The following is a 144179-nucleotide window of genomic DNA, read 5'->3' as shown; positions in this document are numbered from 1 at the left end:
CTCAATAAAGCTCTTTTCTTCCTGATTCATTTTTCATAGGAGGTGGTACTACAGTTTGTTAAAAATAATGCAACTCTATGCTTGAAAAAGTTTAAAGGGCAATCATTTATAATTACGTGTAAAAACCAGAATACTAAAAATGTTTTGTTGTTATGATGTAGAATCATAAAGGATAAATATCTCCTCCTTGGCGATATGTGTATGCAATGTTAAGTATTACCATTAACCAAGCATCTTGAAATGCAGTATTATTATACTATTATTGTATTATTATATAAGTAACAATACTACACATTATATTAGCAATATTATATGTATTATATGTAGTACTAATGGTAATATATAATAGTATACCATATACTAGTATAGTAATATACAACATGCTAAGTAATAGAGTAATATGCACTATATATGTGCTATACTATTCAATAGACTATAGTAGTATAATACAGTATTATTGTATTACACTACATAATATTATAGCATGATTATTGTATGATACTATTGATAATTAGATACTCAAGTATGAGGGTCAGCTAGATCTGGTTCAAATCCGTGAGGTCTTGGGTGAACTATTAAACTCAAGTCTTACCTTCATATATACAAAGAAGGTAAAGGCTTTCTTGCCTGTGATAATGTGTGTTGGATAATGAAATGATGCCTTAGCACAATGCTTGGCATGTCCCAAGTATTCAACAAATGGGGACTATTAGTATTTATGGTGTGCTTCAGCATTTAAGGAAGTTTCATAGACTTTATCTTGTTTGATCCCCCAACCAAATCTGCCTAGTGGGCAGGGCAGGCAATATTCAGCCGCATTGTACAGATAAGGAAAGAGGACCACTGAGGTCCAAATGGTTTGCCCAAGGACACATTCGCACCAACAGTTCTTTCTCCTAGTCTACAGGAGACTAGGAAGAATGTTTGTTGCATTGATATTTCAGAATCAGCCTCTGAGTGCAGGCCTGCTAGCCTGGAGGTGGCATTTCCATCCCAGTTGGGCACTCACTGGTTAGGACAACTTGGTAAGATACAGTCTTCCTGACCCAGTCTGTCAAGTGGAGGTTGGCAGCAGGCAACCACTGAACCTTCTTCCAACCCTAAATAAATTGGTTTTTTATGTCTGCTTTAACTTAAAACCATTAATGACAGTCCAGTGGCCTTTTTTGTTATAGTAAATTCCGAGTAAGAAAAGCTGTGTTTTTTGTTTTTTGCTTTTTTTTTTTTTAAGTCACTGACCTAACCACTGGTCTTCATTCTTCTTCATGAAGCTATATTCACTTTGAGGAAGCTGGAGGGAAAAGGTACTGCTTCTCAGCCACTACTCTCGAGTATTTAATCCTTTGGAAAAAAAAAAAAATCTAACCTTATAAGCAACTTATACAGGAGAGGAGCTGGGATGGACTACTCTGGAAATGAAATTGTATGGTAAGTGCTTTCACTGAACACCCAGTTTAAAGGTATTGTATTGATCTTTCTTTGTAAAGTGATAAATTCTAATACCAATATGGTATGTAAACATGATTTATTTTCATACAGAGTTGCATACACTTTCCTAATTTAATTTGCAAAGTGCTCTGAGTTTCTTCAATGATAGAACTTTGCAGAGTTCCATCATGAGCATTTCCAGAACACAGGCTGTTCAGGACTAGTTTGTGAACTCTTTTAGGCCACAGAGCTCGTATGTGTGGCTTTTCCCTAGGCAGAGTATAACCCACTTTCAGGCTTACAGGAAATTGGACTGGTCATTTTAATCAATTATGTAATAAAAAGTCACAAAGTCAAAGACGCTAAGGCAACGTCGTCTCCTTTCCCTTTGTTTATAAACAACTGTTCCCTTTTTGTCTCTTCTTCTTGCCAGTATTCCAAGAAGTCTCCCTGTAACATTTCTTTTCTCTCTGACTTGTTACGCTCTCTACATTAAGTAATGACGTAGTTTTTAACAAGGGACCACTTGATAACTGCCAACTCCCTTCACCAAGTCAACAAAAATGCAAATGCAATAACTCTGGGTATTTTCTGAAAATTGAAGCAGTAGATGAAAACCAAATAGGGTTATCTAATTCCACCCGTTTGTAGCCCTTCATAATGCTGGGCTATCCTAGAGTTCAACTGTCTTTTCAGCTGAATATTGTGAAACAGCACAACATTATTTTTTTTTAAAGATTTTATTTATTTATTTGACAGAGCTAGAGACAGCCAGCGAGAGAGGGAACACAAGCAGGGGGACTGGGAGAGGAAGAAGCAGGCTCCCAGCGGAGGAGCCTGATGTGGGGCTCGGTCCCACAACGCCGGGATCATGCCCTGAGCCGAAGGCAGACGCTTAACCGCTGTGCCACCCAGGCGCCCCCACAACATTATTTTTAAATGAAGTACTACTTCTGAGACTCAAGGGCATTTTGGGTGGTAGAGTGTATCTTCAGGAAAGGTTAGATTATGCTCTGGTACCAAGTCCCCGAAATCTCAGGGGCTTACAACCCTGTAGGACTACTTCTTGTTTACATGAGTTATTCACCTGACTGGCTGGTTATCACTACTCTCAGAATCCAGGCCAACAAAGCAGCATCTAGTACATTCCTGGTCACATAGCACAGAGAAATGATACAGATAAAACCACATACTGATTCTTTAGGCTTTACATCACCGTGAATCATGTTCCCGTTATGAGGTAAGAACTGCATTGAAGGAAGAATTGCCTGGAAGTAGCATGGGTAAGGTAGGAGAGAGAAAAATGGCCAGGAGTCCTAGGAGAACCCAGGAGAGAGACAAGGAGTTCGAGACAGGGGCGGATGGAGAAGTCTGGAGGAGGAAAAGGTTTATGGGAGACTAGATAGGGGACATTTGAAATGACATCTCAACATCCAGGCTGATCTAGGTAAGTGCCTTAGTTCCTTTGGGGTCACTGTCCCTTTGATCCCTTAGCATTTGGAAACACAGAATTATCTCTTTCTCATCTTTGAACCATAGCATCTCAATATCCTGGGTGCCTTGTAGCAATGAGCTCTAAAAATGAATGTGTCTTGCCTTTAAGGGGATGCTTTAAGGGGACAAGAATACAATGGGATCTTCAGTTAAAGATTAAGGAGTCCTTAACTGGTGAAACAGCAGCAGACCTGAAGATGAAGGTTAGCCTGTGGGACTTTCAAGAATCAGGGAGTAAATACCTACAGGCTAAATACCTGTGGAGTCAGGAGAAGGAAACAGGATAGGGCAGGAAAAGAAGCTAAGAAGCAAAGCCTACTAGAAAGGCCTCAGCCAAAGCTGCAGAGAGATCTAATGTAAGAAGTGATATTAGAAGAGAGCTTTGATGGGAGAGCTGGGGTTTCCCAGGCGGGGCAGGGTGGAGGTGCACTGCAGACAGGGGCACTGTGGACAAGGACCGACAGGCTAGGGAACCCAAGGTCTGGTGTAGGAACTGGAGGGAGCTTTGGTACCTGGAGCCGGTGAAGGGGGAGTGGGTGGGAGAGGAGAATCACCCCTCTGGCTATTTGGGGAGGATTCGCAGAGGGTGTTCTAGAGTGAGAAATCGTTGGTTCCTCCTTTGCTCCATACTCCATATGCTACAACGGCCTCTGTCACACAAGAGTTTAAGGGCTTTGCACACATTAAGTGATTTTTAGCAAGAGAGTAACTAAGTTTATTTTAGCTTGGATATTAGGAAACTCAAAAAATCCTTTTCTCAACATTCCTCCACATATGTTTGGCTTAAAAAATCTGAACAAATTTTCTTTTTAATTTTCCAAGGCATTAATAAAGGCAGCTGATGTCCTGTTTCAGAAGTGTGAGAGGGCTACCCAGGCTAAGTCACGTGGCAATTTGATTTGGGCAGTGGTTTTGATACATTCTCCACCTATCCTGCGAAGCCACCATGAGCTCGAAATGGACACCTTTTGAAGTTTGATGTGGGATCCCTGCTTTGGATCTTGAGCAAGAATAAAGGGCTGGCCCTCCAAGGGCCTTCTCTGTCTGCCTGGGGGGGAGTGGGTGTTCCCCTAAGGCAACGTAGCATGGCCCGTGCCCACAAAGCCACACACTCCTTCAAGTCTGGATATTTGGGGGGAGCACAGAGGGCAACTGCAGGCCTGCCCCATCTGGTTTGGAAGTCCATCCCACTCCCGAGACGTGTTCTGATTGCAGATTAGAACTTCTGCCCTTTCAAGCTCATGGGTGCAGCTTGGAATTTTCCCACTAGACTCGTCCACCAGTGTCAGCCTGCTGACAATGCCAGGCCTCATTTCTGATACTTCAGAGAGGCTTGTGACATATTTGAAGATAGTTTCCTCAATCATTTTTCACTATAATCCAATGGAGAAGTAAAGCAGGCATTATGACTCCACTTTAGGGAGGAACACTTGAGATCAAGGAGTTTTTAGAGGTGCCAATGTCAACAGAAGGAACTGGGCAGTGAAGACTGCCCTCGACCACATGTCTTGCTGATGTCTGCAATCCCCTGGCCTCTGACTTTGCACCCAGCCATTCTGCCAGTGCCTACCCAAGACTATCACCTCTGCCACCTCCACTTGCTTCCTTTCTCTTCTCAGGGTGGTCCTGAGGAAACAAAGCCACACAGACTTGGCCTTTCTTACGTTTTGGTAGTCCTGCACGCTTGGCTTTTGCCCCCTGCATTTTTCTTGCTAACTTACTCCTCACAGTGCAGAGTGCTGCATGATTTTGCCCCACTTGTCCCTCACTCCCACCCCTCTCCCCTGCAGAGAAGACGAGGCAGGATATGTGACTGCCCAGGCCACTTCCCTTCCACCCTGTCCTCCTGTCCCCAGAGGGAGTTTCTGCTTCCACTTACACCTTACTGATACAGCTGAATGAGTGAATAAAGGAATCACTGGAGGCACCACCAGGATGCTTGTTCGGTTTCCCTCTGAGCACCCACTGCGGTCAGGCCCAGGTGCTTGGTAAGATACACGTTTGGACTCTGCCTAGCCATTTCACCTCCAACCCTCAAAGTTTTGAAAGGATATGTATGAGCAGCGTAGTAAGACTCGTGAAGGGACTCACAGACCCACAGGGATGGACATAAGTCATGTTGGTGGCGTTCAACTGACGGGTACAGTTGCACAAAATATCTGGGCGTTCTTGAAAGGCCTAGGAACCGCAGGGGGCTTGAAGAGGCTGATTCTGCTCAGAAATGCCTGAGGCCTCTGGTGAGATGTGAGCACTCCTCCCCGTCAGCCTGGTGAGTGCGTGCTCAGCCCTTCTCTCCTCCCACGCCTCGGGCACCCTGCTCACAGAACTAACTAACCTGCGTTAGTGAACTAACCCGAGTCCTTCATCCAGTTTACACCGGAATTTTGCTTTTGAAACTCCCTTCAAAAATTCCCCCTTTCCTTCAAATGTTGTGGGTTTTTTTTCTTCAACTCTTTGCGAAGTATTATTCAAAGCCAGTAGGCAGTACATTTTGAATAATCCCATGGACTTGCCCTTTTCTGCTCACTGAATTTGATCCCTGTTCTTATTTGTTATCATCTGTCAAGGGTAAAAAGGAACCAACTTCTATCAAGATAAGGCCTCGGAGGGGCTCTGCCGTGAACATTGTAAGGAAGCTTCCTTGGCAGATGTACTGGGCCTTCATCCTGAACAATCAACGTGCCACTAACGTCCCTGACAACATGGTCACAGTTCATAAATGGATGCTTACAGGTTGTACTCGGATGTGTTCATCCTGGGTGATACACAGAACTTCTGGGAGGCTTAACACGCTGTATTTTGTGAGTCTGTGATTTATATGAACTTTTTATTTTATAAATGAATACGCTGCACCTTGTTCGGGTAAACTTGTACGGTTTACTGACTCCTTCTGTCCCATTTGTAACAAAAGTCCCCGCAATACATTCTTTTTTGCCATCATCTTTATAAATTTAAAATTGATACTCTTTTTTTTTTTTTTCATGGAAACTTCCCGATGCTTCCAGTGTTTCTTCCTTTTGAAAATCAAGTTTAGGGTCCATCAGTAAAATGAAGTTCCAGGATATGTTTATTTTGATTCCCATGGTAACACACCCCTTAGAAGAGTGTATATTTGGTAGGTGCTATTTTTGCATTAACCTATCAAATAATTTTCAGAAAAAAAGTCTATTCTTGAAATATGGAATTATCATGCATAGATCTCAGGAATTTTAGCACGCTCCTCACCACGGGTTTTGTAGCCACTTGTCTCCCTAGTATTTTGTGATGAGACTCCAAGAACTCTGCTGAGGTCCATTCAGCCCTCACCCCTGGCCTCACAGTTCTTCCTGCCTGAGAGAGATTTCCGTTCACTTTTCCCTTTGTCCAGTTGCAGATCTCTCTATGTGCAAAAGTATAACCACAGGACGCACTTAATTTTCCAGGGGCTGCAAACACCACTGTGAGACCAGGTCTCTTACAGAAATATAAGCAGGTGCCTACGTTGTGTGATTTCCAGGTACTGTAAGCCCCACTCACCCACCACACCATTCATTCCCTCTTTAATGGTGTCTTGGGCTGTTCTTTCCACGTGGCAGTAAACATTCTACTGTGTTTTTCAAGTCCTCTCCCCAGAGTGGTTGTGTGAACTGTCGAGAGCACCCATCCTCTCTCAGTAAGACATTCTGCTGCAGGTTCCCTCCCTCTTCTGGGAAGGCAGAGCTTGCTAAACCGGAGTCCTGAAACTGGCAGCAAGGACACGACATTTCTCTTGTACCCATTTCAAGCTGGAATTACATCCTGAGTCTCGAGAAAGCATGATTTCCTTCTGAGACTCTGTGGTTTATTTCAGATAGGGTACTTTTAAGAGGCACAGCACGAGGCATCAAGGAAGACATAAGGATAACCACTACATGGAGCCTACCACGTTATGGGCCTGGGCTGTGCACACACCATTTACGCACAGGAGGAAACACAAAGCAGAATGAAATATGATTATGACAAAGTGGAAAAGGAGAAGGGCAATTAAAGGAACTAGAGAACATCATAAAGATGGCATTTGACCTGAACCTTGAAGTCACAAGGTTTCAATATCATAGAAAAAGAGAAAAGGGCACTCTAGGCTGAGACCAACATGGACAAAGTCCCGCATGCAGTATGACGGGCGGATGTTGGTAGAAGAGCATAGTTCGGGGTAGAGGTGAGGACTCAGAGTAAAGGGGCCAGAAAGGAGACGTGAAGCCCATCAGGGGACACCGTGGAGGACCTTAAAACCAGCTAAGAAGCTTGTACTTCATTGGCAGAAGGTTGGCTCTTCATCATCACTGTGATCCTAGAGAGTCAGGCTCGGCCAGTAGGCCTAGGAACCTTCATTTCCATCAGTCAGTGCGAATTTTGATTTAGACGTCCCAGGACCACACGCGTTGGACACCATGGGGCAGCAGGGAGGTCCTGTAACAGTTTTGGAGCAGGAAGTGCCACAACCCAACTCAAGTTTCAGGAAGACCACTCTGCAGTGGGTACAACGTGGATTGGAGGTACAAGAGCCGACAGGTGGAAGGTCTAGGTGTTTCTGGGTCTGGGGCAGGCCCTGGGGACTGAGGAGGTCACAGAGAAGGAGGCACTGGAGCAGAGAATCATGGCTCACTGAGGTGTGGGCAAGAGAGGGAGACACCAGACATACTGAGAACAAGGAAATGGGAAATAATGACAAAGGGGTGACATTTAGGATGGAGGGTGTTAACTCTGTCTTGGGAATTTGGACTTGAGGCACCAGAAGGATGTTTGGGCAGATTGTCCTGTAAAAAGTAGTTGGCATTCAACTTTGGAAGCAGGTTAGGTAAGGGACGAGGCATATATGGCCCACTGGCAGACAGGGAGATAACAGAGGACTCATTAACTATCTTAAACACAGTGGATATTTCAGTTAACAGCAGGCTTCTCTATTTGCCTGCCCCAAACTTGTAAGGCTGGGGGCAGTGGGAGGTCAGGAGGAACTAGGTTTCCTCTGACCATAGACGCTCATCACTTCCCTCCAAGGAGGTTTCATTCAGTGTGGCTGTGGAGTGGCTCTGGGTGGGAACGACCGAAGGTAACTTCCTTTAAAGGCTGCTGTAGGTTCCTTTGCCCTGGAGGGTGATGCCGCTCTATGCCCTGCCCAGCCAGAGCAGGCTTGGGGGAGCTGTGAGGGCAAGAAGGAAAACAGTCATGTGCCAAGCGTGAGCAGACGAAGGAGGGAAGATGGGGGAGCTTCTATGAATACAGTGACTTTTGGGAGGATTCTCCTCCCAAACTGTTTTTGAAACATGAACTGTTCTGCCTGCCCTGGAATGAGGGAGGCTGGGGGCCACGCACTCAGTCAGGGACCTGTTTGATGGTCTAGGTGGACGGCGGGGAGGTTAGAAGTCTCCGCAAAGTGCCACTTTGGATCAGTGTTCCGCTACAAACTGCGAAGAAGCCAACCTAACATCTGGTCTGTAGCTTCCTAAGTGTGGCTTTCTTCCCTGATCCCTCAACCGTGTTTCACTACAACCTGGTGGAGAAGTGAAGCAGACATTATGATCCCATTTTTAGAGATGAGCACATGGAAATAGATGGGGTTATTAGAGGTGCCTGATGTCAACAGAAAGAGCTGAGCAGTGAGGACAGCCCTCAGCCACATGCCCCATTATGAAATGAGCCCAATATGATTAATATGGAAAAGAATGTCCAGCTTCATTAATAACCCCCTGTCTGGAAAACTCTTTGCACTTATCTTTGCCTCCTGCCCACCTTTGATCAGGCCTTTACTCAAAGACCACCATGCAGGGGAAGCCTCCGAGCCAACACTTAGACACTTGCCTAATCTTTGTACATGGCTCTTCACAATATACTTGTTACTTACTGACATTGTCGATGGCTTATCTCGGCTTACTAAAGCTTGAGCCCCATGAAGGTAGGGACTTTGATGCTTGTGCTGACTGGCATAGCCAGCACATGCGACAATTTCCACCCATATTAGACACACAGTAAAGGTTTTCTGAATAAATGAGTAAAAGATCATTACAAAGGGGTGCCTGGGTGGCACGGCGGTTAACCGTCTGCCTTCGGCTCAGGGCGTGATCCCGGCGTTATGGGATCGAGCCCCACATCAGGCTCCTCCGCTATGAGCCTGCTTCTTCCTCTCCCACTCTCCCTGCTTGTGTTCCCTCTCTCGCTGGCTGTCTCTATCTCTGTCAAATAAATAAATAAAATCTTTAAAAAAAATAAAAAATTAAAAAAAAATCATTACAAAGAGAAAATTCATACCCATTTAAATGAGACCGGAGACAAACCATAAAGACTCTTGACTCCGGGAAACAAACTGAGGGTGGGGCAATGGGTTATCTGGGTGATGGGAATTAAAGAGGGCACATGATATGATGAGCACTGGGTGTTACATTCAACTAATGAATTATTGAACATTATATAAAAAACTAATGATATACTATACCTTGACTAATTGAATTTAAATTAGAAATTTAAAAAAATAAATAAAAATAAATGATACCATATGAAACAACATCTGTATGGCTGAAATAAACACTCCTAGAAAGCAACTGAACATTTTTCAAAAATGTTCACCTCAGCATTTGTTACAGTAAAACTTGGAATTAATTGAAAGAGCTAATCCTTGAGGAACAGTTAAATGCATGTTAGTACATTCACACAGTTGGGAAATTTATTTATGAAAATTTTTGTTAACTTGGGGGAAATGCTTATGATATAAAGTTAAGGGAAAAGAGCAGAATGCAAAATCGTATGCGTGATACAATCTTAACTGAGAAAAATGCACAAGAGTTAGGGAAAACCCCAACATGTGTGGTGAGGTCACACATTATTTATATAAATTGTTTTTATCTCCATTTTTTTCTGACATTTATACTTTTAGGGACATGGAAAGATATTATAATCAAAACCATCAAACAGTTTCTTAAGAACAGAAAATTAACACATATTAAGACTGACCATGTTGACTGATGTCAAATGCTATGACAATATCTCTTGACCTTCATTTTTATTCAATCCCTCAATCTATGCCAGCCCTCCATTTTTTTCCTTCTTACTATAAAATTCATTCCTTAAACACATCTTTGATGCAAATTACTCCTATTTTCACATACATGTCTTTTTCTGGATTGCTTGCAATCTGGTTTGGGTTAAAACTCTTGGCAGGGAAATATAGAACTCCATTGTCAAAATTCGAAGATGATATTCTCGGTTAGGTATTTTGGGGAAATACAAAGATATATTCGAGCATGGTTCCTTCCCTCAATAAATTTCAGTTGGGTAGCTCTAGCTCTCTGGTCTTTACCTTGGAGGAACTACTTTTATTAAACCACCAAAGACATTCTTTAGCAAAAGTCCAAAGGCCTCAACCCTCTTCTGAGCATTTGGGCCTCTGAGCTTCTCTGCTTATGCTGACCAGCCCCTTCTCTGTGACATCCCGCCTAGTCTGGTCTTCAGCAGCGTTCTGCACCCTTAATCATAGCTTTCGTAATCCTTTGGGCTCTAACCGAACTCCTTTCCTGCTTCTCAGAATCTCTAGGCCTCACGATGCTCTTGAATCAACCCTGATTATCTGAACAAATACTTCAAAGATGTTTATCTTCATGACACCAATTACTCTCATAACCTTGGGCCCAGTGGCCTGTGCTGCCCTCTTCAACCAAAAAAAAAAAAAAAAAACCTCAAAGTTTGCCTCTAACCTCTACCATACCCCTATCTCCTAATGATTCAAGTGTTCTGTCTTTAGCAGGAAAGGCAGGCTGTCTGCATCTGGGAATATTCTTTTCACAGCTGTAATTCAACCATTCAACCACAGCTTTCAAGTTCCTCTTCCTGGACCGATCCTGTCTGTCCCACTCACCTTTAATAGGCTGTCCCTTTTCTTTGCACAAGGTTATATCTCAGAATATGTGTAATATCTATGGGCCTGGTTTTTTAAGTCGATTTTTATTTCTTTATCTTAAAAACCACTTTACTGAGGTGCGATTGACATGTAAAAAGCTATACATCTTTAATGTATATAACTCGTGTTTGGGGGTAGGTATACATCTGTGAAATCATCATCACCATCAAGGCTACAAATACATGCATCACCTCCCAAAGTTTCCTCCCATCTATTATTACTATTATTAATTATCATCATCGTCATCATCATTTTGTGGTGAGAACACTTAACATAAGATCATTCGTCCTCTTAGCAAAGTTTAAGTATGTAGTACAGTATTATTAGCTGTAGGCACCATGCTGTATCGTGGATCACTAGAACTTACTCCTCCTGCGTAACTGAAACTTTATATCCTTTGACCACCACCTCCCCCTATTTCTTTCTTCCCAGCTCCTGGCCGTTACCATTCTACTTGTTATTTTATCAGTTTGACTATTTTAGATTCTAATTATTATTGAGATCATCTACTTTTGTCTTTCTGCATCTGGCTTATCTCACTTAGCCTAATGTCCTCCAGACCCATCCATGCTGTCACAAACAGCAGAATTTCCTTCTTTTTTAAAGCCTGAATAATATTCCATTTATGTATACACCACATTTTCTTTATCCATTCAATACAGGCATGTTTTTAATCTTTGATTTGTATATTTCTCTCTCTTTTTTTAAGATTTTATTTATTTACTTGAGAGAGAATGAGCAGTGGGGAGGGGCAGAGGGAGGGAAAGAGAGAGAGAAGCAGACTCCCTGCTGAGCAGGGATCCGGATGTGGGGGTCAATCCCAGGACCCCGGGATCATGACCTGAGCCGAAGGCAGACGCTCAGCACACTGAGCCACCCAGGCGCCCCTGATTTGTATATTTCTCTTGTAATATCCTACTTATCCCGAATAAGTTCTAAGGTCAAGAGTTGTATTTTCTATGTCTTTATTATTTTCCGTAGGACTTAAAATAGCACTCTGTACAAAATAGGCTACCTGACAGGAAAAATGAGAATTTGGGACATTTTTCAAATAAAGGTTATTTTTCCAACCTGCTATTGAGACAAATAAGGTGTTTGGGTTTGCACTATTTTAACTGTCTATCTACACTGGCCAAATTCAGATGCTTTTTCTCTGATACTTCATTTTGTCCCTATAGAAACCTCAGAGATACATTTTACTGGACTCTCAAGCTTTCCAGGTGATACCCAACTTCTGCCAGAGTTTAAGATTAAACATCTCTTTATCCAACTCTTCCCTTTTTGTTTTTCGGAGAGCAGATCACCAGAAATGTTTTTCTGATGTTTTCTCAGTCTTTCCGTGTTTTTCGTGGCCTTGACCGTTTTGACGGTGCTGGTCACGTTGTAGAATGTCTCAAAGTTTGGATTTGTCTGATGTTGTCTCATTATTGATTATAGTGCGGTGGTGCATTTTTGGCAGGGCTCCCATGGAAATGATGCTGCATCCTCCTTTGTGCATCGTATCGGGGTATGCCAGCCGGTAGATCACCTTGGTGATGTTTCCTTAAACACTTTGTTAAGGTCGTTGCAGAGTTTCTCCACTGCAAAGTTACTATTTTTCTCTTTCTAACTGATCAATCTCTTTGGGGAAATAAGTTGAGACTGAAAATATCCTGTTTCTTCTCAGGCTTAGCCCAGTGATTTTTGTATCCATCAAAGAATCTTGCTTGCAATGATTATTACGATCATATTTGTCTATTGGTGATTTTGTAGTTCCCTTATTCCTTCCATATTTATTAACTTGAATTCTTATGTAAGGAAGAGTTGCTCCTTCTCTGTCATTTATCTATCTACCTATTTATCAAACATCTATCTATCTATCTATCTATCTATCATCTATCTACATCACTATAGACTCATGAATATTTATTTTTTTTTCTGTGGATTAGAATATATTACTTCTAATTTATGGATTAGAATCCATTATTTATTGATGAGATTATCCATTAATTCCAAATTATTCCAATTTTGGCCAATAGGAGCTCATTCAAATTGTCTTTTGTTCCTTCCCTTCTTTTTCAAACACTTTCCTATTTTCTAGCCCCCAAGTCTCAGGTTTATCTGGCATTTTCCCTGCTCCAACTCTGGAATCCACCACTTCTTTTTTTTAAATTAAGTTCCAGTATAGTTAGCATACAGCGTCATATTAGTTTCAGGAGTACAATACAATGATTCAACAATTCCATACATTACCTGGTACTCATCACCGCAAGGGCACTTCTGAATCCCCAACACCTACCTAATTCTCCCTCACCTACTCCCCTCTGGTAGCCATCAGTTTGTTCTCTATAGTTGAGTCTATTTGTTGCTTTGTATCTCTCTCTCTCTTTTTTCCCTTTTGTTGGTTTGTTTTGTTTCTCAAATTCCACCTATGAGTGAAATCATATGGTATTTGTCTTTCTCTGACTGACTTATTTCACTTAGCATTATACTCTCTAGCTCCATCCACGTCTTTGCAAATGGCAAGATTTCATTCTTTTTATGGCTGAATAATATTCCATTGTATATTGGAATCAACCACTTCTCCACAAAAATCCATCCCTACATTTTTTAAATCTCTGCTTCCCAATCAGAGTTGCATTCCAGTCACCAACTTCTCATGAAGACTTTGGCCCCAGGAGAGTGGGGACCTTGCTTGTTTGGTCATGGATATTTTCAAACCACCCAAAGCAGCCCCCGACACGGTTTAGGAGCCCACTCCCATCTCCTCTGGGGACTTCTCTTTACCCAGCAGAGAGTTCTGGTGAGTGGCCATCAAAGAAATTGGTGACTTTGAAGCAATTCCAGCTTTTGCCAGTCTGGGGAGCCTGAAACTAGGAATCAAATCTCTGTCCTCATTTTTCTAAAAACAGTTTTTAATGCAACAGAACCTAGGAGAGCACGTCACTCCACATGCTTGAATGCTACTTCAAGCAGTCAGGAAACAGGGATACGTCGTAGGACATCTCAGTAACTCTTTAATCATTATGCTTGGTGTGTAATATGCAATACTGACACAAATCCCAAAGAATTCACTAGCACACACATACCAAACTTATAAGCCGACAATTGAAAGCCAGGGATGGAGCTGCTCAATCAGGTGGTCAAAGAGGTACAAGAGCATTTGGAGTAAGGGTGCCTCCAAACAACAAGGTATGAAGCATTAGAGCTCCTGCTAAATATTATTGTTAAACTCATCTAAAATAAAGTACTTTAAAATTTATCGGTTATCTTTATCATCGACAAAACATTCCAACTAAATGAACTTTTCAAAAATAAAGTCTGAATGGCATGAGATAGGTCAGAACAGTATCTCCATCTGTCATTATTGCATTGTTAAACCACGGAGATTCGCTGCTTAGCTTCACAGATTGATGAATTGTGGCATATTACCATGTAAATAATAGTTCTATATACCTTACAATGAGGAGCCAAAGGTTTTGCTATTTTGCAAACTTGGTGTCAGTCCTGGCTCCCAACTCGCATTGCAAGATAACAGCTAGGAAGCCAGTTGAGTTTTCGACCTCACTTTTGGAAGGCAGAAGTAAAAAAAAAAAAAAAAAAAAAAAAAAAAGCAGAGTTGAAAGAGACACCCTTGAGTTCAAATCCCAATTCTGCCCCTTACCAACTGCACTTCATAAGGCAATTTTTGCTTTTCAGTCATTTGTGGAATGGTGATAATATCACAGTTCCTTCATTTAAGTCTTGTTCAGCAAGCACCTACTATGTGTCATGTTGTATGTTAGACCCTAGAGAGACACAACAATGAGTGGTAGGCAAGACAGGTGAATTCCTCTTCTCATTGGGTTTGAATTTTTTATATTAATATAGACCCAAGGACATTTATTTTATTCTATGGATTAGAATTCAATATTACTATGATTATTTTTCTTCTCTCAACTCCTCCTGCTCTTGCCGTTGGGAGCTCCATCAGGTTGACTTTTGTGTCCTTTCAGTATGTCCCCATCCTTTTTTGAGTGCTTCTTTCTTTTCTGACTCCATAGGAGATAAGTGTTATTTGAGCAATTCCAATAACACAGCACTACCATGCCTGAGGAGACTTCCCCTGATAGGACTGACTCTATGCAAAGCCTGTGGGGTAGGGGATGGGCTAGGGGGTTGGGAATGACAAGGACCGGTGCCTATTCCCATGTACCATGCAGGGGAGTGGACAGGATAGAGTGGACGGAGGAACTGAAAGAAGGACGCAGGTGGAGTGCTAGTGTGGCATGTGGCTAAAAGACAGCTGAGTGGGGCTAGATGCTGCGAAGGGTGTTGGAAGTCAAGTTAAGGAGCTCAGACATCATTTTTAGGGCAACTGAAGCTTCTAAGCATTTTGAACATGGAGATTTTTAGGATTAAACTAGATTCCATCTAGAATAGTGTTTTGCACATAGGAAGTATTCAATAAAGGGTGACTACAGCTGTCATTCTGCCGCCATATCTACTGACGCCGTTGCTACCATAATTACCGTTGCTGCTGCTACTACTATTACCACCACCACCACCACTGCTACTTCTACTACCACTTCTACTGCTGCTATGTCTGCTACAGCAGTAACTACTACAACTACCCCTGCTACCACCACCACCACTGCTACTTCTACTACCACTTCTACTGCTGCTATGTCTGCTACAACAGTAACTACTACAACTACCCCTGCTACCACCACCACCACTGCTACTTCTACTACTGCTACTGCTTTTACTGCTACTACTACTCCTACCACCATTGCCATTGTTGCTACTATTATTACTACTTCTGCTGCTGCTGCTGCTGCTGCTGCGACTATTACTACTTTTATGCCTTTATCCCCATTTGGAAAGCTATAACCAAAGTTGGGTTTTTTTAAAGATTTATTCTATTTATTTGAGGCGGGGAGAGACAGAGAGAGAGAGGGAGGGAGAAAACAAGCAGGGGGAGGGGCAGAGGAAGAGGGAGAGAATCTTCAAGCAGGCACTCACTGAACGTGGATCCTGATGCAGGGCTTGATCCCACGACCCTGAGATCGTGACCTGAGCCAAAATTAGTTGGACACTTAACTGACTGAGCCACCCAGGAGCCCCCCCAAAGTTTTGTTTTTAGTGAACTCTTAGTATATCTGAAGGCCTCCAAATTGGATACTAGCCACTCCATAACCCCTCTGTTAATTTATAGGGAACTTGTTCAGACTCAATGGATGCAGTGTGTGAGAGTCTGGGGAGTTGGTCTGAGATCCTTCCAGACTAGAAGGAGCTCCAGTCTGGAGAAGACTGGTTTAGACATGAAGTCAGGACTCCACCTGAATCTTTATTACATGCTACCATGTCAGTCTTTGGTTCATAAAAAGTTGATTTTATTCCAAATACCTTTGTTCCTTCAGTAAGCATGTGTCAAGTATCTACCACGTGCCAAGTACTACCGTAAGAGCTGGTATACAGTAGGTATACAGCAACTCTTGGCCCCCTCAGAGCTTACATTGTTAGTGAGCAGAGCACAAAAGCGGTCTCAAAAGAATATACTAGAATATCTGTTTCTATTTTAATGCTGAACTGATCTTAGCCTAGTGCCAATGGCCCCACTTTGGCCATCCAGGTGTCCACCAAGCTCCGTAATCCACACAGAGGGGTCCTAACAGGAGGTGAGCCTTCCTGAGGCAGACGCTGGCAATGGTAACTTCCATGATAATCATCTCAGTGCACTGCAGGGAACTCCTTAAGTGGATTTGCAAGTAAAATCTTCTGGTGTTAAGCAGACAACCCCAGAAAGAACTATTTGCAAAGAAACTATGAACAAAAAGCAGTAGGAAAAAAGAGCAAGCAAATAGAAAATGACAGAGCCTGTTTTCCCCGAGTCCAAGCTCTCTGTCAGCTGCCTTTTCAGATTAAAAACTTCTGGTACTAATATGACAAGATCTAACAAGAAATCAACCCCCTACATTTAAGAGTCTCAAAATGGCTATTTAAAATCTAGTTGCTGTAGACTTAATGGTTGTATCCTCACAAAATGCGTATGTTGTAACCCCAATGCCCAGGGTGATGATAATAGGACATGGGTCCTTTAGCAGGTGATCAGGTCGTAAGGGTGGAGCCTTCATGAATGGGATTCGTACCTTATAAAAGAGACCTCACCCCCTTCTATCATGTAAAGACATAATGAGCCAGGAAGAGGGTTCTCACCAGACATCAAATCTGCTGGTGTCTTGATCTTAGACTTCCCAAACTCCAGAAACATGAGAAATAAATGTTTATTATTTAAGCCACCAAGTCTGTGGTAGTTTGTTACAGAAGCTCGAGTAAGCAGATACAATATATCTCCAGCCTCCGTCATTAACATTGAACCTCATCCTAGATATATGCTTCATTCTAAGATATTAGCTAGTGATTTCAACCCTATCCCAGGGGATGGGAAATGTGAGTTTAAGTTTTTCCCCCTTGACAGAGATGCATTATGTAAAAGTCTGAAGCGCACAGGCTTAGAATCACACTAATCCTACACTCATCGAATGTATGATTCATTTGGTAACACTTACACCAGGCAACATGCTGGAAGTTGGGGGTGCTGAGATGAATAAGACCCCATCCCCAGCCTCAAGGGGCTCTCACGCATGCACACACATGCACACACACTGCATAAAACGGTGTGACAAGTGAAATGCCAGAAATTTCCTGCAGGATGAAGTTCTGTGGGTGCAACAAAGGATGTGGTGGGGAAGCAGGGAGGGTTCAGAGGATGGGGAGCTAAGTCCTAGAGGAGAGGGAGCTCCGTGGCCTCCCTCTGAGACAGGCTTCTCCAATGAGACAGAAGCAGACCACACTGAGGGGGCAGCTCACTCAGAATCAAGGAAGCTCTAGGATGTACAGCATACTGAAGGAAGAGCAAAATGTCCCAGGAGGGAAACTGGCAACCTGCAGGCTATTGAGACGGGCACATGTTTATGGCCACCACACTGTCAAATTGTCCCCCACACATCCCATTGCCCATGGGCCACACAGCCTCTCTCGGGGAGCTGAAGGACTATAACAAATGACAGAAGAACCTCCCAGAAATTGCCTACAGACCTGTGGTTTCCACGTGAATCCCACTGTCCTGGGAAGGAGAGTGCCACACACCTGTCTGAACATACTGGCTTCATGGGGCGCTACCTAAATTGCAGTTTCTTTCACCCCAGTCCTACCCCCAGACTCTCCCCAGAGGCCGCTACAACTGTGATTTGGGCCCTTCATTCTCTTAACTATTTCTAGCTTTTATACATCCATGTGTGAAGAAAAGATAATATTTTGCTTGTTTTTAAAGGTTATAGAAATTATATTTGTAACATTTTCTTTTATAGAAAAAGTAAATATGACAAAATATTAAATTACCAATTCTTATAGTGGGAACCTGGCTATTTGCCATATTACACATTGTATACTTTACATTTTTTATGTTTTTATTTTATTTTATTTTATTTAGTTCTTATAGATAATTTTATTAGATGACTTGGGATTTTCCAGTAAAGCTTGGGGACCTCGCGTGGCTGACATCCCTGCTCCTCAGCTCCATTTCTTTCAAAGTTCAGAATCCAGACTCCTTCTTATCAACCCTGAGGCATTTACACAAGAGTTTACCAAGGGTGGGGCAAGTGCTCCCTCCGAAGCTGCCAGTGTGGTCCTGCCCCCAGAGCCCACGTCGCAGGAGGCCATGGGGACCTGTACACCCAGGACCTGTGCTCTTTGGATTCCTGTTGACCTCATTCTGGCTCTAGGACAAGGCATGAGTTTGTGGGAGCATTTTTGCCTCACACCCCATAGCACCTTGGCTCCTATGCAGAACGTGGCAGGGTCAAAAACATGCCAGTGGGGCTGACCACATTCAGTTTGAGTCCTGGGTGCACAATTTCTAATTACGCGATCAAATTTACCAACAGACTGAGAATGGAAATATCAGTGCTAACATGACCCTGAGTAACATGAGGCTTATAAACCCCTTGATAAGTTGGTGGTATGATCTTCCTCTAGCCATCACCCTGCTCTCTGTGATGGAGTAAAAAATGAAATAGACCTACTGTCCCTTCGGGACCAATAAAAGCACCTCTTCTTCCTAATGATATTATTGTACGGGTTAAAAAAACTCTTGTCAAAATGTTTTGTGTTTTTTCAGCGGAGGAGATGGCATATAAATACAAAAGAGCATGTTCTCTCATTTTGAGGTGCAGGAAGCCAGAGTCTGCCAAGCACTGGATGACTTGACAATATTTCACCATCTACAATTGACGTCACTTTTCCCTCCTGGTTGCACTTCAGGTCATGGTATGTCTCCAAAGTTGGGATAAACATTTCCTGAGTACCATTTTTAAAATAATAGTAATTGATGGGGCCCCTGGGTGGCTTAGTTGGTTAAGCGTCTGCCTTCAATTTGGATCATGATCCCAGGGTCCAGCCCCACATTGGGCTCCCTGCTCAGCGGGGAGCCTGCTTCTCCGTCTCCCACTCCCCCTGCTTGTGCTCCCTCTTTCTCTCTCTGTCAAATAAATACATGAATAATCTTTAAAAAATTTAAAAAATAGTAATTGAAATCCTCTTATTTAAAAAATAAAATGTCTTCAAAGAGGACCTCAGAATGAGAAGGAGATCACAGAAGGCAGGCTTGAAAAAGAGGAGGGTGGTACTGGGGGAAGGGGAACTACTGTTTAGATAGAGCCAAGCTTCATCCAGGGAGAAGGTTTGGGGGTAAAGTTCTAAAAGGCAATCGTTTCCTACTGAACTGAGAGTTTCTGGCTCCCAGGGATTATTTAGTTTTCTATTGGAGGCAAACATTTCCCAGGGGCCCAGAGTAGCCCCCAGTGGAAGAACAGACACATTCTTAAGGGGAATAGTAAGAACAACAAACAACTGCTCCTCTCTGAGATTCTGAGAGCTACATCCATTAATCAGTTCTGGAGAGAGATGAACACAAATAATTCTAAGAACGCTTCCTTTCTCTCATCATTGGAAATCAAAATACTTATCCCTGGAATAGCTTTTTTTTTTTTTTAAGTCAGGTTGGCTAACATATCATAATAAAAAAAATAAAATTAAAAATAAAAATTAAAAAAAAATAAAGTCAGGTTGGGGGAGGAAGCCTTCACTTACATTTCCTCCTTGTAGTTACCTATTCTTGAGACAGAGAGAGAAAGAGAGAGGAAAGAGAGAAACAGAGAAGTTAAATAGAAAGCCACAATCTAGGTTTCTGCTCTACTGTGTGAGTACAATTTGATCTGGTATTTCTGAAGAGTATTTAAATATGCAGATCCATTGACCCCAGGTAGCACTTCTGAAAAATAATCTTGAGGAGAAGACCACGTAGACTTGTAAAACTATCGTGTGAGGGTGTGCAGGGGAGTGCTGTACGTACCAGCCCCCTGAACTCCCTATCTTCCTTTTGTGAAAATTGGCTTTCTTTTTTTGTCTTTTTCTTTTCTAAAGATTTATTTTATTTTTCTGAAAGAGAGAGAGAGCATGAGCGGGGGGAGGGGCAGAGAGAGAGAATCCCAAGCCGACTCTGCACTGAGCACAGAGCCTGATGAGGGGCTCGATCTCATGACCCTGAGATCAGACCTGAGCCGAAACCAAGATCTGGACTCTTAACCAACTAAACCACCCAGGCACCATGGAAATTTACTTTCTTTCACCTCTCACGAGCAATCATGTCTTTCTTGTTTGCTGAGATATCCCTGGACCTAGACGACTGCGTGCTATATAGTAGGTGTTCCGTTAATACTTGTTGAGTGGAATGAATAACACTGAAAAAACTGGCTGCAATCTCAATGTCTAAAAAAAGAGAATCTGTCTTCCCAGCATTTAGCACAGAGCAGGAACACATTGGTGTAAGCAAGGAGGTCAAGCATAAGATCTAGGAATCCTTTCTAGAATGAAGGAGAGCAGCTCAGAGAAATGACTGAGCCTCAGTTGAGGCAAGAGCCTTTCTGAGCTTCTCTGTAGAATGGAAAGCATGCTCATGGGATAGCAGGGACTCTTAAGGTCATAGGCATCCACTGTATTAGTTTTGGTGTCAAACTTTTGCATTAGTGCAAATCCAGTCTTTAGTGGGCTTACTTACCTGGGCTTAAAGAGTTTAGGCTGAAGAAAGCCCTAGAATTTTAAGTAATAAGAAATCAAGAGGTTTTGACTTGCTAAAGTTTTGTTTCATGCAGACGGTGCTGGCTTGATTCCTTTCTCAAAAACATCTTTTGCCCCATTGTTAGGTTTGTTTTGTATTGTTCCAACCTCACAATAGGGCTTTAAAAAAGAGAGAATATAGGGGCGCCTGGGTGGCACAGCGGTTAAGCATCTGCCTTCTGCTCAGGGCGTGATCCCGGGATCCTGGGATCGAGCCCCACATCAGGCTCCTCCGCGATGAGCCTGCTTCTTCCTCTCCCACTCCCCCTGCTTGTGTTCCCTCTCTCGCTGGCTGTCTCTCTCTCTGTCGAATAAATAAATAAAATCTTTAAAAATAAATAAATAAATAAAAATAAAAAAGAGAGAATATAAATCAAGTAGCTTATAATTATGAATCAGTGTGGCCTTTGTAATGGATATAGAATTAGATATATTAGCAAGAATTGTCAACCTATACTGTTGGGTAAAAAGTCTGCTGTAAGACAGTATCTATACTATATCATTTATATAAAACTCTACCACCTATGTATCTATTTATGCATGTACATATCTGTGTACCTCTCTGTCTCCCTACCGAGAGAGAGCAAGAAAAATGTTCACGAGATGTTAAGATTGCTTATCTCTAGGTGAAGAAATGGAGATAATTTTTACTTTTTCTTTATATTTCATATACATATATACTATTTCAGTAATTAGCATATGTCATTTTTATCTTTAGAAAAAACTCTAGTTTTATTTTAAGAAACACACACTCATGTGCGCACACACACAGACTAAGGTTTATCATATTCTTGAACTTCAAATTCAGGTAGGTCATTTGATCACTCAGTTGAATCATCTGTCTTGGAAGGACTGAGCTGGAACACTTCCATGTGAAGTTATATCTTTTTTTTTTTTAACAGACTGTGTTTTTTTAGGGCAATTTTAAATCCACAACAAAATTAAGAGGAAGGGACAGACATTTCCCATATGCCTCTTCCCTACCCCAACATCAACATTCCCTACCAGAGTGGTACGTATGTTACCATCGACCGACACACCATGATCCCCAAAGTCTATGGTTCACAGTAGCATTTACTTCTGGTGTTGTACATTCTATGGTTTTCAACAAATGTAAATGACATGTATCTTTCATTATAATATCATATCTTCACTGCTTCTGTGCTCTGCCTATTCATTTCCACCCCTGCAACTACTGATCTTTTTATTGTTTGAGTTACTTCTTTTTAAAGTCAAATTTTTCTTTAGTATTGCTTCTGTCTTTGGAATTTGGATTTACAGAAAACTTGGTTTCAATCCCGGTTCTACGACCAGCTGTGTGGCTCTGAGCAAATTACCAAACATCTCAGACCATAACTGTCCTTTACTATAACATAGCCACATAAAATCTACCTGGCAGTGATGACTAAATGTGTACAGAGTGCTTATGGTAATACTGAGAAATGTGGGTATGTGTGTGTCTGTGTGCACACAGATGTGTATGCATGTATCATGTTTTGCATGTTAATGTATATGTGCATGCATACGTGTTTCTGCAGGCACGTTGTGTGTGCAGCTGTGTGTATACGTGTGTGTGTTGTGTGTGCATGTTGTATGTATGTACATGTGTTGTGTACGCATGTATATTGCCCTCAGTTTACTTCTACCATATATTTCTGATGTGATTTACTATTAGTGTAAACAGGCGATACGAATGAGACTCGGATGTTAAAGGACATTAAAATGTACAAAAGCTGCCAGAAGACCCCATTCTTCTTCCTCTGTCTTCTCAGCCAGCACACCTACCCCCAGTCATGCACCTCCTCGCCCTTCTCTGTCCCTGTCTGCATCTTGCAGGGCTGAGGCAGAGCTGCTCACTGGAACAAAAGAGGGGTCAGAGTGAAGAGAAGTCGCCCAGGGCAGCTGAGACGCCACGGTTTATTTGTCAAATTCCCAAAGGTACCCTCTGCCAAGTATGGTTTACTGACTCGCATCATATCAGTCTCCCTTTATGTTATTAAGCTCCCAACAGAGTACTTTGTTTCTAATTCATCATCACACAAAACTCAAAAGACCTAAGAGATAGAATTCCACCTCTTGGCATCTCAACTACCCTAGAGAAAAAAAAAATCAAGCAGCCAGTGAGTCCCTGGTCTCAGATAAAACAAAATCTTTTAATTCTGGCTAATTTCTTCTTATTCCCAAGAGGGGTTTTATGCACCAAATGCTGGGTGATAAGAACTCTTTATTTTTGTTTTTTTCAGATCTGTTTTCTTTTCATCTCTGCCCCTATGAAAACTTTATTCATCAATGTTAAGAATAACACAGTAGATTCAAAATTCTGGAGCTGAACTGGCAAAATATAACTAGAGTGCATAACATTGGTGGTCACGCCACAAAAATGATGGTGCAATTTGCTGTTAAGTAGACAACGTACTTTATTAAATGCCTTTATTATGAACCTTCCAACAGTTCCTGCAGCTTCCTGGGAGTTTATGCTGTATAAGTCTTCGCCGTTTGCTTCTTTTCTGTTGCTAAATTTTTACAACCAGATTGTATTGAGATCTCAACCAGGAAGCAAGAATTGTGTACTCTTCTTTTCTTGTTCAGTGCAACCTACTGAATAATATTTTAGGAGATTCTAGAGTTTTCCCAAATGGTAAAAAAAAAAATGATCTGTTTCACAAATGAGTTCATATTTTAAACATACATAAAAATTAGACAAACAGAACCCTAATACAAAGACATGTAGTACAAATCAAGGGAGGGTTTCCATCATGCAACGTTTGGTTCAAACATGCACCCTGAGGATAAGTGAAAATTCAGTGAAGTTGGACTCCCGGATTCTCAGTCTCAGCACCATGGACGTTGCGGTCATTCTGCGTCACGGGGGCTCTCCTGCACATGAAAGTTGTTTAGCAGCATCACTGACCTCTTTCTATCAGATGCCAGTATCAGCCCCCATCTCAGCTGTGATAATCAAAAATGCCTCCAGATATCCCCCAACCAGCCCAGTGTAGAACCACTGGTCCAATCCATCAGCGATCAGCCCTTAACTCCAATAAAAAGCAAACCAGGCTATGCAATAAAAATGAAAGAAACACCATGGAGGAATCTCAAAACCTGTTTGCTAGGTGACACAGAAGACTACACACTGTGTGATCCCATTTATGTGAAACTTCTTGCAAAGGCAACTCTGCAGACACAGAACGTAGCTCAGTAGCCATCAGTGCTGTGGGTGAGAATGAGTTAACTGCAAATGGTCCTGAGGGATCTTACTGGGATAACAAAGATGTTCTGAATCTGGATAGGGTGATGGCTGCACAACTTGGTAGGTGTACTAAAAATCACTGAATTGCATACTTTAGATGGGTGAATTTATGATATGTAAACTTGACCTCAATAAAGACGTTTTTTTAAAAAAATGAAAAAATAGGAGGATAAAATGTATTGCAGAAGAAGAGAAAACATGAGGAAAACCAAATTCCATAGATTTGCTCTAACTATGGGAAGTAGTCTCCTAAAAACAGAGAGATCAGATTCCCCACATTCTATCAACCCAAATGACCGTTAGAGCAAGCCACAATATTTTTGCCGGCCAGACAGCTGCAGCGTCTGTTAGCACCTGATGCAACTCAACGGGCTGTTTAATTAGTTCTGGTGTGTATCCTTCTATGGAAAATAATGTGTACGCATGGTCACCCATGTCCAACATGGCAAGGAAGAAGATAGGCTGATTATTAGGGGTTTGTCTTATAAGACATTCTATGTTTTCTGTTAGCATATAAAATAATTCACATTCATGATGAAACATGCCTAGTGTGACATGATATGTGAAGCGGAAAAAGGTCTGAAACCACCCAGAATCTCCCTGTTGCCCACTCAAACCTCTGCCATGGTAAAAAAAAAAAAAAAAAGAAAAAAAAACCACTCTTCTTTGGTGTGCATTAAATGACAGCTGTTGTTGTTATTCAAAGAAATTCTGGGGACTCTCTTATTGTAAAAGGGACAGCACAGGTCTTCTTGGAGAATGTCCAGCTGCGGTTTAAATTATTTACTGTAAAAAATATGCACTCTTTGCTTAGAGGCCTAGTCATTTTCAGGGGGTTCATGACCTGTCTGGGGTGTTAGCAAAGGGGGTGGGGGAGCCATCCCTGGTCAAGTTAAAAATATTAACTTGGCCAAATATACAGCCCTAACTGAGGCAGCACTTGAAATTTCTAGAATCTTCAGTTCTGATGGAGCTAAGAAAAGAGAGAAACGGGTTAGAAATAGGGCCTTTTGGGTAAGTTATCCCAAGACTTTAATCTGGCAAAGTTTTACATAAAGGAAGGTATTGATAATAAATTCATCCTCCCCACCCATTCCCCCCATTCAGCTGGAAACTGTGGGATCATGACAGGGAAGAGATAGTTTCAATAATTTAAATTTCCCCCAAAGGCCACACACACAAAAGATACTTTCTTCTTTTAACAACTCTACATATGGTACGTTACAGAACAGTGCAATTCTGAGAAATCCTGCCCCTATACTCAGGGCTAGTAAACTAAGGACCAGAGAAATCATACTCAACCTGATCAAAGGCAGCCAGGAAGGCCATACGTCCAACCATGATGCCTGCCAACATTTCAAGAAAAGTATTTGAAACAATAAATAATTCTGATGAGGCCCAATTTGCAAACTGGAGGCTGAGAGCAGGAAGGGTGCTGATCTGCCTGATTAAATTCCACCAATTTCCTAGAAAATGTCACGTAGAACATTCGCTTTGATTTTTGCTGATCAGCTATGACAATAGGCACTGAAACATGATCAGGACAACAATATTTGCCCCGTGCATAGTCTGTGAAACGTACACACCATTTTGCGGAGCAGGATTCAGGCAACAAACACATTTTAAAAATAAGATCTCCTAAAATATGGGAAAGGGGACATCGCTAGAGAAGATCCAAAGATTTTTTTTTTTCCATTTTAAATGTTGCTTTTTTTCCCCTTTGTTACTAAATAAATATAAGTATCAGAAGTAGTTTTGAAAAGTTTTCTTTCCATGTATTGGCAGTTGTCATGCTCCATAATCAGGTGAAAAGCATATTGTTTGGACAAAATAAAATCCTAGTTACCGAAGTGGTGTACGTTAGGCTATTTTCTGAAACACTGCATCGTGTTTTACTTCCAAAGAACATCATGGTACTATGCTTTTCAACCTTAGAGTTTTACACTTATAGAAACCAAAGTGGGGGGGGTATTATTTCAACATCTTGACTATGTTTACTGTAGATAAGAAAGTCACAGATATATTCGCCATTATACTTAATCGTTTTAAATATTTACTCAATGTCTCTCTAACATTGTTGTCATAACTACTTTTCAGTTACCCCATTGCTTCTTTTCCTACTCAAGCTTTTCTTTGGAAAAAGTGGATTCTTTTCTATGGATTGCAGAGGTTTTTGTTTTCGTTTGTGTTTTTTTGAAAAGTTTTAGGGCAAAACAATTTTTACCTCTGGGCAAGAAGAGATTGACTCTATTTTTTTTTTTTAAGATTTATTTATTTGAGAGAGAGAGAGAATGCTGGACTGGGGGGAGGGGCAGAGGGAGAAGGAGAGAATCCTCAGGCAGACTCCCTGCTGAGCACGGATCCCAAAGTGGGGCTGGATCCCTGGACCCAGAGATCATGACCTGAGCTGAAACCAAGAGTCAGATGCTTAATGGACTGAGCCACCCAGGCACCCCAACTCTGTGGTCTTCAAGGTATATTAACTTACAGCTGATGATTTGGTATTAGACTGAATAGCTGTCACTGGTCCAGAATTGTATTTCTTAACAAGTGTAACTACACGTTTGATCTAACTATAGATGGTAAGCATCACTTCACTTCCCTTCACAGAGTCCCAGGAGCACATGGGTATTTCTTCTGTGTGATCACCTGTTCCTGCACAGCCCTTCCTGACCTAGATCAAATTCCCTGCTGTTTGCTCAGTTCTTGGGCCACCTCCCTCACTCCCTCTCCTGTACAGCTTCTGCCTTGTTCCTTGCTTCTTTCCGGCACTTTTGTCTCTTAGTTCTTCTAGCTTGGTTTTTCTTTGCTTTTCCCGCAGTGTTCCTCCCAGATAGACCCCATCTCTATCTGCTGCCCCTCCTAATCTAGATGCCACCCACTGGCTTGTCCAGACTTCTTCAGGGGATCCCATGAAACCAATTCAAATCTACAACCCTCAAAGATAAAATCCGATTAAAGTCCTTGAGGAAAGGAATTTTCTTGCATAAATGTATCATGTAGAAACAACATTCCCTCATAGTCTAGTTAACTGTGGCCTCTTTTACTATTCATTTCTGCTTCATTAATTCATAAATCAATCCATTGAGAACCAACTATGTCATATGATAAAGTTGCCTCAATCTTTGTTTCTAAATTATTTTGGCAGGTTATCTTTGTGTTTTGCTCAGATGAAGAGCTCGTTGTCCACTGGTTCCAACATGGTGTAGTGCAAAGAGCACTGGACTAAGAGTCAAAACTGAACTCCATCTAGATCTGGATCTGCTAGTTAGCCTCTAAATATGGATGCTAGTAATCCCATACGTTTGTTGGCGAAATGAGCTAATATACGTGAAAGTGCTTTATAGATGGAAAATACAAAGCATTATAAAATTGACCAAATAAAAGTAATTTTCAGAATTTTAGACATCTTTTATTTGGGTGGGGGCAAATTTTCATAATCTCAGAAAGAAGCTGTTCAGTAGAAAATTGAGAGTTTCCTCAAGAAACCTGAAGAAAAGATGTTGTAAACTAAAAGAGATGTATGTCCCTGGATACTTCAGATCTAATCAGGAGTCTTCCTGGGGACTTTGGCCGTCAGCGTGTTGGCTCAGGGCTCATCACTTATGTTCCATGTTAGCTCAGTTCTTTTCTAGAGACGTGGGATTCCAGTAACAGACACTGTGTATCTCTAAAATTTGCTTCAAACAGCCGTTTCAACTGGTACCATGAACTTTGTTCAGAGCTAGTTTCACAGCAAACAATCAGCATCACACTCTTCTGAGAAATGAGTGTAAATTGTGAGAAAGGCAGTGAATGAAGAAATCCAGGAAACAGAACAAGGCTATCAGATAACAACTGCATGGATTTGAGTGAAAGGTGACAAGGTCAATGATAGTCTAAGAAATATATAATAATCTAAAAATCAAAGCCAAAAGAAGATATGCAAAGCCAGCAAAGTGTGGATGGGCTCTGGTTGGGGCTGCAGAAGCAAGTCCCCGAAGAAGACCCTGGTATAGGTCTTTCCTCTGCACCCAAAGGCAGTCTTCAACCCTCTCGAGGGGACCTGCAGGCTCAGCTGGGCAGGGGTCTAACCCACTGCCGCATGCATGGTGGGGCTGCCCAGAGTTTGGATTGATCGACTTAAACAGAGAAAGGAATGTGTTAGCCTCTTATTTGCTTAGGATGCTAGTGGGGAAGCCCTGATAATAAGAAATTTTAAGAGGTTAACACTGAATTCTCAAACATTTGAATTTATTATTTCTTTAAAGAAAGGCTCAAAAACAAATGATGTCAGCACATAGGGAAGATTATGAAGCTCTGGGTGCTAAACCAGGTCCTGTCCATTCCACAGAATGCTCTTATTTCTACAACCTATTTCTACAAGCCCAAGGTGCTAACGGTATGGAAGCAAACAGGGTCCCAAGTATGCTTCTAAAATTGGGCTGGTGGGCAGGAAGGACTCAGTCAACAGAGGGGCTTTTTATTCACTGGTCGATTGCTTGGCCAGCACATAAGAGATGGCAAACATGTGGCTCCAAGGAGGCACACTGGCAAGGAAACTGGAGAAAAGTTGCAGGAGTAAAAGCACAGATTTTGGTGCCCTGGGTTTCTGGGGCTGGAAGGCAGAGATGGGAGCCAAGGGACTCTCGCGGGGCGGGGGGGTCCTGTAGCCACGCTTGCTGGCCCAAGGGGTACAACAACCACCTAAACAGAGCAAGGCCATAAGAAGCTCTGACAACCGGCAAGGCTGGAAGGAGCAGAGAAAACCACAGAACCAGTGATTTGACAATTCATGGTAGAATAGAATGAGAGCACCTACTGTGCACCCAGGCTCTGCTCTCAAGAAGCCGAAGGTCCTCTCTTCTACGTTAGAGAAATGGACTCGGTGATTTTTAGCACAGAGGAAGGACTTGTTTTATGACTGGGAGTCCTCAAAACTTCACAAATATTTAAATTAGGTCCCATCATCAAACAGATGTGTACTGTGGGGGCACCTGGATGGCTCAGTTGATTAAGCGTCTGCCTTCAGCTCAGGTCATGATCTCAGGGTCCTGGGATCAAGCTCCGTGTCAGGCTCCCTGCTTGGCGGGGAGTCTCCTTCTCCCTCTGTCTCCCTCCCGCCAGCTCTCTCAATAAATAAAATCTTTAAAAAAAAAATGAACTGTGATTTTTGCAATAGAAGTAGTCTTAATGAATTATGTGTACATGGAATTATTTTATATCTGACTCTATGAAATGTATCAGGGGAAATGATAATTTAAAGACACACTAATGGGAATTCTTTGACAGAGAAAAGAGGGGAAACTTCAGCCTCCATTGACCTCTTGTGAAATGTATCATTTCTTACAATGAACCTCTTACTGGAAAGAATACCCACAGGAGAACACAGCACAGGGAAAATGAAGCAGCTTTCTCACCCAGTGTCCTCAAAAATAACCAAAGTAATCTTTAATTATCTTTGAAGAAAGAACCAGAAAAAATGAAAGAAACGTGAAAGTTTTCATTATCTTTTCCCTGCTGTCTCTACAGAGAAAATAAAATGGAAACAGCCAAATCTTAGGTGTTAGGAAATGTGATAAAACCAAATTAGAATAGGGGGATAGGGCACGCACTGACACAGGCTATAGTGAAATCATACAGATTTTCAGGGCCTCCAGCATTGCTTAAGGAGAGAGGACTGATACAGAACGAAGAAAGTGAAGCACATAAAGATGTGTTTTGTTTTTCATGAAGGACCTTGTGAACTTAGAGGCATACTTGTGCACTTGACACCCGGTCCTCTCTGTTAAAATCAGTAATGATCATGGAATGAAAAAAGAATAATAAGGGACATTTTACGCATGCTGTAAAAATGTTCTTTTACTGAATTTTATATTGGTTATCATGTCAATAAATTTTAAAAATCACAGTACAAAGGAAAAAGTCATGTATGAATACTTTTTAATTATAATAATGTGTATGTAAAAAAAATATACGTAGATGTTGGTCTGTCACATTAATGAATAATTACAAGTTGCTTTTGAGCCTTCTGCAAATTTGCCCTTCTCTTTATGTCAGATTTGTCCCTTGATCTTCACTCTTCATTGATCATAGAACCCTTGCTTTATTTTAATTTTGAAAAATTTCTTTCACGTGGAGCAACAGATATATAAGTAGTTAGGAACGGTGTTAAACCAAAGGTTAAGATTGGAAGAGACGCAAAAAAAAAAAAAAAAAAGTCCCATTTCACATCAGATTCCATAAATAGCATGTCTGCGTTTCTTTGGGACCAATTCTGGTGGTTTTCTAATTTGTCTGCAATCAAAAAAATTGTAAAGACAAGTAAACATTCACGTGGTCACTCAGAATGCCGGACTGAAGGGACTGCATATAAGATCCTGGGGTATTTCGAGTCTACTCTGCAAATGCAGAAATGTGATATCACAGAGTTTGGATTCCAGATCATTCTGAATTTGCTGGAAAAGAAAAAACAAACAAAACAAGACAAACAAGCAAAACCCGAACACAACAGAGCAGCTGATTCCCTATGTCCCAGTCCTGCCCATTAACTGGGAGCTCTCCACATTCCCCTCCACATAGAACATATTGTTAATAAAGGATATGATAAAAACATGGCCATTTTAAGCTTATGCGTACGTTATTAAAACTCTACAGCAGACGCAGCCATTGTTTAGACGTAGAACTTAGACCCACAAGGATCCCAGGTGGCTCAGTCAGTCAAGCGTCGGACTCTGGGTTTCGGCTCAGGTCATGATCTCAGGGTCATGGAATCAAGCCCCAAGCCTGCTCTGTGCTCAGTGGGGAGTCTACTTGTCCCTTTCCCTCTGCTCCTCCCCCTGTTCTCTCTCTCTAATAAATAAATAAGATCTTTTAAAAAAAAGAACTTAGACCAACAAAATAATTTTTTGTGGGGGGAGATATATTTTATCACTTGAATGGTTTAAGACTGCTGGCTTTGGCTGGTAATAAGACAGATTATCTTTTAGTTATTTGTTATTAAAATTTGTTTTTAATAAATGCTCGATAACCAATGTGTCTCTGTATCTCCTGCGCCAGGGGTGTAGAGGTCCTGCTGCATCTCTAGTGGCTGCTGAGGCTGCAATCATTGTGAGGGAAGGTTGGAATCCCCTAACTCCTCGTGTTGCTTCCATGTGTCCTTGACATCCAGCTCTAATCTGAGCACTGGGGAGAGAGGAGTGATAGAGGAGTGAGAGGGGGACAGGAGGACAAGAGGGGAAGAGGCGAGGAGGGGAGGGGAGGGGAGGACAGGAGGGGAGAGGGCTTCTAGTTGCCAGAGACACCCAAAGGACCACGCCACATTGGAGGCTCCAACACTGGAGTTTGGGTGAAGTATTCTGGGTAGCCCTGCTGTGTGAGGCACCGGGGAGAAGTATCTCTGCAAGGCTGCGCTTCAGCACCAGGTTCCCTGGAGAGTGTCAGGCTGTCCTTCCCTGCGAGCATGGTAAGTGACCCTGAGCTCTGGCCTCTCAGGGCTGCCTTGCCAGGCAGCCCAGGCCATTCTTCTGGGGCGACCAGTCATGCCTGCCCCTAGGCTCCTCTGGTGGAGAGGACGTGGCACTGTCTTGCAGCCTGATAGCCCCACGGCCCCATCAGCCTCCTGCCCTCAATAATCTTTTGTGCCCCTGACTCTGTTTCTGCTTCTGGGGAAAGCAAACCAGCACTGCCCGTCACTACTTCAGGATGGTCATTATCTATGTTGCCTTACTTGGTAGATTCGTCTTTGGAGAGGTCCCATGGGGCATCTGGTCCAGGCTACGAGCCTGTTCCCCTCCTAACTGCTCTACCTTCCTGCTCTGGCCCATCCTGATGGGCCCAAATCAACCCAAGGCCCTCCGGTGGCTGCCCACAGTTTACAGGGCAGGACAAGATTAGCCATTCTACTTTCCAACCCTCACCTCCTTCACAGTCACCTTTTCTAAGACAGGTCCTGGGCTTCCAAGTACACCGTGTTCACTCTTGTCTGTGCCTTTACTTGCATGTCACCCTCTTGCTAGGATGCCCTTGACTCTTCTTCCAAGTTTTCCATCTCCAGCAGGACACTCTCCATGAAGCATTTGTGGTCCTCTTGGCCTGCATTCATGCTTCTGTGCTGAGCATTTGTTCACAGAATATTTGGGAGTGACTATCTTCTCTCCTCAACTCAAAATCTGAAGACAAGGCTGCCCTGCCTGATTTCTCCTTTCTCTCAGAGCACAGTGCTAGCTCTGTAAGCATCTCATGACACAGCTTTCCCAGTGAGCCGCAGCCCTATGGCATAATTGAGGCACTGCAAACTATCCTCCCCCGCTCTTCATGGGCTTCGGGACAGGGGGTGGGGGCCTCTCACATGGGCACAGTTTGTAGCAGAGGCTCAGATGTCACGGCTGACGGCCTTAATGTCAGAGGGTGTCATTTCTCCAGAGAGGCCATAGGAAAGCACAGATCAGCGGGGACACATTGGCAGGCATGGATGCTTCTGAATGCTTTCTAAAGATGAAAGCAGTGAGTCACAGGCCAAGCTCCAGATAGCACACTTCAGGACAACGTGTGTAGGAGAACCCAGGCTCCCCACTCAGACCCACTTTTAGCATCAGCTTGTTGACACTTAGATACTTCTTGGAAGCCTGTGGCACTTCCTCCATCCTATCACTACGTCTCCGCCCTACCCAAGGCTGAGCACCAGGGCTGCCTGTCGTATGGCAATCACCCTGTTCTGTCCCCCATGGCCATGGCATGCAGAACACTCTGCTGGCCAGCTTCCCATTAGGTTCAGGGAGATAGGACAGGAGGACGTCCAATGGGAAACTTCTACTCTGCTTCCTCCCAGCCTCCCATACTTCTCAAAGTGCTGCCCTGCTCAGGTCCTACTGGGCACCCCTGCATGGCTCACTTCTTACTTGGCTCTAATAATTCCATCTCCCAGCCCTGGCCCTCAGCCCTGGGGGCTGGAAGGAGGTCCTGTCAGTCTCTACTTGCTTTGACATCCACTGTTGCTTTCCATGCCTCTGTCCTTGATGAGTGTCTCCATTTGAGTTATTTGACTTGAATGACAGCAAATCCCTGAGCTTCTTGCAAAAAACTCACTGAGGTTCCTCTATTTGTGTAATGATGGCACATCAAGGACAGAATACCATGCGCTTAAAGTACCAGGTACTAACCCCCTTCCCCCTTCCTGTACACACGTGGGCCATTCTGTATTCTTGCAAAGGGCTTCCTGGGGCCCCAGGACATCTCAGTGCTCTGCCTGCTACTCTAGGCTAAGTCAGAAATGCCCAGTCAGAGGTGTGTGTGGCAGCCATAGTGTACACACAAGGGGTCAGCTTTGATGGAAAGAAAAAAGAAATGCCTTTCTCATGTGCCTGTTTAACTATACTTACCTATCTTCCATCTCAATCTCCCCACTAGGCCTCTAATCTAATATAAACCCACCTTCAGAAAAAAAACTTGAACACGAATGCACATGACTGTTAGAGTTTCATTAGCTTAGCCTCCCAGGGGTAGTGGCATTTCGAAAGGAGTGGTGACATTTAGGCACACCTGAGTCAGATTGCTTGGATTCCAATCCTCACTTGGCCACTTTCTGGCCCTGAGACTGAGCAACGCTCAAGTTCTCTAGAACTTGGTTTCTCCCATAGTAAAATCTACCCCATGAGATTGTTGTCAGAAGAGATTTCAAGAAAAAGTCTCAATGTCAGCTTCTCTCCCACATTAAGTGCTGAATAAATGTTGACCATCATGAGGCTGATTGTCTTGTTATCTAGATAGGAGGTCTTCACGATTAGAAAGGCCTTTCTAGGGGCGCCTGGGTGGCACAGCGGTTAAGCGTCTGCCTTCGGCTCAGGGCGTGATCCCGGCGTTATGGGATCGAGCCCCACATCAGGTTCCTCTGCTAGGAGCCTGCTTCTTCCTCTCCCACTCCCCCTGCTTGTGTTCCCTCTCTCGCTGGCTGTCTCTATCTCTGTCAAATAAATAAATAAAATCTTTAAAAAAAAAAAAAAAAAAAAAAAAGAAAGGCCTTTCTAGACACATAAAATGCTACCCAGGAAGGCTGTGAGGCTGCCTCTGGCCCCAACACTGTGCCATGACACAGGGTGCCCTCTAGCACTGCTCATCCCTTCTAGAGAGCTTCTTTACTCCAGCCTTAGAAGAAGTTCCCCACATGAGTGGGTTGCCTCCTCTGGGGACTTCCCCAAGGTATTCCAGAGAACCGGGATGAAAATGGACCTCAGTCAGGCCTGTCTGCCATGTGACTACTTGGCTGCCCGGTCACCAGGCCAGGACCCTGGCCTCTCATCTCCCCCAACCTGCTCTATCAGGACCTGTGTCTTCCTGCTCATGGAAGGTGGAAGATGACAGGAAGGAGCTCTGGCAAAGCATAGAATAGGGTCCCTCCGCTGTGGGGCAGTGAATATCAAGGCATGAAATGGGTTTTAGCCCACATCTGCAGTACACCTCTGGGATGCTCCTGATTTGGGGAGATTCATGAAGGCTTCTGCAAACAGTCAAGAAATGGTCCTCTCCTTTCACACATTCTTGCCTTTCTCTCTATCACCACATCAGTGTGGCTTAACACAAACCAAGGAGAATCCAAACATCTGACCCCTGGCACATGACAAGCTTCACTAGGGACTCCCATTCTGAGGAAGCTCAGTGCCACTTGGGTCTCTTGCCTTGAAGGGCACACCCTTTGCAAAGCAGAAGGTGACATTTCTTCAGTGCACATGTAGAGGCTTTTTGATTTTTATTTTCCAAAAAGGCTCCATATCAGTGTCTTGGGGAAACCCACAGCCAACCAACAAAAGGCAAACCTGCTCACCAGAAAGTATGGTTCCTGTTTGTGCTGGTTTGGCCACTTCTGGTGAAGGGCACAAGAGGCTGAGGACAAAGCACCTGATGATGAACAGACTTGAAGAGGAGAGAGCAACCAACACCATGTTGATGGCAATGTTCCATTCATATATTTGCTTGTCACTGATGTGTGTCCTGGAGGACTGAGAAGCTAAGTGGAAAGGCCACTCTAATGAGGCCTCCTTGGGTCAAGTTGGACAAACAGGCAAATGGTGTGATGAGCACTGTTTCCAAAAACTACATTATTCCTAGAAGGGATTGTTAACCCCACAAAAATCGAAGTTTTATTTTTTTACCCCTGGCTCCTACCTAGTTTTCTTAAGCAGGACTTTGAATAAAGGATGTGCTCAGGTACAATCCCATCCATACATCTCCTAACCCCACCTCCAAATAGTCAACATGACACTCAGAATGTTGAACTGCCTAGTAATTTCAGTCACCTGCTAAAATAACTCTTTTGACACCAGACTCTAATAACTGAACTAGAAACTTCAGGAAAATTAACTGCAAATTACTAACTCTTGATCAAAAGTTTGCATAGATATCCAGAGCCAAAATAAACCTAAACTTGCAGATGTTCAAATACGTACTGGCAATTCTTTCCCCCGATGGAAAGAGACACAGGCACAGCACTTGCAACCTTTAGTCAGATGCTTATTAGGTGGTTAAGCCTTAGCTGCAAAATAGATACTAATTTTGATTACTAATTTTGGTACTGGCTGAACTAATTATGTCCTGTTACTGCAGTGACAGGTCTCAAGCTCTATAGCGGGGAAAGGAAAACAAGAGCAAAGTGTCAAGATCTCTCTGCATGATGAAATGTGGCCAGTGCATTACATGCATCCAAGTCCACGACAGTCTCGATGAGCCCAAGGCCTAAGGAGACCCTACTAAATCCTAAGAAGGGAACGACTGACATGCTCAAGCCTCTGGTGACGAGTCAAAGGCAGCTTTTTTTTTTTTCCTTCTTCTCAGTTTCTCCCTTTCTCTGGGCAATAAAAAGGAAAGGGAAGAAGAACTTCCCTCTGAAGTCTTGGTGATTTCTTGTTAAGTACATATATAAATATAAGCATGTTGAAAGCACATTCTTAATAAAATTATTAATAACTTAGGGTCAGGATGGGAGGAGTCATCTAGTGTGGGATCACAGGGTTTTGATTTTTAGTGGGTTCCCTATTTTTATGACCAGATACTGGTGTGCAGAGGAGCCCTTCGTGACTAGCTCTGGTTGTGCAACATGGGCTCTGACATTGCCCTGGTTGCCTCAGGTACCTGCCATCTAAGACACCCAAGCTCAAGGTACCCTTGATGTTGCACACGTGACTCCCCTAAAAGCTAAGGATTTCTCTACAACAAAACTAAAACACATAAGACACAGGTGTATGGGCACGCGCACACACACACACACACACACACACACGCACACACACAAATCACCGGATTTTATAAGTTGTCTCTATGCATGAGTAACACGAAACAGCCCCAGAAGTTGGAAGTGGGATTCCCAGCTGAGACAGAAACTAGAAAGAACAAGCACCCAATAAATAAGGAAAAAAGCCACCAGTGGGAACCCACCCTCCCAGAAAAGCATAAATGCTATTGAAGACACATGAGGATACCCAAGGTTAATGGAGGTCCTCTAAAAAATGTGGTTTAAGTCAAAGATCACCTTAGGCAGAGTAAGTACATAAGCAGAATGGTCTGCTAGACCCTGGAAAGGTGACTTCAGGGAGCAAAGCAGGAGCCTGGTAGAAACACCACTGAAGTATGTTATGGGAACAGCAATCGGATTATGGGGCATACCAGATCAGAATAATACCATGCCCCCTGCCAAGGCTCCTGGCTCCATGTCCATCTCACAGGACAATGCCTAATGACTCATCTGGCTTCCTCCAAAATCCTGATAATGACAGAGAGATAGCCTACTGCATAAAATTCATCAAGCTACTTTTTATCTTTCACAATAAATTACAAAATTGGACATCTGAATTCCACACTGTCATGAGTCTAGTTCCTGGGAGTCTGTCCTGGGTACAAGGATAAACTTGAGGACCTAATCTGCAAAGCTGGGATGATTGCCCTTGGAGGCCCTAAGTCTGGCAGTCCCCTTAAATCTAACCTTGACATTTCAGAGCCCACACACCACCGTCACAGAAAGGAGAATGTTGACACAAAGAACCATTGTGTTGGAAGAAAGATTCCCAAGTGTCAAGGCCAGAAAACCCATAGTCCCCCACATTCAATGCAGTACCAAGAGCATTTGCTTCTCCCTTCCCAACCTCCCTCAAGCCCAAATCTATTTGCCTTCTTGGTCCCTCTTCATCTCCATCACCATGACCCTGTTCAGGGCACCATCTTCAATCACGTGGATGAACGTAAGAGCTGCCCCCGACTGGCCTCCAATGTGGACCCTCTATTCTCCACCTACACACTAACCAACCATGGTACCTGCTTGCCCTAGCAAGTTCAGCAAGCCCCCACCCCTCTTCATTACATCCGCATAATGGCATGCATGCTTCTTATGCGGCTCCAAGCTCAGGAATCAGCCCTGTGGGAAGCTGGCAGGGCACCAACTTCTGAGCTTGATTGGCTCCGAAGGCTAGTATAAGAAGTAAACCAGTTACGGGCGCCTGGGTGGCTCAGCCGTTAAGCGTCTGCCTTCGGCTCAGGTCATGATCCCAGGGACCTGGTATCGAGCCCTGCATCTGGCTCCCTGCTTGGCGGGAAGCCTGCTTCTCCCTCTCCCACTCCCCTTACTTGTGTTCCCTCTCTCGCTCTCTCTGTCAAATAAATAAATAAAATCTTTATTTAAAAAAAAAAAGAAGTAAACCAGTTCCTGTATACTAAGATAGGGCACCATACAGGTACTAAGTTATGGCACCATACAGGTATCAACCTGGCTGACTGGGCCCTCGCATGTGTACAGCTTTGTCGGCACCACTTACCATCACTGCCCAACCCTTGGTTCTTGCTCTAGTCACGCAGTGACTTGGGGTCACCCGAGTGCCCTGTGCTTCTTCATGCCACCGAGTTAACACACATGCTGGGCCTCTGCCTGGACTCCCCTTCCTCCCACTATGCCCAGCTAATTCCAGCACTTGAGCTTAAAGTCTCAAATTAGGTATTACTTTTTCCAAGATGCTTTCTCTGAACACTGCCTTCGTCACCCCCAAAGTGGAATGGTGTTTCTCTTCCCCTCCCCCATACATAACATCGAGAGCACCTATAGCAGTCCTTATGACCCACTCTGTAACTGCCAATTTTCCTAACTGCCAACTCCACTGATGGGGCCCTAAACAAACTCCCCAGGGAGAAAGGGGGGGCAACCAAATAGAGGTTCTGGCTTCAGCAGCCATACAGCTTTGCCGCAGGGGTGCTGGTTCTCCCTTGGCCCTCATTAGAGCCTCACAAACTTCTAAGTTCAAAGCACAGGGGCAGCTCAGCTCCTCCCTCTCACCTTACCCACTGATTTAGGGTCAAAAGATCAAAATTCAGGCAAAGCAGAGCTAACATTTTCAGTTTTTGGTGTATTTTTTGGCCTCTTTGAGCCTCGAATGAATGAAATAATACCCTCTGTGGGTTTACAAAGCTTTGCAGTGATCGCTTGTAACCCACAGAACACCAGACAGGGGATTATTGTTGGTGCCAGATCTGGTCCTATAGCAAGAAGAGGGGGACAGGAAAGGACATCAGGCTGTGAGGAATGAGTGACTCTACAGGATTGGGGCCATCACCAGAAAACCTATTTTCCTAATTCTGCTGTCTCATGTCCTACACACAGCACAGAGGTCTTCCTGAGGCTCTGTGCTGTGTCTCGAGGCCACGACTCTGGCACATCCTCACAAGTGGGAAGTGGAGACCTCTCAGGCCTTTCAGAGCTGGCACACGAGAGTACCCAGAGCTTCCTACAACTGGGACCTGCGCTCCATCCAAGCAGGCCTGCTGAGTCAGAATAAGCATTTTAATGACTGAAACTGATCATTCCAGATCATTCCCCACCCGGCAGAGGCTGCTGCCAGTACAAAGGGTCCTCTTCATTCCAGCCCCTTCCCTGAGCTTCCAGGCATTAGAAGCAGAAACTCAGAACATAGGTGAAGCCTGCCACCTACAGTTAAAGGGACCATATATTAGCTCCTGTATCTACCTGCCCTTAGTTCAAGCCCAAACTACCCTTGGAGTGAAAAGTTAAATCTCCTTCTTCCTCCCCTGGATTTAGACAAGGAAAATTTAGGAAACGGACTTAAATTGCTCTTCGAGCAGTCTGTGTTCTGAAGCTGAATATGAAAGCAGAGAAGACTGCCTTCCACAATGTGCAGCAAAGGTTCATGGAGCCCCCGGCCTGCACACCCTTGTGGTAAATGCGGCAATTCCAGAGCTCACACTGTGCAAGAGAACTGCAAGTCCAATTTCTGGATTTCCTTCTGTTCACGTGGAGGATCAATTTTTCTCTCATGGTGAAATTAACTCGCTTTTCCTAAGCGCCCTCGGTACTACCTTCTGGAGGAAACAGTGGCCTCTGCAATTAAACCAGGCTCTGATCCTGCCTCACGACACTCACAGGCAGAAACACGTATGACATCCACGCCTCAGCAAGGAAGAGTGCATTGCACATGAAGTTAAAGGCTCGGATGCCCTTTGTTAACAAAAATGGGCAGTTTTTGGTAAAGTCCACCACGGAGAACATAAACCATGCGTAGAGCACACACCAAGAGATATTTCCCAAGCTGGGGAATTTAAGAACAAGCACAATTCTCATGAGAAGCAATCACGATTACTAAACAGTTACCAAAACAGGGCAGCAGGGCTTTTGAGATTGCTTTAGAAACCCTAAAGTTAAGGTTAAAGAAATTGCTGTAGCAGTGGAATTAATGTAAAAATATTTTCTCTTGCTGAAGAATATCCTTAGTTCTCAACATATAACATCATTACACATGTATTCAGTTTAAAAGGAAAAACAAGTTTACAAATCACTTCTGGATACTCAAAAATAAACTCTAGGCTCCTTTTCTTTCTGGCAGCAGCAGCCTACACGCTGTGACTTTGCCATATTTCAGAAACTTCAGGTACAGTACGGTCTTCTGAGAAAGGCCCAGTACTTCAGAATTCCTGCAGTGGCTGTGGAGAAAGAACATCACTGGCGACAAAAATTAAAACAACATTTCAAGACCTACGGGAATGTATTCAGACGTTCATAAATATACACACAGATTGAAGCATTTCAGCGGATATCCTAAATACCTTTTCTGTGAACATACTTACATTTCTTTTTGGTTCAAGAAAAAAAATGTACTTTATAGAAAAATTGTTCCAGCTGTGGGTAGAAAATTCCATGGCCACGCTTCCCTTTCCTGGTGTATATCTGTGTGGGTGTGTAGAGTTTTCCCTGGTCCCCAAGGCGTCTCACCTGTGATACACACTTTATATGCATGGGAAAGCTGCTCTTCTTTGGGGGCTCTGCTGTTGGTGGAACTTGGAGAAACTGGGCTGCAACGTCTTTTTAGGGAGAGGCCAAGTATACTTTTTCATTCTTGTGGCCTTGTGTACTTAAACAATGTGAGCTGGTATGAAAGACTGGACCACAAAACTGCTCACAGAATTCCAGGATCGTGCTGTCCTACACTGCAAGCGGCGGACGCTCCCCAGGCCTGCTGGGCTTGGCCCAAACGTGGAATTTTACCCACCAGAAAGCACTACTGGAGCTCAGGACAGACATTTTAAATAGCTCAACGATACTGGATGCTTTTGCCCTTTGGCTTCAAAAGCAATCATGACCAGACATTTTCAACTACGAGCTGATTACAATAACGAAAATACCTTTTCAAAAAACATTTAATGAGGTAGCTGAGATCAAATAGCACATCCATAGCATACACAAAGGTGCTTAATAAGTGCGCAGGCATTTTAAAATGTATTTTTAAATGCAAACTTGCTATAGTGCCTAATAAATGCTCTTTCTCCCCAGTTCCTGAAGATGCATGCAGACGTTGCAAAGAGGCCCTCGCGGAGTTACAACAGCAAGAGAACAAGAGGCTGAGCGTAAGTGAAGCCGAACAGGAGGAGGAAGGAAGGGAGCTCTGGGCAAGAGCTTGGGCGGAGGTGGTTGTGCTCTCTATGGAACTGAAATACAGTCAGTGCCACCGAGAACACACACCGGGAAGAACTCAGGGACATGACGGGCTGAGAAGAGGGTCTCGACTTGAGGTGGTAGGACCCGCAGCCTGGGGCACTTCCATTAAGGTCAGAGCACACCCCCGCACACCTTTCAGGGCCCCTGGAACTACCCTCAGCAGGGAGTCTGGCCCCCTGCCGCCCTCACCATGACCATTCTGGGTTCTGTCCGCTCTCAGCCACAGGCTGCTTTAGGCTGAACAGCTTTTAAGATGTTAACTTCAAATGATTTCCATGTGGAGTCGTGGACAAAAGGAAAGTGGTGACACCAAGCCTGGCAGCATGGGTTCTGCGACTGTTCCAGCAACGTGAACATTTAGAGTTCACACATCCGCACGCACGGGCACACATGCACACTCGCCTTCACACGGGCGCACGCGTGAGTCGGTATGGGGCAGCCAAGCAGACTCCCCAAGCTCAGGCAGGGCAGAAGTGGGCAGGATGAAGGGGCCTCGGGCAGGGCTGGTGGATTCATGGAGCAGGATCCACCTCTGCCACCCCCCTTGCCCGTCCTCCATGGGGCAGCCAGCACACCAGGGCACCGGCAGAAATGCACCGAAGACAAGGGATGGAAAGGCAGGCACCAGATCACTCAGTTACTAGGTCTCCGTCGTATAGTTGCTGTAGGCCAGAGGAGGCAGGGTCTGAAAGCTGCTCCACCGCCTTGCGCCAGGCTGGGACTCCACACGCCCTTGCTCTTTATATTTACCCAGAATGTTTTTGGCTTCTTCCACATCCCGCAAAGGGCTCTCTCCATATTCTTCCTTCAGCCACTGCCGGTACTGGAGAAGTTGAAAACAAAACCACAATGTCACACACACACACCTGCGCCTACATAGATTGTACCTGTTACTTAATGGTACAGATTTTGCCGCATATAAACGAGGAATAAATGGGTATTGGGCAATCATAGGTCTGTGGTTGGCCCGCCAGTGTCAAGCAAGAGAAATAACTGCTTCTTCCAGGTTTAAGCCTGAGGACATGAAAGCAAGCCAAACCAAGAAAATGGCACTTGGCCCAAAGGGAAATAAACAGAAGGTACTATGGGGTCTGAAGATGGTAAAAGATAATGTCCTGCAGCTGGTGAACAAGGGACCAGTGATGACTTTCACTGGGATGCAAGTGGGGCATTCTTGTCCTCTGAGGGCCTTTTCAAACTCCAACCTCCATGATTCTAGGTGTGTACAGAAAGACTGAGGCATCTTCCCAGAGGCTGCTGCTCACATCACCAAAGTCCCCGGAGCACGGTTACCTGGTGGACTTCATGCTTCTCAAACTCCTGGAGCTGTCTCTGGAAGCCCAGGTTGGGGTTGGCACAAGACCTCCCTGCACGCACAGTGTGCAGGGCATCCTCCCAGCCAAAGTCGGTGACGGTCATGATGTATGCAACCACCAGAGTCACACTCCTGGAGACGCCGGCCAGGCTGCAAGGGCCAAAAGAACCCACAGGGGCAAGGGGTTTCAGTCCATGAGTCTATCTCCTGATTCACTGAGAGCAGGGGATTCTGTGGATCTCATTTTAGAAAGTCTTCCTGCCGTGGATTATGAGTGCACAGCAAGCCAGTATGAAATTACTCAGAAACACAGGAGCTTCTCCCTACTTTATTGCACCAGAATCTCAGGCATCAGTATCGGTGTTAGTCTCTTTTTTAAAAAAAACAGATTTTCTACTGGCTGTGGCTTTGGACATCAGTTTTATGATTCTCTATGCTCCTGAGCCCTTCTTCAGATAGTCCCCATTTCCTTGGACAGAAAAAATAACTAACTAAAGCAAATCAAGGGAACTAGAAGGGTCTGGGATCTATGCAATAAATCTATAAATATATAAAAAATATATAAATCTAGCAGTTTAGAAGGCCTCACGTTTTGGGGTTTTTTTTTTTTCAGTCTGGTTTTCTTAGATAAATGAAGGCCAGATCTATAACAGAAAGCCCACTAAATACAGAAGCTCTTATGAAACACTTTGTGCTCTTCTTGAAATAACCAAGCAGAGCACAAGAGAGGGCGCATTCCACATGCTCTGGGATGTGGGGGTCAATAACGGTTAATTATATCTAGCAGGCTGAGTAAGGGGACCAATTTTAAATGTATATGCAAATCAAGGTGGTCACAGAAGGCTGTGCTGCGTCAGATTTAGAGTGTTCTAGCAACGGTTTAAGATGGGGAAGTTTAGCAAATTTCTCATTTTTAGAAAGGCCTATCTTCAGACTGATATAACCGTATGAAATACAAATTCCTAGAATATCAGGGCTACACACATTCAAATAATAATAATAATAATAATAATAATAATAATAATAAACAACCATTCTCAAGTAGTGGCTCTTCCTTAGGCTTTTCTATCAGAAATACTGAGAGAGCTTTTAAAAACTACATCCTCTTTGGCTGTAAACCTGGAGATTCTAATTCACCAGGAGCCACAGAAGCCCAGGCACAGGATTATAGAACTCCCCTTATATGGCTCCAACAGCACCCCCCAAAGTTCTTTAAAGCAAATGTAGATGAACATTAAAAAATCTACAATTTGTTACATGTTCTCTTCTTTTTAAAAGTAAAAAAAAAAAAAAGTAAATCACACAATTTCAAGAACTGCATAAAACTACCAAGCATCGTTTGTTTTCTAAAACAATCAAACTACTGTCCCCGCTCTCCTAATATGGGTTACAGGCCCTTAGAACAGATTCGTTTTCACGGACGGCTCTTCTGGATGTCATGCACCGGATCTCCTCTGTCATGACAGGATTATCACCAACTTAGGCAGCAACACAGCCCAGGAGACACCACTTTACATTTCCTAAGAGCTGTCACTGAAACAGCAACTTCTTTGGGGAGACTCAAAAGATTGTTAAGCTTTTTTTTTTTTTTTTAATGTATTTCACAACATACTATTGTCTTTTTTAAAAAAATCTGGGCATAGTTGACATACAATGTGACATTAATTTCAGGTGTACAACACAGTGATTCTACAAGTTTTACGTTATGCTGTGCTCACCGGAAGTGCAGCGGCCGTCTGTCAGCACACAGCGCTACTATACGACTGACCGTATTCCCAACGCTGTGCCTTTTATTCCCAGGACTTACTCATTCCCTAACCGGAAGTCTACGGCTCCCACTCCCTTTCATCCATTTTGCCTATCCTCATCCTCCCTTCCCTCTGGCAACCACGGTTGGTTCTCTGTACTCATAGGTCTGGTTCTGCCTTTTGGGTTTTTTTGTCTGTTTTTTCGTGTGTTTTGTTTTTTAGATTCCATATATAAGTGAAATCATATGGTATTTGCTTTCTGTGATGTATCTGTATTTCCCTTAGGATAATACCTCTCAATCTATCCATGTTGCTGTAAATGGCAAGATCTTATCTTTTTTTTTTTTTTTTTGTGGCTGAGTAATATTCAATATGGAGTCTTATTCAATATAGAGAGGGAACATGCTCGGCCTGCACTTTAATGAACAGCAGAGTTCTGGCTCCAGAATGTTGGCTCTTGGTTCGTTGACATATTAGTTATGTAATGAGTATGTGTACTAGTGGGAATGAGTATTTCATAATGTATATAATTGTCAAATCACTATATTGTGCACCTGAGACTAATGCCAACTATATTTCACTTAAAAACACAACAAAAATTTTTTAAAAAATAAAAATATAAAATATGAGAGCTACCATTCACTGAGAGCTTACCATGCGCCAGGTACAGTGCTAAGAACTTTATGCGCACTGTCCTTGGGTTATGTGTATTAGAACAGCTTTTTTTGCAGTGGGTATGTACTCATGCATATGTATTCATATCCACACAAAGCATAGCTGAATGCAGGTGCACAGCTGTATATAAACTGTTGAACTCTAAGAGTCTATTCGGATCTTTTCAAAGCAAAGTACTAAGCAAAACGTACATAAAAGCCCGCATCTGTAAATGGAGAAGAAATGGTCATTCTGGTGTTAGACCAACGCAGTGCTAAACGCCCACATACGTGATCAAACCTCTCCAGAAAGAAACGGTGTTTTGAAAGGGCACTGAGGTTTCAGGGAGGAGCCCAGAAAATCCATACTGTGCACAGGAGGCTGTTCCAAGGAAAAAGAGGCATGGGCTAGAAAAGGGGTTCCTGTGGTCCAGTAGCTTGACAGTCCCTACAGAAATCCTAACTGTGAAAATGAAAATCCTAAGTGAAAATGAAAAAAAGAAAAATCATAGGGTCCTCGTTCATCAAAAACGAATGACGAGTAACACATGGCAGGGGTCAGATGGGGTATGTATTCAAGATTCAGAGGGCAGATGGAACTATTAGGAGATGAAACAATTAATCACACACAGAAAAACCCTTGAGAGAAATCAGGCCGAGCAGCAAGACTAAGCTATGATTAGGCAGACACATACATACCAGTGTACCAGACAGCCCTCACCCCTGAGTCGGCACTCGTGAATGAACTTAATGCTTTCTTTGAAATGTCTTGTCCTGTGGGGGGAGAAAAAAGAGAGAAGTGACATCTCTCTACTTTACTCAACATATGATGAAAAGAAAAATCCGCCTGAGGTTTCTTGAAAAGGTCTCAGAGTCCCACAGCTTCAAAACCATGGTCACCCGGTCTGGGGCTGGAGCGGCCTCAGCTTTAGACACCGTCACACACAACGTGGAGGCCTGGGGACGGCTGCCCATCTTCTGGGATTTTCAGAATTTCTCTGCGAGGAATCCCTGAAACACAGAGTTGCCACTGACTGGTATGTGTGTGGGGGGGGTGGTTTCTGCCTAGCCCAGGGGTCAGCTGGGGCCCCTGAATGTTTGGGAGCATGCTAGTGACCCCGCACTGATGATCCACACACCAGCTGCGCACGTACAGAGCCAGTGAGGCGAAGAACGCGCCCGTATCATTCAGGCTCCCCGGTGCCAAGAGGTAACTGACTTCTGATGATCTGAAAAACCTAATAATTCTCTCTCATATTGGTCTCCCTTAACTTCGGTACATCCTGTCAGCAGGTCATCAGAGAGCTGTGGGGAAAGGGAAAATACAGCTTCAATCTCTGCTCAGTCACTGACTGGCTGTGTGACCTTGGGACTGTCACTTCGTTTCCCCTAACTTCACTTATAAAGTGGAAATAATGTCTTACGGGGCGGAACGAGGTGATATACGCCAATATGCTTCGCAAACTCTGAAGTCCTTCATGACAACGAAACCCTGATCCTTACTTCTTCTGACCCTTAGCTTTTTAGCACCTTTCTCCTGCATGTACGTACCAGCATCACTTAGAGCCTGTTCTGGACTGGCTGGTGGGTTAACCACAAATACTCCAAGGGGACCTACAGAGTACATGCTTTTTGAGGTCTTCTACCTTTGTTTGACTTATAGAGAAGCAAAACACCTAAAGTTGCCCATGGAATAAACGCATCCTCTTTTAAACACCAACTGAGTACTATTTACTGGAACTCTGCAAAGCTGCAGGAGATTCAGGGAAGAATGAGATGTAGTTTCCAACCACGCAAGCTAGGTCTATCGTTTCATGAAGGATGACAGGACAAGTGAAAGTAATAAGGAGAAATTCAGGTACGGCATAACAAACTTAGCCAAGTTTGTTAGCCAAAGTATTTCTTTAAATACAAAAGAAACTTAGCAACGTAAGCAAAGGTGCCGGGCGAGATTAAGATGGAGAGACGATACAGGAAACTATCCCTGTGCATGCATACATATACATACTCCACAACCAACCAGAAGGCATGATGAAAAGTCCTAGGGATCGAATCCAAGGACTCCAGACTCTTACCTAAAATCTGTAACTACCAAAACATTGCAAGACATGCTTTTGCTAACTTTCCCAGACACAAATGCTCCCAGACATAAGCTTATAAAATGACTCCAGGCATTGCAACTATACTCACAAACACTGGCTTGGTATAAAGCAGGCAAGAAAAGATTCCTGCTGTAATTCCTGAAATCTGAAGTGTCAGTGCTGAAAGAGATCTCAGAAAGGACTGTAAGGCAGAAGCCCATGGAAGCCAGGCAGTGAAGCCGAGCACACAGAGGGGTGAAGGGATGGGGGCGCTGTGATGTGACTGGCAGAAGACTGGCCCGCCAGACGCAGGAGAGAAGGCTCCATGCTGTCAGAGCTTCCAGTCTCTCAAGCAAAAACAGTCTGCAGTGAAGTCTTCTGATTTTGAAGTATTGAAACTGTGGCAGACATCTTGAGTTGCGCTGATTTTGTTTGGGGCAGAATAGTCCCCCTTCCCTCTGATTCCAGCCATGGAGAAGTAAAGAAAAGGTTGTGGGGTGGGGATTTCTGGAAGAGTTTTCCCTTCCTAATGAAAGGAAAGTTATCTATCTCTGCCCCAGATTCCCTCCTAGGAAACTGGAAGCAAGCATCACGCTTATACCTGCATCAGCTGCCCTGTAATCGCAGGTGATATGCCCCTGGCAGGATGCAAAGGGGGACCTCAGGGAACTGATGCCCAGGCCCCGGGAGTACCCACCACCAGGTCTCTTAGTCAAGGCTTTAAGTAAATTTCTCTGTCACTTAAAACATCATCAATCAGACACTCTGCTACTTTAGCCAAATACAATCTACCTGATAACAGCAACCACTTCAACAGTTTTAAAAACATTGAGCCAAGTGGCACCTGAGTGGTCCAGTTGGTTAAGCCTCTAACTCTTGATCTCAGCTCAGGTCTTGATCTCAGGGTCGTCAGTTCAACCCCCACATTGGGTTCCACACCCCAGGTGTGGAGCCTACTCAAAAATAAATGAACAAAAAATAAAAGAAAGTAAGAACATTGAGCCAACTCTTCTGGCCTACGAGTGGCTACTGGCTGCCCATCTGCCATCTGCTTCATGGCTGACGCAGCGCAGCCTCTCCTCCTCTGTTGGCCACTGCACAAGGCGGACATGCCAGAGGGTAGGGTGGATCTGACTGTAGCTCCCAGGACCAGGACAGGCTGCCCGGAGCTCGAGCTCATCCCTGACTGCAGTCTAGCAGCGGCTAGAGGCTATACATGTTTATCCACTCGGGCAGCCACACTGGGGCATCCGAAAGTTCTGAGAATCCTCTCTACACCTGCAGCCCACGCTCATGCCTGTCCTTTATGGGTCTCTTTCTAGTCGAGCAGAGCGGCATCGGAGCCAAGATGGGCAGGGAAGAACACAGCAACCAGAAGAGGAAAAACAAATCTAGAAATGAATGACAACTGCTTGAATAGTGAACAAGCCACAGACTGCCCCAGAACACATTGCAAGGGCCCGAGTGACATGAAAGCTAACAGTGCCCCTCTAAGTGGGCAGGACTTGATGTTTTAGGGGAACACGGCCAGGACTGTGGAGCTCACCAAGATCTTGCAAAATGACAACAAATGAATCCCTTTACTGAAACCTGAGAGTGGGGACGACTACTTCTATCTGGCTTTTATACCTGCATGTACCAAACCACATGCACTATGAAACCTGGGTCTTAAATAGTGTCGGGTGTACCTGGGTTCAAAAGTCAGTCTTGCGTCTTAGAATAAGAGTGGGGTGGGAATGGGGTCAGCAGGGCAACATGCAGACCTGCCAGAGCCCAGAGAGAGTGTGTGAAAGAGCTGAGGGGCCACGGAAGTCATGAGGAGGTGCTCCCACTTTGCTCCCTGCCACCCCTTTCCTCTTTCAGTTCTAACTGCACCAACCTTAAGTCTAGGACAAACGCACAGATGGCTCCTGTCCACCACCATGTTGGGGCAAGGGCCGTGGAACCCCGGGGCAGGCATCTGTGAGAGGACAGCTCACAGTCCAGCCCAGGAGTGCAAATGATGCCACTGAGAGGAGGCTCCGAGCCCCACCACAAAACTTGACTCATAAACACAGTTGGGCACGAGGCCACACCAAGCAGACGTTCCTAGAAATGCTTTTTCCAAGTAAAGTCAGGAGCCAGGCGCATTCACTACGGCTTTGGTGTGCTGCAGGGAGTGGGGGTTATTTCCAGGGAAGCTGATGACATAAACTCTAGCGCTGGTCATTAAACCCCCTCCTCCACAGCAGGAAATACCCGCAACTCCGGCTCTTGTTGCCCAATTCTCTGATGCGAAGCAGAAGCACACGTCTTAAGAACCATCCCACCACACGCTGTTTCCATGAACACAGGTTCCCTATTCTTGCTCTTCATTTTGTCCCTTCACGTCCATACAAAGACACGTGGAGTAAGTTCTGTTGGAGGAAAGCCGGCGGGGCTCATCCACTTACATGCGTCACACACCTACCCCACAGTGCTCGCTGCCGCCAACAATCTGAAGAGAACACCTTGGGTCGGCCAGAGGGGCGCTTCAGAGGAGACCCGTCCATGGGGGCTCAGCAAACAACCCCGCAGCTGCCACCGCCCCCCTTCCTCGGTCTGTGCTGGCTGGCCTCCTTGGAGAGCCTCCTCCCTCTCTCTGTCTGGAGGCCAAGACACAGGACGAGCCACACGTCCCTGACCTTTAGAGAGTGCACAAAAGAGCCGGTGGATGGGATCCAGCAAAACTGCACCGCAAGATGCTCATTTCTGAGGCTGAACAACTAGTTCTTATTCCAAGACTGCGAGATTTGGAGGCTGTGATCCCCACTGTGGGACCAGAGACAGCCCTTTTCTGCTGAGGACTCTGCTTATCTGAGCAGTAGCCCAAGGGATCTGGCCACATACCCTGAATGGTAGCTGCGCTTACTCCAAAGCCAGCAGTATCAGACCAGCCTGTACTGACAGCAAAAGCCACGAGACCCAAGACATTTCTCCTTCCCACGTCTATATACATGTGTGTACATATGTATACACATGTGCATATGTGTGCATGTATGTTGTATATGAAAGCAAAGGAGGAGAAAAACAGGAAAGGCAAGCACTCTTAGATTTTTCCCTCCTGAAAAAGGAACGCTCAAAGGGGGAAAAAAAAAAGCAAAAAGGCAAAAAGCACGTGGGTGGAATGTTCTATCTGAGTGAGTGAGCCTGGGCTCTGGAAGGTGGGCTCAGATCAGAAAGCTGTTTCTCCTGGGGCAGAATTGGCACAGGCTCCCCAGGCTCTGTGTGGGCCCCTCAGCTGGAACACTGTGAAGCTCTCACCCCACCCAGAAGCAAGCAGGAAGGAACATTCTCCAGCAGTCCACTGGCAGAGCTGTTCTAACAGTGCACAGCACTGAACACATACAACTACTCATATTTATATCAGCGATTTCCCGAATTTTATATTTCCTGCACTTAAACATTTTTTTAATTGGGGGAATTAAAACACACATGTGTGTATCATGCTTTTCATTTTGCCATTTTAAAAAACAAAACAAAACCCTCTTTACCACCTACTATACCTTCATTTCACAAAGAATAGTTGAACACTAGAAAAACAAGGAGAACATAGTTTAAGCCTAAAAAATAGTTAAGTTCAATAAGTGAAGTCTTATGAAAAACTCAATATACCTTTTCTGAGTATTTCTCTTTTCTACGGGCTGCAAAGTCCTCAGGAGTCACGGGTGAGCACGTGTGTGCGTGCACACAAATGCTCCAGTAAGGATGCATCTGCCTGGAAATGGGACCATAGCACTCCGAGGGCCCACATCATTTTGACCTTGCAAAACTGCTTTTTAATAATTAAAACAAAGAAAATTGTAAATGAGAGAAAGAGAGAGACGGATGTACAGAAGACATCAGCTAAACTAAAGAAAACATACACGAAAAGATCAGGATAGCATAAGGCGAGGAGGTTTTACTGATACTTTAAATATAAGCTTACTGTATTGCTAATACCTCTTCTCCCCACAAAAACCTCAAGAAATTTAGAGACCTGCTCGATACTCAAACCACTGAATGTCACAAAGGCTCTATTGTAATGATGCAACGCTACCAACTCCACAGCGTAGATCAGACCCTCCTGGACCTGACAGAAGATTAAAAAAAAAAAATAATTATTCCCTTAACAATGTCTAAATACAAAATACCAATTTAATCAATATTAAAGTAAGAATGAATAAAGGAGCTACTATACATCCAGTAATTCACTCTCAACATACATGAATACTCCTTATGTGGACAGACAGCAAATATAATCTTATTTTTGGAAATGCTTATAGTTCATAAAAAACACTTTCACTTATCTAACCTAATACTACAAAAACTGTGTGAGATAGGTATTTTCCAGATGAGAGAAATGAGGTTAAAATGACTTGCGTAAGAAAGTACAAAGAGAAAGCAAAACAAGTATTTCTAAAAGCCTGAATTCACTGGCCCACTCCACATCGGCCAGAGAATGTGTCGCATGTGCATTTGATATAAACTCTAGGATGCCTCTAATTGTGACGAATCATGCAAAACACACCAGCCTGGGTCTGTGGGGTTATTATGACCCTGAGAACTTGAACTTTCACATTTCCTGACTTTGAAAGGCAAGGTGGTTGGGAGAACCGAGCTAAAATTTTAATGTGCTAATGTTATCTCAACCAGGTTTCTGCATTTTAAGTTCCTGGAAGATCAGAGGGGGAGTTTGTGAGGATTAAAGCCAGACAGAAAATTGACCTTTCTGGGCAGTTTACAGCACTGAATGTCAAGTGAAAGCAGTTAGCTTCAAAAGGTCACACACCTCTTACTAAGCATAATTGGCAAGAAGAATTTCTGTTGGTATAAGGATTTGTGGGCAGAGATTTAGGATATAAAACTTAAATTATATCCAAAGTTGGAAATAATTTTAAAACTCTGTAAGTTTATTGTTTTATAATAATTTTTTATTATATTATGTTAGTCACCATACAGTACACCCCTAGTTTTTGATGTAAAGTTCGATGATTCATTAGTTGCGTATAACACCCAGTGAGCCATGCAATATGTGCCCTCCTTAATGCCCATCACCAGCCTATCCCAGTCCCCCACCCCCCTCCCCTCTGAAGCCCTCAGTTTGTTTCCCACAGTCCACAGTCTCTCATGGTTCATTCCCCCTTCTGTTTACCTCCCCTTTCTTCTTCCCTTTCTTCTCCTACCGATCTTCCTACTTCTTATGTTCCATAAATGAGTGAAACCATATGAGAACTGTCTTTCTCTGCTTGACTGATTTCGCTTAGCATTATCTAGCATTTCTCAACATTTGCTGCAACATGGACGGGACTGGAGGAGATAAAACTCTGTAAGTTTAAAACAGGGATACAGTTTTCTAGAATTTATTTTGTCATTAGATATAAGAATTCTCAGGCATCAGTAATCAAAAGTGGCTGGACTCAAGAACTACTAGTTTATTTGTCTGAGTTACCCAGGGCATACTTTCCAAGTGACAGACATGAGTTCTCTTGCTTTTGTTAACCAGAGCATTAAGAGTATTTGTCTCCTGACCACCTACACTGGTTGATAGTACAGAAAGTGAAGGTTCACTGTCAGCCTGTATGCTCCTAATATTTGCTGAGTAATAACCACAGGCTACCTGAAGTGAGATGGGTCATATAAACAGAATCAAGTGTTCCACTTGCCAATGGCTAACAGTCCAATCATATCATGAAAGCATGCTCACTGTCAAAAGGCAGGTTATGCTTCCAATAAAACATCTGCAACAGGTAAAGAGAAACTCAAGCTATTTTATAGGCTGCCTCTCAACGTAGACCGTATACTCATATTCCAAACTTAACTCCACAATTTCCACGTAACTTCACTAGAGCAAGAAATATTTATAAAATCATGGACATCGATGTGCCCAAATCCTTACTTATGCATAAGATTTGCTATTGCTAATGGAGTAAAACTAACGGTTCCCCCCAAAGAATCACAGGAGCGCTTATGAACATAACTCCCAACAGGAGAGGGCCAGCTTTTCTGCCTTTCGATGCGTTATGGTCTTGACTTTATTTTCCAACTGAAACAAGGTGGTACTGCTGTAGGACTTCCCTCCAAACAGCAGCGGCGGCGCATTCTGCTCAAGTTCCCTGTCATTAACCTCACACTTGGGTGCTATACCCACCACCTGCTGGAACGCTACCCTACACCTTCACCAAGATGTGAGGGAAGGGCTAAAAAGGAAAATCACACATCTTAACAAGACCTCTGCACATATTTGGGATGGGAGAGAACAAATTAAAATCTTACAGGCTAGTCCTCTGGACCCAAGGTGACCTTGTGTGGGCTCATTTTGCCAGAATTTCTGAACTGACCCATGAGACACTGCAACTCGGAGAAACATTTTCTGTCACTCTGGCCTTTCCATGTAAGGAAATCTTCCAGATCTTCCACCGAAGTGGGCTCCTGAGCACCGAAACTTGTTATTTCAATTGGCTTCTTTTGTAACTCTCAAGATATATTAACACACCTTGAAGAGAGTAAAAGTATGCTCTTATTTTCAAAAGTGCTTAGAGTTCATAGAGAACACTTTCATATATGTGATCTGATCTTCAAAACTCCTGAAGGCAGGCATTTTTCAAATGAGGGAACTGAAGCTCAGATGGGCTTAAATGACTTGCCCAAGGTGGGTGCAACTCATCTTAAAGTTAAGATGTCTAACCACAAGGTCTACTGCTTACTTGCTTATATAGTGCAGGGCTGCTCAATGCTCAATCTTCACTGGGTAAGTCAGTCATTGTCCTGGAAATCAAGCACAGTGCTTGGTTCCTCGCAAAGCTGAAAAGTCCTGGGGCAATCAAGTACAGGTGGCCATCTTCTCTGACAACAAATGCCCAGAATGTGTTGCAATCTGATTCCTCCAAAGAGTCATTGCCAATCAGGTATTGACAAGTTCAACAGTATGTTAGAATCTCAGTTTGAGATAAGAGCAAAGCAACCATTCTAAAAATAGCCACCAAAACATGGGCAGAAGATTGCTGTGGTCTCCAGAGAAAGGCAGTGGCTCACTTCCTTCCGTATACACCATGCCCTTCCAACCACTTCTGTTTCTTGACACGACTAGTAACCAAGGAAGTTCTCTGGTGCTTCTTCTCCTCCTAGACCCAGGCTAATACTGTTTTCCTAGTGATCCCAGTAAAGTCTTTCGGAGGAAAGATCCTCAATCTTAAATATTGACTTTTTCTGTGAAATACAGAGTTAGTGTGAAAACAGGCCTTGCATAAAACGTATCTGTCCCTGCTTCCAATCTACCTTTCCTGGTCTAACTCTATACCACCTGTCCCTTATCCTACACCACTCCCCTCAACATCCTTCCCCACATCAATCCATCTGACTCTAGCCCCATTTCTTTTCAAACAGACAGATCTCTCAAAATATTGCATAATCTCTGATTTCGCTGCTCTCCAGAAATGAAAAAATTGAGATTGGCTGATGTTCCAGTATTCGATAGCTTTTAGAGATGCTGGACAACTGGGATACTAAATTTAAGATTATGTGGTATGTAATTCCAATATGTAGGATTTGTAGGCAATAGAGCTTAAGAATCATGATGGATGAATCCTGATAGGTCTGCAGACTCCCAAATTCACAAACACCACCATAGCTTACAACTTTCCTAATAAAATGCAGTATAATTCTAGCAGGGTTGTTGTGTGTGACATGCAACGTAAGCACAAGGCCAGTCTGAGAAGCAGCGGCTGGTGTCTACTGGATGCACTGAGCGGCTCAGTACTTTATTTCTGCTCCAGCCTCTCAGCCTGCAAGGTTCAAATCCACGCTTCAGTAAAACTGTACTCCATATCATGGTCTTTCTAGGTCACTTCTGGACACCAAACAGTGTGAATGCTAAAGCCGTTACTGCTGTGGGTCTCCAAAGCCCTGTCCCCATTCTGCCGAAGCCTAACCCCATGGGCCTCCATACAATTGCTGTGCTCTGGAAAGGATAACAATTATGAATTTCTCTTTATAAGGATATTGATGATGTATTCAGCTGTGAGGAAACAGAGGACTGAACTTTTCCGAGCCAAAAAGACCTATTCATTCAACTCAAACAGGTTTTAGAAGTATGCCCTCTCATTTCGTGACCACTAGCCACGTGCAGCTGCTGAGCACTTAAAAGGAAACTGGTCCAAACTGCTATAAGTGTAAAAAAGCAACCAGACTTTGAAGACGTAGTATGAAAAAAAAGGATGTTAAAAAAAACCCTCAATTTTGTTTTATATTAGGCACATGTTGAAATGACAGGATTTTGGATATACTGGGTTAAATAAAACATTACTAAAATTATTGTCACCTCTTCCTTTTTTACTCTTTTTAATTTGGCTCCTAGAAAATTTAAAATTACTCGCATGGCTTACATTTGTGGTTCCTATTCTTTTTCTATCGGACAGTGATGTCTTAGACAAAACCCATCAGCTTCTGTAAGTCTTTCCTTCTAGAGAGAGGATAAACATGCTAAAAGTTTGGTTTGAGGCATCTTTTTTAAAAATGAGGCTCTTCTTGTAGCTATCCCATGAGTCAGTGTTGTATAATTGAAGGACTGGCAAAAAAAAAAAGTGTGCCTCCAGCTACGATTCTGCCTAACTTGGCAGCACAGACCTCTGTGCTTGGCATCAAGAGTCCCATGGCTCTGATGACTTCAGGGCCCTTTACTTATTTGACTTCACTGTCCTTTATCATTTTTAATATCTCCAAAAAATATAGGAATAAACCAACTTACAGGTTCTGAGATGGTGAATCCGCTGCTGGAATGCACAGGTATTTAACCCCCTGTAGAATAATAAAAATAAAATAAAATAAAATAAAAAGATGATACTTAGTGGAGAAAACTACTTAAAGGAACTATTTACTCAGGTCAAAAAATAAAAAGTAAAAAGGAGAAGTTTTTCACTCATCTTTTGTTGCCAAGGAACCAGGGGAAAACTCTTTAATTAAAGTTCCTGGTTATTTCCGTGACCATGCACACAAATATTCACGCTCTGGCTTGCAAACAGCTTGTAGATTTATCAAAAAAGTGAAATAATTGAGTGTTTTCCAGTAAATGTCAACAAGTTTCAAAACTATCATTTCAGATGCTTGTTTACATATTCAACAGTTTTAAAAATCCATTTCATTTAAGATCCTGAGTGGCCAAAAAGGAAGCACTGTTAGTAATATCCTTAACATGATGACTAAAAATTACAACGTTTTATGACAGTTTTCTATATCAAATTTTAGTAATTGGAAAACTACAATTACACATTCAAAATATTTTTATTTACTTTGCTTGCTTTTCAAAAGAGTAGAAGTTTTTTTAAAAAGAATGGCCCAATTTGAAAAAAAAAATGAACTTCACAGAGGTCTCCATAAAAGTCTATTAAAAAGTCTGTGTAAATTCATACTATAAAACTTATGCTAAATTTAAGTTTTATTAAAAACCTGGTTATTTCGGGGCACCTAGGTGGCTCAGTCAGTTAAATGTCTGACTTCTCAGGTCATGGTCTCGGGTCCTCAGATTAAGCCCCACGTTGGGCTCCCTGCTCAGCAGGGAGTCTACTTGTCTCCCTCCCCCTCCCCCTGCTCATGCTCTCTCTACCTCTCTCAAATTAATTAATTAACTAATTAATTAAATCTTTTCTTAAAGCCTGGTTATTTCTTCTTCAGAGGGATTTAAAGTATAGTTCCAAAGGTCTTCAATGTCATGTAAAAATACAAAATCTAGAAATCTCAGCAACCTTTGCAAAAGAATATGGTTCTGTGAGGACTTCGATGAACCATTTTTAAACCCTTCTAATCTCTTAGGATCTTGCTACCATGTCATGGGTAATAACTAGGGGAAGAAACACAGCAAACACTAAAAAAATAACCAACCTAAGGGAGAAAATGAAGGAGAAATATATAGAAATATATAGACTACCAAAGTCCCTCAGGAAATAAAGTCATCAAATAACTTGTCTTCTAGAATTATTTGAATTTTTTGCAGTTAATCATGAAAATTGTATTGTTAATTCATATCATGAGGCATTTCTGTGTTGTTTTTACTAATGTAGTCTTGTCGGGAACATCTACATTTGTGGCTGCCCCAAACCCTTCTAGACGTTCACATTTTGATACTTTCAGGACATTGTGAAGCTGACTTTTCCATGCATGTAAACTACAGTTTTCAACCACCTTTGCTATTAGGGTGTAGACTCAGGACCTGGTTTCATCATCTGACACACCTACTTGAGGTGGATTTGGAAACAGAACACGGGACGAGTCAGATGGGTAAAGAGCACCTGCTTGGCAGGCGCAGGTGGCAGTAGAAGCAGGTGGTTCTGGGGGCAGACGTGGCAGCATATCTCACCAGTTGTGTGATGTGGTCTGAGCGTTGTTCCTTTAACTTCAGCTGAAAGCCTGTTTCTCCAGCTCTTCGGAGGAGACCATAAGCTCTCAACTATCTCTTAACAAACACCTTCCTGCTTAAACCAGTTCAGAGTGCAATCAGCTGTCTGTCACTAACACCCGAGAGATCACATTCCCCTCCCTGTCTCTTAGGATTACGAGAGGGCAGGAAAAAAAAAAAAAATTCGTGCTGAATTCATGTACACCTACATTTTTTTTCAGCTCTGAGTCAATCATTACATCTTCCAACAAAAGCTCGTGAAGAAGATGAGTTCTACCACTACTTCTCCCTGTGAAAATACTTCACGTGAGACCAAACAGGCTTGAATACGTCGAGGGTAAAGTTTAAGGATCAGCTGCCAGATGTTTCTCCCTCGTTCAACCTTCACTTTGTCATCCCTAATTGCCTCCTTCTGTCTCTGTCCTCATTTCCTCCTGGACTCCGGGCACTGTGCTCTGCTGGAAATATCGAGGCAGTTGTCTGAAGTTCTAAAGCACCTCCAAACCCAGAGAGGTATTAAAGCAGTGATTTAAAAGGAAAGAAAGTGGAAAAGGAAATGATACTGTAAAAATAAGTAATTTCGCTACTTCCCACCATCAAGGCCAAGCAAGCTTATTGGTATAGACACACATACCGATCATTGCATAAATCTGTCATTGGAATGACTCATTTACTTTTTTCTTTTACTCTTAAGTGAGAGTTGGCCATGGATCAGGCCCAGCAGCTTATGAAATTCTCTCCTCCCACACACTTCCTCCAACCTCTTTCAGACCTCTACTTCCAGAGGGATGGGAAGGATTCTCAGGTCTCCACCTTCCCTTCCACTGTGACTGTTGGCCTGGGCAACTTCAATCACTCAAGGACGCTGAGGTGCATCCCCTCTAACATAGGATAAAAATGTTTCCTGTCACACATGCTGACTGACAGCCACGTAATCCTAACAAAATCTAAAAGCAGCCCGGCCCATACGAAGGGAGGAAAGAAAAAATAATGAAGGAAAGGAAGAGAATGGACAGAAGGGGAGGCTAAATAGCTCTTAGCTTATTAAAAGCATTCCCCATAAATGCCAACAGCAGTTTGACTGGAAAGCACTTCACTTCCTTCAGGTGTTCCCTGAGTGGGGTCCCATTCCCCTTTTTGGTGCCTGATGCGAAAAAGAAGAGGCAGCTGGCCCCATTAGGCAAGAGCAAACTGCAGGAAGATGGCAAAGGGTATCCCTCCCTCCATGCCCACAGATGATGAGGAGGCAACTTTCAGCCATGTTGGGCCCCCCACCCTCACTAGCTGGGATGGGCATGTGGCAGCTACAGCTTCCCATCTGTGAAGCTTCTAAGGAGGAACAAAGTAGCTCTCAGCCACAAGTTTGGGGATCCCCTACTGTTAAGGAAGGACAGAGAAGATATAAAACATAAGATCATGTTCTCTCAAAAGTAGAACAACAATAACCTTCCTTGGCACATAGTAAACACTAAATGTCTGTTGAAGAAGGTGAAAACCAATTAACATGAAGATCACACTACAGGAATAGTACAAGGGAAGAAAAATATCGTAAAGTGCCCATGCCCGGGGACCGTAAAAATAAGAGAGCTGAACTTCTAGCCATGACATAGGAAGGGCACACGTGTTCCAGACACCCGTCTCCTGCCTGTCCACACCAGTGGGACTTGGTTAAGAATCGGCTCACCATGATCTACAATAAGACGGGAACAAACTATGCAAATACAGTAAAGAAAGGAGTCAAAACTGTCAAAAAGGTTCAGCTGCTCACCGCCCAAGAACATCTATTTATCTTGGCTTAGTCATTAACAAAGCACGAAAAGTATCTCTCTTGGAGGCCACAGACTGCAGAACATGAAGTACCTGAAAAAAGTCTTCAGATGCCTGCACATGTGTACACTTCATGGCAGTTAATTACTAATTCAGAAAGCAGCAAGAGTGCTGACAGCATTAAGGACCTCAATGCTACAAGCTGGAGAGACTGAAAATTATCCTAGTATTAATGGATTCCCCCCCAAAAAAACCATTTAATATTGAGGTTTGCAGAGACAGAGATATGGGGCAGGATGTGTTTAGCTAAATAATGGAAAGCATGGTAAACGAAGTAAAAAAGTAACAAACATCTTATTCTAGGACAAAATTCTAGAACAATCTGAAAAATTCATAAGTAATAAAAATAACAGAGGGGAGGTGGGTGCGGGGATGGGTGAAATAGGTGAAGGGGATTAAAAGTACATTTATCGTGATGAGCACTGAGTAATGTACAGAATCCTTGAGTCACTACATTGTACACCTCAAACTAATATACTGTACGTTAATATACTGGAATTAAAAAAAATAACAGCAATGTTTCTATTCCTACAGCATTTGCTATGTGATATCTACTCCTACATATCACCTCTAAAACTAAAAAAAAAAAAAACCCATAAAACTAAAATTATCTTCTTTGAAATAAATTATTAAATAGATAAAAGGTTAATACTTTCCATGATGTTCCAAAACAGTGACTGGAGGAAAGCCAAATTAATATTAAACTTTGCGGAGCTAGTAAGTGTCAAGTTGCAGATTTTAAACTTAGGCAGCTGGCCCAAGAATACAAAAACCAGTTTAGTTAAGGGAAAGGGGCTCGCTCAGTCTATGCTTTAAGACTGTCTTGATTTCTAGGAGGGACAAAGAAAGAGCAGGTAGTTTCTTTTGATTACATGGCATTTTGAATGGCCTAATACATCCTGAGAATGCTATTATTACTGATAAGGTGGGGACCAGAGGGAGGAAAAAGGCAAAAAATTAAGAAAAAGCCTCATATTTACACTGACCACATATACACTGAATATTCATAATAACAAGCAACATGTCAATTAGTATTACATAGTGTGGAAAAACATTAGGAAAAGACAGGAAAGACGTTAGACTTCAATGGGATCACCCAAAGAAAGTTTTGGGGGTAAAGTTTTGGTGTTAGGTTGTGAAAGAGACAACAGGTATCAACTGACTGAGAAGAAAGTTTAGAAAGTATTCCAGAGATCCTTCTTGAGCAAAGTTTAAGGCTTTCTAAGTCCATATTCTCAAAAGTTCTAATATTTTTCTGTTTTCTGTTTCAACAAGCATAGTAACCACCAAAAGTAAGGTTTTTGCCTTTCTTTGGGGCTGAAACTAAAGATTACACTTAAAACGATACATAGGCAAGTACTCGAAAAGCAGGGGCAAGATTCTGATTTCAGGACTAGTAAAGAGATCAAACTCTCGCTTGTTTCAAGTACAATTTCTAAAATTCACTGTTCTTTTCTTTCTGAAACATAAGTTAAGAGGCTTCTGAAGAACCTAGCTGACACTCTACTTTTCTAAAGAAAAGAAAGATCAAGCCCTTCAGAATCTCTTTTCTCTCTCAGGAAAGCTAATAGAACCAGTGATAGAATGTAACTATTTTCTGCAAGGACTTATTCACAACCTAAGAGGAAACATAAGTGGGAGATGGAGTTCACTAAGAGACCATAATCAGGAAATCCATGAGATGGAAAAGTTATTTTAGCTGCTAATAAAAACGACCTGATCTTGGATCTTGGTTTCTCATCTTATCCTACCCAAATACCCATAGCAATGTGGGTGTACAAAGGAGGAGTCCTCTGAAAGAGATGACATTTTTTTCTTTGACAATCACATTTACGAGTTATCAGGGCGGCAGGCTGAATTGGACTCTGCAATTCCTACACGTGAAACTCTATTAACACTGATCATCTAACACCCATTACTGAATTAAGCAAAGTAAGTTGGGGACCCCATGAAGACCTAATTCACCAAATTACCAAAAAATCTGACACCAATAAAGAAACAAAATTAAAAAAGAATTAAGTTTAGACTGTCCCACACTTGATAAGAAGCAAGACCACAGCTTATACACCACCACAAAAAACAAAAGTCTCTCCCAGTTGAGACAATCACTCCGTACTTTTTATTGTAGTAAAATAGACATAACATAGAATTTGCCATTTTAACCATTTTTAAGTATGCAGTTCAGCGGCATCATGTATATTCACATTCTCATCACAACCATTCATCTCTAGAACTTTTTCATCTTCCCAAATGGAAACTCTGTACCCATTAAACACTAACTCCCATTAGCCCTTCCCCCAGTCCCCGGTAACCCCCAATTCTACTGTCTGTCTCTATGAATTTGACTACTTCTCTACCTTCATATAAACCTAAAGGCAGGTAACCTGAAAAAATTAGCCTAGCCACACTCCTGAAGGTCACAGACCCAAGAGACGGCAATTTCTCACTTGAACTTGCTTTCAGATGTGCATGCAAGGTTTAACAGTTTACTCTCCTTTCAAAGTTGCCTCTTCGTGGAGTGTCTTACTCCAGAGAAAGCACAGGAAGATCTCCACCTACGTTCTACACATGGATGCCAAACCCAGTACCTGGCCCATGGATTTTGATCATTATTTCTCCTCAATTTAAGAATTTTTACATAGCCAATAACATCTTTTAAAGGGAAAAAGTAGACTACAAAATTATATCTGCAGAAAGATTACATCTGGAAAAACTTATGTATGTCTGTGGACTAAGAACTGGAAGTCGGCTTTAAAAAGCAAAAAACAAAAACAGGGCTCCTGGGTGGCTCAGTCGGTTAAGCGTTTGCCTTCGGCTCAGGTCGTGGTCCTGGGGTCCTGGGGTCGAGTCCTGCTTTGGGCTTCCTCGCCAAGGGGAGTCTGCTTCTCCTTCTGCCCCTCCTCTCACCCATTCTCTCAATCTCCCCCCCCCCACCAATAAGTAAATAAAATCTAAAAAAACAAAAACAAAAAAACAGGTAAGGTCTAGGGGGTGAGATTCTTGACCATCTCCCTTTCTGTTTGTACCAGAACAGAAATCTCCTAGGAATCACTGTAGAAAATCACCACAGAAGATAAATACCGACCTTTAGTTGTGCTACGTTATACATGTTTTGAGTCTAGGTCTAAACCCAAGATGCATTTTCTTCAGGCACCCATTTGCCACTGATTCTTCCTGCACCAGCTAAATTTAGGAAACACTACTACAAATAACAACTTCCAAGAACTCTGTGGTACTTGATGGGGTGGGGAGGGGTGGGAAGGTCGGAGTGGAGAGACAAGATTTAGCCTTTGGTTTGATTTTGTGAGAAAAAATGCAAATGAGAACCCTCCAACACCTGCTGGCTTCTTTCAGGTTAGTCAAAAAACGACATACATTTGACTTGTCAGATCAACAGATGAGGACCCAAATGCTTATTTTTGCTCCAACTATTTCATTGAAAGGCTAAAGTGGGCAAAGTCAGCACATTGAATTTCCTTGAGCCAACATGGGTGGGTTATGGGAAGGTGGTGAGGGAGATTCGCGCCAGCTCCAACCCACCACTGAAAGCCCTCTTCTGTGATTTCAGTTGTGTCTGACGATCGCTGATGTATTCAGTGTGACTCATGAAAACGGGGCCAGTTTCAGCAATCTCTCCAAACCAAGTAATTCTACAATATTACTTAATGAATGTTAAGGATAAATGACCATACCAAAAAATTACCATGATTGAAAACTGATGCTTGGACATCAGGAGAAATCAGCAGTAGATACTTCAGGAGCATTCTACAGCTACCACTGGTAAAAGACACAAAGGTAAATCTGCCTCAGCTGCTAAAGTATATTCAGTGGATCCATCCTGTCTGCAAAGTAAAGATCCTGTTCACAATCCTTCAGGACTTGTCTACAACTTCCCTCCTAAGCTCACCTCCCCCAGCTCACCAAACTCCAGGTATCTAGGCTGCCTGAGAATCTCTGTACTTTCCTGCCCACTCCTCCCCAGGGTCCCTTCTTCTCCCCAGTGTGTGTTTGTTTGTTTGCTTCTTTGTTTCCTCTGGAACACCCTTCTTCTTCAGGACTGCTCCCAGGGGCACTTCCTTAGTGGAACCGCCCCTGATGTGACCCACCAGCCCTATGCACAGAGACTTCCCTGACATCATTCCCTCCAACTCAGGCTGGCTCCGGCTCCCTGTCCTAAATGCCCTGACACCACACTACATGGCTGGCACACAGACTCCTGGAAGATGCCAGGAGTTTATTGGGCAAAAGGCCCATGTTTATTGGGACACGGTCACACCTGTTCATCTATGTATTGTCTATAGCTCCTTTCATGCTACAGGATAGAGCAGTGTACTGTCACAGGGAACTTCAGGCCCACAAAGCTCAAAATATTTACCATCTGTCCCTTGATTTTAAAAAAAAGTGTGCTGAGCCTGGTCTAGACAGTGACATTTCACAGAGTCATTCTGATGGCTTCGGGTTTGCTCTGCATATCACACGTTTCTGCTACATTGAAATGATATCTGACACAGCACACCGCCTTCTTAGAATTGCAGTATTCCAAAACACTACTTGTGCTCAATTCTCTTCCTTACTCTGCAAAAGAAAGGGACAGAGGAATTTTCCTCGAATATAGGACATTTCTAACAAAGAACTTTGATGGAAAATGTGCAACACACTAAGTGCAGCTGGAACGTGTTCAATAAATGGAAAAGGCGAGTTTGCTGTCAGTCATCTCTACCTTACTGGCAGCCCTGGGTTAGGAGCAAATACGGCACCACACAGACCAGGCTGCAGAATGCTGACCGCAGACAGCTCACGAGAACCGGTGGAGAGAGCCACACTCACACTTCGGTTTGTCTACCAGACCTGGATGAGCACACCTGCCTGAGTCATCCTCACCTTTCCAGCAAGAAAGTGACTATTTCCCTTCTTAAATGCATCTCCCAACTCAGGGAGGAACACAGGATTGTTTCAAAGGTCATTTGTGTCCTCTCTTGCAGATTACTAAGCAAATGAGTTCTCAGACTCTCTCACTTAACGATAGAATAATAAATTCACTGAAGGGTGAGCTATCAACTTTGTGGACTGCCCCTTGTCTTCAGGCTGGGATGTAATCTGCAGCTTTGAAAAAGCTAAGAAACTTTTTCTAAAGAGCATTCATAATCCCTCAGGCCTAATATCACCTCCTCTATGTGGGATCAGACCTAGAAATGGTTTGTTTCAAGAATGAAACAAACACTGACCCAGAGCAGGTCCTGCCCTGGAGAGCTGGCCAGTTGTACATGGGTAGGGCTAATGTTTATGACGTGCAAAGGCTACACATGGTCAAGGCCAGTACGTGAGCCACAAAAGAAGGGCCATGTTGCTCAGAGCAGTGAGAATGAGCCATGGGCTGGAAGGGTAAAGAAGAGTGGAGCAGAGAACAGTAACTCTCCCGTTTTTCCCGAACATAAGGACCTAAAATGCAGGTAAACGTGGATTATTAGAGATGGCGCATTTCATGGTACATTCATGTACAGAAGGGGTGTCCTATTTCCCAAACATAATGGGGGGCACATTTTCCTTGCTCTGTTTTAAGGATTGGCTGGTCAACATTCCATGGCCTTCCTTTGAAAGGGCAGCACTTCACCAAATCTTCCCTCCCCCACTGCTGCCATTGAAAGCAATCTGATGGTCTATTTTTATTTTGACAGCTGCATCCTCTTGCACTAGGCATAGAAGGAAGTCCCAGGCCACCTTCGTTAGAGCCCGTGTAGGACTCACAAGGAGTGAGTGAGCACTGGCTACCAAGGAGGCCAGAGGTCCCTCCCTCACTGGGGTCAGCAGGACGTCAAGATGACTGGTTGAGACTATTCCACCACAATGCCGTCACACATGCAGAAGCAGCACTAAGAGAGGTTCCCATGAGAAAAGGTGGCTAGCCTCAGTCTAAAGGAACATTAAAAAAAAAAAATACTTGGAAATGTTATTCTGACTTTATTAGAAATGTTATTCTGACTTTAGGGCATAGTATCGAAGCATTCTATAATGCAGTTTAAATTAATCATTTACAGTAGATTTGGAATGACCTCCCGCTTGGGTGCTGTGGGGATGGTCTCCTTGACAAGGCAGAGCACTAAATAGGTAAAGTCATTTTGGACCAGTTCCACCATTGCTAAGCCCTAACCGCTTTAAAAACCAGTACACTCTGAAACGATCTCTATACCACTGTGCTAAGGAATAGTTTCCATGACCAGAAGGCCCAACTCAAGGTCTGGGCTCAGCTCTGTCTGTCTGAGATGCCTTCTCCATGATCACACAATAACAGAAAAATTATCTCTTTGCAACCATTTAAAGGATAAAAGGTCAACCCCATGGCAGGTTTCCCACATGTTCTCTCCCTTCTCTGGCAGCTGGCTGTGCTTTTCACCAAAGGGATCTTACGGATTATCTCCCTTTAATTGGGGGAAAATCTGAGAAGCAAACAAGCCTGTCTGTATTGGCCCCCGAGAGAAGGAGGCTCTAATTCAGATTTTAGGTGCCTCTACTTCTCCTCCTTCACCAGTGCTGAATGCAGGTATGGCTTGACTAGCTCCAACTTTCCCCGTGTATTTCATTTGTTTTCCCATCAGAAAAGCAGATAAGAGCTAGTGGAAGAAGCCGCTGCTCAGCACTGAATGTTGAAACTCAACATCTGTACTAATTGTGGTGATAACTGAAAGGAGAAATAATTTCTCAATTCAAACCCAGGGTTTGACAGCACCCTCTGCACCAGCACACTCACAAAGGTCTGCAAAACATCTCAGGAGTCAGACCACAGAGAGGGGGAAGCACTTCAAAGAGCAGTATGGGCATGACCTGTCCACTTAGCCTGCACTGAGACAATGACTCTAGCAAGGGGCCATGGCTTTACTCTCAGGCTTTTAAAGACAGTTTGGATCACTTCCCTTGCAGCTGTGGCAGGCAAAAGGTCCACCTGCAGTGCCTACCACCAATGAATTATTAGGAGCACCTGAAAATGGCAAATTCGCTTAAACCAGTCTTCAGTAAACCAAGCTACATTTAAATCATTCTTTTTCTTATAGCTAAAAACAACAGTACCTATAGAACCATTATACCCTGCTGTGGGTCTTAACCAACCAACCAGCCAACCAACCACATTTAACTTCTCACTCCAACTCTGACTGCAGACTCAAAGGCCCTTCACCCAAGGAGGCTGACACCTGTTCAGTCCCCTTGGGCTAGATGTCCTCTGCCTCTACCACCATAAGGCTCAGGTTCCCGATGGTCTGCCAGCCACATGCTGTGCTGTCCTAACCTGGGACCAGAAACATATTTCCCCCAGGATATTCACTTTGGTTGTTTCTTCCAAACTAAGCTGCTCTTCCCTTTTAAACTCCTTAGCAAAACTGGACCCCTATTAAAGCTTTCCAGATTTTGCTCCTATGTCACTTACTCTCCGCCTTCTAGGGCTCATAGCACCCAGCACAGTCATGCCTAAGAGCTTCTTGTTAAGGGTTGATGGCCAAAGAACTGCAGAAGTGCATTATATCTGCACCAGAGCTCCTTCTCTCCAACCCCTCTGTGCCCTGGGGTGCCCCTAAAGGGATTTCTGTGCCTGTCTCTTCTAAACACTGGGCCCCACCTTACTTCTCCTTGTATTTTATCCCCAATCCTTGCTACAAGGTAAGTAAACATCTGCTGAATTTGAAGGAATAACTCCTAATTTAGCCAAAAGGAGAACTGAATATGGCCCCACCCTTACCCCACCATGCTGACCACCTTCTCCACTCTATAATCAGCCGACTTCCACACATCTTCTATGGCTCCAGGGCTTATTTCCCCCTTCCTGACCAGCCCGGAAGGGCTGCTCCTAGTCAAGACAGATCTCCCCACTGAACCAAACCATACTAGTCCTACAAGACTGCCTAAATACCCCTCTTTACAAATTCTTCACCAAATTCCCCAGTTCATGAGCCTGAAGATCTTATGTAAGTGGACAGAGCTCTACCCTGTGCTTCAGCATTTATAGGCAATTTCTGTAGTTGCAACAATGCATACTATCACTCCAGCTGAAGCACAGAGGGGAGACCATGTGCTACTTGCTTTTCCTGAGATACCGGTTTGGAGATACCAGGAGATCTTGCCACTGGTACATTTCCCATTGAGAAAAAGGAGGGATGCAAACAAGGCAGGCCCACTTCAGAAATTCAGCACTCAGCACACAACATGGTCAGTACTTGATCGCACAGGGGAGTCAGGGCAAGATGGACAAGACAGGGCACTGAGCAGGAAATGTTAAAACAACAACAACAACAACAAAACCACTGGGACCTGACTCAGAGAAAAGTTCAGCAGGTTTGTACAAGTCTTCAGTTATGTGCAGAGGCTGGTCAGTAAGTTTGAGTACTAAAGAGAAGGTCCACACCTGAAATGCAGGGTGCTCTAGAAAACCAGAGAAACGAAAGGTTAACACAGATCTCTTTCATTTAGAAACAAAAAAGCACTGTTTCCTCTCTAGAATCAATGAAGTACTAGAATATTTCAAGTCCCTTTTAGTCCATTCATGCTGGAATTCTGGTTTTAGAACTGCATTTGCAAGTGAGCTTGTCACAGAAGGGTCAGCAGCCAGATGGAGCTGTCTAATGCACTTGACTGCCCACACACACGGAACTCAGATACAGCTTGATTCAAGAAAGAGCGATTACTAGACAGTTTTCGATACCTACCATAATCATTTCTATTTGAGTCATTTCTATTTAAGTCTGGGGTTGGCTTCAAACAAATTTACTTCAACACATGAAAGCTGCTGCAAGCCTTCGGTATGGTAGGTACCACTGATACTTGGGTGGCATCAAAGAGACTTTCTTAGAGAGGTGAAAACAACTGGGGTTCACTGGAAACAACTGTCAATCTGAAAACCATGGTCAAACAATGATTTGTTTTCAAAGGCCCTGGACCTCGATAGTGTGATGTTTTTTGCAATGCCAATAAAATAACTAAAATCATCTACACTGGATCCAATGTCCAATCCAAATAGGAAATCTGCCCAATGCTTCAAGCCGCATCACTAGGGAAATCTGTGAATCTTAAGAAAGGACATAAACTCATTTAAGTGAAACAATCAAGTAAAAGATAACTGATACAGAAAATAAAATCTATACAGCTGAAAGGTTCGTCTTCAGCTATCTTTCCCCTTTTAAGATTAAGGTGATTGAAATGAATGGTTTATACCCCCCTGATCATGGACAACAAGGACACAGCTGTCTAACGTCAAACATGCACATATGAAAGCACAGGGAACACTGTTACCACAGAACCCATTCTGGCCAAATCTGAACATCCAAATGCAATCTACTAGTCACTACCACAGACACCAAGAGTATGGCCACCCACCTGCCTACCTTCCTTCATTCAAAGAGAAATTATGAAGATACTCCCATTGTGAAAAATACATAAAAATAAAGACAAAAATGAAACTCATCCTTCCTACCCTCTTTCCCATCTTACTCCACTTTACCACTCTGAGGAATCTAGCATGGCCCTTCTAGACCTTTATCTGTCCATTTACATGCATATATATGTACCCACAGAAATATGCAAACAATATTTAGTTTTACATAAATGGGATCATATTGTGGATATTATTCTACAATTTGCTTCTTTTGCTTAACAATTAACTTTTCCCTGTGCATACGATATAAACCTTCTTCTTCTTCTTTTGAATCGCTGCAGAGTATTTCTTAATATGGATGTATCATAATCGAGCACTACTACCCTTCTACTGAATGTGTGGGTTGGCTCCAATTTTTTACCATTACAAACAGAGTTGCGGTGAACATCGTTGCCCATACCTCTGTGGGTACAAGACGAAATGTGTGGCTTTCGTCAATTATCTATCCTGCTAGGGGAAGTATGCTATGGTAGCCTATAGCTCCTGTGACTTGAAGGTCATGAGCAGGGTGGGCCCTGGGTCCTGAGAGCTGAGGACTGACACAGGCACCAGAGCTGGGGGTGACACTGTGCAAGTCTGCCTGTGTGTCTGCCAAAGCAGGACCACAAGCAATGAGGATCTCCCTCCTGAGCCGGAACACAAGCCCCTGTACCTTGAATATTCTCTCAGCTTTTCAGGATCTTGCTATAAGCTCCTTGAAATCTGAAACAATGCCTCAACCAACTCTGCCTGCACTTCAAGCATGCTGCCTTGGCTGTGGCAAACCTTTTAAGTGATCACTCACTGTGTCTTAGATGTACTTTCCTCCTTGTAGGACCAAGCTCCTAATGCAAACCAAAAGTAGCCGAAGGATCCTTAAGAAATCAATCAGAAAGTCACGGAAGTGTCACAGGGGATTCTTGGTTAGCAAGACGTAATTCCGAACTAGAGTCCACAAGAGCTCCATAAAACAGTACGTCTATGTTTCTTAACACTTACTGACAAGTGAGGAACAGAACAAACAACGCACATAAGTGAGGCTGGGTTGCATTAACCAGATCCTCTGGCTTCACTTATTACTCATGGTTAATAAATCACTCTTGGCACAGCTCTTCTTTCATACCCGTCAATGTGCCACAAATGACCAAAGACAGGATTTCTCATTTTGGAATGGAGCTGAACACGCATGTGGTTCTCAGCTCATCGGCGAGCATCTGCAGAGGGTTGAGTGCTGGGGAAGGCCAAAGAAATCCCAACGCGGCACCCGCCCGCTGTGGGCCTGAGGGCAGCTGGAGCTTGGACACAGGCAGCGAAGAGCTAGTTCATCGAACAGTGGTTAAATGACCGCTCAAGAGACTATAGAAGCTGTCAGAGGGTGTACAGTTCACAGCCAGTTAAGAGGACAAACGACAAATACTGCAGAGAAAAGGGAAGAAGTCCTGAGGCTGGAGGGCACTGGGAGTGTCCTTCTCAGAAGAAGGAGAGCTAGGGCCAAGCTGTGAGGAAGGGTAGGGCTTGGGCAGGCAAGAGGGTGGAAGAAAAAAGAACACATTGAAGCATAGTTTCTTAAACTTTAAATGCCACTTAACCCCTTGGTTCTAGTGTGCTTTTACAGTTGGGAAACCAGCTAAACTTTTGAGGTAGTGAAATGGGGTGGGTCACCACACAGACATGTAGCAGATGACCAAGGTCTGTCAAGGAGCCTCTCGGTCTCCCAGCACCGCTGTCCGAGTAGATGGAACAGCTCACCTTGGTGAGAGTTTTCTCATAAATACGTGGGTAATAAAGACAGCAGTACAGACATGTAGATAACAATAAGTATTAGAACCAGAAGACATGCCCAACCATAAACAAAACTAACAAAATTAAATTGTGAGCCTGGGCACCTCAAAAAAATGTCTTTAGTGTTAAAGGAAATATAAAACAGAACCCCCAGGAATAAGTGACTTCTATGACAACAGCTTATTCTTTGGGAAAAAAAAAAAAACTTAGGTGGTTCAAAGTATAAAAGTCACAACTTAAAATGGAAAGAATACACATCCAAGCTGAACTCAAGCTCAAAAACCTACGTGGTATACATACAATACCCTGGTTTGAATATATGCATATAAACTACTGTTTTTTTCTATTTAATCCTAAAATATACATCCTTTAAAACTTAAAACTATTTGGAGAATTAGTCCAGTGAAGGAATAAGAATACTTTTTAAAGCATTTTTGTTGATAGCAAAAATAGTTTTGTTTCCTGCAGGTGCTCTGGTTAAATACACAGAATGAAAAATGAAACAAACTCTGAAATTTTTACATTAGAAAGATAGAGTTCTGTTTCTTTTTTCAGGGGAAGGGAGAAATCTTTCATTGCTCAATATTACTTCCTCAGCACCTATAAACAATACGGGGTTCCTGATATGAAAAAGCACCGTCTTTGTGATAGGAGTTTTCACCAGCCTACAAATCTGGAGTAATCAGTCAGCACTGAAGACGCAACTCACAAATAAGGGAACACCCCAGCAAAAGCAAGCAACCCCCCAGCCAAGTCCTAAACAGCAAAACAAAGGCTTTTTCCCCTTAAATATTTTAATTACAGGTCTGGACTTAATTCCTATTTGAAATTAATAAATGTGGCAATTAATTTTCCCCCTGGCCCTGCCACTTGTTGGAGGTGACATGAGCAAGTCACCAGGTCTGATTATGCTGTGAAGGAACCAGGACAATGCCATCTGCCCTGCTGGGCTCTCAGAGCTTTTGGAGGATCGAAAGACATTGGTGTGACTGTCATGGAATCAGAGCTCTACCAGAAGTCATGTCTTGGCACTACCAGCTTCCTCCTGGATGGAATGCTACTGACCAGATTTTTCAAATTCCCAGTCATTTCCAGAAACCCAGTCAAATACCTCCAGATTCATGCGGCAGAGAAGGGACCTTATTCTCTGAGCTTCCACAGCCTCTGTTCCTACTTGACTCCTAGCACTGAGGGCCTATCCCGAGCCAGAGCTCTTCCTTTTCTAGACTTAATTATTAGTAGTATTTATAAAATATCTATAATATATATCTTATTTATACTCTAAGGGCTTCATCGGGGCAAATATTGGGATTGATTCCCTTCTGTTATCTCCAGCATCTGTCCCAGGGTCTGGCTTATAGCAGGAGCTCAACCAATCAGTCAATCAATCAATCACTCCCTGTCTTCAAAGGGAAGAACTGTCTGGGCCAGAGACACAGCAGTGTGAGGATGGCATTCACAGCAAAAAAAAAAACAAAACAAAAATTTTGCTAATTAATAGTAATGAAGAACAAAACTCCGTGCTGGTGATAGTATGGGAAACAGGAACTTTCATACACTGCCAGTAAGGGCACAAATGGTATAACCCTGTCCAAAGCTGATGTGGCAAATTCTACTAACACTACTTGCAGATTCACAAGCATCAGTCATTCAAGGACAGGACCAAGACAGTAAGGCACTCTGGGGAAATCTCTGGCCTGGGAAAGAAGACCCAGGTTGCTACCAAGCTACCTGGACCAGCTATGGAATTGTGGGAAAGTCCTTCATGTCTCTGAACTTCAGTTTCTCTGTCTACACAGTGATGGAATCAAGGTAAGTGATCCCTGGGACTCTGTTCAGCTGGGATTTCTATACCAAACACAGAGCAGTAGGCAGGGAAAGGGAGCCAGAGCTCTTCAGAATCTTAGATATTAGTCTAGGGCTGCCTCAAGTGAATATAAAGGCCCCTGAGTTTCTGCTGTTTCTAAGAATCTGCATTTTAGAAGAACTACCCCTCAGATACTCTTCTGAAGAAACGGGCATTGGGGCTTTGGACCTCCTGCTCTTGGCTGACCACCTTGCCCCATGGTTCAAAGGATAAACAAATCTTGTCTCGGGGCGCCTGGGGGGCACAGTCATTAAGCATCTGCCTTCGGCTCAGGGCGTGATCCCGGCGTTGTGGGATCGAGCCCCACATCAGGCTCCTCCGCTAGGAGCCTGCTTCTTCCTCTCCGGCTCCCCTGCTTGTGTTCCCTCTCTCGCTGGCTGTCTCTGTCAAATAAATAAATAAAATCTTAAAAAAAACAACAACAACAAACTTGTCTCATCCTCCAAGGGAGCACTAAAGATCACCTGGCTTCACTAGATGACCAGAGGCGAGGTGAGGCCCCGCCACTGCAAAGGCCTGAGAACAGTACCTTTTATTCTTTCATTTCTTTCCGCCTATAGGGTTGCTAGAAAGGGTATAAAACTCTGCTAACACTATGTTGGGAAACCTGTCTAAAAAGTACCCAAATAGAGAATCACATCTAATCTAACTGAAATCAACCAAGTCATGAGTTCCTTAAAAGTCCCTCCTAAGGGCACCTGGGTGGCTCAGTAGTTAAGCGTCTGCCTTCGGTTCAGGGTGTGATCCCAGGGTTCTGGGATCGAGCCCTGCATCAGGCTCCCTGCTCAGCGGAAAGCCTACTTCTCCCTCTCCCACTCCCCCTGCTTGTGTTCCCTCTCTCGCTGCCTCTCTCTCTCTGTCAAATAAATAAATAAAATCTTTAAAAAAAATAAAATATATACAAAAATTTTAAAAAATCCCTCCCAAAGTAAAATCAATAAATGCATAATAAGTGAAGACGTAGTCAACATATTCATGAGGCTTTTCATGGTGAGTGCACTTCACAGTATTGTCACTGGTCAGGTGTTCCAACAGGTTACAAATCATTAAGACCACAGAGGATGTAACAGGCACAAAAACTGTGCAATCTTCCATTCTACAAATACTGGGTTCTCTCAACAACCTATACGAGGGCAGGCTCATTTGGGAATAAGATCAGGTTTGGCACCCTTTCCTTGAGCACGGTTGCCCTAGCTTACTAGTTACATAAGCATCCCTCTGAACAGTGCTCACCCTGGAGGCTCACCCCGGACTCCAAGGGATAGCAGACCCCTTTCCTGAGTCCTTCTTAATCTGAATGTCCATGACTGTATTCAGCAGAATATAGTCCCATGGGATGTTAACAGGTGGTACGTTACCTAAGCAGGCACACACACAAACTGGTTCCCTGTTTAGAAAGATTGATAAATGTGTGTCTTCAGTGCAGAACCTGAAAGCTTTTATTCCGTCAGTAAATCTGTGAATCTTCCGGAGGAGCCTATGATGTGCTAAATTCCCTAAACTTCTTTATTTTTTTGAAAAGCATCACATTCCAGACATACTGTTCAACAATCTATCCTTCTAGAATGTTCACGAAGCCTTTGACCTCTGTTGTAGAAACCACGTTGCATAATATGACTGCCCTCTCTCATTTAGCCTCCTATTGATTATAAAAGCCTTTGATACTTGATGCTAAGCGCCCAGTGCTTTTAAACCCATTCAGATATTTGTTGGAAATGAACCAAAGAAGTACCTAACAGTGTAGTGACATGGCAGCAGGGCTTGGAGAACTCCTGCATGGAATTAGTAGCACTGAAACCTTCAATTTTAAACAATAACAACCTTGCCACTCCCAGCCTGGCCCCAGACTAGTGCTGCCCAGAGTAAGTTAGGGCCCATTCAATAAACATGCATGGAGCTTTGAAGATCTCGGAACATAAAGGAGGTCCCAGCATGCCTTATCCTTCCACCTTTATTAGGGCCCCTGATCAGGTTGGGGTTCAGTTTATTGCAGTTGCTTGGCTCTGCACACAGTCTGCCTTCTCACCTTCATCCCTGCTCTACTTCCCCTCAGTGATCAAGGCCAGCATAACACAGAGCTGCTGAAGAATACAATCCATCCCTCACTTCCCTACCAACTCCAAACATTTTCCCTGACTCATTTCAAGCTGGATGAGATCGTGCCTTCTGGAACTGAATTTAAAATTTAAGACAGGGGGCGCCTAGGTGGCTCAGTCAGTTAGGCATCTGCCTTCAGCCCTGGGTCCTGGGATAGAACCTCATGTCGGGCTCCCTGCTCAGTGGCGAGCCAGCTTCTTCCTCTGCTTGCTGCTCTCCCTGCTTGTGCTCTCTCTCTTTCACTCTCGCTCTATCTCAAATAAATAAATAAAATCTTTTTTAAAAAGTTTAAGACCGAAGAGTGCCTTTACGCATAGGCAGAGGGCTAAACAAAGTTTTCAAACTTCTGGGACCCTGCGAACCTCCTCTATCCCAGTAACTTATCGTGAGCACATGAGTTCAAATAACTTTTGGTGCCTGAGTTTTCCCCACTTGTGCAATCAGAGAGGTACTGCTTTAATTCCTTTCTAAGGATGTATTCGTGAATTATTTGTGAACTTAAAAATGAACAAAATAAGAGGGGAATATTAACCTATGTTATGCTATAAAAGGATGGTCTCTTAATGAATATGAAATCACAGGAAAGTACTCATCATCAAGCTGAGGTAATAATAGCATTCAAAGACTACAACAGGATGTTGCTAAGTAAGACCTGTCTCTAAAGAAAAGGCACAGAATTTCTCCTTTTTTTTTTCAAGGCAGAATTTGTCCTTATAAACTGAAATATGAGGGAATAAAAAGGAATGCTGATGAGGGAAACAGTTTTCCTACAGCTCTGAGGTTTTTATACAAACAGTGTCTCTTTTTACGAGGTTACAGTCCCACCTATTTTACTTGCTAGCCCTTTGTTTCCCACATGTAACCTGGAGGAGGCCGGACAGATAAAGCCTAGAGCTCTTTTAATGTCTAACACATGAAGGTCTTGCATCTAAACAGAAGTTACAATGTGAGCAGACTTAGGGCCACGCTCATACACGGCAATGTGTTCCACTAAACGAAACATAAAGTAGTGAGGCAGGCCCGGAGGGTGAGGGTGGGAAGGACATCTCTGTAATTTATTAAAATAAAGGAAACCTCAAGCCTCATCTTGTGATTTAAAGAGGAAGTCAATCATGACCAGTTTGCATTTAACTTATTATCTTGGCCATAGCTTGGCTATATTTTAAATATAAACTATTGTTGATGGATGAAGAAACGGAGTAGCCATTTTCAAAGGAACTGTTCATCTCCAAAAAAAATGATGTGCTGTTGTTATTGTTTCCAACAAAATCATGCTGTAACACAAATTATAGCACCTCAAAAAAAAAAAAAAAACAGAGCCAAAACGACAGAAGGAAGTATGAGTTCACAGATCTGGAGAAGTGAACTGAGGTTTCTTCCCCACCTATGGTTCTCCAGTACCATAACATTTACTAGAGTCACTTACTATTCCATATCCTCGTTTCTTTAACACTGACTGAAAGCCAGCAGCTCTAGTAGCCAAGGAAAATAAATTTAAAATAAAAAGTATACTACCTGCTCTTGCATAATATGAATTTAAATGAAAACAGCTTGAACTTGGATTATTTCTTTTAGACCGAGTCACCCCTCCCCTTCCAATAGCCCCCCCTACAACAGAAGAACACAAATGCATCACAACCACACGTGCACTATTTTCTTTAAAAAGATAACCTGGGCTCCGTCCAGGCTAATAAACAGAAATAGATTTTACTCCTGGCCAACAGCTCAAACCGTCCATTAGCGTAAAATTGAAGATGCGAAGATGTTTTTGTAATTAGTGTACAGGCAGACACACCCTGTTTACTCGAAAACCTACACCTTAACAACAGCTTCTACACAGATAGTCTCTGTATCAGAAGCCCTGGAAATCTCCAGTGACAATTTATCTTCTGTTGTCTTTTGTCTTTAAATGCAAATGGTAGATAACTGAGTTTAAATGGGAAAAAAAAATCAAGAAATGAGCAACCTGAGTTTTTCTGGATTCTAAAACCAGGGATAATATTGAAGGGAATGCAAATGAGTTTTAAATGTTCTTAAAATCTACAAGTAAATGCAGCATCAACTTATTATTGGGCATTTAGACAAGAAAGCCAAGCTAGCAATGTAGCAGGAGAATAATCAGAGAAAGAATACACTCTTCCACCATGCCATAGATAGGGCATAGACACCAATATGGCCTGGAAACAAAATTAATACAGCCACGGGTGCACAACATTAATAGGGGCACACCAGTGTCAGAGAGAACGTGGTTGCCTTCATTAATGTCCTATGCACTCCCGGGGAATACAAGTAAAGACACATGCACGAAGCTCTCCCTTACCTCCAACAGAGGCCTGGCACTATCGTGGACAGACAGAATATGTGTCACCTTGTTCTTGCTCAATTGCTCTGCATCTCTGGCATCTGTCATAGAAGAAAGAAGATGACCATTTTATTCTTCCCTGCGAGTGAATTATTTGTAAAGTTGAGCCAGGAAAAAATACAAAATGCCTTTCATATTTCTTTCTTGAAACTTCATAACTGACCATATCCAGAATAATCTAGACCTAGGGAATTTAGGACTATTGCTTTAATGTATTTTGCAGATAACTAAATTTCTTTCTTTTTTTTTTTTAAAGATTTTATTTATTTATTCGACAGAGATAGAGACAGCCAGCGAGAGAGGGAACACAAGCAGGGGGAGTGGGAGAGGAAGAAGCAGGCTCATAGCAGAGGAGCCTGATGTGGGGCTCAATCCCATAACGCCGGGCTCACGCCCTGAGCCGAAGGCAGACGCTTAACCGCCGTGCCACCCAGGCACCCCAACTAAATTTATTTCTGATGGTCAGATTTTTTTGATACAAAGTGGTCACATAAAACTTGAAGTCTATTTAGATTAATAAACATTGTAACCATGACTGTTGCTATTTAAAGAAAGTGAACCTATGAGGTCATTTGGTAGTTGCCACTTGTTATTAATGATTAATAATCTAAGTTAAAATCACATACAAAAGACCCACTTACTATATACCCTGAGGTCAAAGGCAGGGATGGGTTTAAACGCAGATTAGACTGTGGTTTATAATATCTACAATTCACTGCAGGACAAAAGTAAAAATGGAACATTTTCTGAAAATCCCAAACAGAATAAGTTATCAGTTAGCTATTTAATTATCTGCATATGAAACTAAGGAGACCCCAAAATTCACATTCCCTGCTAATGCTGCTAATGCTGTGTGAGAAAGACTGAGTAAAAATCCTCAAGTTGAAACCCTCCTGCTAATCTACAAAACAGGAGTCCAGCAGGAAAAGGCTCCCCCCATGCCCATGCCCTGAGCTAGGACAAGCTTTTTTAAATGAGATAGGGCAAAACAGACTGAGTCAGATATTTATTTATCATGTTTCTAGAGAATATTAATGACATGGGAAAATGCTTGGGATAAAATGTTAAGCAGGGTGTAAAAGCAGGTATCAAACTATAAGTACAATATTGGGGCGCCTGGGTGGCACAGCGGTTGGGCGTCTGCCTTCGGCTCAGGGCGTGATCCCGGCGTTATGGGATCGAGCCCCACATCAGGCTCTTCTGCTATGAGCCTGCTTCTTCCTCTCCCACTCCCCCTGCTTGTGTTCCCTCTCTCGCTGGCTGTCTCTATCTCTGTCGAATAAATAAATAAAATCTTAAAAAAAAAAACTATAAGTACAATATGAGCTCGATTTATAAAAACATAATAAAGACAAACATGCAGGTGGAAAACTGCTATAGAGAATTAGCTCCAACAGTGATAATCTTGAAAAGATGGAATTACAGATGTTTTAAAATTTTTAAATAGTTTTTTTGGTATATTCAACACAAGAGGTTCTGAAAGTTTAACGTCCGGGTCTATGGCAAGGCTGAGGAATCTGCAGTTGGTTTTTTGTTTTCTTTTTAAGATGCATGTATGTATGCATGTATGTATTTGGAGGGGGTGGGCAGAGGAAGGGAAGCAGACTCTGCTGAGCACAGAACTCATGATGCTGGGCTAGATCTCATGACCCTGAGAGGAATCTGCAGTTTTAAGAAGCCTTGATGATCCTGAAGAGACTGAAAAACTTTCCTAAATGTTCTGCAATAAACTTGTACCACTTTAAAGTCAGGGAAAAAAAAGTCTTTAACAGTAATATTAAAATGTTGGTTTTAAGACTTTCTTCATTGCTCCAACCATCTCAAACATCAAATTCGGATGTGCAGAGAAGCCAGCTACTCCGCACAAACAGGACTCAATTCCAAACACCGCCCACCTCCTTCTGCCCCACAACTATTACAGGTTTTGGCATCAGTAAGTTTGAACTGAACAGGAACTAGAATCATTTAGGATCCCACTGGCAGCCAGCTTCCACATTCTCACCTTTTGGCAATTTTCCCAATCGCCACCAGTATGTATGTTTTAGCCAAGTGGAGAAGCGAGATCAAGCTGGAGCTTTCAGTGCCCATAGAAGAGCAGGAGAGACGGAGAGGCAAATGGTGGAAGGAAAGAGGAAAAGGCGGTCCTTTTCCAAAGCAGCCTCCTGACACTCTAGGGCAGAATCTTCTGGATTCTGATCCTGCCCAAGGTTTGAATTTTAAAGACTTGTTTAAACAGGGGCACCTGGGTGGCTCGGTTAGTTAAGCACCTGTCTTCGGCTAGGGTCATGATCCCAGCGTCTTTGGATAGAGCCCCACATTGAGCCCCATTTCAGGCTCCCTGCTCAGTGGGGAGCCTGCCACTCCCCCTGCATGTGCTCTCTCTCTCTGACAAATAAACAAATAAAATCTTTTAAAAAAATTTTTTGTTTAAATATACTTTTTCTTTTTTTATAAACAGCTTTCTTGAGATAATTCACATATCATAAATTCACCCTTTTAAAATGTATGATTCAACGGTTTTTAGTATATTCAGAGCTGTTTAACCATCACTGCAATAAGTTTAAAACATTTTCATCACCTCATAAATACACTTTTATAACACAGATTAAAAATAAACAAAGAAAGTAGTTTGGTAATAAAAGTATACATTTTTGCATAGAGAAGACCACTTGACAAATGAGACAACAGACTGTAGGGCTCCAAAGAAACCAGAAGCAACTCTTGGACAATGTTCCTTTTGCTCTGTGCTCCTTTCTATTTTATCATAGTGCTGTCTGTGCTGATATTCTGGGATTACCCTAACCCATAAGCACAGGCTCTAACTATTTGAGAGTCCATAAAGTGCTTAATCAACATTTTTATGATGACATTGGACCCCTTATTCTTTAGGACTACAAATTATTGATGGTTCTGGATGACTGCCTACAGCCACGGGCATTGTGGTAACAAGCTGTGAATGCAGCTGCAAGACAAGGAGCTATCAGCTCATTCACATGCATGTGAACATGCCTGTAAGTTTCACACCAGCTCTCTCTCCTTGGGCACAATATCAAAGGGGCGGAACTTAGTCCTTAGCTGCTCAAAACGGGGTCTGCCAAGCCGCAGCATGGCACTACCTGGGAGCCTACTGGAAATGCAGACTCCCAGGCCCACTACATATCTACATGATCAGAACCCACATCTGAAAGAGAACCCCAGAAGATTGTGTGCACCGTACACATGGAGCTCTGCAGGGCCTTCAGGGGATGAGCTGTGACTGGGTACCAGTGGGGCCCCTTCCCCACCATGGCATTTTGATCCCATTTCTAAGCCAGAAAACAACTCACAGCCACTTGCGATCACAAATGCAACACTATTAATAAACTAACAGGACGATTACAAATTAGAATTCACATGGAGAAAATCTAGGATATACACTGGCCATGGTTATCTTGAGACATACAGTTTGGGGAAGTTTTCACTCTATATAACATATTTCTATCACATTTGGATTTTTAAAATTTTTATTTTAACTGATCAGCCTACATTACTTTTATAACCAGGAAAAGAAAAATTTTAAAAAACACTATTCACAAAATTCAACTAAATTATATTAATAAGTAAAACAGTCAACCCTTCATTGGTAAAACAGCTAACCGTGTTCTTTTCCTCTTTTTGCCAACATCTCTCCTGGCCCCTGGACTCCTGCCCACTCTTGCTGCCTGCCTCTGTCTACTCTCCTGAGGCCTCACTTGGCCTTCAGAAGAAGCAAATGTCATTTTTACACAGTGGGAGCACTGAAATAGAAACACCTGCCTGATCTTTCTCCTTTGCTGTTGCATGTTCCCTCAGTGGAAGACCCCATTCATCACTGGTAAGACCTTGCCAAGGGAACAAGTGGATTCCTGGAAGATACTGTCTTCAAAAGGCAAAGTGGCAACCACATGCTTCCTTAGGAAGGGGAATTAGTGCTCTAGCTCTTATACTGATACAGAAGATAGGTGTACAGGGGTATCCAGTGCTAAGATGCGGGAAATGCTAGAGTGGCCACGGGAAATAAGCTTGTCCAGCAAAGTCAAGCAGAATTGCCTCTAAATAAAATTAACAAAAGTATATTGGAAGAAGCACTTGAAAATAATGCCATCTATGTAAGCACTCTGGAAAAGCAGATATTGGGAAGGAAAGAACTTCTTTGGTAACGACTTTCCAATATCAGAGCACCTGTTTCACTGATTTGTGGACTCAAAAGCATGGCCATGCAGGATGAGAGAGAGAGGAAAGAGGAGAGGGAAGGTCTCTATTTTAAAAGGACCTAATTCTCTCTGTTATGACCCTGAACCCTAAGCCATGTTCTGAGTCATTTTGCAAACAACTTTTGCCTTCCAAGTTGAGAATCTGCTCAGTGGTGGGTAAGTGATTCTGTTTTGCAGTTATACTTAATCCCACTGTGAAATTAACTTAATGAATCTTGAGTTATAAATTATTGTACATAACGATAACTTCTAGAGTTATAAATGAGCTGTTAGTGTGTTCAACCTTTAAGTGGGTACATTTCCAACCTGGGATGGGGCCCAAAATGGGCAGTTCCTACCTGTTCCCTTCTTTACCAAATGCGGGCTCTGACATTTATTGGTGCCAACCTTTGGACAAGTTTTTCTGTGCCTCATTTTTCTCACTTCTAATGTGGGAAAATGGTAAGAGTACCACCTCAAAGGGCTGCTGGAAATACTAAATGAAATAACATGCTTACAATAGTGCTCATCTCAGATGTAGTAAATGTTATCATTGCCATCATTATTATTATTATCACTGGGACCAGATGAGTCTCAAGGCTGTAGTATGGGCTTCGATCTCCATCACCTCTGAATGTTTCCAAATATGTGCTTACTTCAAAGACACCTGAATTCCAGCTCTTGGTCTACTACCTAATGATCACCACTGGCCATGCAGCTCTCTTGGGCCAAAGATCTGTGTTCGGTAGTTCAGCAGGTCAGCCTTATCTGAACAACTGGGGAACCACCCCTGGGAACCATGCCCAGTGTCACTGGCAGACAGAACAAAAGCTCTGAGACCTTAAACATGTCTCTATGTACATCACCAGTACACACATAGGGTGTGGGCTTGTTTCCCACATTTCTAGAATTTTGTGGACATCTTCAAACAATGAGGGCTTCTTCTGTCTGCTCACATCCATTTTGGGATCTGCCAAGTTATGAGGCAGCAGTTAACCCCACCCTCTCGGTCCAGGGTGGAGCTGTTCTTCAAGCTTCCACTCCCACCTTCCCTCCTGGCTTCTGGGCAGAGCCAGCTGCAAGTTAAAGCACCTCAACTGAGAGGCTCTTATCAAAGACCAGGCTCCAGAACCTGAGCTGGTTTGTGAGTTTTTCCCTAGGTGGAAGAATCACCAGGACCAAGTGTTGGAAAATGGTTTGTGATTCACTGCAAGTTAAAAAAAAAAAAAAATACTGTATGGTGACTAACATAATAAAAAATTTAAAATAATAATAATAAACATAACTGGAAAAAAAAAAAAGGAAGTTGCAGAGTGACATGTAAAGGATCCCTACGGGGCAGGAAGGAAGGAAGGCAGGCAGGGAGGAAGGGAAGAGAGGCAAAAGAAGAAAAGGGGAGGTGGGGGAGGGGAGGAAGGAGACAGGACAGGACACTATTCAGCGATTGGATTGAGACCATGGCCACTAGCACCAAGGCCTGGGTAGCAGTGCCAATCCACACTGTACAAAAATGAAGCTCTCTCAGAAAGAAAAAAAAAATTCTATTAATTTTTCTTTATACATTCTTGTATTGGTTGTTGCGGTGCACAAGGCCCATAACACAGCTGGATGCACTTTCCAGGAGCAGTCATGATCCTTTCACCTTGGTCTTGCACACTTGTAGCTACTGACGATCAGCGCCTACTGCACACCCAGCATGGCATGAGTGCTGTCTGAGCCTCGAGCTCCCGTCCACAACAGCTGAAGCAGGGGTGTGCTCCCATCCCACCGATGCAGAGCGGAGGAGGGCCGGACGCCGGCTGCCCAGGCACGTGCCAGACTCTGAATCGAGTGCATCGGCGACACTGTCTGGTTCATCCTCACCACAGCCCCTCTCATGTCCAGGCTGTGGAATGTGTCCGAGGGTAACCTATGGCGCGTGGACGGTGGGGGGATAACCAGATTCCAAGGCTGACTGCCTCACCGCTTCTCTTCACGGTAAGACCTGCTCCCCTGTTCCGTTCCTGCTCCTGCTGACCCTGAACCACTGAGAACCGAAGTGCACATCCACGTCAGACTCCCAGCACGTTGCAATAAGTTTCCAGAATGAGTGAATTAATTCACAGGCAACTATATGGACAGCAACGCTTCCTTCCAGCTTCTTGTCCATTCACGGCACTATTATTCCTTTGCTTGAAATAAGCCTTACACCCAGTAAGTGGTTAATAAATGTTTGGTGAATTGATGAGTGAATAAAACACGACCACCTCCTAATGTCAGAATAACCGAAGACAATAAAAAAAACATCAAGCATCTGAACAAGGAGCGGCACGGGGTAGTACGGACCTCTCCAACGGGCACAACCCATGGCAAGAATCCAGAAACTGTGAACGAGTCCCATGTCACTGAATACTTTGAAAATAGGTATAGATTTTAGTACAAAGAGTTTTAAAATGTGCCTTGAAATTGTGCACACGGGATCTTCTAGAAGAAAGTATCCTACTATGAATAAGGATATAACCATCATAAACGGTTGGCAGAAGTACTGAATTTGGTTGGTATGCATTACAACTTTTAATTTGTAAACACTTTCACGTAGCAATTCTACGTCTAGGAATTTATCCTAAGCTCTGCTCTCAAACACAAAAACATCCTCCTGTCTTCATGAAAGCAGTTAATAACTCCCTAAGTAACCCCAAAAGATAGTTGCTCCTTAATGTAGTCCAGTACTACCGCCTACCCACCACAAAGCACTTGCTGCTTTTTCAGAACTACAGAGCTTACTAATTTAGGAACTCTAGTACTATTTTTAAAATGTTCTAGTAGCAATTAGCAGCTGTCAGCTCCCTACGCTCAATTCTGAGGCCAATTAACAGCACTAGGAGCCAAAGGGGGCTGGGGGAGGAGGAGAGAAGGAAATAAACATTATGCAGAGAAATAAAAAAGATCAGCATAGTGTATTTTCTTATTCAATGTGGTTCCTCCTGGGGCATTTTTTTAATCAGTGGGTATAGAACCTAAAATTTTCTGGACTGTTCCTGTGTATGTCTTATTACTTTCTCATATACTATTTTAGCACAGTTTACTTTACAAAGGTATCCTTTTTTGAGGGTTCTGAGGAGTAAATGTAGCATGCTATAATATTTTTTTTTTTACCAGTTCAGAATTGTTTGGGGGAAGAAAACCTGATACAGATTCACAGGAAAATAAATACACAGTGGTGGGATCTCACAGGTAAATGACTTGTAGATACAGTCATCATCTGACTATGAAAGATAGATGCCCCTTTATGCATATTTTTAGTAATTATCTTAATGGTTAAGTTTCTATGACATTAAAGTAATTTAAAACATATTGGGAAAAAAAGAGATTGTTTTTATAGTCAATTGGAACGTGAACTCAAATTTAAGGAGCAACCTGCAAACAGACAGGAGCGTGTCCTCGCTTGTTCTAGGAGGGAGGAACTCCAGATGCCTACGTGGAGGGCTGGCTCTCTCTAGCCTTGCAAGTTTCCTAGGTGTACTCCATCTTATTAAGTATACACATCTCCATTGGTTGAGGACTTGGGCACAAGTATGAGGGCCCAGCAAGGGGCCTGAACAAAAGTGGTGGCCAGGTCCAGATCAGACTTTGTATAAACTGAGTCGATACCTTGACTCAATCATGCTTGATTCCACCCTTGGTGGAAGCAGCCCAAAATGTCCAGCAGCAGATGAAAGGGAAAATATATATATATACACATAGTCTTAAAAAGGAAATAAATTTTTTAAAAGGTTTTATTTATGTATTTGACAGAGAGAGAGAGAGCACAAGCAGGGGGAGCAGCAGGCAGAGGGAGAGGGAGAGGCAGGCTCCCCAGTGAGCAGGGAGTCCGACCTGGGACTCGATCCCAGGGCCTTGGGATCATGACCTGAGCAGAAGGGAGACGCTTAACCGACTGCAGCACCCAGGCACCCCAGAGGAAATAAATTCTGACACATACTACCACATGAATCAACATTATGATCAGTGAAATAAGGCAGACACAAAAGGACAAACACTGCATGCAAGACGCCACTCATGTGAAGAACTTAAAGCAGTCGAATCCCCAGAAACAGAAAGCGGAATGGTGTCTTCTAGGGACTAGGGGAGAGGGAACAGTTTGTGTTTAATGGGCACAGAGTTCCAGTTTGGGATGACGAAAGAGTTCTGGAGATGGATGGTTGCACAGCAGTGTGAACGTACTTAACGTCCCCTGACGTGTGCACTTGAAACGGCACAGTTTATATTACGCATTTTTACCACAATAATAAGGAAAGATAACTCACCTTTGAAGTTGCCAATGTACAGGCCAGGCAGGATCTAGGGGAGAGACACAGATCAGATGTCAGTGCTCAGACCTGAAGCTGACAGGGTTCTGCTCACCAGAGCAGTGGGAGCACATCCCAGGCCTGTTGCCTGCCACACCCACTTCCGAGCACCTCCCCAGACAGCCGGCACAGACCACCCAGCATCCTTGTCTCCAGGGCTCTGGCCTGCCCATGGACACTAGGAAGCCTGCTCAAACAGCCTGTGAATGGCCACACGTGGGTGCCCATCAGCTTGTGGGACCTCGAGGACCAGAATTCCCCAACACATCTACACGCAAGCCCTTCAGTGCTCCTTGGCATTCTGAGAGTTTAGCCGCAAACCCGGGGGCCTCCAGCTCTGCATATCTCCTGCCTACCCTTCCCCCTTGACTCCTCCTTTTCTCACAATAATGTGAACATCCCCCACTTATCTCACAACTCCAGCAAACCTCCCTTTGCTGAGGCCTTGGTGCATGCTGTTCCATGTCCAGCAGCCATGTTCCTACTCTCCTCATCCTTCAGGACCTAGTTCTGACTCACACCCTAGAGAGGCCTGTCCTGAGCCCAGGTTCTGAGGCAGGCCCTGGCTTCAGGTCCCACGGTCCTCAGTACTCCCCTTGTAGGGATATGTCACAGGAGTATTTCTAGGTGAAGGTCCGTCTCCTGTGTTAGACAGCTCTTTGGACAGCTATCACATCCTGTCACTCACTGCTCTATACCCAGCTCCTGGCCCAGGGCTTCACTCATGATTACCAGTCAATAAACAGTTACTAAATGAGTGAATGAACTGTCCAAATGCGTAAGTTAATAAGAATATACGTTTGCTCCAAATGTCTACTTCTAACGCAGTGCTTCTCAAACGAGACAATCCATCAGAACCACCAGAAGCTGTGAAAAATTCCGATTTCTGAACAAGCCCCAGCCCCAGCCCCCGTATAGAATGATTCAGTAGGTCTGAGATAAGAACCAGGGACTGGGTTTTTCACAAGCAACCCCCCACTTTGGAAAATACAAAGCTAATTCTTGTCCTGCCACTACTTTGTATGAAGAGTCTTAAATCCAAATATAGACGCTGCTTTAGAAGTTACGTCACCCGACATGATTTCCAAGTGCACAGAGCATACCGGCCACTGCAGACCCCTGCCCTGGCAACACCCTCCTGTGAGTACTACCATCCCACATCCCACTCAGCTTCATCTGCTTCACACTCCCTATTTTTTATCCACTCCCACCAAGAAAGCTAAGAGCAGCATATAGTAATTCTTCACGCGTGCAGATTTCTCTGAGCATTTTCCTGACCACGGGCTCCCTTGTTAAAAATTGATGGCATCTGTGCAAGTCACTGCAGGGGACTGCACCGTGGCATGGTCAAGGCAGTCTGCTGGAGCTCAGTAATACTAGGTCTAGGGCTAGCTTCTGTCCTGGGGTGGGGAGGTGGCCAAGCCAAGGCACAAGAGAACATAGTGACCAATTGGGGACACTTGTGAGAAGGAAAAGAGACTCTATTCATAATTACAGTTGACCCTTGAACACTGAAGGGTGGGACATCAACTCCCCACACAGCTGAGAATCCATGAACAACTTGTGACTTCCCAAAAACTTAACTACTAATCGCCTACTGTTGAGTGGGAGCCTTACCAATAAATAGTCTATTAACGCACATTTTGCGTGTTATACGTATTATATACTACATTCTTGAAATAAAGTAAGCTAAAGGAAAGAAAATGTTATTAAGAAAGTAATAAGGAAAAAGAAATACATTTACAGTACTGTAAAAAAGTCCTTGTATAAGCAGACCCACGTAATTCATTCAAACCTGTGTTGTTCAAGGGTCAACTATCCTCCAGGACAACAAGCAAGGCCCAGAAGTGAGCAGGGCATGGAGACGTGTGATCACCCTGGCTCACTGAATACTCAGGGAGAAAAAATTAGTTTGGAGTGCCCCATGGGACTGAGAAGTCAGTTATATCCACGACTGAAGTCATAGCATTGAGGCAAGCCGGGTTAGCTCTGTAACTAGGAACACGTGAACCAGTATTTCAGAGGAAAAGACCAGCATGCACTGCCAAGGAGCAAGAACATTTGACAGGTCTTTGTTGAAAGAGAATCAGTCTCTGGGATTCTCCTGGGAGGAAGGGTGGAGTAAATACTGTATCATTCCTGTTTTAAAATATAAGAACAATGCAAGTTCATCTTGGAGATGGGATCACACTGATACTCTCTGGCAGCTCTTGGCGAAACAGAGCTTTTTCAGGTACAATCTCCCCTTCTCCAGGGTCTCTCCTATCTTTATTAGGAGTCGACATGAGATACTAAAGGGCAGAGTCACCACGTGGCTTTCTTGGCTGACAGTAACAGTGAGTTCCTTCTTTTTTTTTTTTTTTTTAAGATTTTATTTATTTGACAGAGTTGGAGACAGCCAGCGAGAGAGGGAACACACGCAGGGGGAGTGGGAGAGGAAGAAGCAGGCTCCTAGCGGAGGAGCCTGATGTGGGGCTCGATCCCAGAACGCCGGGATCACGCCCTGAGCCAAAGGCAGACGCTTAACCGCTGTGCCACCCAGGCGCCCCCAGTGAGTTCCTTCTTAACCAAACTTTAGTCAGGCTCCTTTGAGCCTTCTTCTTGAATAGGCTTCATCTATGGCCTACCAGTTTTGGCAAAGAATCCTGCAGAGCCAGTTTATCAAGAATCCTCTGGACATCCAGTCAAGCTCATCTTCCGCTACCCATGATACCTAATCAAGTTCTGCTCAGTAATTTTCCATCTTTCCCTTACCTTGCCTGTTGGCTATACATCCCCACTAGCTCCTGTTGTATTGGGAGTTGAGTTCTCTCACTTGCCACAGTATCTCCTCCTATTGCAATAGCTTCAAATAAAGTCTTCCTCGCCATTTCTAGTAAGAATAATTTTTCTTTTATAACACTGACCACAAGTGGCTCCAGATTCATACAATTAACAGTTATAATGAACCACAATAAGAGCGTGTGTATTTGCCCAAAATCACAGAACGTATAACAGTAGATGAATGGTTTACTGATTCCTGTCACATGTGGACTTCATGCTGGGCACTCAGGATACAGATGTGATGGAGAGAGACAGGGCCCTGTCAAATGCCTACCTTCCCTTGTGGAGCTTCTTGCCTAGGGAAGGAGGAGGTGACTTGACCACTCTGGGATCCCCAAGGATTTTCAGGAGGCAGCCCCACTTAGGGGACCTCCAGTTCAAGAGCATTGGGTCAGAAGAGGGGGAAGGACAGGCAGGGGAGCAATAGAAACCACCAGTGCAGAGAAAGAAGGTCAATCTCTACCAGGAGAGAGCATGAGGGAGGCAGAGATCCAGCAGGGAAGAACAGGAGGAGGCTGTGGTCCAGGCTGTGGACAGGCTGCATGCAGCAGACACAGGACACAGGCAGCCATGGAAGGCTTTCAGGGCTCTAGATTAAGAACCACTAAGATGATTAAGATGTGTGGGGCCATAGAGAGATATTTTCATATATTTTTACTTAATATATCTTGGAAATGTCATGGTAAAACAGAGGAAAGGTAAAGTTGTGTATGCAGCCAATGTCTTCATTACCGTACCATCTCCGTAAGAGTGACACTGGGAGCTGGTGGGGAGGGTCCGAGGAGGGCCACTTCCGTATTTCTCTTTGCACTTTTCTGTACGGTGTGGATGTTCTACTTGTGTGCGTGCATTGCTTCAGCTTACTTTTTTCTTTTCAAGTCAAGAGGGGTTATTTAGGGAAAAGATTATGGCCCAGTTTTGCTTTTCTTTTTTGTACTTCTATTTTCTCTGCCAAAATAAACTAATACATTTCATAGTATTTTTTAAGTAAAATAAAGCGAGGACATAAGATTAGATCACCTCTCTGCCCTGCTGCTCTAGAACCATGGCTTTATGATTCCTAAACCCGTCCTTTAGAAGCCAACTCCAGTCAGGCTTCTACTCCCTGCAGGGCTATCTACAACAGAACATCACTCCCCACCCCCATTATCAATTCCTCAAATCTCCTGATGAATTTCACCTTCTCCCAGTCCCCCAGAATGAAAATCTGGACCCCACTCCCACCATGGCACTTCCCCTACACTCCCCCCACATCCCACCAATGCCTCTCTCTGCCTAGTGAGTTACAAAGTCCTAGCACAGTCCTGGCTCCTTGGCACAGTCAGAGCCTCAGTTCATACATGGGCTAGAGCAGTCTGCATTGAACTAACTTCTCCGTCCCATCAAATTAATTTTGTAATGTCATAGTCTCACTGGGTCACTTTCTAGATAATGTTTGTAGCAAACCCTTTCCCAAGAAAAGGAAAGCCAAAACTGAAATTCAACTGCAAATTTCAAGTTGGCATCCACAGGATGGCTCCAACTTACCCCTGAAGGATTTCCCCCATTTCTTTCCAATCTGCAGCCAAGCCAAGTAACCCCCCGATTCCCAATACCCCTTACTGGTCCTACTTTGCAATATCACATTTCTTTGCTCTCAATATTCTCTTTAAATAGAGAAGTAATCCCCATTATTTGGGGTCCCTCATCTCCCTTGGCTATACTAAAAAATTATAAGCCCCGTAGTAGACAATTATTTCATTGGTTTCCTAGCCTCAGAAGGCCTTTCCTGTGTTTGAGGAATTTCCCCCCACTTTAGAGTCTTGGTGGGAAGCAGAGCCCAGCTCTTACTACAGAAGCTGCAAACACCAGATGACTGCTTGCATTTGCCTTGGCTGCTGTGACACGGAAATGTGACCTAAGTGCAACAGCCGCTCCAGACCAGAATCCACAGGTAACCCACAACATTCTCTCCCACAACAGGGGCAGCAGGGCTGGTAGCATATCTAGAACCGAAAATAGCAGGAGCAGTACCTTGGGGCAGCCCCAGAAATGCTCTCACCAGATCAGTTCTAGGATCTGCTTCTGGCAAGGTAGCCTTAATCTGGTTCTCCCGACTTCCTGGCCAACCTACCTATTGTACCCAAAGCAGCCACATCTGGATTTTGTTGCTTACAAACACTGACCCTGATGTAGGCCTTTCAACCCAGAAAAAAAGCATAAATGCAAATGAGCTGTACAGACCTTCAGGCAAGTCACAGACTAGCAAAGTCCTACCCACCTTGGAGCAGCAGCCCCACCGGCACTCCCAGAACCAGTTAGAGAGCACTCCATCAGGAGATTCCTCCCTCCTCTGGACTCTACTCACACCTCATTAAGCACTTACTTCTACTCCTCAATAGCTCCTCAATTTGTTTGCTCCTCTAAACTTTGTTCAGCTTCTTAGTGCCTCCCCTCTGACTTGTAACAGCCTCGGAAAGATCTCCCTACCTTTGGATCTATCCCTCCAAAGGAACCCTCAACCGGCCTCCAAGTGCAAAACTGACTATGTAACTCTTCAGATTAAAACCTTCTTAGCGTTCCCAGTAGCTATCACCATAGAACCTAAATCTGGCACCTTAACAAGTGAGACCTGCAAGTACTGAGGTTGCTGTCTGCAGCCTCAGCCCCATGCCCAGCTCTTTCCCCAAACTTCCCCATAGCGGAGGTGACCATACAAAGATGCAGGGTGAGACCCCCAATTCCACCATCCAGGTTTTAAGGGAAACAGTTCAATTTTCAACTGCTATCAACTACATAAAAAAACACAAAAGCTGAAAGATTGTGATAGACAAATAAAACACATCTGCAGGCCGACGATAGCCCACGGACATCTAGTTTATGACCTCTATCTGCTGCCTGCATCGTATTTGTGAGTATGTTCTCTCTCAACTTGGATGGTTCTCCCTTGATTGGTAGATACTCAAGTAAATGTTTCTTCAATGAATAAATGAACAAAAAGAGAAAGTGAATAAGGTGGGAGGAGGTAAAGTAAGGAAAGGAGAGAGATGAAAAACAACGGTGAGTAAAGCCTGAGAAATCAGACCTTGCCCCTTTCTGCCCTGCACAGGTTTCCACAGGGGTCAGTGATGGCCACACCGGCAGCACAGGGGCCAGTGCTGGACGACAGCAGCATGCCAAAGGGATGCCAGGGCAGAGAGCTGGCAAAGACAGAGGCTTAAGCTTACTAAAATCAAAGAGCCAACTTACTAAAAATCATTTAAGATGCACATTTTTATATGCATTTAGAATTTTATTTTTTTTTAAGATTTATTTATTTATTCATTTGTCAGAGAGAGGGAGAGAGGGAGCAGGCAGAGGGAGAAGCAGGCTCCCTCCTGAGCAAGGAGCCCAATGTTCGATGTGCGACTCCATCCCAGGACCCTGGGATTATGACCTGAGCCGAAGGCTGACGTTTAACCGACTGAGCCACCCAGGTGCCCTTAAAATTTTTTTTTCTTTTTTTATTTTTTAAGTCTTTGTTTAAATTCCAGTTAGTTAACATACAGTGTAATATTAGTTTCAGGTGTAGAGTTTAGTGACTTATCACTTCCATCCAACACCTGGTGCTCATCCTTAACCCCCATCGCCCATCTAACCCATCCCCCAGCCACCTCCCCTCCAGCAACCTTCAGTTTGTTCCCTGGTTTGTCTCTTCCCCCACCCCCTTTCTTCTGTTTTGTTTCTTAAATTCCACACATGCAAAAAGAAGACAGAGCTATGTCAGTAAACTTTAAACTCCATATTCAAGACCACAAGAGTAAGCTAGTGTCTCAAGGGCCGGAAATAGAAGGAGAATGGCTCAATCCCAGTTTCTGTAGTCTCTTCCATACAGAATTACAAAATAAGACAAAGGAAGGCTGGCCATCAGCAGAGAGAGAAATTACATTTTTGTTTTCAAGACTAGAAACCCCATGAATGTGTAGACTCCTACTCTAGTCAGCTTCATAATTCAAACTTGAAAGCAAAAAGCTGACCCACCCACTTCCCTGATTGTTGCTGGTAATCCTTAAATACAGAGAAAGAGAAAATGAAATGAAATAATTTTCCAGCTGAAAGACAGCTTATAGAGAAGACCATGGAAGAGCACAGTGTTCATCTGGGACAAAGTGGCTGACCAGTCAGTCACTTCAGACAGTCACTTCATCAAGTCTGAACTCAAGCCAGAAGCAAGAACACAAGGGGAGTGAAATCATTACCACCTGGGAGGAAAGAGAAGCATAGATCAAGGAAAGAAGTTTGTATATGCAGTTTGGATATGTTTGGGAATGTTCTGTGACTCTGAGATAACAACAACCAGATCAGTCCTAATCATCTTTGGGTCTCAGAAATAATTTCTTCTTTCCCCATTGTTCACCTGGGTGGCTCCTTGTCATTTAGGCCTCCCGTGAGATAACAGCTCTCAAGGAAGTCTCTCCTGAACGATAAATTCCCTGACACCCTCCGTCACATCCCCTTGTTATTTTCATCATATTTATCAGTCCTTAAAGTTATTTTATTATTTGCTTACTTTTTTGATTGACCTTGAAGCAGGGGGTATGTCTATTGTGTTCCCCGCTCTGTCTCAAAAGCCTGCCAGAGAGTCCTGCACATGAAGAGATAGTAAAAGGCAATGGAAGATGCTCTCTAGCACTCTGCTAGTCAGAAAAAATTCTTCTTTTCTGGTAAAAGACTGTCTAGAAATAGGAAATGAAGGCAGACTCCTGCAGAAACACTTTGAGACCATGCTCAAGATTCTCTGTGGTTAATGGCTCTTCTTGATCAATACCCTTCACACCCACACTGTACTAACACTGTCCATACAGAAATGCATAAAATCAAATCCTTCACCACAAAAAAGCACTTATGAACAAAACAATACTGCTTCTAAGGGCAGTAAATATTTTGAGTTTATCTTCTAAACACTTCTCTCAGTGCTTCGGGATAACATGGAATCTAAGACCACCACCCGAACAGATTTAAGAGATAAAATTCCTGATCAGGCAGCAGTACAAGGTTGTGGGGGGTGGGATAATCTTAATTCTTCCTAGGTCAGAAAGAACTTTCTGGGTTTCAATGCCAGGAATGAGGAGGAGAACTTTGGAAATCCGTGAAGGGTTAAATGTCACAGACTTTCTTAATGCCATTTGGCTACGGACTTAACCAGTTTGCTTTTGCAAAAAGACGAATCTGAGGATACTCTTGGGGCACCTGGGTGGCTCAGTCAGTTGAGCAACCAACGCTTTATTTCACCTGCGGTCATGATCTCAGGGTCGTTGAGATAGAGCCCCATGTTGGACTCTGTGCTCAGCACAGAGTCTGCTTAAGATTCTGTCCCTCTCCCTCTACCCCCTACATTCCACTTAAGCTCTTTAAAAAAAAAAAAAAAAAAGAATCTGAGAATAATCTTGTATGCACTTAGAATTAAAGCCTTAAGCATTTGTTCCTTCAATATGAAATAAAACTGTAATGTTGAAAAGAGAAAATATCCAGAAGGTAGTACAGAGGACAGAAGACAGATTACCAGCGTAGGGCAGTCTGTCTATACAGCTGTGTACATGGTGCACTCACCTCCCACAGAGGGACTCCTCTGTAAGCTGCCTGGGCCCAGGTGACCGGGTCTGCCTGTCTTTCACACTCGTTTCCCAGTAAGGCTCTAGCACAGTGCCTTGACAATAGCAGGAGCTCAACAGTATCATCCGATGAATGGGTGGATGGACAGATGAATAAATTATGAAGGTGGCCAAGTCAGGTCCGTCACATGGAAACAGCAGCATTAACAGCACAAGGATGTCGAACCTTCTGGCCCCTGACCATATGAAAACAGAGCTTCTGAACCTTTAAGGCCCTATTCACCTTTTGATAGTGACCAGTTCTAGATCACCCAGACCTTCACCTCTGAGGGGAGAAGCCGAGGCCAGTGGCTCTCAATGGGGCACAATTCTGCCCTCCAGCATATATCTGGGAAAACCTGGAGGTATTTTTGATTGTCACAATGGGGGGAGAGTACAACTGGCACCTAGTGGGTAGAGGCCTGGAATGTTGCTAACCTCCTACAATGCACAGGACAACCTCACGACAAAGACTGAGCCAGCCCAAAATGTTAACAGCGCAGAGGTTGAGGAACCCTGGCATGTGCCTAGGGAGGCATAGTCATGTCTTTGATCTTTCCCTCTTGAGTTAAACTTTCTCTACTCCTTTATCTTCCTAAGGAGAACAGAGCCATCCTAAACCAGCGTCATCACCGTAATCACTAACGGGACAGATCGACTCACACTAATAGCAGTGCATATTTGCACTTCACAGCTTGCAAGAACGTCTTCTAATAAATTCTCATTTACGTCTCTCAAGAATTGGGGAAGCATCACCACATTCATTTTCGAGCAAATGAGACTAGATAAGCTAACCACCATCTCTATGAGTAGAAAGAGGTAAAGAAATTGAAGCTCAGAAACACTAAGTGGCTTGTTCAAGATCACACTCATAAAGCAGCGGAGTGGTAGGGACACCCCAAATCAGGCTTGTGATAGCCCTGCCCCTCTGTCTTTCACCACAGTGGGTTTCTCAAGGAACAGTGGTGGCCCCATAGAAATATAATGTGAGCCATATATGTAATTTAAAATTTTCTAGTAGCCACAGAAAAAGTAAAAAAAAAAAAAAAAAAGATGAAATCAATTTTAATATATTTAACTGAAATATATTCAGAATATTTATACAACATAACCAACACATAAACATATTTCTGTAACCCATATATAAAATTATTCATAGAATGGTTTACAATTTTTTGTACTAACTCTCAAAGTCTGGTGTGTATTTTATACTTAAATCACATCTCATTTGCAATTAGCCACATTTTAGTCCTCAATAGCCCTGTGACTAATGGCTACTGTTCTGCACAACACAGGTTGTATGTATGTATGTGTGTGTGTGTGTGTGTGTGTGAGGGAGGGAGGGTGGGGGGAAAAGAAAAAAGGAAGAGAGAGGTGGGGAGGTGTGGAGGTTTCAGAGGGTAAGACAGACAACTTCAGGAGAGTGGGGTAAGTAGATGATGAGTGCAATTTTAGGTGGCATTCGATCTTGGCCACGGATCCTTCTGGAATAAAAATGTTAAAGCTGAGATCAGAAGGAATTGCTCAAAGTTACAAGATTAGTGGCAAAGTACATTTCTAGAAGCTAGAAATTAAAAGCCTTAGCTAGGATTTATTCATGTATTCCTGTGTGTCTTACACTAGGCTTCATATTTTCCCCATCTGTAAGAGCAAGTTGATTTGCAGAATCCATGCTAACCATAGAAATGCTTTTCTGAGACCATTTACAAATAAAAACATACAATGCCCTTGGAACTAAAAGCATGATTTATAGTATCTGGGACAAGATTTCTTTCCCATCTCACAGAAGTTGGTAATCCTTAGCAAAAGAAAATTTAGGAACTAAACAACACAGATCTTCTTCGGACTGGTTCAAGTAGAGCAGTTTTTAAGTACATTTCATGTGCTGTGTGGTAGAACATCATGTCCATCTCGGTCAGGTGGACAGAGCGTGTTACACAGGCGATGTTAGGGAGTGAGGCTTCTGTGTTCTGGCCTAGTAAAGATGATGAGGAAGTAGGAAAAGAGAACAGAGCAGTTGTGATCTATTATTTTTTAAGCCTCATATCGTGTGCCTACCAGCTTATAAAGTCTAAGCCTCACTATAACCATGGGAAGTCAGTGTGTCTTACCCTCTTTGTGCAGATTGGGAAATGGACCCTCAGAGAGATTAAATAACATGACTAACATCCTAATGCTAGGTTTGAAACCTAGTTCCTGTTGATTGTGAAGGTAGAGGAGATCTTTCCTTTTTGCTAGGATGGCAGTTCACCCCAAGTGAATTCTTTTTTTTTTTTTAAGATTTTATTTATTTATTTGACAGAGATAGACAGCCAGCGAGAGAGGGAACACAAGCAGGGGGAGTGGGAGAGGAAGAAGCAGGCTCATAGCGGAGGAGCCTGATGTGGGGCTGGATCCCATAACGCCGGGATCACGCCCTGAGCCAAAGGCAGACAGACGCCCAACCACTGTGCCACCCAGGTGCCCCCCAAAGTGAATTCTAAAGACTCTGAAAGTAACCTGAAAAAGCTCCCCAGAGCTCCAAATTAATTGCAAAATAGGAAAAGCCACCTTTTCTCTTTCTTCCTGTTTGACATCCATACCGAGGACAGAAAGGTGGGCAACTAAAATAATCTTTGATTACTTTTTGTGCAATTCCCAAATAGATCCTCTGAATTGGCCAAAGATGTAATCACTAATGAGTTTATAGTGTGTCAGGTCCTATTTTGAGAGTTCACCACAGAGTAACTCATCTGATCTTCACCATCACCCCATGAAGTCGGTGTTGTTATTTTCATCCCTGTTTTACAGAGGAGGCACACAGAGGTTAAGTGACCTGCCCAAAGTCACCCAGCTGGTAAGTGACAGAGCCTGGACTCAAAGCCAGGTGGTCTGGCTCACAGTGCAGAGTGCCTCACCTGTGCCTCACTATGCCGCTAAAGATCAACCTAGTAAATGTCTCTAGTGGGATTAGGGTTAAACTAAACAGCCTGTTGCATGCAAATGTCATGTTTCTGTGGAGTCTCTGAAAACTCCCAGTTGACTCAAAGTTCTCTCAAGGGTCTGAACCTGCTACTCTTTTGGGTGGGGACCTATCATGGAAACTCCTATCCTCATTATCATCTTATTAGTCTTAAGTACTATAATACTCCATGAAAAACAAAAATCTAGTCTCTTTAGACAAGCATTTTATCAGAGAAATCAGCCCCAAATCTTCTCCAGGTGCATTTTTTAAAAGATTTTATTTATTGGGGGGTGGCAGAGAGAGAGGGAGAAGCAGACTCCCCACTGAGCCGGGAGACCCATGCAGGACTCCATCCCAGGATCCTGAGATCAGGACCTGGGCCGAAGGCAGACACTTAATCAACTGAGCCACCCAGGCGCCCCCTCTCTCCATGACCATGTTTTTATCTTGATCAACCTGAATTAATGATCTAATTGTGGGCTGAAGGAAGCATTACCATTCTAGGCAGGATGTGAGGACCCTCCGGATCTAACATCTTACCCCCCCATAGACTGCCAGGGTTGGTTCACTTCATCCGGAACCCAGCTACCCAGGCTGATGGCCTCTTTTTTCCTCACTGCTCTGTGTCCTCCAAAAAGCATCCTGCCTGGTGAAAACCGAGCTGTCCCTGGATTTCATAGGAAACCTAGCTTGTGATAATGGGAGGCAAATACTTTAGCTGGTTCAACCTCTGGTCTATACCAAAGGTTCTATGAAGGAGTCTGTCATTAACATTGTACTCTCCCTCTGCCCTCTCAACTAGCACAGCAGCTGGCTAATAGTAGGTGCACAATAAATATTTGTTACATTAATGACCACTCTAAATGTATTATATTTCTGCATATCTACATTAGGCAAAGTGGCTCTATTGACAATACAAGATGATTGTGATAATAGCAGCAAGAAATTTATTACTTTCTTTGAAAGGTAAAGATCATGATAAGAATATGACCGTTTTTGCTGAAAAGCCTTAATTTTGAACCTTAGGCAATCATTCATATTCTTAAGTATGTTCTTTGAATCATAATATAAAAATACTACAAATTAAATGCTAAAAGTGGAGGAGAGTGAACAACTCAAGTGAAAAAGAACCAAAGGAAAACCAAGATATGACTACAAGCCCACAAACTTGAGCTTTACTGTTCTGTTTTAACAAGCAGAAGGTTCATGGTGCTGATGGATTTCAGTTTTAATGGGGACATAATGCAAGTTTTTATCCAAGAGAAATAGTCTGTTTTCAATCTTGGTCACAGCTTCTCCCTGCCCCCCGCCCCCCCCCCAAAAAAAAGCCCACACAAGGAATACAATCCTGGTTACCAAAAAGCCTCAGATATGCAGGCCCAAATCACAGAGTTCTTCCATAAACTGGGTCTGCAGAACACAATAAACATGATGTGGGCAGGTGAAAAAAGTTAACTGGGTACCCAGGATTACCCATGACTGCACTTTCTTCCCAACCTTAACTTCTAACACTCCCCATCGCACTTCACACTCTAGCTGAAAGAACCAAACCACTGCTGACCCTAGTGCAGAGAGGAAAGAAAGAAAAGAAGGAAGGAAGGAAGGAAGGAAGGAAGGAAGGAAGGAAGGAAGGAAGGAAGGAAGGAGAAGGAGAGAGAAGGAAAGAGAAGGGAAGGGAAGGGAAGAAAAAAAAGAAAAGAAAAACGAAAGCCAGCCATATGGTTATAACCACCAAATATGAAAGCTAAATATATGTGGAGATGTGAGTGGAATAGAATGGGGACAGACAAGCATCAAGCCAGAAACTAAACTCTGATCCAGGACCATTTAAAGACCTGTGAAGAAGTACTTGACTTTGCTGAGGGCTTTTTTAAAAGTCTTGTCTCTCCTTCAAACCAGCAGTACCAGATTACAAAATCCTTAACCTTGTGGTTGACATGAATATACACCCCAAGCAGCTCTCAACTGCAAGAGCTAATTTCTGGCATCTTCCACTCTCAGGAAAGACACAGCCGATCTCACAACCTAGGAAGGGGGTTTTAGGGAAAATGAAGAGCAGATGGTGGGGGACAGAACACAAAAAGAGGAGAGCAACACGATTTTGTATAAGGCAAAATCATCGCAAGCAGCCAGCCAACAGGTTGCCCTTGCTGCAGAAGCCATATAATCCAGGATAACTCAGCTCTGAATCTGTTTTCTCAACACCCCCCACCCCTGCCATGTAACACCTCAGGACTTAGGTCTCGGTCAACTTCTCTGTACACACGAAAAAAAAAAGAAAAAGAAAAAAAGAATGTGGGAGAAAGAGGAAATTAAATAATAGAAGACATTTATCTACTCCAGTTTACTAATAACGTGGCTGGTGATGCTTCAAGAGCCGAGTCTGGGAGTGAAGGGGAGGGCAGAAAAAGAAACCGCAACCCCTCTGAGCTCAGCTGAGGTCTCGGCAGAACAAGTGTCAACGCTTTTAAAGGGCACGGCTTGTTCTCAGTTGCAAAGCACACGGGCTGGCAGGGTAGGCGCGGGGAACTGCTTACCCGGAAGCCCGCGGGAGGCCTGGGGGAGGGGGGCACCTCAAAAACAGACCTCACGAGCACCGCGCCAGGCGCGCCGCCCCTCCCTCGCGTTCCCACCAGAGGAAAGCGCCGCCAGTGTCAAAGTCGCGGTGGAACACGACCTGGTCAGACAGGTCGGAGAGGGAAGAGGGGGCATCCGTCGAGGGCTCTCCTCGCCCAGCAAACACCAGCCGGGGGGAAGCCTTAAAGGTGGAAACAAAACCAGCACAAATGAAAGAAAGACACGTTACCTTGTTCATCCCATTCCCCATGGTGGCTGAATGCGAACTCTAGCACCCTTGGAAATGAGGTCGCAGGCTCACTAATAGCATGTTACAACAGGAGGGAGGAGCAAGTGGAGCGGGCGGGGGAGGAGGCCCTGGGGAGGAATTTCGTGCTCGCAGTATAAACAACAACAACAATAATAATCAGGGACATCCAGGCCACTCGGCTCGCTCCAGGGAGCTGCCCTGGACGGGAGGGCTTTCCGCTCGTCCGCCCCGGACTTCCCGGCCGAGCAGAGCAGAGGAACTGGCGCCCTTGCCGGGAAATGGTCTCGCTTTGCCAGTGCACGCCCCGTGAGCGCCCAGGCACCCCTCCCCGGCCGGCTCCCTGGGACTTGTAGTCGGGCTCCGCGGCGCCGCGACCGCTCGCCCCGCCCTGCGTAGCCCACAGCTTCTCGGGGGCCGGCGCCGGAGCCCAAAGCGCACGCGCAGCGCGAGGGGCCGAAGCAGCAGCCGTGAGCGTTCCGGGAGACGGACTTACGGGCGGAGGCGGGGCCTGGTGGTCGCGCAGGCGCCTCCCCAACCCGGCCGCAGCGCGTCACCCGGCCACCTCCCCCGGGATCAGGGTCACCAAAACTCCCGCAGACCTTTTCCCCTGGGGCGACTGGGGGACCTGTTACCAGTAGTCACCACCCTGCCTTGACTGCCTCGGTGAATCAGGTGCTAATCAGAGCCTTGGTCTTCGCGGCTCCCCTGCTTGGGTTTTCTGAGGGCGACAGATTTAGGCCCGGGTTGGGGGATTCCTATGGCCCTGCCCCACCCACGAAGACCGAGAAGGCTCACCCAGTGGGGAAAGGTGGGCTCAGTGACTCATCTCTGGGATGACCTAACCTCCCTACCGTGGGGGAGCAGATGGCCAGATCTCAGACCTCACACCGTGTCATTGGACGTCTAGTATGTGCCCATCTTCAGATTATAAACTGGCCGTAGTAGGTGCGTGGCTGTGTTGATACAGTTGCTTCTGGAAAGCGCCTGTCCTTGCTAAGCAGCATAGTAATGTCTGCATTATCATTGTGTCTGGAGTAGAATACTTTCTAACCTGTAGCAGAATTGTTTTGAGAAATTTTATCACCCCTACTAAGCTCTTAGCTTTCTTCCCTGGGGACGGAATCCTTGAGGTAGGGGTTTCTCAGGGTTATTTTTGTATCTTTAGCAATGCTGTGCACAAAATAGGTGCTTAATAAATGTTAAGTGGACATACCCATCGATCTAATATGGCTGGGCTCACCCCTGATGACCTCATTTCATCTGCTCCTTCTTGCTCAACAAGTTACAGCCACCCTGGCTTTCTGGGTGCCTCTTGAACCTGCCAGGCTGAATCGTGCACTCCGTATGGGCTGGGCTCTGCACCCAGACCTCGCCCTTTGCAAAGCTGGCTCTTGTCTTTGAGGCCTCAGCCCAAATGTCACCTCCTCAAAGAGGCTTTTCCTGACCACCCAATCTAAACTAGATTCTTCAGTCACTGTCATATTACCCTGTATTATTTTCTTCATAGCATTTAACATAATTGGACATTATCATATTTGTTTGCTTACGTTTTATGTGTCTCACTAGAAAGCAGCCTCCCAATGTAAAACACCTTATCTGTCTCATTCATTATTACAGCCATGTGGTCTGGGACAGCACCTGGCATGAAATAGGGGTTCATATATATTTGTTGAATAAATTAATGAATTCTAGAGGAGTGAGACCATCAATTAGATTCTGAAGGATGCTGACATTTTGTAAAGAACTTCCAGATTCCATCTGAGTCATTTCTCTCCTTGTACTGCATATATCTTCTGGGCAATAGCAGGGACCAGAACCCCACATCTAGGAAGCCCCCACTCAGTGTACACCCAAATTGTCTCCCATAGGTTAGATACAATCCAGACCTGCCCCCTTGCTTCTGGAGTGTTCCTTCTCTACCACCTTCACTTCCTCTTCTCTCCCTCGCCTTCCAGACACCTGGACAGCACATCTCCTATCCCTCTGCTCCTCACCATCTCTATTTTTACTGCCTTCCTGCTTACAGATAACACAACATGGTTAGTAGACTGCCTGGGGAATCCCAAGACCAACCTTTGTTCCTAAATCTCATAGCGATCTTTGGCGAGATGATCAACTTTTCTGAACCAGCTTTTTCCTCCTCATTTTAGAGAGCATTGGACTGCAAATTTTTGAAGAACCTATCCAGCAATCAATGGACTACTTCTTTTCCCCTCCACTTCACTTGTGCTGTTGTTGTTTCCAATAGTCAGGTGAACTTTCAAGAACATAACCAGTTGATAATTTGGTGCTTTCCTACTGGGTATTTACCCCAAAGATACAGACGGAGTGAAGAGAAGGGCCATATGCACCCCAATGTCCATAGCAGCATTGTCCACAATAGCTAAATTGTGGAAGCAGCCGAAATGCCCTTCAACAGATGACTGGATTAAGAAGATGTGGTCCAAACTGAGGGCCACAGAGGGGAAGGGGGTGGGGGAATGGGATAGGCCGGTGATGGGTAGTAAGGAGGGCACGTATTACATGGTGCACTGGGTGTTATACACAACTAATGAATCATCAAGCCTTACATCGGAAACCGGGGATGTACTGTATGGTGACTAACATAATATAATAAAAAATCATTATAAATAATAAAAAAAAAAGATGTGGTCCATATATACAATGGAATATTACTCAGCCATCAAAAAGAGTAATTTCACAACATTTGCAGCAACATGGATGGGAATGGAGGAGATAATGCTAAGTGAAATAAGTCAAGCAGAGAAAGGCAATTATCATATGATTTCAATCATTTATGGAACATAAGAAATAGGAAGAATGGTAGGAGAAGAAAGGGAAGAATGAAGGGGGGGTAAACAGGGGAATGAACCATGAGAGACTATGGACTCTGAGAAACAAACTGAGGGCTTCAGAGGGGAGGGGGGGAGGGGATTGGGATAGGCTGGTGATGGGTGTTAAGGAGGGCACGTATTGCATGGTACACTGGGTGTTATACGCAAGTAATGAATCATGGAAATTTACATCGAAAACTAGGGATGTACTGTATGGTGACTAACATAACATAATAAAAAATTATTATAAAAAAATAATTTGGTGCTTTCCCATAAATGGCAGATCCATACGCAATTTTTCTTCTGTAATCCATTTGGAGCATTTCCGTTCTCTTGTTCATTTCTTATAACGTCTCCTAAGCTCACAACCTGTGATGGGTATCTCCTAACAGTCAAAATGGGTACTCTGGCCTTCATTCGGTATGGTCCTACAAGATCCACATGCCCAGAACTCATTTCAAATTCTCAAATTTTTATTTTTGGTTAAATGAGAAAAGAGAAGACCATTAACATCAGAAGTCAGAAGAGTCATTTTAAAAAATGTATTCTGTAGGAGGTTCCTCCATAAGAGACTGTCTCCCTGCACTCCCCCATCCTATCCCAGAGCTTAATCCTACCTCTCTTTATCATCACACAATAATTAACAGTTTGTCATATCTTGCAAGTCTATGACTAAAGAAAACGAAAAGGAAAAGTCTGATCCAATTTGGGCAACATGTCCTGGTTTCCTTTCTTTTCATTTTCATAGCGACACCTCAAAGATTTTCAGGTTCAGTTCTCATGCTGAGCAGGTGAACTGCCCATTTCCAAGTGCCTTTCTGTCTTCCTTCTGTTATTCTCGTTAGCTCCTGATTATAGAAAGAAGGGAAGAAAGGAGACTACTAGAAGAAGCTGGCAAGTTTCACATCTAAAGTAGAAACTATTCATTTACGTTCTCTCTCAGTCATAAAATTTTTAAGTTTTCATAAGCTTTAAAAGTGGAATTTTATCCCATGTATGATTTTTACTTCCACTTTCTTTCCTGCCATTTTTGTCTCTCTCGACACGACCAACACCATAAATTTTGGTAATGACTCCAAATAAGTAAAGCCTTCATCTGTGGCTGGTGAGGAGTAGTTTGTGAACAAGCCGAGTCCATACACACGTGGTGAAGGATAAGCAGTTAATGGTGTATTTAGTGAGCAATAACGAACTTTAAGGTAGTGGTGTGCAGAAGCCCACAAGCAGGAGCTCAACCACTAAAGGCAGCCAGATCATGAGGGGTATTACTGATAATTGCAGAGAATTGAAATAAACCTCTGCCCCAGTGAAAAGGAGTTACGTAATCTTCCCTGGCCTTTTGAACGTACTGTAATCCAGAGTTTCTCAACCTTAGCATTGCTGATACTGGGGCTGAGTTGTTGGGGGTTGTTTTGTTTGGTTTTTTGCTCGTGGGGCTGTCCTGGGCACCGTAGGATATTTAGGAGTATCTCCGGTCTCTATTACTATATGTCAGTAGCATCCCCACAGTGTCATGACAATCAGAAATATCTCCAGTCCTTGCAGAGCAAAATGTATTTCCTGCCATTATCATCTGAATGATAGGGCCACATGGATGACATCTTTTAGAGGTGAAATCTCTTTTTCTGTCACTCTTTTCCCCTCTCTTTCTCTTCCTTTATAACAAGTTGAATTTATACTCATAGATAATGTGCATCATCCACAGAATTCTTAGGCCATGCTGTCAAATAAGAACAAGAAGTTAAAATGAAGAGCTGATATAACTAAAGAACGACTGAAAGTAGAAGGAAGCTAATGAATTGTGGAAAGTAGAAAGACGGAGTCTAGAACTACCTAAGCAAAAGCACAAAACATTTTCTTTGCTTTTCCAGAACTGTCCAGAAAGCGGTTACCCAAATGACTGTTTGAGGCCTTGCAGAGAAGCCTGACCATAAGGATGGGCTCTTCAATGACCTCAGCCTTTCAAAGGCCACCAGTTCCCAGCCCTCCAAAGAGTCTTCTGATTATGAACTTGGTGTCCTCTTTCCCCTTAGAAGTTTGGGGAGCTCAGATCTCAGAGCACAGGCATCTGGAGAGATTAGAGAAGAACAGTAAGAGGAACGGGTATGTAGGTAGGTAAGCAGGGCAGAGAGAGAGGGGCAGAGAATCCGGGAGGAGGTAAATGGAGCGGTGCTAGCAGACACAGTTGGGAGTCAATAAAACCTGCTATGTGTAGAGTTTCTGGGAGGGTTGGCAGGGGTAAGGCCAGTGTTGGAGGAATGGGGTTATCAAGCAGTTTACAGAGCGGACTACCAGGCAAAGAGGGAAATAAGAGTCCTGGTTCCTAAAAATCAGGTAGAAAGTGACTTTTGTCAGCCTACAGGTTATAACGTGGATGCACGTGTATTGTGAGTATACCTAGCTTCCAAAACTGTAGGCTTCATGAGGGCAGGGACCAGTTGTCATTACTCTTTATATCCAGGACCTACAATAGTTCCTAATATATGGGGAAACTTTCTGATGTTTGTTGATTAAAGAGAGAAAACGCAACTGGGAAGTTGTTGCATTTGTTCAGATGTGAGGTTCACTAATAATTCATTCTTTTATATGCTAAATACTCTATAATCACCTCATCTACCTGTTTTTCCTTTTGTAGAACAATTTCTATGTGGGACAGCTCTTTGATCTAGGGATGACCAAAGTCCTATTGTCCTTTGTTTTGGAAAGTGATGCAGTGCACACTGGTGTGATGGGTCAGGGAGAGTCCTTGCACACAGTGCTTTCGTGCATTGCTGTACTCTCCACTCTGCCACTTGAGTTGCAGTCATAGCCGTAGTTGGCAGAGCCCAGTTCTCTCTGCAGTTCTGCCCTTGATATCATGTTGTTCTTTGAGATTTGGTTAAGAAACCATTCCTGGTTTAGGAACCCCCATTTTGCAGGTGGGCTGTGGTTATTCTCCTTGTCTGGAATGGTTTGCCTTGACCTATATACTTCCCTATCTCTGTGCAGAATGGTCTACCTGAGACGACAAACAGGTTCTTTAAAACTCTCCATGGTTTAAGAAAAAAAAAAAAACCACAACTTTACAATGTTGATGATCCCAGCCCAAAGCTACTAAAATTTGAACCACTAATGTCTTTTTAGATTCAATAGAATAATTGTCTTTTTAATCTGCCTGACAGTACCGGTATAAGATACAGCTTGGGCCTTGCTCTCTTACCCTAAGTCACTTGGGCATGAAGAGACACACCAGGGGTCCTGACCAGTTACCTTCTATGTAGTACTATGTTGATGGCCTCAAACTTTTCATAAAACCGTACTCAAAGTGGCCACATGGCCTTATATCTAGTGGGAAGTGGGATGGTCCCTAAGTGTCCCAGGTTAGAGGATCACATCTGTCTGCATTTATGACACCTGCATGGCCAGCCAACCTCTTAAAGCACACTTCTGCTTCTTCATATGCCTGCAGAAGCCTGGGGCCGCCCAGAAGTGAAGATATAAAGGCAGATGTCAAGGGAAGCCCCAGCTCTGAAGAATGATTGGTCAAGAGCTGCCCTCCTCAGCAAACATAACACCCGTCTGCTAAATGTTACTTTAAGGGTTTTCTCTAGTAAAGAGTTTTGTATTGGTTAGTTTTGTTCGTTTGTTTGTTTTCACCCTTTTGTGTGAAACAGAAATTGAACTAGATCTGAAGATACCTCAAAAAGTCTGGGTAGGGGGCTGGAGAGAGGAGGGGGTTTCCTCAGAGAATGGAATGTCCCAAGAGAAATTTCACTTATCGTGAGAGGGGAAGTCCATTTCATATGACATAATGGTGTCATTATTTAACACTCTGTTGGATTTTACATTTGTTAATATTGATCATTATTTTGATTAGTCATTCATCATTAAAACCCTGTGAATTATGAGAAAACCATCATACATAAAGAGCTGCTTGGGCTAGACTACAGACCAGCATCATCTTCTCATCCACACTAAAGTGCTTGTATTTTCTCAATCAAAACTTGTGCTGCAAGAGACTGCCTTCTCATTTGCTCCCTAAAATCTACCCACCCCCCCAGCCAAGATCTCAGCTACAGCCACGCCGTGTTATTCAGCACTGGTTGACTTCTGCTTTTTACCATCTCTTTCACACCTGCGTGCCTTGTCCATGCAGGCCTTCAATTTCAGGTCTGTGTAAGTGACTAATGCAAGAACAACTGCAGAGAAATTCAAGCTGTTGCAGCAGGGGGTACATTCAGTTCAAAGGAAGTTAATGTATATTTCTCTTTGACCTCTCATATATTCAGTAACCCCTAAGAAAGGGCAAGCAAGCGTAAGGCAAAGTTTCCCCTGCTTCATTGATACACAACTTGCATACGAAACAGACTAGAACAGTGTCTCAAACTAAAAACATTTGTATTTGCCTTTATAGTGACATCAGTTTCTCCTCTATTCTGCTCCAGAATACAAGGGAGTGCTGTTTTTACCTCTCTTGTAATCAGAAGGTCCATGAAGGTGCTTTTTCCCTATCAAAGGCATAGTTTGTCTTGAAAGTAATATGAAATCTATCTCTACAGATAGAAAACTCTGTCATTTTTAAATGGCAGTTCCTCCTCCTGCTTGTCAAGGTTTTTGTGGGCAGCAACAGGTGGGCAAGCACAGTAGATGGGTAGAAAGATGGTTAGATAAATGATATATAAGACAATGTGATATGTGGATATTTTCAGTGCATCCTCACTGCAATGCTTTTTAAGATACATACGATTTTAAATGAACTTTTACTTTTAAAATCTCACTATTTTTGTTGCAGTCACAACCAAGCAAGTGGAGCAAGAAGCTCTCTGCATTGTGGGGCGCCTGGGTGGCACAGCGGTTAAGCGTCTGCCTTCGGCTCAGGGCGTGATCCCGGCATTATGGGATCGAGCCCCACAACAGGCTCCTCCGCTATGAGCCTGCTTCTTCCTCTTCCACTCCCCCTGCTTGTGTTCCCTCTCTCGCTGGCTGTCTCTACCTCTGTCAAATAAATAAATAAATAAATAAATAAATAAATAAATAAAATCTTAAAAAAAAATAAGAAGCTCTCTGCGTTGTGATTATTTTGTTCAAACCATGGTATGAAGCTTCTTTTTGGTATAAAAGTGTGTTTGTGCGTTTTTCTTTCCTTGAGTAATAGCAAATGGAGAACTTGAGCATCGGTGTAAGCGCTGATTCTGATGGCCAGAATTACATAGCTGTCTGCTTTAGGACTGCAGGGGTGGGTGTCTAATCAAGTGATTGCAGACCTACCTTGAAGCACACCATGCTCACCTCCAGTTATTAAGTGTAATAGTTTCACGGAGTTAAGATAACAATCCCTTAGCCCTTTTTACCTCTTTCCTAAAGAAATATATGGTTTTTGCTTGCATTAGGCACTTTCTGTCCTTCTTAACTTTGTAGAGATTCTTATTTCTAAGATATTTAGTTACCACATAAAAAGAGGGAACAGTTTGGTTCTCTAACCAGGTATAAAGCATCTGTCATGTGGGGTGACCAACTTGTCCCAGTTTTCCCAGGATTTTACTGGTTTTATGACTGAAAGTCTTGTGTCCCAGGAAGCCCTTTAAAGAGTCCTGGGCAACCCAGGACAGTCAGTTACCCTACAGCTATGTTGTATTTTGGGGAAATATGAATTCATTTTAAATGAGAACAAATAATTATCATTTAAGCATCTTCTTCTTTATTTAAAAATAGATCTACGTGTCTGATGTTGAAAAGGAGCAGCTGCCTTCATTCACTGGGCAGGGCCAAGCAGTTTTCAGCTCTGAAAGCTGCACACTAAGCAAGAACTGGGCTCTCCTGAAAGGTTGTAATGGGCAACTGATACTTTCTAGGCGGAAATATTGGCTGAAGAAAAGTCGATGTCAGTATTTCTCCCTGGAGAAAAATACTTTTTTATCTTTCTCAAAACAAGTCAAAAGTTGAGTTAGGTTCCATTTGAATATTTTCCTAGAACCTATCTCAGAAATGAATCATCTTCTTCCACTTCTTAAATCCCCTCACTGCCTACTGTCCCTCAGTCCGTTTACTGCTCTCCAAGTGACATGGGCTTGGATGTGATTGTACACGTTCCCCATCTCCAAGCGTCGAGGCAGCTTATTCATTTATTCGACCAACATTTTTTGAAAACCTATATTCTAGGCATTGTGCCAGAAACCAAGGATACAGAAATACAAAACTGCCCCATTCCTAACTCACATTTATTTAAGTCTTTAGGAAAGGTCTCATACATAAATAATTTCCATGTAATGTGGTACACTTTGAATCTGTAAAATCTGCTTTGAGAACTTAGAGAAAGGCACTCACAGAACTGCCTTAATTGGCTCTTCTGTTTCCTTATTTCTGGCATGCAAGTTATTTATTTACTCATGTGTGTTTCAAGCACAATGATTTTGGTTATTTAGAGCCAGGAGTATAAGATTAGCCTATCTTGATGTCACATGCTGAAACTCTTGGTTCATAAAGTATAATTTCCAAAAGTGCCAGAATGTGCTTGCTTAGAAGTCAAAACTGATTTTAGCGGCTTCCCACCTCTCACCATCCCCACATCCTCCCCTTGTCCTTTATCAGATTCTCACAGGTACTATCTTCAAGGGAAGACTTTGGACTTCAGAGAATTTGCAAATAAATAAAAGCAGCATATGTGTGTATTATATATATATATATATATATATATATACACACACACACACACACACACACACACATACATATATGGGTTTGGGAAATCTATAGCCTTGTGAAGTGAAACCTTTTCTCCCACACTTCTTTTTTTTTTTTTTTTATGTTAGTCACCATACAGTACATCCCTGGTTTTTGATGTAAAGTTCCATGATTCATTAGTTGTGTATAACACCCAGTGCACCATGTAATACGTGCCCTCCTTACTGCCCATCACCAGCCTATCCCATTCCCCCACCCCCCTCCCCTCTGAAGCCCTCAGTGTGTTTCTTGAAGAAAACCTGGCCTCAAGAGATAGACGATTGGTAGTGAGCTAAATCAGCAAATCATATTTGGCATTTATTAAAGAAAATCAAATTACAGAACTCAAAGGGCCTTTGAATATCATCAGATTCTAGTCTAAGGCATGTGGCAACTAAGGCACCAAAACCTAAAGTGATTTTCTTAGGGCCATACAGATAAGCAGTAGCAGAAGCTATTTGCTGCTCCATGTCCCCCTCATTACCCAGATCCGTCTCTGGGGTTCCCCCACCTTCCCACCACCTAGAAACTAGGTTAACCCATGGCACAACTTAAAGCTTTCAGGACTTTAAACCCTGCTCCTACTCCAAGCTGCTTTTGTAATTTTTACAATACCCATAATATAGTGATATTGTGGACATCCATACCTCAAAAGCTTGATAAGATTCCAACTGAAAACAAAGAGGTTAACAGCTGCTTCATGCAGACAGAAGAATGTGAGCAGTAGCACAAAGGCTGCCAGCTGGAAAGTGGATGGTGGTTATGGACGTAATAGGAGAATGAGAAATTGAAGGTAGGTTAAGGTTGAGTGTGGATGTCTTGAATGCTACATCTCTCTGAGAATCATTTATTAGGAAGATTAACCTGTCATTAGTACTGAAGGCAGAACAGTAAGATCCACTAGAAAGCTGTTTCCATAGCCTAGAGATGATGTATTAAGGTTCTATAAATGTAATACTGGAATGAGAGTGATGGCAGGATTGGGGGAAGTGAGTCATTAGTCGATGACTAATTGTACAACAAATTTTTAGCATGTACTATACACCAGATACCAGGCTAGGCCCTAAACATACAAAAATGAAAAGGCCTGTATTTTACCCCCAAGGAATTTACAGTTCCATAGGGCACATGGACAAGGAGTCAGACAGTTGCCATACAATGTGCACATGGGAAGCAGGAAATGGCGGTTGATAAGGGGATCCACAGAGAAGGTGCTAGAACATTATCTCAGCAAGAAATAGAATCCAATCAGATTGAACAATCAGATTGTTCAAGCACTGCAATGAAGAATTTCTTCGTGAAAGGTGTGTCAAAGTTAACAGAACCCAAGATAACTGCTGAGGCAGCAGGAAACTAGTACAGTGGGAAGCTGTTGTCGTCCCTAGGCCTGAATCAGGGAGAGGAAGACTATACCGATTGGAACCTACTAGAAGTTGGAGCCATGGCAGTGGGCCACCTAATTGGAGTTGTAGTTGGGGAGGGTTATGAACTGAATTGTGGTCTCCAAAATTCGTATGTTGATGCCCTAATCCTCAGTACCTCAGAATGTGACTATATTTGGAAAACGGGTCTTTACAGAGGTAATTAAGGTAAAATAAGGTCACTGGGGAGACCCTAATCTGAGTGCTGTCCTTATAAGCAGAGAAGATTAGGACACACACACACACACACAGAGAAGACCTTGTAAGGAAACAGGGAGAAGGTGGCCATCTACAAGCCAAGTAGAGAGACCTCGCAAAGGACCCACCCTGCTGACACCTTGGTCTTGGACTTTTAGCCTCCAGTAGTGTAAAAGAGAGACAACCTCTTTGAAAGATGGCTCTCAATCCTCCTAAAAGTCCCTTCTGAAAACTGTGGTTACACTGTTGGTCAAACAGTGTTCCTAATATATATTGTATAATAATAAAGATAAGGTCCTATGCATTTTCTTTATTACAATAGAAAACCCTATGTACTTGTAAGGCCAATTAGAAAAGATTTCAATTCACACATTTAAAATTCTACTTTGGATCATATGAGGAGGGGAGGGAAAAAAAGATGGCAGAGGAGTAGGGAACACTATTTCAACCAGTCCCCTGAATTGAGCTGGATATCTACCAGACCATTCTGAACACCCATGAAATCAGCCTGAGATGTAAGAAGATACATCTGGATCTCTGCAAACAGAGCATCTCTGGTGGTTGGTCTCAAGGTATGAAGCAGGAAGCCATGATTCTGCGGACGGATACCAGAAGATAAACGGAAGGGCGAGGGAGCCTCCGTGAACATGCACCAGGATGGGAAAAGCCTCCCATGCTGGGAACCAGGCAAAGACTCACAGACTGGTAGGGGAAAGGACATTAGGACAGCCCCCCAGACTGAAACCTGGAGCTACAGGGGTGCATGTGTGAGCTGGGGGTGGCTGGCAGTTTTAGAAGCACAAAGGGCAGAGACGTGCCAGGCTCTGGGAGCGAGGGCTGGGAGAGCTGCTGTGGAGCACACAACCCAAGACACTGCAGGTTTTTAGCAGCACAGACAGAAATGGAGACAGCCTGGCCTGGAGAGCTCAGTGAAGAGTAGACTGCGATCTTTCTGCTCTAAGACAGAGGTTGGATATGGTCATGTCTGCTCTGACTCTCGGAAGAGATGTGGAAAGCCACCAAGGAAAGCCACCACAGAGCAAAAGCCCCCAAAAAACAGTTTTCACTGAGCCCATCCCCCCCCCAACAGGGGGTAGGGCAACTCTGACCAATCAGGGTTGCCTGAGTAATAGCACTACAGGCCCCTCTCCCAGAAGGCAGTCTGGAAGAACAAAAGCCGCACAACCCTAAGGTTCCTATAAAACAGGTGCATCATGCTTGGGTTGTGGTCAATAATTTGGACTCTGTACATTCCCTCCACCACCCCTCAACAGAATGACTAAGAGGAGGAACCCCCAATAAAGGAAAGAATCAGGGACTGTGGCCTCTGCCACAGAACTAATGGATATGGATATAAACAAGATGTCAGAAATAGACTTTAGAATAAGTTATCAAGGAGATATCTAGGCTTGAGAAAAATATTAACAACAATGTAGAATCTCTAAGGGCAGAAATGAGATCTAATCAGGACAAGCTTAAAAATGCTATTAATGAAATGCAGTCTACACTGGATGCTCTGACTGCCAGGGTAAAGGAGGCAGAATGAATTAGTGAGTTAGAGGATAAGATGATAGAAAGAAGGAGAATGAGTTAGCATGGGAAAAACAAATTAAAAGCCAAAGGGATTAGTGACTCAATGAAATGTTCCAGTATCAGAATTATTGGGATCCCCAAGTGGGTGGAGAAAGAGAGAGATCTAGAAGATATATTTGAGCAAATTATAGCTGAGAACGTTCCTAATCTGGGAAAGGAAATAAGCATTCCTGTCCAAGAGGCAGAGAGGACCCCTCCCAAGATCAATGAGAACAGACCAACACCATGACATATAATAGTACAATTTGCAAATCTTAGATCCAAGGAAACAATCTTGAAAGCAGTGAGGGGGAAGAGATTTCTTACATACACAGGGAGGAACATCAGAATAACATCAGACCTGTCCACAGAGACCTGGCAAGCCAGAAAGGGCTGGCACGACATATTCGGGGTACTAAATGGGAAGAACATGGAGCCAAGGATACTGTATCCAGCAAGGCTGTCATTCAGAATGGATGGAAAGATAAAAAGCTTCCAAGACTGGCAGAAACTGAAAGAATATGTGATCACCAAGCCAGCCCTGCAAGAAATATTAAGTGGGGGTTCTAAAAAAGAGAAAGACCCCAAGAGTGATATAGAACAGAAATTGACAGAGACAATCTATAGAAACAAGGACTTCACAAGCAACATGATGACATTAAAATCATATCTCTCAATAATCACTCTCAACATGAATGGACTAAATGCTCCCATAAACACCACAGGGTTGCAGACTGGATAAAAAGACATGACCAATCCATACGCTGTCTACAAGAGACTCATTTTTGAACCTAAAGATACATCCAGACTGAAAGTGAAGGGATGGAGAACCACTTTTCATGCCAATGGACCTCAAAAGAAAGCTGGGGTAGCAATTTCCATATCAGACAAATTAGATTTTAAGCTAAAGACTGTAGTTAGAGATACAAAAGGACACTATACCATTCTTAAAGGGTCTATCCAGCAAGAGGATCTAACAATTATAAATATCTATGCCCCCAACATGGGACCAGCCGACCACATAAACCAACTGTTAACCAAAATAGAGACATATAGATAATAATACATTAATAGCAGGGGACCTCAACACTCCACTCTCAGCAATAGACAGATCATCTAAGCAGAAAATCAACAAAGAAACAAGAGCTTTGAATGGCACACTGAACCAGATGGACCTCATAGATATATACAGAACTTTCCACCCTAAAACAAAAGAATATTCATTCTTCTCGAATGCACATGGAACTTTCTCCAGAATAGACCACATACTGGGTCACAAATCAGGTCTCCACTGATACCAAAAGACTGACATTATTCCCTGCATATTCTCAGGACATAATGCTTTGACACTGGAACTCAATCACAAGAAAAAATTTGGAAGGAATTCAAACACTTGGAAGCTAAATAAGAATCATGGAACTTTACATCAAAAACTTGGGATGTACTGTATAGTGACTAACATAACATAATAAAAAATTATTATTAAAAAATAAATAAAAAAAATAAAGACCATCCTGCTAAAAAATGTTTGTGTTAACCGGAAAACCAAAGAAGAACTTAAACAATTTATGGAAAACAAGAATGAGAACACATCGGTCCAAAACCTATAGGATACTGCAAAGGTGGTCCTATGGGGAAAATACATACCTATCCAGCCTCACTCAAAAAAATAGAAAAATCCAGAATACACACCTTATCTTTATACCTTAAACAACTGGAGAAGGAACAACAAAGAAGGCCTAAGCCTCACACAAGAAGAGAAATAATTAAGCTTAGAGCAGAGATCAATAAATTAGAAACCAGAAATACAGTGGAGCAAATCAATGAAACTAGAAGCATGTTCTTTGAAAGAATTAATAAGATCAATAAACTACTGGCCAGACTTATCCAAAAGAAAAGAGAAAGGAAACAAATTAATAGAATTATGAATGAAAGAGGAGAGATCAAGACTAACACCAAGGAAATAGAAACTATTATTAGAACATAAGGAATAGCAGGGAGGAAATTAGGAGAAGGAAGGGGAAAATAAAGGGGGGAAGAAACAGAAGGGGAAAGGAACCATGGGAGAATATGGACTCTGGAAAACAAACTGAAGGTTTTAAAGAGGAGGGGGATGGGGCAATGGATTAGCCCGGTGATGGTATTAAGGAACGCATGTATTGCATGGAGCACTGGGTGTTAAATGCAAACAAAAAGTCATGGAACACTACATTGAAAATTGATGATGTACTGTATGGTGACTAACATAACATAATAAAAAAAAAGGAAATAGAGGGGAAAAAAGAAATTGCTATCAACAACTATATGCCAATAAATTAAGCAACCTAGAAGAAATGGATGCCTTCCTGGAAACCTATAAACTACCAAGACTGAAACAGGAAGAAATTGACAACCTAATATAGACTAATAACCAGTAACAAGACTGAAGCAGTGATGAGAAACCTCCCAAAAAACAAGAGTCCAGGACCTGACGGATTCCCTGGGGAATTCTACCAAACATTCAAAGAATAAATAATACCTAATCTCCTTAAGCTGTTTCAAAAAATAGAAACAGAAGGAAAACTTCAAAACTCATTCTATGAGGCTAGCATTACCTTGATCCCAAAACCAGGCAAAGACCCCATCAAAAAGGAGAATTACAGACCAATATCCCTGAAGAATATGGATGTGAAAATTCTCTACAGGATCCTAGCTAATAGGATCCGAGAGTACATTGAAAGGATTATCCATCACGACCAGGTGGATTCATCCCTGGGATGCAAGGTTGGGTCAACATTTGCAAATCAATCAATGTGATAGAACACATTAATAAGAGAAGAGACAAGAATCATATGGTCCTCTCAATTGATGCAGAAAAAGCATTTGACAAAATACAGCATCCTTTCCTGATTAAAACCCTTCAGAGTGTAGGCATAGAGGGTACATTCCTCAATTTTATAAAAGCCGTCTATGAAAAACCCACAGCAAATAGCATACTCAAGATCAGGAACATGACAAGGATGCCTACTCTTGCCACTATTGTTCAACATAGTACTAGAAGTCCTAGCAACAGCAGTCAGACAACAAAAAGAAAAAAAGTTATTCAAATTGGAAAAGAAGAAGTCAAACTCTCTCTCTCTTCGCAGATGACATTATACTTTATGTGGAAAATCCAAAAGACTCCACCCCCAAATTACTAGAACTCATACAGCAATTCAGTAATGTGGCAGGATACAAAATTAATGCACAGAAATCAGTTGCTTTCCTATACACTAACAATGTAACCGTAGAAAGAGAACTTAGGGAATCGATTCCATTTACAATAGCACCCAAAACCATAAGATACCTTGGAATAAACCTAACCAAAGTGGTAAAGGATCTATACTCTAGAAACTACAGAACACTTATGAAAGACATTGAAGAAGACACAAAAAGATGGAAAAACATTCCATGCTCATGGATCGGAAGAATAAACATTGTTAAAATGTCTATGCTAGACGACATGTTACTTTATATGGAAAACCCAAAAGACTCCAACCCCAAATTACTAGAACTCATACAACAATTCAGTAATGTGGCAGGATACAAAAATCAATGCTCAGAAATCAGTTGCATTTCCATACATGAACAATGAGACTGAAGAAAGAGAAATTAGGGAATCCATTCCATTTACAATACACCAAAAACCATAAGATATCTCGGAATAAACTTAACCAGAGAGGTAAAGGATCTATACTCTAGAAACTACAGAACACTGATGAACGACATTGAAGAAGACACAAAAAGATTGAAAAACATTCCATGCTCACGGATCAGAATAATAAACATAATTAAAATGTCTATGCTACCCAGAGCAATCTACACTTTCAATGCCATCCCAGTCAAACTACCAATGACATTTTTCAGAGAACTGGAACAAACAATCCTAAAATTAGTGTGGAACCAGAAAAGACCCCAAATCACCAAGGAAATGTTGAAAAAGAAAAACAAAGCTGGGGGCATCACGCGACAGGATTTCAAGCTATACTACAAAGCTGTGATCAGCAAGACAGCATGGTATTGGCACAAAAACAGACACATATATCAATGGAACGGAATAGACTCCAGAAATGGACCCTCAACTTTATGGTCAACTAATCTTTGACAATCAGGAAAAAACATCCAGTGGAAAAAAGACAGTCTCTTCAATAAATGGTGCTGGGAAAATTGGACAGCTATATACAGAAGAATGAAACTTGACCACTCTCTCACACCATCCACAAAGATAAACTCCAAATGGATGAAAGACCTCGATGTGAGACAGGTATTAACTCTTCTTAAATGTTTGGTAGAATTTCCCTGTGAAGCCATCTGGCCTATGGGCTTTTGTTTGTTGGGAGATTTTTGATTACTGATTCAATTTCTTTGCTGGTTGTTGGTCTGTCCAAGTTTTCAGTTTCTTCCTATTTCAACTTGGTAGTTTATACGTTTCTAGGGATTTATCCATTTCTTCCAGGTTATCCAATTTGTTGGCATATACTTTTTCATAATATTCTCTTATAATTGTTTTTATTTCTGAAGTGTTGGTTGTTATTTCCCCTCTCTCATTTGTCATTTTATTTATTTATTTGGGTCCTTACTCTTCTCTTTTTGATCAGTCTGGCTAGCAGTTTATAAATTTTATTCATTTCTTTCAAAGAACCAGCTTCTGGTTTGACTGATCTCCTTTACTGTTTGTTTTTTCATGTCTCATGTATTTCTTCTCTAATCTTTATTAATTCCCATCTTCTGCTGACTTTAGGCTTTATTTGTTGTTCTTTTTCTAGCTCCTTTAGGTGTAAGGTTAGGTTCTTTATTTGAAATTTTTCTTGCTTTTTGAGGCTGGTCTGTATTGCTATATACTTCCATCTTATGGCCATTTTTGCTGCATTCCAAAGGTTTTGGGCTGTTGTGTCTTCATTTTCATTTGTTTCCATGTATTTTTTAATTTATTCTTTAATTTCCTTGTCTACCCATTTATTCTTTAGTAGGATGTTGTTTAACCTCCATGTATTTGTGGTCTTTCCAAATTTCTTCTAGTGGTTGACTTCAAGTTTCATAGCATTGTGGTCTGAAAAATACGCTTGGTATGATTTCAATCTTTTTCTACTTGTTGAGGCCAGATTTGTGACCTAGTATGTGATCTATTCTGGAGAAAGTCCTATGTGCACTTGAAAAGAGTGTGTATTCTGCTGCTTTAGGATGAAATGTTCCAAACATATCTGTTAAGACCATCTGGTCCACTGTGTCATTCAAAGGCATTGTTTCCTTGTTGATTTTCTGCTTAGATGATCTGTCCATTGATGGAAGTGGGGTGCTAAAGTCCTCTACTATTATTGTATTATTTTCAATGAGTTCCTTTATGTTTGTTATTAATTGTTTTATATATTTGGGTGCTCCCATGTTGGGGACATAAAAATTGTTAGATCTTCTTGTTGGATTGTCCCCTTTATTATGATACAGTGTCCTTCTTCGTCTCTTGTTACAGTCTTTGTCTTAAAAATCTAGTTTGCCTGATATAAGTATTGCTACTCTGGCTTTCTTTTGATGTCCATTTGCATGAAAAATATTTCTCTACCCCCTCACTTTCAATCTGCTGGTGTTTTAGGTCTAAAATGAGTCTCTTCTAGGCAGCTTATATATGGGTTTTGTTTTTCTTGTAATCCACCCTGGCGTCCATATCTTTTGGTTGGAGCATTTAGTCCATTTACATTCAGAGTAATTATTGATAGATATGTAGTTAGTGCCATTTTATTACTTGTTTTGTCATTGTTCCTGGAGATATTCTTTGTTCTCTTCTAGCCTTTGTCACTTTTTTTTTCTTTTTAATAATGATTTTTTATTATATTATGTTAGTCACCATACAGTACATCCCCGGTTTTCGATGTAAGGCTCGATGATTCATTAGTTGGACACAAACTCTTTAATTTTCTTCAAAAATTGATTTTTTTTTTAAAGAATCAGGTGAAACAGTTACCATAGTTGCACAACATTTTCAGTTACTCAAGGATTTATAATATTAGGGCCTGGACATGTCTCATTTCTCTTTTTGTTCTTTACTGGTCCAACCATGATGCCTAATCAAAGTTGGGCAATGCAGTTGAATACTCACAGATGACTTTCCCTATTTTCTCAATTCTAATATGAATGCGTTTTTCCTGTTTTATCATTTTTAAACTGAACTATCTATATTTAATTATTACAACGTTTCTCCCAAAGTATATTAATGAATCAATTGCTTACTTTCATTCCCACCAACAATGTAGGAGGGATCCCCTTTCTCCACATCCTCTCCAACAATTGTTGTTTCTTGCCTTGTCTATTTTTGCCATTCTAACTGGCGTAAGGTGGTATCTCAGTGTGGTTTTGATTTGAATTTCCTTGATGGCTAATGATTTTGAACATTTTTTCATGTGTCTGTTAGCCATTTGTATGTCTTCATTGGAAAAGTGTCTGTTCATATCTTCTGCCCATTTTTTGATTTGTTTATTTGTTTCTTGTGTATTGAGTTTGAGAAGTTCTTTGTAGATCTTGGATACCAGTCCTTTATCTGTAGTGTCATTTGCAAATATCTTCTCCCATTCCGTGGGCTGCCTCTTAGTTTTTCTGACTGTTTCCTTGGCTGTGCAGAAGCTTTTAATCTTGATGAAGTCCCATAAATTCATTTTATCTTTTGTTTCTCTTGCCTTTGGGGATGTGTCATGAAAAAGGTTGCTTTGGCCGATGTCGTAGAGGTTGTTGCCTATGTTCTCCTCTAGAATTTTGATGGATTCCTGTCTCACATCGAGGTCTTTCATCCATTTGGAGTTTATTTTTGTGTATGGTGTGAGATAGTGGTCAAGTTTCATTCTTTTGCATGTAGCTGTCCAATGTTCCCAGCACCATTTATTGAAGAGACTGTCTTTTTCCCACCGGATGTTTTTTCCTGCTTTGTCAAAGATTAGTTGCCCAAAGAGCCGAGGGTCCATAGCCTTTGTCACTTTTGGTCTTTCCTTTGAACTCAAGGTGCCCCCTTTAATATTTCTTGCAGGGCTGGTTTAGTGGTCTGGGAAAGTCTTTATCTCTCCTTCAATTCTGAATGATAGCCTTGCTGGACAGAGTATTCTTGGCTGCAGATTTTTCCCATTCAGCATGTTAGATATATCATGTGTATATCTGGCTTGCCGAGTTTCTGTGGAGAGATCTGCAGCTAGCCTTATGGGTCTTCCCTTGTAATTTTGGGACCCCTTTTTTCTTGCTGATTTTGTGATTTTTTTTCTTTATCACTGTTATTTTTTCTAAGGTTATTTATTTATTTGAGAGGGAGAGAGAGGTGAATACTGCACAAGCCGGGCAGAGGGGCAGAGGGACAAGCAAACTGACCACTGAACAGTGAGCCAGATATGGGGCTCAATCCCAGGATCCTGATATCATGACCTGAGCTAAAGTCATCCTTAACCCACTGAGCCACCCAGGCACTCCTCTTTACCACTGTTATTTTACAAATTTAACTACAGTCTTGGGTTTGGCCTGCTTTTGTTGATTTTAATGGGACGTCTCTGTGCATTGTGGATTTGGATGTTCGTTTCCTTCTCCCGATTAGGAAAGTTTTCAGCTATAATTTCCTGAAATAAACCTTCTGCCCCCCTTTTTCTCTCTTCTTCGTCTGGAACTGCTATGATATGAATGTTGTTAAGTTTGATGGAGTCAATGAGTTTTCCCTAAGTCTACTTTCATGATCCAAGATTTTTATTTCTCTCTTTTGTACAGCTTCATTATTTTCCGTAATTCTATCTTCTATATCACATATTCATTTTTCTGCTTTTTCCATTTTTGTGGTCATTACATTACAGTCAGTTTCAAATCTCAGTTATTGCATTTTTCATTTTGGCCAGATTGGGTTTATTTTTTCCTTTTTATGCTTTTCTCAAGCCCAGTGAGTATCCTTATGACTGTTGCTTTAAATTCTGAACCAGGAATATTACTTACATATTACTTCCAAGTAGATCCCTGGCCATGGCCTTTTCTTGTTCTTTCTGTTGGGAATAAATTCCTCCATCTTGGCATTTTGTGTAGGTCTCTGTCGTCTTATGTGTGTTAGGAAATCCTGTTATGTTTCCCACTCTTGAGACTAATGACCTCATGAAGAGGTCATATAACGTCCAGGGATTCACGCTTCAGGTATTGTCACTAGTGTCCTGCATGCACTCCGCTGCTGTGTTTTGGCTGCTCTATCCTTCAGGTCAGTTTTTTGCAGTTTCTTCTTGCCTGCAGTGGGGAATGTTTGAACATTGGCCAGAGTGTGGCAAGTTTTAACTGGGTGTGCTCTGGGCTTTTTAAAGGGGCCTGATATTATTTCCAGTATAACTGATGCTTTGCAGTACTCTGTGGTCAGTAGACTGGGGGAAAGGATTGTGCTAGTCTTCTGGGGAGGGGCCCACTGCAGTCCTAAGGCCCACTTACCTGAGAAAAGCAGTCCCAGCAGAGCACAGGAGAATGAGACTTAGTATAAGCAGCTTAGGCAGTCAGTGTTGGTTCCATGCTGTTTACTGAAGTTGGTTTATGCTGGAGGGCCAGGGGAGGGAAATGGTGCTAACCAGCCCCTTTGTCCCTGGAGAGGGTAGACTGTGCTTGTAGCTCTCAGGGAAGCACTGTCAGAGGAGTGAATAATTTTCCCTCGTGCATCACAGGCATTTTTCAGATTGCTGACTTCACACTGTCTGTCTCTGGGTCACTTGCTTGCCTGGAGAAGCACAGGGCAGCTTGAGCACCCTAGCCAAGCCCACTGACTTTTAAAATTCCAAACTTCAGGGACCTGGTGTGGTGGGGACCTGTGTTGGTTCTCTGAGAAAGAGTATCCTCGTGTTGGGACTGCTGCAAGTTTGACCCAGAAGGGCAGTCATGCCAGAGCTCAGGGGTGTGGTATTTGGAGCAAGCAAGCTAAAGAATTATTGTCCTGGTCAGCTCCCCTCAGCAGGTGTCTCTGCTGAGGCAGGAGGGAAATGGCACCTGCCCGTTCTTTTGTCCCCAGAGAGGCAACCCGCCTCTCACAGATGCACCCCAAGAAGAATTCAAATTCTCTCCCTGTGCCACTTAGGTGATCCTCCAGATCATGCAGTCTGTCCCAGGGTTGTTTGCCTGCCTCCACTCCAGGAATAGGGCAGCATCCTCAGATCTCTATGCCAGTCAAGCCTGCCAACCTCTCAAACTTCAGTGTTTGAGCCACACTGGCTGCCAAAACTCATAAAATTCAACCCCTCTCGTTTTCCCAGCCAATGGCTTTGGGGAAGTATTCTCCTTGTGTGCATCCCTGTGCACTCTGCTCTCTCTCATCTTTCTCTGTGACTAGAACTCCCTCCCCTCCACAGCACCCACAATCCATTTCTCCCTCAAACCATGTCTCCCACTTCCTACCTTCTTTGAAGTGGGCTCTTCTCTCCCTGAAGTTGTGCAGTTTGTTCTGTCTATTCTTATGTCCATTTCTTGAGTATTCAGAACAGTTTGAGAGTTATCTAGTTGTGTTTGAGGGACAAGGCAAGTCTAGGGTCCTCCTACTATGGTAACATCTTAGCTCCCCCCCTTTTAGTTTCTTTTTAAAGCCAAATGTGTGGTCCATTTGGGGACCCTTTTCCTAAAATGTCACTTTCAGTTAATCATACTCATTTGTGCGTTCATTCAAAAAGCATGGCCTAACTACTCATTTGGGATAGAGCCCAACAGTGGGAGATGAGTACACAGCATTGATCATAGACACATGTCAGAGCTAGAGACCAGGATGCCATTTCTAGGCATGTGACTCCCCTATCCCATTCTTATGGTGGAAGAACAAGAGACCATAATTGTATAACATAACTCCCTAACCTCTACCCCAACTTGGACACAGTAGATTGGATTTGGGGAGGAAAATGGCTGACAAAAAATTGGCTAATCACAATTCTTTCCTAGGAATTTGGAATTGAGACTGAGGAAGAATTTATCTCCCTCTATATAAAACAGTGTAGCTATCAAAGCTATTTTCTGACAAGTAGCAGTTACTACAAAAATAAAGAATGGAGCAGGCTGACAAGGAGAAGTGGCGATAATGGAGATAACCTCCTAGGTTTATTGTTATTGTGTTTCATTTTTTACTGAGTCCCCATATTACCCCTGCTTATGACTTTCATGAAATACTCCATATCCCTGTGTTCTTATAATAAATATCCCCTTTAGCTTAACTTAGCTCCAGTGTGCTTCTGTTGCTTACAATTAAGTCTTAACATGGTGTCCTTGCCCATAAACAGATCTCAACTTAGTAAGACAAACTGAAAAATACATTATACAATACTTCATGGTGTTGCAAGACTCTGAATTCTTGGGCCAGGAGCTGTATTTGTTGTTTGTTTGTTTTGTTTTGTTTTGTTTTGTTTTGTTTTAGAGTTTATTTATTTGAGAGACAGTGTTCTCAAGAGAGAGCATGAGCAGGGGGATGGGCAGAGGGAGAAAGAGAAGTACACTCCCCATTGAGCAAGGAGCCCAATGCAGGGCTTGATCCTAGGACTCTGAGATCATTACCTGAGCCAAAGGCAGATGCTTAACCAAATGAACCACCCAGGCACTCCCCAGGAACTGTATTTGTTTGATTCATCTCTGTATCCCTGGCACATTGTAGCAGCTCAATGGAATGTATGTTGATTCTAAAGCTATATAAGTGAAGGAAGAACACTGGGACCTTGAACAGGTTACTTAACCACTCTTTCTCCAGTTTACTTATCTGAAGGGGCTCTTAGAAATTATTGGTTTAAGTGTTTATTGTACAGAAGAGGAAGCTAAGGCCCAGAAAGGTACAAACCATTTGCCCAAATTCACACAACTACTTAGCAGCAGAACTGAAAATACAACTCATGTCTCCAAGCTCTGAAACCAATATTCTTTTCATTGCTCTATGATACCCCCTTCCTGCCAAACCAATTTCCATTGACCTCAATGGATAATACACCCAAAAGCCCCCAAAGTCAGCCTCCCCTCTTTAAAACTTCCTCAGTGTGGGTTCATAATTCACCATGTGGAAAACTCTCAAAAAGGAAATCCCTGCTGTTGATCATCACTGGGTTTGGCTAGCTGCAGACACCATTCAACAAATGCGGGAGGAGCCACCCAAAGCTGGTGTGTCATGAAAAGACCCAACAAAAGACCTAACCAAGACAACTCACAGAAGCACTTCTTGTTTTTACTGTCCACTGAAATGGGATTTTTCTCTGCCCTTGCCAGTCATAAGAATAAATGAAGAATTGATTACCTCAAAACTGAAGGGCAAAAACATTCTCTCAAATACAATGATTGTGAAAGGCATATATGAGTGGGACCTGGAAAGGACTTAAAACAGACCTCCTAACCAAGATACACAAAGAAGAAAATCTACATTGAAAAGGATGGCAAGGGAATAATGAATCCAGGATTTAAGATGGTGGTTACCATCCTAAATGTTGGGGAGAGAGAAGCAGAAATACAGGATGGGAGAGAACCAGAACACTAGAATTAAATCATGGTTAAAGTTCTGACTTTTGTATTGGCAGTGATAGGTGGTGGATGTTTTTTACATTATTAAAAATAAGAAAACGAGTAAATTAATAAAAGAGGGCCAAGGTGAGAGTGTGTCATGAACTAAGAATTATGAATCATCTAATTCTGTGCAATTAAGGTTTATAGACAAGAAAAAAGAGTAAAAGAGTGTCAAAGAAATGTCAAACCAGAAAATATATATTACATGACATTACAAATATTTTTGAGTTTTGTTATTGTTTTACTTATTGTAACAATTACTTTTTTATTGTCAGGTAGAAAATAAAAATCTCCTTAATTTGTTTAATATCTGAGCTAAGCTATGCATGCTGGTAAGTTAGCGTTAGCCTTACTTTACAGAATACTTTATTAGAAGCAATAATGCCTGACCTACTACTAGAAGACACTGTGATAAACATGGGCTTCCTGTAGATGGCTTACAATATCAGACTGACATGCTAACCCTTACATAGTTTCAGTTATGAAATAATTGAGGACACAGTCTTTCAGGTCCTTTAATGTTTTTAAATGAACAAGAACATATATTTCTAAGACTTTGTGAAACAGGGTTCAAGAAGCAAACAAAACTAAGAAAGAAAACAAGAACCAACTGATTAAGAAAGTTGGAGACAAGTTTTGAATAGCAACAAGCTGCCTTGTTAGCACTTTACATTTTAGTGTTAATTGCTTGCTGGCCACTTGATGAACCCATATTCTATAATCCACCCTTAAGATGGATTTGTTAAAAACAGTAACACAGATAAATCTAATAAAATATTGACAGTTAATAATAACTTAGGACTTCTGGTTAAGGAAATATGGAAATCCTTCATGCTATTTATGAAAGTCTGAAATTATTCCAAAATAACAAGTTTATAAGTAAATAAACAAAGCAAAAATTTAATATAGGATTTGGAATGCCAAAGGAGCAAGACTGGCAATTAATTTGAAAGGCTCATTCAAAGACTTAGACATCAGTAATCAAGCATTATTTTCATAAAGATAAAAGAACAACAACTTTTAAGAGAATGTAAGAAACTTATTGAATTGAGATTAAATGATTAACCCAAGGTTGCACACAGTTAACTGAAAGACCACAAGCCAGAGTCTAGGTCATGGAGAGACTTCCTTTAGTGACCTAATAATCTCCAGTAGTGAGGAGAATTTACAATGAATTCATATGCAGCAAAATCCTTCAGTGAGCAACTATTAGATAATTTCTGTGCAGTCAAATCCCCTAGACTGAATAAAGATAAGAAATGTTATCTTTAACAATTATCATATGGTTTCTCTCATCTATGGAACATAAGAACTAGGAAGATCAGTAGGGGAAGAAAGGGATAAAGAAAGGGGGGTAATCAGAAGGGGAAGTGAAGCATGGGAGACTATGGACTCTGAGAAACAAACTGAGGGCTTCAGAGGGGAGGGGGTGGGGGAATGGGATAGGCTGGTGATGGGTGGTGGGGAGGGCACATATTGCATGGTGCACTGGGTGTTATACGCAACTAATGAATCATCGAACTTTACATCAAAAACCAGGGATGTACTGTATGGTGACTAACATAATATAATAAAAAAAAACATTAAAAAAAAAGAAATGTTATCTTTAAGTGGTCCAGTTTCTGGTAAATAAAATTTCACAGTGCAGGGTGGATAAGGTATAGTTGAAGAGAATGGCCTGCAGCAAAGGCTGCTAAGTCCCTCAGAAGAAATGTCCTGCCGATGGCCAATGGAAACTCAAATCCTGAGATATGGCAATACAAGGAAAATGCTAACTTGGTTAAAATAAATTTTGTCACTGCAGTTTTAACACAAGTTTAACAGTATTTTTTTCTTTCAAGATTTTATTTAAATTCCAGTTAGTTAAAAAACAGTATAGTATTAGTTGCAGGGGTAGAATTAAGTGATTCATCTCTTGCATATAACATGTAGTGTTCATTACATCAAGTGCCCTCCTCAATGCCCACCACCCATTTACCCCATCACCCCACTCACCTCCCCTCCAGCAACCTGCAGTTTATTTCCTGTAATTAAGATCTCTTACAGTTTGCCTCTCTATTTGTATCTTATTTTACTGCCCCCTTCCCCTGCGTTCATCTGTTTTGTTTCTTCAAATCCTCATATGAGTGAAATCATATGGTATTTGTCTTTCTCTGACTGACTTATTTTGCTTAGCATAATACCCTCTAGTTCCATCCATGTTGTTGCAAATGGCAAGATTTCATTCTTTGTGGTGGCTTATTCCATTGTATATATATTCCATTGTGTGTGTGTGTGTGTGTGTGTGTGTGTGTGTGTGTGTATTTATTTATTTATTTATTTATTTATCCATTCATCAGTGGATGGTCATTTGTGATCTTTCCATTTTCTGGCTATTGTGGACATTGCTGCTATAAACATTGGGATACATGTGCCCCTTCAAATCACTAATTTTGTATCCCTTGGATAAATACCTAGCAGTGCAATTATTGGATCATAGGGTAGTTCTATTTTTAACATTTTGAGGAACGTCTGTACTGACTGCACCAGTTTACATTCCCATCAACAGTGTAAGAGGTTCCCCTTTCTCCCATCCTTGCCAACATCTGTTGTTTCCTGAGCTGTGAATTTTAGCCGTTCCGACCCATGTGAAGTGGCACTTCATTGGGGTTTTGATTTGTATTTCCCTGATGATGAGTAATGTTGAGCATTCCTTCATGTGTCTGTTAGCCATTTGTATGTCTTCTTTGGAGAAATGTCTGTTCATGTCTTCTGTCCATTTTCATAACTGGATTTTTTTTTATTTTGGGGGTGTTGACTTTGATAAGTTCTTCATAGATTTTGGATAAAAGTCCCTTGTCTGATATGTCATTTGCAAATATCTTCTCCGATTCAGTTGGTTGCCTTTCGGTTTTGTTAATTGTTTTCTTTACTGTGCAAAAGCTTTTCATGCTGATGAAGTCCCAATAGTTCATTTCTGCTTGTGTTTCCCTTGCCTCTGGAGACATGTCTAGTAAGAAGTTGCTGCGGCCAAGGTCAGAGAGGTTGCTGCCTGTATTCTCCTCCAGGATTTTGATGGTTCCCTGTTTCACATTTAGGTCTTTCATCTACTTTGAATTTAGTTTTGTGCATGGTGTAAGAAACTGGTCCAGTTTCATTCTTCTACATGTGACCGTCAAGTTTTCCCAATACCGTTTGTTGAAGAGACTCTTTTTTCCACCGGATATTTTTTCCTGCTTTGCCAAAGATTAGTTGACCATAGAGCTGCCGGTCCCTTTCTGGGTTTTCTATTCTGTTCCATTGATCTATGTGTCTTTTTTTGTTCCAGTACCTACTGTCTTGATGATTATGGTACAGCTTGAAGTCCGGAATTGTGATACCTCCAGCTTTGGTTTTCTTTTTCACATTACTTTGGCTATTTGGGGTCTTTTCCAGTTCCAAACAAACCTTGGAATTGTTTATTCTAGCTGTGTGAAAAATGCTGGTGGTGTGAGATAGGGATTGCATTGAAAGTGTAGATTGCTTTGAGTAGTATAGACATTCTAAAAATATTTTTTCTTCCAATCCATGAGCATGGAATGTCCTTCCATTTCTTTACGTCTTCCTCAATTTCTTTCAGAAGTGTTCTATGTTTTCAGAGTACAGACTTCTACCTCTTTGGTTAGGTTTATTCCTAGGTATCTTACAGTTTTTGTTGCAATTGTAAATGGGATCAATTCCTTGATTTCTCTTTCTGCTGCATCATTATTGGTGTATAGAGATGCAACGGACTTCTGCGCATTGATTTTTTATCCTACGACATTGCTGAATTCATATATCAATTCTAGCAATTTTTGGTGGAGTATTTTGGGTTTTCTGCATAGAGTATCATGTCATCTGTGAATAGTATAAGTTTTACTTCTTCCCCACTTATTTTGGTTTTGGTTGTCTGATTGCTGAGGCTGGGACTTCCAGTACCATGTTGAACAACAGTGGTGACAGTGGGCATCTCTGTTGTGTTCCTGACCTTGGGGGAAAGCTCTCAGTTTTACCCCATTGAGGATGGTATCAGTCGTGAATCTTCTGTATAGGGCCTTTATGATGTTACAGTATATCCCTTCTATCCCTACTTTCTTGAGGGTTTTTATCAAGAAAGGATACTGTATTTTGTCAAATGCTTTTTCTGCATCTATTAAGAGGATCATATGGTTCTTTTATTAATGTGGTGTCACACATCAATTGATTTACAGATGCTGAACCACCCCTGCAGCCCAGGAATAAATCCCACTTGGTTTTGGTGAATAATACTTTTAATGTACTATCAGATTAGATTAACTAGTATCTTGTTGAGAATTTTTGCATCCACGTTCATCAGGGATTACAGCATGTAATTCTCCTTTTTCATGCGGTCTTTGTCTGGCTTTGGAATCAAGGTAATGCTGGCCTCATAGAATGAATTTGGAAGTTTTCCTTCCATTTCTATATTTTGGAACACTTTCAGAAGAATAGATATTAATTCTTCTTTGAATGTTTGGTAGAATTGCTCTGGGAAGCCATCCAACCCTGGACTCTTGTTTGTTGGGACACTTTTGGTTACTGATTCAATTTCTTTGCTAGTTATGGATCTGTTCAGATTTTATATTTTTTCCTGTTTCAATTTTGGTAGTTTATATGTTTCTAGGGATTTATCCATTTCTTCCAAATTGTCTAATTTGTTGTCATGCAAATGCCCATAGTAATGTCTGATGATTGCTTGCATTTCTGTGGTGTTGGTTGTGATCTCTTCTCTTCACTCATGATTTTATTTATTTGGGTTCTTTCTCTTTTTGAAAAGTTTGGCTAGGGTTTATCAATTTTGTTAATTCTTCCAAGGAATCATCTCCTAGTTTCATTGATCTGTTCTACTGGTTTTTTTTTTTTATAATTTATTTCTGCCCTAATCTTTATTATTTCCCTTCTTTTGTTGGATTTAGCTTTATTTGTGGTTCTTTTTCCATTACAGTTCCTTTAGATGTAAGGTTAGTTTGTGTTATTTGAAATTTTTCTTTCTTCTTGAGGTATTCCTGTATTGCTATGTACTTCCTCTTAGAACCATCTTTGCCTCACCCCAAAAGTTTTGGATTTTCATGTTTTTGTTTTTATTTGCTTCCACATATTTTCAAAATTCTTCTTTAATTTCCTGGTTAACCCATTCATTCTTTAGTCGAATGTTCTTTAACCTCCCTGTATTTGTGGTATTTTCCAATTTTTTTAAAGATTTTATTTATTTATTTGACAGAGAGAGAGACAGCAAGAGAGGGAACACAAGCTGGGGGAATGGGAGGGGGAGAAGCAGGCTCCCCACTGAGCAGGGAACCCAATGCAGGACTCGATCCCGGGACCCTGGGACCATGACCTGAGCTGAAGATAGACACTTAATGACCGAGCCACCGAGGCACCCCCAATTTTTTTCTTGTGGTTGACTTCAAGTTTCATAACATTGTAGTCTCAAAATTATGCATGGCATGATCTCAATTTTTTGTACTGGTTGAGGCCTCATATGTGACCCAGTATGTGATCTGTTGTGGAGAATGGTGCATGTACACTCAAAAAGAATGTGTTGCTTTAGGAGGAAATGCTCTGAATGTATCGAATAAGTCTATCTGGTCCAGTGTGCCATTCAAAGCCCTTGTTTCCTTGATGAACTTCTGCTTAGATGATCTGTCCATTGCTGTGAGTGGGGTATTAAAGTCCCACACTATTATTGTATTATTATCAATAAGTTTCTTTAAGTTTGTTATTAATTGACTTATATATTTGTCTGCTCCCAAGTTAGGGTCATAAATATTCATAATTGTTAGACATTCTTGTTGAATAGACCCCTTTATCATGATATAGTGTTCTTCTTTATCTCTTATTATAGTCTTTGTTATAAAATCTAGTTCATCTGAAATAAGTATAGCTACTCTAGCTTTCTTTTGATGCATGATATGTATGATCAATGGTTTTCCACCCTCTCACTTCAATCTGGAGGTGTCTTTGGGTCTAAAATGATTCTCTTGTAATCAGCTTTTGAAGTGTCTTCTTTTTTTATTCATTCTGGTACGCCATGTCTTTTGATTGGAGTGTCTAATTCATTACATTCAGAATAATCATTAATAGATATGAATTTTGTGCCATTATCTTACCTGTAAAGTCACTGTTCCTGTAGATTGTCTCTGTTCCTTTCTATTCTCTGCTGCTTTTGGTCTCTCTTTCTCTCTCAAAGGGTCCCCTTTAATATCTCTTGCAGACCTGTTTTAGTTTTCACAAGCTTCTTTAGTGTTTGCTTGTCTTATAAACTCTTTATCATTCCTTTTATTCTGAATGATGGCCTTGCTGGATAATGTATTCTGGGCTGCATATTTTTCCCATTTAGCACATTGAATATTTTCTTCCACTCCTTTCTGGCCTGCCAAGTGTCAGTGGGCAGGCCTGCTGCCAAACTTATGTGTCTACCCTTGCAGGTTAAAGACATTTTGTCCCTAGCTGCCTTCAGAATTTTCTCTTTCTCTTTGTATTTTGTGAGTTTCACTATGATATGTCATGGTGTTGACCTGTTTTTGTTGGTTTTGAGGGGAGTTCTCTGTGCATCTTGGATTCGAATTCCTGTTTCCTTCCCCAGATTAGAGAAGTTCTCAACTATAATTTGTTCAAATAAACCTTCTTCCCCCTTTTCCCACTCTTCTTCTGAGACGCCTATGAGACAGATGTTATTGTGCTTTATGGAATTGCTGAGTTCCCTAAGTCTACCTTCATGATCTAGTAGTTTTCTTTCTGTCATCTTTTCAGCTTCATTATTTTCCATAATTTTATCTTCTGTATCACCTATTCCATTCTCTGCTTCTTCAGTCCTTGCTGTGATTATATCCAGTCAGTTTTGCATCTCAGTTATTGTATTTATTTCAGCCTTACTAAGTTTTGGGTCTTTTACCTCTACACAAGGTTTTCTCTGCTATCTTCAGTGATGTTTTCAAGTCCAGCTAGTAGTTTTATGACTATCTATTTAAACTCCTGTTCAGATATATTGCTTATATATGTTTTGAGCAAGTGTCTGTGATATCTTCTTGACCTTTTTTTTTTTTTGAGAGAATTCCTCTGTCTTGTCATTTTGCCTTAGTTTCTATCTTTTGCATGTTTTGAAAGCTTGTTATATTTCCTGCACCTGAGAGTATGTTACATTAAAAGGGTTATACACTTTCCAGGGCCTTGCACTTCAGGAAGTGTTTCTGGTGGATGCCATGTGCACTCTGCTATTGCATTTTGGCTGCTCTTTCCCCCTGGTCAATCCTCTGCAAGTTCTTCCTTTCTTGCAGTGGAGATTGTTTGGACCTTTAACTAGGTATGCTTTGATTTGTTTGTTAAAATAGCCTGGAAAGGGGCACCTAGACGGCCCAGTGGTCAAGCATCTGGCTCTTGATATCAGCCAAAGTTACATTCCCAGTGTCATGACCTCAAGCTCTGTGCCCAGTGTGGAGCCCACTTCACACCTGACATGCTGTCTCTCTTCAACCCTGGAGATCCTTCTCCTAGTCCTCAGATTGATTTCCTGGGTGTTCCAAATGATCTGACCTCAATACAGCTGTGTTGCAAGGAAGAAAGCAAGTTAAAGTGGTATTTTTATCATTGTTGTTGGTTGTTAGCTTTTGTTTTTTAAAGATTTTATTTATTTCAGAGAGAGAGAGCAAGCAAGGGGAAGGAGAGAGAGAATCTCAAGCAGGCTCCCACTGAGTGCAAAGCCTGATGCAGGGCTTGATCTCTCGACCCTAAGATTATGACCCAAACTGAAATCAGGAGTCAGAGCTTAACAGACTGAGCCACCCAGGCGCCCCAGCTTTTGTTTTTTAAAGTACATTAGGAGGAAAATAATTCATCTCCTCTAATAACAAAAGAACAAAACACAACAGAATTAAGGCCTCTGTCACAAGAATGAAATGGTGTATTACCTCCTTCCTTACTCAATTACTTTGGAATATATGTGACAATTATACTTTTTTTTTTAACAAGTTCTTTGTGAACGGATGCCTTATTTTGTCAAATGCTTTTTCTGCATCTATTGAAATGACCATATAGTTTTTATTTTTTCTCTTATTGGTTGAGGTATCATGTTGATTTGTTTGTGAATATTGACCCACCCTTGCATCCCAGGAATAAATAAATTCCACCTGATTGGAGTGAATGACTTTTTTAAATGTATTATTGGATTCAGTTTGCTAGTGTTTTGTTGAGGATTTTTGCATCTATGTTAGATGTTGACCTGTAGTTCTCTCTTTTTTGTATGTGTGTCGTGTTGTCTTTTTTTATTTTTTTTAAGATTTATTTATTTATTTATTCGACAGAGAGAGAGACAGCCAGCGAGAGAGGGAACATAAGCAGGGGGAATGGGAGAGGAAGAAGCAGGCTCATAGCGGAGGAGCCTGATGTGGGGCTCGATCCCATAACGCCGGGATCACGCCCCGAGCCGAAGGCAGACGCTTAACCGCTGTGCCACCCAGGCGCCCCGTGTTGTCTTTTTTTAAATCTGGTTTTGGTATCACAGTAATGCTGGCTTCATGCAATGAATTTGCAAGTTTTTCATCCTCTTATATTTTTTGGAATAATTTGAGAACAATAGGTATCAAATTTCCTTAAAGGTTTGGTAGTATTCACCTGTGGATCCGTCTGATCTTGGACTTTTATTCATCGGAATTTTTTGATTACTGACTCAACTTCATTGCAGGTAATTGGTCTGTTGAAATTTTCTATTTATTTTTGCTTCAATTTTGGTAGGCTATGTATTTCTGGGAATTTATCCAGAATTTATCTGAGAATTTATCTAGCTTGTTAATGTGTTGGCATGTAGTTTTTCATAATATTCTCTTGTAGTTGTTTGTATTTCTGTGGTGTTGTTTGTCATTTCTCCTCTTTATTTGTGATTTTGTTTATGAGTCCTCTCTCTCTCCCTCCCTCTCTCTCTCTTTCTTTCTCTCTCTTTTGATGAGTCTGGTTAGAGGTTTATTGAATTTGTTGATATTTTCAAAGAACCAACTCCTGGTTTCACTGATCTGTTCTATTGGTTTTTTTAGTTTCTACATCATTTATTTACGTTCTCATCTTTATTTCCTTCAGCTGGGTTTAGGTTTTGTTTGTTGTTCTTTTTCTAGCTCCTTTATGTGTAAGGTTAAGTTATTTATTTGAGCTTTTTCTTGCTTCTTGAGGTATTAACTGTATTACTGTAACCTTCCTTCTTAGAACTGCCTTTGCCACATCTGTAAGATGTTGGACTGTTGTGTTTCCATTTCTATTTGTTTCCATGTAATTTTTAATTTTTTCCTTGATGTTTTCATTGCCCCATTCATTCCTTAGTAGCATGTTATTTAACCTCCTTGTATTTGTGCCCTTTCCAGACTTTTTCTTGTGGTTGATTTTTAGTGTTGTGGTCAGAAAAGATGCATGGTATGACTTCAATCTTCTTGAATTTGTTGAGACATGATTTGTGGCCTGATATATGATCTATTCTGGAGTACATTCCATGTGCACTGGAAAAGAATGCATATTCTGCTGTTTTAGGATGGATTGTTCTGAATATATCTGTTAAATCCACCTGGTCCTGTGTCTCATTCAAAGCAACTATTTTTTGTTATTGTTGCTGTTGATTTTTTGTTTGGATAATGTCTATTGATGTAAATGGGGTGTTAAACTCTCCTACTATTATTCTATTACTACCGATTAGTTCCCTTATGTTTGTTATGAACTGTTTTATGTATTTGAGTGCTCCCATGCTGTCTATATAAATACTTACAATTGTTATATCTTCTTGTTGGATTGTCCCCTTTATTTTGATACAGCGTCCTACTTTGTCTCTTGTTACAGTCTTTGCTTTAAAGTTTATTTTGTCTGATATAAGTATCGCTACCCCAGCTTTACTGTGACATCTATTTGCATGATAAATGTTTCTCCATCACCTCACTTTCAATCTGCAGGTATTTTTAGGTCTGAATTGAGTCTCTTCTTGTTTTTTATCCATTCCATCATCCTATGTCTTTTAAGTGGAGCATTTAGTCAATTTATATACAAAGTAATTATTGATAGGTATGTACTTATTGCCATTTTGTTGTTTTATGGTTGTTTTTGTAGCTCTTCTTTGTTCATTTATTCCTTTGCTGTCTTCTCTTGGGGTTTTTTTGGCTTTTTTTGGTGATGTGCTTGGATTCCTTTTTCTTTATTTTTTACATATGTATTTCTGTTTTTGATTTGTGTTTACCGTTAAGTTTGTATGTAACATCCTCTGCAAATGGCAGTCTCTATTAAGTTGATGGTTGCTTAAGTTTGAATTCACTCTTTTTTCCTCTCCCAACCATGTTTTAGGTTTATTATGTCATAATTTACATTTTTAAATTTTGTGAATCCCTTGACTGATTTTTATGGATATACTTCATTTCACTATTTTTGTGCTTCCTACTTTTCTTACTCATACTTATCGTCTTTCCTTTACACTCAAAGAGTTCCCCTTAACATTTCTTGTAGAGCTGGTTTAGTAGTCATGAATTCTGTTAACTTTTATTGGGGAAACTCTTTATGCCTTCTTCTATTCTGAATGATAACTTTGTTGGATAGAGTATTCGTGGCTGCAGGTTTGTTTGTTTTTTTCTTTCATCATTTCAAGTATATGATGCCATTCTCTTCGGGCCTGCAACGTTTCTGGTAAAATATCAGCTGATTGCCTTTTGGGGTTTCCCTCATATGGAACTATTTTCTTTCCTCTTGCTGCTTTTAAATTTTTCTTTTTATCACTACACTTTGCCATTTTAATTACTATGTATCTCGGTGCAGACCTCCTTGAATTGATTTTGTTGAGGGATCTCTATGCCTTCTGGATCTGGATTTCTGTTTCCTTCCCCAGATTCAGGAACTTTTCAGCTATTATTTCTTCAATGAAATTTTCTGCTCTCTTTTCTTTCTCTGCTCCTTCTGGGATCCCTATAAGATGAATTTTGTTATATTTAATGGTGTTGCTGAGTTCCTTTAGTATTATTTACTATTATTTTTTACTGTTTTTTTACTAATATTTTTTTCTCTAATTCCTGTTCAGCTTGACTGCTTTCCAGTCTTCTGTCTTCCAGGGATCTGACTCATTCTTCTGCTCCCTCTAGTATTTATACCCTTTAGTGTATTTTTAATTTCAGTTATTCAGTTCTTTATCTTTCATTCTTTTTTATATATTCTATCTCTTTGTTGAGGGTCTCACTGAGAGCCTCCCTTCTTTTTTCAATTCCAGTGAGTATTTTTATGACCATTATTTTAAATCCTCTATCAGACATATCATTTATCTCCATTTCACTTAGTTCTGTTGCTATGATTTTGTTCTTTTTTTTTTTTCATTTGGGACATATTCCTCTGTCTCCTTATTTTGTCTAATTCCCTGTGTCTGTTTCTTGTTAGAAAATTCAGCTACATCTCCTACTCTCGAAAGTAGTGGCATTATGAAGAAAAGATTCAGTAATGTCCTGTTCACCAGAACTCGTGCTTCAAGACTATCTCTCACGTGTGTTGAGTGCATTTGACAAAATACAACATGCATTCATGGTTAAAAAAACAAAACAACAACAACAAAAAAAACAATACAAGATAGGCCTAGAGGGAACATACATCAAAATAATAAAGGTCATATATGAAAAACCCACAGTGAGTATCACCCTCAATGGGGAAAAACTGAGAGCTATTCCCCTAAAGTCAGGAACAAGACAAAGATGTCCATTCTCACCACTTTCATTCAACATAGTACTGGTAGTCGTAGCCACAGCAATCAGACAACAAGAATAAATAAAAGGCATCCAAACCGGTAAGGAAGAAGTAAAACTTTCACTGTTTGCAGATAACATGATACTATATGTAGAAAACCTAAAAGACTCTACCAAAAAACTACTAGAACTGATCAGTGAATTCAGTAAAGTCACAGGATACAAAATCAATGTACAGAAATCTGTGCATTCCTATACACTAATAATGAAAGAGAAATTAAGCAAACAATCTCATTTATAATTGCACCAAAAATAATATAGCATCTAGGAATAAAATTAACAAAAGAGGTGAGAGACCTATACTCTGAAAATTATAAAGCACTGATGAAAAAAAAAGTGAAGACAACACAAAGAAGTGGAATGGATTGGAAGAACAAATATTGTTAAAATGTCTATTCTACCCAAATCAATCTACACACATTTAATGAAATTCCTATAAAAATACCACCAGCATTTCTCAGAGAGCTAGAACAAACAATCCTGAAATTTATATGGAACCACAAAAAACTTGAACAGCCAATACAATCTTGAAAAAGAAAAAACTGGAGTTACCGTAATTCCAGACTTAAAGTTACATTCCAAAACTGTAGCAATCAAAACAGTATGGTACTGGCATTAAATTGACACATAGGTCAATGAAAAAGAATAAAGAACCCAGAAATAAGCCCACAAGTATATGATTAAATCAACTTTTGACAAAGGAGGAAATAATTTGCAATGGAGAAAAGTCTCTTCAAAAAATGGTGTTGAGGGGTGCCTGGGTGGCACAGCGGTTAAGCGTCTGCCTTCAGCTCAGGGCGTGATCCCGGCGTTCTGGGATCGAGCCCCACATCAGGCTCTTCTGCTATGAGCCTGCTTCTTCCTCTCCCACTCCCCCTGCTTGTGTTCCCTCTCTCGCTGGCTGTCTCTATCTCTGTCGAATAAATAAATAAAATCTTTAAAAAAAAATGGTGTTGGGAAAGTTGGATAGCTACATGCAAAAGAAAAATGTTGGACCGCTTTCTTACACCATACACAAAAATAAATTCAAAATGTATTCATCTAAAAGTGAGACCTGAAACCATAAAAATCCTAGAAGAGAGCATAGGCAGTAATTTCTCTGACATTGGCTGTAGTAACATTTTTCTAGATATGTCTCCATCAAAATAAAAAGTTTCCTCACAATGATGAAAATAACCATCAAAACTAAAAGGCAACCTATGGGAGAAGATATTTACAAATGACATATCAGATAAAGGATTAGTATCCAAAATATATAAAGAACTTACAAAACTCAATACCCAAAAAATGAATAATCCAATTTTTAAAATGGACAGAAGTCATGAATAGACATTTTTCCAAAGAAGACATTTAGGTAGCCAAGATACATAGGAAAAGATCAGGAAGATGCAAATCAAAAACTTTGATGAGATACCACCTCACACCTGTCAGAATGGCTAAAATCAACAACACAAGAAACAACAGGTGTTGGCAAGGATATGGAGAAAAGGAAACACTCCTGCACTGTTGGTGGGAATGCAGACTGGTGCAGCCACTCTGGAAAACAGTATGGAGGTTCCTCAAAAAGTTAAAAATAGAATTACCTTATGATCCAGCAATTGCACTAATAGGTATTTACCTAAAGGGTACAAAAATACTTATTTGAAGGGATACATGCACCCTGATGTTTATAGCAATATATCAACAATAGCTAAATTATGGAAAGAATCCAAGTGTCCATTGACTGATGAATGGATAAAGAAGACGTGGTGTACATATATGCAATAGAATAGTACTCAACCATAAAAAATAATGAAATCTTGCCATTTGCAAGGACATGAATGGAGCTAGAGAATATTATGCTAAGTTAAATAAGTCAATCAGAGAAAAGACAGATACCATATGATTTCACTCATATGTGGATATTAAGAAATAAAACAAATGAGCAAATGGAGAAAAAGAGAAAAACAAACAAAGAAACAGATTCTTAACTATGGAGAACAAACTGATGGTTACCAGAGGGGAGGTGTGTGGGGAATGGGTTAAATAGGTGATGGGGACTAAGGAGTGCAGTTGTGATGAGTACCAGGTGTTGTATGGAAGCACTGAATCACTATATGCACACCTGAAACTAATATTTCACTGTATGTGAACTAACTAGAGTTTAAATAAAAGCTTAAAAATATTTTTTTAAAAAATAATCCAATAGGCTGGCAGCAACTTAAGAGCTTTTCTTCTCCTTGTAGGATCAAAGAGCAACACAGGCATAGAGTTCTCACTACGTTTTACGTTGTGCATAACTTTCCTCTGAAGCCCTAGATGACTCCTAGAACAATGGCAATGTGGAGTGAGTGATGGCCACAGGGTGAAAGAGGAATTACCAATAAAGCAAAAATAAAAATGGTATGTCTGGAAAGATGACCCAATGCAGCTTATGGTGTTCCAGCCATGGCACCAATGGCCAACAATTGAGGGATTTCCTGTACACCTGAGAGTTGTCCAGAGGTTGTACAGGACCATAAGAAGAGAGCTTGGCTTTCATGCTTGAGCACAAGCCTGTGGGAGGGGAGGGGATAGAGGCCTGGCTTGGCTGAAAATAAGTTTCTGCCAACCAGTGAAATGGACACAAAGAAAAATTGATTCTAATTATAAAAGGAAAGTTCCATTTTTTGTACACACAGGTTTGAGATCAGAAATGCAAAACTCCTACTTGATTGTAACAGTTTTTTCTAGACCCCTTTTTTCCCCATAACCACCCCTTAAAAAAAGTTCCCTCAAAATCTGGGTTTCCAGAAACATGGGGAAGGGCAATGGGGTCATGAAAGACACAGATTGGTGGGATATTCCACCAATATTTCTTTTTCTCCTTTGGCCTTATGGATACTAATTCTCTAATTTTATTTTGTAAATCTCCAAGGAGTTCAACCTCTTCTCTCTTTGTTTTCCACAGAGAAGGTTTTCTCTCTGTGAGATGATTAACCACACTTCAGTGTGTGGGTGGGTGCCTTATCCTAGATGAGATAAGTTTCTTTTCTGTTCTGTGAGGTCTGAAAAAGTGGAAAAAATGAAAAATGTCTAGAGAGAGAGAGCACAACAGATGGAGGGAAATCAACTCACCAGAGGAAGTTTCCCAAATCTTTTTCCTTTTCCTTTTTTCCTTTTGTTTTTTGAATGAGAAAATATTTATGTTCATTGATCAATATTTGTGTTCACATATCATGGTTTTGGAAGAGACCCCAAGACTTCCGAGGCTGATCTGGGTTCACTATGGAAAAGGGTAGAGAACATAAGAATGAGACAGTCTTTTTTACAAGATAATCATGAATTTCTAAGGATTTAGAAACAACTTACTGACACATTGAAAAGGCACATAAAGCGCTAGTAGGACACAGCTCCCCAACATTCCAAGCAACAAGTATCAGGTACTTTGAAAGGAGAAGACATTTCTGGACTACTTGTTTTTAAATATGCATGTTGTGATGAGCACTGGGTATTATATGCAACCAACGAATAATTGAACACTACATCAAAAACCAATGATGTACTATACAGTGGATAACTGAACATAATAACAAAAAAAAAGAAAGTTGCGTTCTAATAAATAAATAAATATGCATATACCAGCAGTAAGGGGAGGGCATCACTTTCACTTCCTTCCTACTTTGCTTCCTCCTGCCTCTACCTAGCTCTCTCTTTCCCTCAATCTAGGGTCCCCCTAGGCAATCTTCCCATTTGTCATATCTACTTTCTTCTTGTCATCCAGGCTAATAAAGATTCTTAGGCTGAAAGTCTGAAAGAATGAATGTGTTTTTTCCAGAAGCTGATAGTAAGGTCTTAGTCTGGGAGTCCTCACATCTCAAAGCTGTGGGTGGGTGCCTTATCCTAGATAAGATAAGGCGACCACCTCAAAGCTGTCTCCTGAACTCAGAGCTTCTGATGACTTAGGCAGTTCCTCGTATAGAGTTCACTCATTTGGTTAAAACTCAGATCCCCACTTCTCTGTTGCGTCTATATATATATATATATATATATTCTTTTTAAGACTTAATTTATTTATTTGTCAGAGAGAGAGAGAACACAAGAAGAGGGAGCAGCAGGCAGAGAGAGAAGCAGTCTCCCTGTTGAGCAAGAAACCCAATGCGGGAGTTGGTCTAAGACCATGGGATCATGACCCGAGCCAAAGGCAGATACCTAAACGACTGAGCCATCCAGGCATCACATGTGGGGGCCCCCACTTTAAGAAAGTTGCTTATCCTCTCTGAGCCTCGGGTTCTTATATAAGAAATGGTAACAAGAAACAGTGTTAGCTTGGGGACAGTATAACATTGCCCTGTCTGCCTCAGAAAGTGAGAACTCATAAACAAGATGATATGTGCAAAGCTCTTCACCTGAACTGTTCTTCTGTCACTATTTATTATTATTATTAAACCTTTTCTAACTCAATTTGTATTTCTAGGATAAATCTTTCTTAGCTGAACAATGGAGTTGTGGTTATTCTATGGGATAGTTACTGCTTTGAGCAAGCCTGCTACACTATTGCCAAGCTTGGAAAAGAAGGAATGCTCTCCTAAAGAGCTCTCCTCCCTTCCCTGTGTCTTTGCCAGCACAGTAGTGGTTGGCGATGTGCCATCATACCACCTTCACCATTCATTTGGGCTTAGATGGGCAATATGAAAGAAAGAAGAAACATGACTTTTATTGAACCAGGAAGACCTCAATTTGAATTCTGGCTGAATACATTTGGACATAGTTTCTACTTAATGAGCCTCAGTATCTGTATTAGTTTCCAAGGACTGCCATACCAAATTACCACAAACGGGATAGATAAAAGCAACAAGAATGTGTTGCCTCACCGTTCTGAAAGACAGAATCTAAAATTAGGGTGTCAGCAAGGCCATATGTGCTCTCTTTTCTACATTGTGGTGGTTGCTGGCAATCTTTGGCATTCCTTCTGTCTCCACATGGCCATCTTTTCCCCATGTGTCCGTCTCCTCTTTTTAAGGACAGCAGAAATATTGGATTAGGGACCCATCCAACTCCAGAGACCTCATCTTAACTAACTACATCACCAAGGGCCATATTTCCAAAGAAGGTTACATTCTGAGGTAATGGGAGATATTAGGATTTCGATATACCTTTGAGGGGGATACAATTGAACCTTTAAAAATACCATTATAATAAAATGAGGCTAATAACTCTCCTTTGCATAGTTGTTGTGAAGATTAAAAGCAATGGAACTGAGTGCCTGCCACACATATTAAGTTCTCAGTGAATGGCAGCTTTTATTATTTTTGTGGGATTCCTGCTCTGGGGCACGGAAGGTAACAAGCACCCAGTACAGCTGAGACTGAGGAGCAGTGCCGCAAGCCCACAGGTCTTTCCAGAAAGTTGCCACGAGCTCCTCCTTGACAAGAGGCCCCTCCTACAAGGAAGCCAGACATTTGTCATACTATACACTGCAGGTTTCTAAACATATTTAAACAACACATTAGTTTATATAAGAGAACGTGTTAGGTTAGGGAGTACTATACTTGGAATGGGAAGATCTGGGCTTTCATCAGGACTTGAACACTAATTTGTTGACTGATTTTGATAAGTCTCCATGTCTTTGTATTCTGATGGATAGAAAACAGGTGTTTGACCAGATGATCTTTCAGGTCCCCATCAGTTCATGTATTCTGTATAGTGTATTTCTCATATTCTCACCCTCCCACGTTGGTTTAAAAATGAGCTCAGGAATCTTTTTTGTTCACCAGGAAGTAAAATCTCTATATTTTTGCCATTTGATTTTTTCCTACATCCATTGTTTTTTGAAAATGTAAAATTTGGGGCACCTAGGTGGCTCAGTTGGTTAAGCATCTGCCTTTGGCTCAGGTCATGATCCTGGGGATCCTGTGATCAAGCCCCACATCAGGTTCCCTGCTCAGGGGGGAGTCTGCTCCACCCTCACCCTCTGCTCCCTACCCCAACCCCCCATTCCTTCTCTGTCACTTGTACTCTCTTTCTCTCTCAAAAAAAATAAATAAAATCTTTTTATAAAGAAAATGTAAAATTAATATATGTTTATTACATACACATTAGCATATAGAAAAGTAAATGTAAGTGAAAAAAATAATGTAGTGTTGGTATGAGTGATTGAAGAGCAATTTCCCATTTTGATATGTCAAAAATGTTTCCACCACAGTAACCTTTAACATGACATAAATCATTCTCAAAAGGCACCAGAATCACAAATTATACACAAATATAGAAAGGGAGGCATGAACCCAGAGCAGCAGAAAAGAATCCATGTGGCAGACACTGTTGGCTAACCCAACTCCCATCCTCCTTCTTCCCTTTGTACCTCTACTATAGACATAAGTATTGAGCATGTTCAGGGTCTTTTGCATCCAAGAATGGCTATGTGGCACAGTCCTGGCTAGTGAAGTGGAAAAGGATGTCTACCAGGAAGCTTGCATGATAGGTCTTACTATCTAAAAAAACAAAAACAAAATAAAACAAAAAACCAGAAAGCACTGGCACCACCTTCTCCTATTTCTTCTTTGATTGCAAATGCAAGGCCTGGGATGGAGCCATCTTGGAACCACAAAGGAAAGATGACAAGGAACACACAAAAGCTGTTTCTGATATTGCCGAGCTCCTGCACGAGCTGCTGGACTGCCTATCTCTACACTTCACATTTTTTGATAATTAAATACTGGTTTTGGCTGACTTTTGTCTTCCCAAAATTCATACATTGAAGTTCTGATCTCTAGTACTTCAGAACATAACAATATTTGGAGATAAGTTCTTTAAACAGGTGATTAAGTTAGAATGATGCCATTAGAGTTAGCCCCAATCCAATGTGACTGGTGTCCTTATAAGAAGAGGAAATTTGGACACAATAAGAGACACAGGGATATGCAAGCACAGAGGAAAGATCATGTGAGGGCGTAGCCATCTGCAAGCCAAGGAGAGTAGACACAGAGGAAATCAATGCTGCTGACACCTTGATCTTGGACTTCCAATCTCCAGACCGTGAGAAAATAAACTGCTTGTAGTGCCTTGTTGTGGCAGCCCTGGCAAACAAATATCCTATTACTTAAGCTGTTGTTACCCATGTTTTTTGTTGTTGAAGACTAGACTGATGAAATCCTGGGCCCCGGGGCTTTGACCCAGGCTATCCCAAGAATATTGCCAAAGGTTCTTGGTCTCCTCATGAGGAAGAATTCAAGAACAGACACACAATACGCAGCTGAGCGACACAAGTGGGAAAGTTTATTAAAGTCTTCAGATGTGAAAGTAGGAGAGCTTGAGTGAGAGAGAGCAAGAGAGAGCTGCATGCTCTGGGGGTTGGGTTTCTATATTTTATTGACAGTTGTTAACTGGGAGGAGGGATATTCATTACTTGGGGCAGGGATTTCTTGGAAGCAGGGTTTTCATGTCTTTTCTTCCTTATTTGGTCAGGGGTTTCCTGTCATGGCAACAACCATCTTGGGCCTGTCTGGTTTGATTGACTTCTTGTGGAGTGCTGCCAGGACAGGCCTCTGACTTTCCCAGGACAGACCATGATTTTCTCTTTGCTGGTCTCCAGGTATTATCTGGTATATATCTCTTTCTAACACTTTTACTCCCTCTAACACTTTTACTTTCAGCTGAAAGCATTCCTGATACTTTCCATTTCTTCAAAATATGTGATTGGAGGGGCGCCTGGGTGGCACAGCGGTTAAGCGTCTGCCTTCGGCTCAGGGCGTGATCCCGGCGTTGTGGGATCGAGCCCCACATCAGGCTTCTCTGCTATGAGCCTGCTTCTTCCTCTCCCACTCCCCCTGCTTGTGTTCCCTCTCTCGCTGGCTGTCTCTATCTCTGTCGAATAAATAAATAAAATCTTTAAAAAAAAAAATATGTGATTGGATTCTTAGGACTCAGGTCAGACATTTTTAATTCTCTCATTTTGAAAACAAATAAAGCATGACTAACATTTTTTTCATTGTGCAATAACTACATTCTCCACAACAAATATCTTTTTTTAACTTAATATTTTTTTACATTTTAAATGTATTTTATTATTATGATTATTTTGGTTTCTTTCTCAACCTCTTTACTGTGGTTATGTTGTCCATCTGTTACACAGCTAGCTCATTGCTATCATGTGTGTCCCATTTTGAATTCCCCCCCAACTACCTGAGGTATTAACTATTTATTTATTTATTATTAAGTTTTTAATTCCAGTATAGTTAATATACAGTGTTCTATTAGTTTCAGGTGTACAATATAGTGATTTAATAATTCTATACATTACTCCGTGCTCATCAGGACAAGTGTACTCTTTAATGCCCATTGCCTATTTCACCCATCCCCCCCACCTCCCTCTGGTAACCATCAGTTAGTTCTCTGTAGTTAAGAGCCTGTTTCTTGGCTTTTCTCTCTCTCTCTTTTTTACTTTGCTCACTTGTTTTGTTTATTAAATTCCACATATGAGTGAAATCATATGGTATTTGTCTTTCTCTGGCTGACTTATGTGGCGTAGCATTATACTCTCTAACTCTGTCCATGTTTTTGCAAATGGCAAGATTTCATTCTTTTTTTATGGCTGAATAATATTTATTAATTTATTAATCATATATATTATATATCACATCTTCTTAATTTATTCATCTGTCAACCTATCAAATATCTTTAAAAGTTTTTGCAGCAATTTTCTACAGCCTTTACAACATTCTTTCACAGAATTTCAGCAAAAGTAATATTACCCTAATTAAACAAAAAAGAAATGACGCTACAGTTGAATAAGGTAAAT

The 144179-nt window shown here is 42.2% G+C and overlaps 1 protein-coding gene and 1 long non-coding RNA gene across 6 annotated transcripts in view; one reads left to right on the top strand and one right to left on the bottom strand.

Moving 5' to 3' along the window:
- The window catches only part of LOC103664983, a 10292-nt gene extending 4424 nt beyond the window's left edge, over positions 1 to 5868 (top strand). For both annotated transcript variants that reach the window (XR_569197.2, XR_569198.2), the window contains exons 2-3: positions 1272 to 1428; positions 5490 to 5868. This is a non-coding gene — a long non-coding RNA (uncharacterized LOC103664983). The remainder of the gene's footprint in view (positions 1 to 1271; positions 1429 to 5489) is intronic.
- Positions 5869 to 30120: 24252 nt separating this feature from the next.
- On the bottom strand, positions 30121 to 99678 carry DUSP22 (dual specificity phosphatase 22). Of its 4 annotated transcripts, none has more exons than XM_008692887.2 (8): positions 99407 to 99668; positions 85183 to 85216; positions 76644 to 76726; positions 55713 to 55762; positions 45588 to 45662; positions 42466 to 42637; positions 41923 to 41995; positions 30121 to 30652 (listed from the first exon to the last, which is right to left on the bottom strand). In XM_008692887.2, the coding sequence occupies exons 1-8, from the start codon at positions 99425 to 99427 to the stop codon at positions 30639 to 30641; spliced, it is 522 nt and encodes a 173-aa protein (XP_008691109.1). In that variant the 5' UTR covers positions 99428 to 99668; the 3' UTR covers positions 30121 to 30638. The 4 variants fall into 4 exon arrangements, with proteins under 4 accessions (XP_008691109.1, XP_008691106.1, XP_008691108.1 ...); XM_008692884.2 differs by lacking the exon at positions 30121 to 30652 and adding an exon at positions 39906 to 40179 and having other exon boundaries at positions 99407 to 99678; XM_008692886.2 differs by lacking the exon at positions 30121 to 30652 and adding an exon at positions 39906 to 40160 and having other exon boundaries at positions 99407 to 99670.
- Positions 99679 to 144179: the final 44501 nt, after the last annotated feature.

The sequence above is a fragment of the Ursus maritimus genome, unplaced genomic scaffold (genome assembly GCF_017311325.1).
Source record: "Ursus maritimus isolate PB19 unplaced genomic scaffold, ASM1731132v1 scaffold_30, whole genome shotgun sequence".
NCBI lineage: Eukaryota > Metazoa > Chordata > Mammalia > Carnivora > Ursidae > Ursus > Ursus maritimus.
This window is presented reverse-complemented; position numbering and strand designations above follow the sequence as displayed.

Excerpts from the sequence above, each read along its gene's own strand:
- DUSP22 (XM_008692884.2), bottom strand. The coding sequence starts at position 99,427 with ATGGGGAATGGGATGAACAAG. Across the intron at positions 76,727-85,182 it reads GTACATTGGCAACTTCAAAG|ATGCCAGAGATGCAGAGCAA; the intron begins GTGAGTTATCTT and ends CTTCTATGACAG. Across the intron at positions 41,996-42,465 it reads AGAAGCATGAAGTCCACCAG|TACCGGCAGTGGCTGAAGGA; the intron begins GTAACCGTGCTC and ends CAACTTCTCCAG.